Source organism: Dendropsophus ebraccatus, chromosome 2 (genome assembly GCF_027789765.1).
Source record: "Dendropsophus ebraccatus isolate aDenEbr1 chromosome 2, aDenEbr1.pat, whole genome shotgun sequence".
Taxonomy (NCBI): Eukaryota; Metazoa; Chordata; class Amphibia; order Anura; family Hylidae; genus Dendropsophus; species Dendropsophus ebraccatus.
The window spans coordinates 152,154,031-152,298,209 of NC_091455.1; the positions used below are offsets into that span (position 1 = coordinate 152,154,031).

At 43.6% G+C, this 144,179-nt stretch overlaps 2 protein-coding genes across 2 annotated transcripts; one reads left to right on the top strand and one right to left on the bottom strand.

The window, feature by feature from the left end:
* The first annotated feature begins 1,809 nt into the window (after window positions 1–1,809).
* Window positions 1,810–32,772, top strand: IGFBP3 (insulin like growth factor binding protein 3). The gene is made up of 5 exons (XM_069958546.1): window positions 1,810–2,136; window positions 2,224–2,638; window positions 17,627–17,844; window positions 20,148–20,267; window positions 32,092–32,772. Exons 2-5 carry the CDS (start codon window positions 2,293–2,295, stop codon window positions 32,215–32,217), a joined length of 810 nt encoding a protein of 269 aa, XP_069814647.1. The 5' UTR covers window positions 1,810–2,136; window positions 2,224–2,292; the 3' UTR covers window positions 32,218–32,772.
* Window positions 32,773–52,272: 19,500 nt separating this feature from the next.
* LOC138784186 (uncharacterized) lies at window positions 52,273–117,968 on the bottom strand. Its single transcript, XM_069959697.1, has 4 exons — window positions 117,847–117,968; window positions 95,905–96,039; window positions 95,204–95,621; window positions 52,273–53,539 (listed from the first exon to the last, which is right to left on the bottom strand). The coding sequence occupies exons 1-4, from the start codon at window positions 117,966–117,968 to the stop codon at window positions 53,453–53,455; spliced, it is 762 nt and encodes a 253-aa protein (XP_069815798.1). The 3' UTR covers window positions 52,273–53,452.
* Window positions 117,969–144,179: the final 26,211 nt, after the last annotated feature.

A 144,179-nucleotide genomic window follows, 5' to 3' on the forward strand; every position in this document is an offset into this window, starting at 1 on the left:
TCTCTGCAGAACTTTACTGTAATGAGCTAAACAAAATACACTCAGTCTGAAGAAGTTAATCAATACCTTCTTTGTAGATTGAGTGCAGCATTATCAAGATGAAATATAGAGGAAAGGCGACCCCTAATGGTAACAGTTTTGTTGCAAAGGACTGAGATCCACTTAAAGTCTATAATCTGCAAACAGTGGACACATTACTACTCTTACGTGTGCATATAACATTGTATCTTCTGTGGTTTGCAAACAGACTGATTTTATATTGACTTGGATGGCTTTAATTGAGAAAGTGGAGAATGTAAGATGTTTTATTTTTTTCCTTTTGACTTTTTATCTCCATTGTTTATACAGCATCAAAAGTCCCTGTTCTCAATGGACCCACTTAATCGAATTTTCCTTAGAGAAACATTAGGTCCTTATTCCTTAACCTACCAGAATGTTTTTTGGAATGTGGGAGGAAACTAGAGTACCCAGAGGAAAAACATGCAAATATGGGGAGATGTTGGAGGTCAATTATAGATAAAATTCTGAATACCATCTGTCACCTGATCACTTTCAGACAGTTGACATATGATCTATTCTTCATGTTACTCCTATTACATTTGGAAGAGGTTCATTTCAGAGGTCGCAATGATATGCCATTTAATCTTTAGGAAAATACTAATGAATAATAATGAATGGCAATAAGCTACTATTGTTTCTATGGTAAATATGAAATTGTGCACTAATCTCTATGGAGAATAGCTGGAGTTTTACATTGCAGTTGTATATTCTTGTCTTTCTGGAAGTTTGAGAACATACAGCCAGTGTAAAAACATATACCACAAACTATACAATAGCAAAAGAAACTCCTAGCAACCCTGTGACATAGAGGGCCATACAGTAATGGTGGCCAGAAACAATAGGTTAATTGGTTGTATCAATGACATTATATGATCAACCTCAGGACAACATTGTATGATCTGGTAGGTAAAGATTAGGGAACAGCATGGTGCCTCAGAAAAGTTCACTTGTGGCTCATACAGGATTTGCTTTAGTAATGAATTGGTTATTGAGGATAAATAAAATGTATACATTGTAATTGTATACGACTAATCGGATATTGTCTTTCATAGAGCAGGTCAGTGTGTTCAGAAAAGCAATGCCCTAAATGATGGAATTTCCCCTTCATATTACATCATGTTGTACTAGCTGGTGGGGGTTGAGCTGACACCCCCCTCCAGGGCTGTGTACAATGAATGGAGCTGCACAGTGCAGGGTTGGTGGCATGGGTGTCCCAGAGATGTGAGGAAGACCCCCTATGTGTGGCTTGGCCCCACTAACCTGCACTATGTATATCCAGTGCCCTGGTAGCCAGGGGCAGATATAGTGGCAGGTGGCTGCAGTGGCATAGTGAGTCCCCCACTCACTATGGTAGATGACTAATGATCCGCAGGTCCCTCCAGTTATACACGACATGTTGTATGTACTGTGCGCTGTTAGAGTGGCTGTGCCCGGCCCCTCATGCCACCATTCACCAAAGTTTCCTGACACTTTCCTCTAAGTGACGGGGATCCCGCAGCAGGGCGGCGTGTTGGTGGCTGGCAGGCCGGCTGCTGAGCGGTGGCCCCCTCCTGTAGCCACACTTGTGCCCGCAGCCTCTCCACATAGATATGTGCGGGAAACAAAAGAAGCCCGAGCCCCCCTCTTCTCCTCCGCCGCCGCCGCATTCATGGGTGTTCTCCGAGGTGCACTTGAACACAAATCAGATTCAGAGACTCCCCTTCTCCTCCTCCTCTTCAGGACACCGAAGCATGGATTGCGCCTCGCCGCCCGTACTCCCCGGCCGGACGTTATGCGCTATTCATGTGCCGGGGCGTGTCTGGAGCTCGCTCTCTATATAGCCACAACCTGAATGAGAGAACAGATGGGTAAGAGAACCTAGAGAAGGGGCAAGTAACAGGCCTAGCGGTGGCAGCGTCTCATACTTCTGGGGCACCGTTTACGTTGTGTGCGGTGAAGGGGCGGATTGAGCGGCTGGCTCCGGGCTCTCAGCGGGACTTCTCGGAGTGTACAGTAGAGGTGTACGGGCTCGTCACGTGACCGCCGAGACTTTGTATGTGGAGCAGCAACATGTGCATGTGAGGAGCGCTGAGCCAGGTGAGTACCTGCCGCCTACACAGCCTGTGACCTGCGGAGTGTCCGAGTACCGCCCTAACCCGCCCGTGTCCCTCTGTGTCCCCGCAGCCTCTGCCAGCCTAGGATCTCCCGCAACTGCCGCCTTCACCTCTGCCCTTGGCCCCCGCTTCAGGGACTATGCTCTCCAGCCTGTACGTGCTGTATGGAGCGGCGCTGGCGCTGTGGCTGAGCCCGGTGGCGGCAGTGGGGCCGGTAGTGCAGTGTGAGCCTTGTGACTCTAAAGCCCTGGAGCAGTGCAAGCCGCCCGGTCCGGACTGTGCCGAGCTCGTCCAGGAGTCCCTGTGCGGCTGCTGCTGGACCTGTGCCCTGACCGAGGGCAGCCGCTGCGGGGTGTACAGCCAGAAGTGCGGCGCCGGACTCCAGTGCAGACCGGGAGCTGACGAGCCCAAACCGCTGCACGCGCTGCTGATGGGCCGGGGGGCGTGCGTCAATGTCACCGGCGGCAGGAGCCACCCACCAGAAGGTAAGAAACCGCAACACTACCGCATGTGAATTAAGTCCTATGCTATACGGTGCACTCGTGAAATGCTAGGCAGTATCTGTAGGAATGTGCTCCTGTCCGGGCTTATAGACTTTACTTATTGTTCTCCTTTATGTTTTCCCATACTGTATATGTTTCTTCTAGCGTTTAGCGGACTCCCATACATTTCTTAGGCTAGGTCACCTCTCTCATTCTCCCTTTCATTACATTTGGTTATGTTGTATATAAAAGCATGTTCTGCAGCACTGTTGGAGATATATAGATAGATATATAATGTGTTACAATGTGTCTTCTTATTTTATAAGCAAGTCCATAAGCTACATTTAAAGTATATGTCACACACACACACACACACACACACACACAGCGCCAGTGTGAACATAGCCCTAACACAGCACATGAAAAATGTTAGCTCAGCATGTATGTTCATAGGCGATGGTAACCAAGAAATAAGGAGGAGGATGATGATGATGATGATGATGATATTTTATGGATATTGGTGTTTTAATATGTGTTAGTTTGGAGCTGGAGGCCATCCCTATAAAACATTACCCAAACCCTGATATACTGCTGGAAGGAGTTCCTATAGTTGCCAAGGGTTTATTCCCTCTTCGCTAAGTATTTTCCTTCATGTAAGAAATAGAATGCCAATAACATCTTGGGTTGTTTATTTATTGACAAATATACATCTTGACAGAATAACAACTATATATATATATATATATATATATATATATATAATGTGTGTATTTATAATTTTTTTTTACATGTACTGTAGTAAAGCCTATAGGGAAAACAGCAGACCTATTTAATAGTTCATTTTTTTTTACTTTGACAGACTTTTGTGAGAATGCAATTTTTGTTATGGTCTGTTAAGCCAGGCCCCATATGTTCTCAGTATTTGCAGATCTGCTAATACGGAGAACTTTGTAACCCATTATTTCCTATGGTGCAATTCACATGCCCTGTATTTTTGCAGAACCGCAATCCACAACATAAAAAAGGTAAGGTTTTAAAGTGTTAAAGAGGTCCTTTCTGCGGGATTGGTGATACCTGATTACAAGAATTGAGGTCAGTTGTCCCCTAAGTGAATGGAGTGACAGCACATATACTGTATACTATTCCAGAGTTCAGTGCTCTGTAATGTCTAGAGGTCCTATAGAGAATAAATGGAGTGGTGAATGAGCTTGTCTGCTGCTGCTGCTTCTTTCAGTTAGAGGAGAACAACTTCCCTCTGTTCTCATGATCTGTGGGGGTCCCAGTGGTCAGCCCCTCATTGACTGCCTTATTATTAATAATGGGATAACCCCTTAAGGGTGCATTCACACCTACAGGATCCGCAGCAGATTTGATGGTGCAGATTTGATGATGTGTTCAGTTATTTAAATGAAATCTGCTGCAGATCTGCAGCAGAAAATACGCTGCGGATCCGGTAAGTGTGAACGTACCCTTAGACTGGAGCCTGATGGTGATTACTGCACATGTGTACGTCCTGAAAGAGATTGCAGTTTAATGTATTTCCATTGGATCCTAATGGTGGTTTTACACAGAACGATTATCGTTTGAATTTGCACGATAACTATCGCATTTGAGCGATAATCGTTCCGTTTAAATACAGCGACCGATCAATCGATGAGCGAAAAACATGTTCTCAAATCGTTGTTGGTCGTTCTCAAAAAAATCGTAGATCGTTCCGTGTATCTTTCACCGATAACCTAGGCTTAAGCGATCGCAAAATGATTTTTCCGTATGATATATTGTTCCGTCTAAATGCTGATCGTTATGAAAAACACATCATTCCATCGAAATCGTTAATCGTGCGAATTATCGCTCTGTGTAAAAGTACCATAAGGCATAGCATTTGTCTATGCAATGTCATGTATCCTCCACTTTGTGCATATAACTACTAAAGACCCTGCGTACTGATATCACAGGTGCATATTGTGTCCTACTTTGCACTGCAAGCTCACATGAGATTACATCACATTACAATGCGTGCACAATATCACTGTGGAGGTTGAAAAACAAGCGACTGATATAGCAGCGATCTGCTACCGTCGCCCCATGGAATAGGAGCGACAGCAGCAAACCGCCGCTATCCTCTATGGGCTGCCCGGACGATCTAGCGATTACCTGTAGCCCCTCCCACACTCACCCACTCGCTGCTGCCGCGTGGAATAGAGGTGGCAGCGAGCGGGGGACAAGGAGTAAATGAGCGCTAATGGTGCTCGTTTGCTCCTCTCCGTCCGCCCGTGGAATAGGGCCTTAAGGCTGAGACAGAACCCACCAGATTCATTAGGTTCTGCTAAATGTGTGTTGTGTTAGGATGATGCCAGAAGTTTGGGAAGGCATGTTGGCTTTTGTCCCCTTTTCCCGAAGAAATAGACAGGTCGACACAATATTACTATTGGTTCATGACTAGACACAGGTAGTGGGCAGTTGAGGGAGAAATTTTAAAGAAGTAACAGAAAATCCAAGTAAAACTGAACCTTTATTAAGTTAAAAAGACTCAAAAAAATCTATTGTAAGCTACACAAAGACAAGGGGGGGGGGGATTTATCAAACTGGTGTAAAGTAGAATTGTCTTAGTTGCCCCTAGCAACCAAATTCCAGTTTACATTCCTCACAGATTTTTGGAAAATGAAAAGGGGAATGTGACTGGTTGCCAGGGGCGTACAGTTTTTTTTTTTTTTTTTTTCCTTATAGCGCCCCTGACAACAGTGCCTATGTTTGGTTTGGTGTGCATATCCATAGGGACTCACTTATGCCTGTTCATTGGCATTACTTTGGGAAGAGACTCTAATGGTGCATTTACAGAGATTTACACACTATAACCTTAATAAAATCCTTCTGGATCTTCTAAAATATTAGCAAACTATGTTTTTTTTGTTATTGAGAAGTATAATCCACTAATGCATTAAAGGGATCTAGAAGAAAAGCTTTAAGATGAAAATGTGGTCAGGGTGGTATGATGATTAAAAACATGTTTGCCTGCTGCTGATTCCCCCCCCCCCCCCCCCCCCCCCCCCCCCAGCCATTGTAGTCTTTAGTAGATCGCGCCTCCTGTATGTCCCAAATATGTAGGTAGTGCCCACAGGGTGGGGTGAGTCACTTCTGTAAAAAGCGATTGGTTTAGTGGGTCTTTCATCTGTGTAAGGGCGCCTTTACACAGAGATTAGCTTCAGAAATCTGTCAGATAAAAGCCAGGAACAGACTATATACAGAGAACAGGTCTTAAAGGAAAGCCTGAGATGTCTCCTCTCTTCAAATTCATTCCTGGCTTTGGCTTCAAAAATCTGTCAGATAAATCTCTCTGTGTAAAGGCAACCCTAGGCCAGATTCACACGTATCGGCAGTGGACTTTACAATGCAAATTCGCAGCAAAATCTGCTGTGGATCCCTTGCCTTTTAGTTTAGCAGGTACAGTATGCACTGGCCAGCGAGGGGTTGTCACTTACATTCTCGCTGCAAGTATGTATTTTCATAAGGGATCCGCAGCGGATTTTGCTATGAATTTGCAGTGTGAAATCTGCTACGGATCCGTTTCATTGTGAATCTGGCCTTAGGGTGAGAACAGGAAGTGCTAAGCAGCCGTCTCCAGTTTGGGATCGGTGACAGATTAACTTGCATATTTTTATTGTTCCTGCCACTTAGACATATAAAGGGGGAAGAAAATTATGGTCCTGCTGCAACTCTGGTTTTTGTTCCTCTTGTCCCTGCTCTGTGTGTGACAGCAGCCTAGTCCAATGACACATCCTCTTCATATTTATCTTGAATGTAATAGATGATTAGATGTCATATGTCCTGTTACCAACATATGGAAGCTCTCTTGGGACCGTAACGTGGCATTCATACTACAAACTCTGCACATCCTTATGTTGTGGTTAGTGATTGGAAACATTGATGACATTGACTAATGCTGCGTTTACACGGAACGATTATCGTGCGAATTTGCACGATAACGATCAAATTTGGAACGATAATCGTACGTGTAAACGCAACGAGTGAGAAATCGTTAATTTTGATCTTATAACATGTTCTAAAATCGTCGTTTGCAAAAAAAATTGTGGATCGTTCCGTGTAAACTGTCGTTAACCGATTTTTATTTATTTATTTATTTTTTCCCTATGTGTGAGATAGGCTTAAGAGATCGCAAAACGAATTTTCCGTACGATATATCTTTCCATCTAAACGCTGATCGTTATAAAAAAAAATAGTTCAAAATCGTGAATTATCGTTCCGTGTAAACGCAGCATAAGGGCCCTAATTACACTAACAGAGATCTGACACATTTTTACGGCCAAACCCAGGAACAGACTATAAACAGAGAACAGGTAATAAAGGAAAGATTTGAGATTTCTCCTTCAAATCCATTCCTGGTTTTGGCTGTAAAAATCTGTCACACCACACTGAGGAAAAATGCAAAGAACTTGCAGCGAATTGGACTTGGACCTGTGACCCTAATGGTCCTATTTACACGGGGAGATGTGCAGTCAATAAAGATAGATTATTTTTTTTTATTTTATTTTTTTAAGCAGTGCTTGACAGGTCTTTGGCTGATTTGCTGCCCCTTTTACACGGGATGATTAACAGCTGCAGAAGCGTCTCTTGAGCGACCCTTCTGGCCAATAATCGGCCTGTGCAAAAGGACCTTAAAAGCAACTAGTAGTACCAATTGTCCTTTTCATCGTACCTCTAGTGTTACATTGCAGCTCTGTGGCCTCCTGTAAAGTAATAAAACCAGTGAGAGGCATCATGTCAGAGTTGTAGAAAATCTAGATATTTTACTGCTTCTTAAAAGATTCTGTTCACAAAACCTAAACTGTAAACTTTTTGACCGTTCTGGGTAGCTAAGAATCATGAATGTGCAGCAGATATGCTAACCAGATGGGATGTTTTGCCGTACAGTCTGCACTTACTTATTCTATCTAATGCTCACGCAGTTACTGAAGGTTGACGTTTTAATTTATTTTTGTAGATAGAGGAAATGTGCTCTGCTGTTACACTGTGGGTCATATTTGACTTGTTTCTGTGAGCAATGTTTATACTTTCTGACTTTTATTAACTAGGTAACATGGACTACAGCCATACTGTACCCAGGTGTTAGTGTTTAGGTATTTCAAATCAACTGCTACAATAAAGTTATACAAATTAGTAAATTACCTTTATTAAAAAAAAAAATAAAAAATCTACTAAATTCTGTTAGTACTTAACAGCTACTCTCTACCCAGAGGTTTGTGTTTGTGGGGGTAGGGGTTGCTGTCAGTGGTTTACCATGAAGACACGGACCGTAAAGCAGTTGCGTGGTCTGCCTTCATAGTATTACTACTATTTATTATTTTTAAGCGCCCTTGTTTCCAGAGTGCTATACAAGTAAAAGGGTTGACAAATAGAACATTACAAGATCAAAACACAATTCATGAATAGGGTAAATGGCAGACTGGCACATGCGGCTTAAAAGAAAGGGTAGAGTTAAAGGTGACCCCCAAGGAAGCGGACTTGGGGAGGACAGAGTGCAGCCATTGATTGTGACTGAGAAATTTAAATAGAGGGGTGGGGAGATGGGGGAAAGATGATTAGTTCTGCTTTGTCCATGTTGAGTTTTAGAAAGCTGGAGGAGAAGGAAGATATAGCTGATGGAGTCCTGGATAGCAGAGAGTTGACAACCGGACCAGAGAGAGATCTGAGTGTCATCAGCATAGAAGTTGTACTTGAAGCTGTGGGATTCTAGTAGCCACACCACTGCCTCCCTGGCTCAAGCGCTGCGGCAGCTAGACCGCCTCTCCATTCCACTGTTTATGGTTGCTTGAGCTGTGACATTGCAGGCCCACACAGCCAATCAGCCTCTGCAGCGGGAAAGCACCTGGAAAGATTCGAACAGGTCAGAGCAGTGACACTGGAACCAGGGAGGTAAGTTTGCTTTATCATGTTCAAGTGGCCCATCCCACATTTGTATATTAAAGAGGATGTACCACCAGGTGCATCCTCTTTAATCTGACACAGGGATAGAACGGCGCATTCACGGGCAAGCCGGTTCCGCGGTCCATTTTTCGATCCGTGGCCCAGTTCCCGTGTACGGCACCTTTGTATCCACGGGTCCCGTGCTGATGCTCAAGCACTGGAGGCGGGCCGGCCCTCCCCCAGTGGGAGGGATTCTAACGGAGCCTCGTCATACAGGGGAGGGAATTCCCTCTCACAAAAAGTGGTTTCTTTTTTTTTTCTGTTTTTTTTTTTTTTTTTATTATTACATTTGATAAAAAAAAAGATCATTACGTCCCATTTACACAAATATGATACTAATAAAATTAAGCGATCATAGCGCAAAAGTATAAAGTCATTTTAATCATACCTATTTGCAAAAAATAGTTTTACTGTAAAAACAAATAAAAAATAAAACATTAGAAAAGGTATGTAAACATGCAAATCATTATATTCAGACTGACCTATAGAGTAAAGATAACATGTCAGTTTTACCGTACAGTGCATTATGTAAACACAGAACCCCTCCAAAATTTGCTAAATTGCTTCCCCCCCCCCCCCCCCAATTTCACCCCATAAGTTTTTTTGGGGGTTGCGTCATTCATTTTATGGTAGATTAATAGGCACCATTACAAAGTACATTTGTTCCTGAAAAAACAAGCCCTTATATGGCCCTATAGATGGACAAGTAAAAGAGTTATAGCTTTTAGAAGGCGAGGAAGAAAAAAACGAAAACTCAAAAGTTAATATTGTTGCGGTTATTTTAGGCTTTGCCCTTAAAGGGGTTATCCGGGTAACAAAAACAATATTCTAAACAATCCCCTTCCCAATACCACCCTATATCTATTATACATGAATAACCTATCTTGCACCCTTTTCCCTGTGTGTTTTTTTTTTTTTTTTTTTTTTTTCTCATTCTTATCCGCTCTGGACATGTAAAATAATATATTCTGGGTCCGCACTGACCACGCTCAGCTCCCTCTTCACCCCTCACTTTGTAGACTTGGTAACCCGACCCCCAGGAGACATTATCTGCATCATCTTTGTGCACCTGTGCTGCTTCCATAGACTTACATGTGTCCTTGAGCCTAGTTTTCTGTAATATGAAAAGTTCCTTCTCTGCTTGCTGTCAGTGAATGCAAGCATATGTATTTGTCTTTGTGTCACAGTTCTGTATGTTGTAAGTGTTATAGATGTTTTTTTTTTTTTTTTTTTTTTTGCTAAACAAACAACATTTCAGATACTATTTTAATGACGATGGAGACAACTGTATTGCTTCCCAGTGTAACAGAGCTACCCTTGTGCCTCCATGTAGTAGACAAACCCCCTCTGTGCCCCCATATTAGTAGATTTGCCAAATATGTGCCACTCAGTGTCTCCAGTTCAGGTGGTGTTTGTAATTAAGCTCCATTTACTTCAATGGAACTAAGTTTGAAACCCCACCCAATGTGGAGACGAGAGGGGGGAAAGTGGTCATGTTTTTGTAGCGCTGGTGGATAACCCCTTTAAAGGGGTAGTGCAGCAGTAAAAAATTATTCACAGACTAACACACATTACAAAGTTATACAACTTTGTAATGTATGTTATGTCTGTGAATGGCCCCCTTCCCCGTGTCCCACCACCCCCACCCGTGTACCCGGAAGTGTGGTGCGCTATACTCGCCTGTCACGTGCCGACACCAGTCTTCTATCTTCATTCAGCGACGTCTTCTTCGGGCGGACGGCGAACAGCTCCGACTGTTCCGAATGCCGGCCGCCCTCTGCAGCGTCATCCGATGCACAGCCGCGATTGGCTGAGCATAACTGTGCTCAGCCAATCGCGGCTGAGCACAGTTGTGATGCGGCGGAGGGGGGACGGGCGGCAGCGACTCGGCCGTCTGTCCGAAGATGACGTTTGGCATAAGATGGCGGACGGCCCTCGACACGGATCAGGTAATGTATAATGCACCACACTTCCGGGTACACGGGTGGGGGTGGGGGAGGGGGTGGGGGGACACGGGGAACGGGGCGATTCACAGACATAACATACATTACAAAGTTGTATAACTTTGTAATGTGTGTTATTCTGTGAATAATTTCTGAGCGCTGCACTACCCCTTTAAGGGGTTAAAGAGGTTTTTTCGGGAAAAGCTATTGACATTCTTTCCACTGGATATACTATCTATAGTTGATCGATGGAGTGCTGACACCTGCAACCCTGCTGATTAGCTGTTCGACACCTGTACTACACGGAGCTCAGGGTGGAAAGCAATTTGCTGAGGCTGAGGCTGCAATAATACATAGTTGCTATTACACTGAGCCAACTGCTTTTTGGAAAACCTCCTTACATGTCAGGAAAGCTGACGCTTTTTTACCAATACCAGTAAGCACTCTTATTCATAGATTAAAGAGAACCTGTTATTAGAAAATAAAACTTTTGACATGTCAAAATTTTTGATTGGTCAGGGTCTCAGTGCTGTGTGTCCATTTGACCTGGACGATCCATAGACAGATTATGCGTTCTCCTGATCAGTCATGACCAAACAAATCGTTTGGCATGTCTCTGTGACATGCCAAAATTTTTTGCTAATAACCAGATACTCTTTAAAGTGACTGTAACACCATGGCCCAGGCTGAAGCACTGGAGGCGGGCTGACCCACCCCCAGTGGGAAGAAACTCCAGCCCCTTCATGACGTGACTCCATTAGAATCAATGGAACCCTATCATAGAGGGGCTAGGGTTTCTTCCCACTAAGAGTGGGTCAGCCCGCCTCCAGTGCTTCAGCCTGGGCCATGGTGTTACAGTCCCTTTAAACCCCCTTCTCTCCATTTAAAACCTCACATTGGTAGCTTTAGATTATCAGTAAAAAAACATTATAGTTTGGACCACATATAGTATTATATTTCGAACTATGTGCATCAGTTACAGCAGCTATTTAAAGATGCTTGTTGAAAATAGGCATGACAGAATACTTGCCAGTGATGCATTCTGTAAAATACTTTGTTTACGGAGGTGGGTCCGTATGATTATCCAATTGGACGGAATTTTACAGATTGAGGCTGGGTTCACACTACGTATATTTCAGTCAGTATTGTGGTCCTCGTATTGCAACAATGTTGAAATTGAGTGGATGGCCACCATTTAATGGCAAATATTTGCTGTTATTTTAAAACAACGGCTGTTATATTGAAATAATGGCAGTTATTTACTGTTATGGCGGCCATCCACTCAATTTCAACATTGTGTGAACAGAGCCTTTCTGTGTTTTTAATCCCCTCCTGGTTTTGGTTGCAATATGAGGACCACAATACTGACTGAAATATACGTAGTGTGAACCCCGCCTGAATAGTATACCACAAATGGTGACATTTTGAATTAAGAAAGGGACCCCTTACATCATATAATTTTTCTTTTCTTCAGCATTTTGTAATTCTGATAGTCACTGCATGTATGTTAGTTGGTCATCACAATGACAGTATTGGCCACAAAGTGCCATAAAAATTGACTTAAAGAGTCACTGTCGTATTATTTTTTTTTTTTTGCAGAAATCAATAGTCCAGGCGATTTTAAGAAACTTTGTAATTGGGTTTATTAGCCAAATCTGCCATTATCTGCATGTAAAAAGCCTTTTCCCAGGTCCCCCCCTCCTTCCTCTTTTTCATCCACTCTGAAAAATCTGAAAATTGTGACTTGTTGCAGGAGACGTACCCTGTCTGCTCTAGGGAGAGGGGAGGGGGGACGAGGAAGGAGGGAGTTAGCCGGCAGCAGATAACAGAGGATTACAGGCACAGAGCTGGGTGACAGCTGTAATCCGAGCTCAGACAGGTCACTAGTGATGGTCAGAACAGATAACGGGTGAGGGATTTGTAGATTAACTCTTTGTTGTCCTGTTTTGGTCTTTTCTTTAGCTCTCTCCATAGGAGAACAATGAAGACAGGGGGGAGAGCTTCAAACTGCTTTTTCATGATAAAAATGCATTTTTCGGATAATAAACCCAATTACAAAGTTTCTTAAAATCGCCTGGACTATTGATTTCTGCAAAAAAAAATTTCACGACAGTGACACTTTAATTTGTTTCTTTGCTATAGTTGGAAGAACACAGTTGCAATATTTTCACCCATAGGTAAACATTGAAATAAGTCTGAGACAGACATGTCTTTTTTCGGACAGATAGCAACCATTTATGTTTTGACAGATTGATACATCTTTATTTAACCCCTTCTGGACCAGGCTAATTTTCGTTTTTGCGTTTTCGTTTTTTCCTCCTTGTGCTTAAAAGGCCATAGCACTTGCATTTTTACACCTACAGACCCACATGATCCCTTATTTTTTGCGTCACTAATTGGACTTTGCAATGACAGGCTGAAATTTTGCATAAAATATGCTGCGAAACCAGAAAAAAATTATATGCGCAGTGAAATTGAAAAAAAAAATCACAATTCTTTTTCTTTGGGGGGATTGTGTTCTTACGCCGTGTCTCCTATGGAAAAAACTGACTATATGTTCCTCAAGTCGTTACGATTAAGACGATATGTAACATGTATATCTTTTCTTTTATCTGATGGCCTGTAAAAAATTCAAACCATTGTGAACAAATATACATTCCTTAAAATCGCTCCATTCCCAGGCTTATAACGCTTTTATCCTTTGGTCTATGGGGCTGTGTGAGGTGTAATTTTTTGCGCCATGATGTGTTCTTTCTATCAGTACCTTGATTGCGCATATGCGACTTTTTGATTGCATTTTTTTCTGGATTTGATGCGACCAAAAATGCGCAATTTTGCACTTTGGGATATTTTTGCGCTTATGCCGTTTACCGTGCGAGATCAGGAATGTGATTAATAGTTCGGGCAATTACGCACGCGGCGATAGCAAACATGTTTGTTTATTTTATTTATAACCTTGGAAAAGGGGGCTGATTCAGACTTTTATTAGGGGAGGGGGCTTTTTATTGACAACACTTTTTTTTTTTTTTACACATATACTAGAAGCCCCCCTAGGGGACTTCTAGTATATACATTTTGATCTCTCATTGAGATCTTTGCTGTATAGTTATACAGCAAAGATCAATGAGATAGGCACTCGTTTGCTTTGGGCTGCTGCAGCCGAAATCAAGCGAGTGCCGAGTCGGGGACGGCGCCATTTTGGAGCGGTCCCCGGCCGGCTTCAGTAACGGAGATCGCTCCTCCGGGACAACGTCCCGGAGGAGCGATCTCCCCCACTAGACACCAGGGAACGGCTGAATCCGGTAATCGGAGGCAGCTGTCATCTTTGACAGCTGCCTCCGATTATCTAATTAGCGGGCACGGCGATCGGACCGTGCCCGCTAATAGACTTGATCCGGGGCTACATGAGGCACCCGGGATCGCGGTGGTTCAGAGCGGGGTCTTCGCGCGGCCCCGCTCTGAGCACCCGCACGAGGACGTACAGTTATGTCCTCGTGCGGGAAAGGTTTAAAGTGACTCTGTACCCACAATCTGGCAACACCCCCCCTCCCAAACAGCTTGTACCTTCGGATAGCTGCTTTTAATCCAATATCTGTCCTGGGATTCGTTTGGCAGGTGATGCAGTTATTGTCCTGAAAAACTATTTTTAAACTGGCAGCCCTGTGTCAAACGGCCGTGGCTTACAGTATCTGTGCCCTAACTTTGCACCACCCCTCCGTCCCTCCTTCCCACCCTCTTCATCATTAGGAATGACCCTAGAACATTTTCTCCTGTCTGAACATTGCACAGGTGCCTTAAAGGGGTTATCCAGCGCTACAAAAACATGGCCACTTTTTCCCCTACTGTTGTCTCCAGTTCAGGTGTGGTCTGCAATTAAGCTCCATTTACGTCAGTGGAACTGAGTTTCAAAACCCCACCCAAACTGGAGACAACAGTAGGGGGAAAGTGGCCATGTTTTTGTAGCGCTGGACAACCCCTTTAACGATCCAGCTCATGTGCCGTGCTGACACAGGTAATGAATAGTAGACAATCTGCCTGGAGCATTCCTAATAATGAGAAGGGCGGGGAGGAAGGACAGATAGGTTGTGCCAGCCTAATGCTTACACAATCTAGGCCATGGTCGTTTGGCACAGTGCTGCCAGTTTAAAAGTATTTTTTTAGGACAATAACTGCATCACCTGGCAAATGAACCCCAGGACAGATCTTGGATTAAAAGCAGCTAACCGAAGTCACAAGCAGGGGGGGAGAGTGCAGGAGGAGGCTCAGGGTGTACCGGGGGGGGGGAGCGCACTGCCTGGGTGATCGCTAGATCGACTGAGCAGCCCATAGAGGATAGTGGTCTGCTACTGCCGCTCCTATTCCACGGAGCAACGACAGCAGATCGCTGCTATCACAGTCGCTTGTTTTTCAATATGTTTGAAACACAAACGACTGCTACGATCAGCTGACATGAACATGTCTGCTGATCGTTGGCTTCCATTGCACGGGACGATTATCAGCCGTAACGGCCGATATCAGCTGTATACGGCCTATAATCGTGCCGTGGAATAGGGCCTTTACTCAGCCAGTCACTTAGGAGGTTAGACTGGATTTACACTGCAGTCCGCTTTACATGTGGTCAATCATGTTTTTGTGTACACTATAAAATGTTTTTGTTTTGTATTTTTAAATAATGGAAGTCAATAGAAAAAACAGATGCATGTAATCCCCCCCCCCCCCCCCCCAATGAAATAGATATGGTAAACGGATTGCAAAAAAGCAAAGTGAACCCAGGCTTATTCTAAATGTGGGGATAATTCTATGTTCTAGATTATTAAGTAATGTTTAATGTCACTATGCTCTTGCTAGCAGTTCCATGAACGTTTATATTTGTATGTTGCAGAAAGGCGGCTGAGGTCAGCAAATAGTGGCTAACCCAAATTCATAAAGCTTGCCAATTCTGTTTAACAAACCCAATAAATGAGCAGAAGGCAAAGTAAGTAAAGTATAAAGGATACATTGCTAGTCACTTCAGAATATGTATGTTTATGTCTGTCATTCTGGAAAATTTAGCTAGCATGAGTGGAGAAAAATGCTCAGTGTTCCCTCAAGTTTGAATAGTTGCATTTTACAATATTATGGAATGCTATTTTATGTGACAATGTGCTCTGCTGAGATTATGCTACTGATATTTACTTTGAGCCTCCCGTATAAGATGCTATTATTAAGCCTTCAGTATACTTGAGTCATGAGTTTTACTGAAGGTATTGTAAGGTAAAGTCATCACCAGTTTTTATAGGATATTAAGTTGAAACTCTTGTATATGTCATGGGTAATGGCAGACTCTGGGTAAAGCAGTTCTCTGCATAATCACCATAATGCCCAGGCATTAGTGAATAATTAAAGGGGTTTCACAGTTCATAACAAAATTCATTAAATGGTTAAATTATTATGACTTAACATGTATCTATTATGGTGCATTTACACAGAGATTTATCTGACAGATTTTTGAAGCCAAAGCCAGGAATGAATCTGAAAATATGCAAAATCTGCATTATGACCTGTTTTGTTTATAGTCTGTTCCTGGCTTTGGCTTCAAAGATCTGTCCGATAAATCTCTGTGCAAACGCACCATCAGCAATAAATTGGCTCTGAAAGGCTGCATGAGATGCTGCCACATGACCTATCTTTATCTACGATGTTCAGGCTGTCAAGGAATGATGGGAGTAGTAGTTTTGCTGCAGCTGGAGAACCACAGGATGGAGAACATTGACCTCTCTGAGGAAAGTTGGTAATTGTGGTAGAATTGCATGTAATAATAACATCTGAATAGGAGAAAATATACTTTGGCTATGTTCACACCCCTTTATAATGACAGACGTTTTTATTGGATGGCCGTTATTTGACATTAAATGACAGCTGTTGAATAAAAACTGCTTCCATTTTGACAGTGTGTGTGAATATATCCTATAGTAAATTGTAATATGCGGGTGTGTCTTAGTAGAGGAGGTTTGATGTTATTTATGCTGGCACAGTACAAAAGGTGGGAAAACTGCAGAGCGGGAAGCGCTAACATAATCCCAGACCACATAAAAATAAGGACGCTAGCTACATAGAATAAATCAAAAGTGGGAGGGGAGGTATTTCTGAACTGTGGAGGCATCTTGTAGTCATCATTGAAGTATATCAAGATACTTTTTATCTCTTAAGACCCCTTCAAATTTATCAAAGGATTATGAGCACAGGTGTCAATTTATTATAATTTTTTTTACACTAATAGCCATGTATGTTGCTGTTTCCCATTGTACTGTCTGCCATGTTTCTTGTTAGTTGCTAGGTACACTAATAACAGAAGGACATGGTTTGCCAACAAGGTCATCCCAGGATAGATTCTGATTCTATCGCATGACAGTCACAGCAACCCGTGACCGATCTGTCAGAAAAGAGATTCCTATTGTACAGTAAATGTGTTGCATTGAAATAAGTGTTGGTGCAGTATTCTGCAAGGGTTTTGGAATGTGATTGTTGAGATCTCTTTAGCTAGCACTCTGTGTTATGTTTCATCCCATTTTATCACTGGCATCACAAACAGAATCCTCGAGAGTAATTTGTTAGTACACTCAAGTGCTAAATACTACAACTGCATTGGGAGCAGGGTTCCCCTTTTTTGTGTGTCCAGTGCATGGGAAACACAACAGTCGCTGAGGAACAACTAAAATTTAGAGGGGACTATGAAGGGGAAAACTGGTGAAATTTACTTAATGCCCAGAAATAATGTTTTTCGCATGTACTTGCACATTACACAGATTATCCTGAAAAGTTGTGTAAAAGTTCAGGTACAATTTAAAGGATACAGCCTCCATGCGGAATATAATAATAATAATAATAATAATAATAATAATAATATATATATATTCTACTGGCACATACGTTGCTTGTGTAATCAGTTTTTATGCCATGGTTAAAAGCTTGGGTTCAAGGCACTGTAAGTAGTAAATTGCTTTGTATATTGATTTTTCATGTTCTGTTAAACATCTAAACAAATATAAATTGTAACATTATATGTGTATGCTTTTTATATTGATAGGAAATTTCAGCAAATCTGATGAGGACATTCTTCCTGACAGCAATGACACTCAAGCACCATCTAACACACAGAGAATGTTGTATAGTAATCCTCAGACCAAAATAGAAGTCATCAGGAAGGAGCAAGCCAAAAATACTCAGCGTTATAAAGTAGACTATGATCCACAAAGCACAGACACATTAAATTTTTTTACAGAAAACAAGCATGATATGGAATATGTAAGTATGATGTGTTTTGTGTGTTCTGAGTTTGCCACAGGAAAATAGATTACCTATAGAGCAAGGAGGAAATATTATTGTGTTGCGTGTTAAACTCATACAGGAAACTTAACACTTCCTGATGCAATGTACAGACATATGTATGCTATTCAGTTGCATACATTGCCACATTTCTTCTATTGTATTAAATAAATAAAACTTTTAAATGAAGAGACTTCCCGAAGCACAAGGAGAACATGGGAACGTTCTTATTCAGTTCAGTACATAAACTGTATGCAAGGAGTTCCCTCTGGTGGCAATTGCAGGCAGCCTGGATATTTTACACCTTTGCAAAGGATGTGGAGATCAAACTCCTAAAAAGACTTAAAGTTGGTTAACGCCAGATATATTGATTCTGTCATACAAAAAATGATACCTATACTGCCTGTACTTACCTGTCTGCGGTCTCCCACTGACTGTAGCTCCTTCAGAGTTTCTTTTGGAAGTGGAGTCAGTGCGGGACAACAGACACGTAAGTATAGGCTATGACAGTATAATTGTATTGTCTATATGATAGCAGCAATATAGTAAAAGTTGTGTAATGCCGGATAGCCCTTTCAATGATAGGCTATGATAAAGTGTATCTCCAGTGTTTTGCAGGAATCTGTGTGGGGAGATACAGCTCCCACTGGGTGGTACAGTTGCTGTGGCAATATTCTGACACCCAGCGAGCCCTTTTTTGATAAACAAGTCATACACAGGAATTGCTGGCCATTGGACAGTTGCCTCATTGAGAAATGGAGACCAACACTGGAGGAACACTTTAAAAGCACCTGTCTGATATTGTATTAGTTCCTCGTATGCCAGTCAAGATTGCTGACACATCAAAGCAACAAGACATCTGGTGATTTCCTGTGGGTACAACTTGTAATCTGACACCTAAGCTAGCTACAAGTCTATGAAGTTGGTAGAAAATAAACGGAAGAGGGAGTGCAGAGGGAAAGAGTCTAGAGCGGAAATCATGTACACACAGAGGACAGCCTATTCTGAAGTCACCCGAAATAACCGGTATGCTTTAACTCACACTATACAGCAGTGCTTCTCAACTCCAGTCCTCATGGCCCACCAACAGTAGTATTTCACAGGAGATAAAATTATACTCCGTGCATCAGGTATTATTACCGGTGTTCTTTGTATGGGATATCCTCAAAACATGACCTGTCATGAGGTTTGGAATTGAGAAGCTATAGAGTATCAGATAAGATACACCTGCAGTCATCTTGTTTCTCCCACACAAACTGCAAAAGCATTCAACAGAAATTATCAACACAAGACTTTGCTAACTGTAATTTATATTGGGCTATATTCACACACCACTTTTTCAGCTATAACTTCATTATATTTTTCTTTAGCAAGAGTATTGCCCTGAAAACAGCTGCTCACGGATAGGAGCCACTTTGAGCCATTTCTAGCTTAACCCGCTCTGAATGGCCGGTTTGGGGATTTGTAAATAGACAAACAGTAAACACAGCCTAATTAAAATCGCTGCAGATCCGCAATTGCCCAGATAAAACTTTAAAGTTAAACTCAGTTTTCGCAGCTTGTTTTGCACTTCAAACCTATAACAAAAGATTTATATTAGGCCCCCACCCCCACCCCTTTTCCCTGGCAGACACACGCCTCTTAGTGAATCAAGCCGGCCGTGTGCCCGAATCTGCGCCCAGCGTACGAAATCTACACCTGCTTCCAGCAGGTGTAGTTTTTGATAATGTTTTATGCCTGCGAACGGGCGTAAATCATGATAAATTAGGCGCGGCAGTATCTGCAGGTTTCTGTTGTAAAGACTGAGAAGCTATTCTGTGACGTTTTTTTTTTTTTTATATCAGCTTTTCTCTCCTCTACTAGCTGATTTAATACCACATCAAAGTTGACCTTTAGGCTATGTTCACACACAGGCTGTTTTTATTCGACAGCCATCAATTACCGTCAAATAACACAAATAACGTCTGTTTTAAAATAATTATTTGGTGCTAAATGATGGCCACCCAATAAAAACGGTCATCGTTTTGATGTGTGAACTGTTTTCTGAAACTAAGAAGCTTAGAAGTTGGCTGAAAAGAGGAAATAAATGATAATGACAACCGTTAAAGCTACCAAGTCAGTTGTTAAATTACTGGGTACTCTAGTAGCCAGTTTCCGTGTTTTGATTCTGTCTTTTTATTTTAGGACAAGCGATATGAAGTGTTCTAGAAGTAAATTGTCATGCTCTGTGCTGATATAGTAACAGTGATTTTAAGAAATATGATACATTGTTGTCTTCACAGGGTCCATGTCGCAGAGAAATGGAAAGTATACTAAATCATTTAAAGATCATGAATATCCTGAGTCCCAGAGGGTTTCATATTCCAAACTGTGATAAGAAAGGATTTTATAAGAAAAAACAAGTAAGTCCTCCATCCCAGTCAATCAAACAAAATAAGCATTGGCTGCAAAAAAAATCTACCAATGTAAGTTGGGACAGTGCTCTGGGACATTATAGTAGCAGTGTGTATAGCCTAGTGTAAGTGCAGGCACATTATAGCAGGAATGGTGAAGATTGGAAACACCAGGACTGACAGAGACTGCAGGGAGCATGAATCAGGAGCATGAATGAGCAGGGCAGATGTAGGCACATACATGCAGCACTCTCTGTCCGGGGAGAGATGGGTTACAGCTATGAAGAGATTACCTTCACAGTCCTGTCCCCTGATGCAAGCCCCAGCCTGAAGTGGCTATGATTTGGAAGGTTAGGGAGACTTCCTGGGTCAAAATACAGTGCTGTAGACCACGTGTGCAAACCATACCCCTCCACCACTCCCCCACCGAGGACAGGGAGCTTTTAAACCAAATCAATTTTGAAAAACTGTGAGCTCTTCTTGCAAAATGCTCTTAAACCAAGGTACCTCTGTATATAAATTTATCCCATAATAAAAGTTTAAATCACCCCCCCCCCCTATATTTGTTTTGTTTGTTTTTACAATAAAAAATAAACATATTTGGTATCATTGCATGCAAAATTGCCAAAACCAAAAAATTATCACATTCCTGAACTCGCACAGTAAACGGATAAGTGCAAAAACCCACCAGAGTTCTAAACGCTGCTTATTTTTGGACACAAAAAAATAAAATAAAAATAATAAAAAATAAAGAAAAATCTAATTTTTTTAAAAGTATTAAATTGGAATAAAAAAGCAATCTAAACTGGTTATCGTTGTAATTGTTCTGACTTGAGGAATATAGATAACATGTCAGTTTTACCTTGTGGGAAATACTAAAGACAAAACAGAACCCCCTAAAATTTTAAAAATAGCAATTCCGTTTTCAATTTCACAATGCATGTTTTTTGTAGTGTCACAGCATATATAATGGAAAAATGAATATTTGATTACAAAATACAGTTTGCTGATGCGGTTCCTTTTTAAAACGTACATGTCAAAAAAATTTTAATACAAAGACCGCATTTCCCTGCTGTCAATCATATACCTTCAGGCAGCCCTATAATTGAGCTGCCAAGATGGTAATTACTGTGAGCCAGAAAGTAAATCAAGCTGCGGGATACTTCTCCTAATCAGTGGGGTATTCAGTGAAACCTATGTTGATCAAAACTTTGGACAGTGGAAAGCAACAATACAATGGCCACAACAATCCTCACAATGCATAAAGCATGTGGAACTCATGAAAAAAAATTACATGATGGTATTTAAGCCCCTCCCATAATTATCCATCAACATGTTGGAAAAATTGGGGTTAAACCGCCTCACAATTACATATATGGTGGTCTTGCCCAAAATTATGTAATTTTTGGAAAAGTTTTTCATCTGATATTTCCAAAATCATATCCTAATTGGAGCTGGAATATTATTGGTACGGTCATAGAAATCACACTCCATGGACTCCTCACTCTCTCAGAAGTTGTGGCCAGAGTGAACTCACAATGTCTTTCAGGTCAAAGCAGGTTTAAAGCCTTGAAACAATGGACTTTCTCGAAATATTTAAACTAAATTTTATTTTACTTTATGGTCTCTTCCATATGTTTAGTATTCTGTCTGCAAAACCCTGGTGTTCTCCTTTACCCTGGTGTTCTCCTGTCAAAATATTTTGCTCCACGGAAACCTTTTTGTAAAAGTTTCTGAAAATTTGAGAATTCATATTACAAAAAGAAAAAAAAACTTTGAACAAGTCCCTGTGACATGTCAAGAGAAACTTTGAACCCAGATTTAAAGTCTGTTGCATGCATGCAATTAATTTATTTTCATAGCTTAGGCTCTATTCACACATCCATAATATACGATTTGTGCATAGACTTTATAGAACACACCAGACCTCGGAACTCCCTGAATAGGGCCTTCAACTTTTAGCTGTACACTGTTTAGTTGTAAAATGCAAATTCTAACTCTTGATTGTGTATGTTTATAACCCTACCATTATGCTGCATTATTATTTTACCTTACCGTCCATGACAGCACACCTGGAGTGAACCTCCCATCGCATGACCAGAAACCTGAGTAGGTAAAAGTCTGACACACCTCTTCATATGTCAGTTCAGGTTTCCTGTCCTGCAGATTGGAGGCCTGGGAAGGTCACTTCTGTAGCGCAGAAGATATTACCTCACTGTCTTGGCTGCAGGTCCTCCGTTGGCACAGCCTTGTGGGGCACCCTGGCTTCATAAGTCTCTCTGCAGGGAGCAGCCGGGCGTATGGGGGTTCCGCCAACATGGCATAGGCTTCCCTTCTATGCCCCTTTCCATCCTGTCTCCTATGGCGGCCTCCTCTTTTTGAAAGAGTCGTGTATGTGTGTGGCGGTCATGGGGGGGGGGAAGTGGAAGTGGGCTGCTTGTGTTACACCTGCTCTGCTTCTGGCTGGTGTCCGTGCGTCAAGCTTTGGTGACATCAGATGACTATTGCTGGTGTCTACAGGTCTTGTGACCGTTCTGGGACTGATCATGCTCCCACCTGCCAGATCATCCTCTTCCAGGTGGAATACCCTCTGCATACAGCATGTCTTGACTGCAGGGATCAATCAAGAATGGCATGAAAAAATTAGCTCCAGAGAGTCAAGTCCGGTACCTGGGGGAAGTGGGCACTGCTTCTGCTGAGCATATCCTAAAGTGTCACTGTCGTTTGTTTTATTTTCTTTTTTTGCAGAAATCAATAGTACAGGCGATTTTAAGAAACTTTGTAATTGGGTAATTATTTTTATTACGAAAAAGTAGTTTGAAGCTCCCCCCTGTCTTCATCATCGTGTATGGAGAGGGGAAGGGTGGAGGGAGATGAGGCACCAAAACAGGACAACAGAGTTAATTTACAGCTAAATCTCCTCTGACAGTCAGCACTGACCCATCTGACCTCTTAATAGCGCTTTCATGCAGCTCCTGGCTGTGTAATCCTTTATTCTCTGCTCTCTGCTGCCAACTCATCTCCCTCCTTCCTCCTCCCCCCTCCCCTCTTCATAGAACAAACAGGGTTGTGTCTGATGCAACAAGACACAATTTCCTGATATTTTGCAGTGAATGGAAAAGAGGAGAGAGGGGGGACCTGGGAAAAGTTTTTTTGAATGCAGATAATGGCATATTTGCCTAATAAACCCAATTACAAAGTTTCTTAATCGCCTGTACTATTGATTTCTAGCGCTCAGAAATTTAAAACGTCAAATATACTCCAAAGATGTGCAGATATACTCCAATACTACAAGGGTGGCCTACGTCAACGGTGCTGGGAAAAGAAGGCTTCAGTCCTGGGAAACTGGGAGAAGTTTCTTAGGACGGGATCCATCTTTTCCCAGCACCTTGGGAGGAGCGGCATGGAGCAGACCACACTTCAAAGCCCCGCAGACTGATGAGCTAAATGCTGGTAGGAACAAAGCTTTTTGCTTCGTTCCGACTGTAAATTTGCTTATTCATAATAATGGATGTAAATTGCAAACTTGCTTTTTATCACACATACGGTTTATTTAGACTTTGAACGTTATAACAACAGGTACACTTTAAACAGCTTCAGCTCTTATATGTATACTATCAAATTTTAAAGGAACTTGACAGGGAGGTTAGTCCAAACATCTTGGAGAACTAACCACAGATCTTTGGATGTAGAATTGCTGACATCCTTCTATCGCCATGCAATCCCAGGCATTCTTGATATTAAGATCAGGGCTCTGTGGGGGGCATATCATCACTTCCAGGACTCCTCTTTACTCTGAACATGGTTCATAATGACACAGGTCATGTGTTTGGGGTCTTTCCTTCTGCAGAATAAAACTTTAGAGCCAAACACACTCGCACAGTACTGAATTGTGCACTTTAATTCAACAACTACCCAAGACCTAACCAAATCATTATGAGCAAAGGTGTATTGATCAATTACAAAAATGAAGCTTATAACTGAGGCCCCAACCCTACTGGATCTGACATACATTTATTAAGGAGGTTATCTTTTAATATTTGGTGAAACCATTACACCTGACCCCACATTTATAATTGGGTTCATCATGGTGTCAGTTATAAGCGTGATAGAATTTGTGACATTGGCTGTATTCACTTTCATACATAATTTTTTTTTTTGGCATTAAACAGACATTCCATTATAAACCCTCAAAACATGCTGACCTTTTTGGCTGCATGCTTGGCAACTAACCTTGGTATATAGGTTTACTTAGTCAGCATGGACAATATGTACTATTTTCCTCTTGACAAAAAATCTTGGCAATAAATGTAATGAAATCATTGCTATTTAAAATATGTTTGTTACGCCTAGGAGTGCCAGAAGTATTTTGTTCATACATGCTGTACTATTTACAGTAGTTACAGTAGTAAACCTGTCCTGAAACATGGTTGCTTAACCTCTTAACCACCCATGCTGTAACGGCATGACAGCCTAGGCTTTGACGCATTACGGTATGCCTTTCCTATTGTACAATGAAGAGAACTTCGAAGTCACAACCCTGCTGGATCTGACATACAGAGGATACACCTGACCCCTGATTTGAGTTCATAGTGGGGTCAATAATAAGCCTGACAGTCAGCCTGTTATGTATACATCAATACATACATAAATGTTTTGCAAACACATTTATATTTATGTATTTATTTTGACATCGTTGCATGCGCAATTGTCCAATCTATTACGATATTATTCCCGCATCCCCAGCATACAAGAAAATAGGAAAAAAAGTCAGGATTGCTTTTTTTTTTTTTGTGTGTGTGTCACATATGTCGAAAAAAAAATGACAAATAAAAAAAAATATATATATATAACGACCAAAAGCTCACTTCTACAATAATATGATACCAATAAAAACTATAGTTTATGACACAAAACATGAGCCCCTAAACAGCCCCATAGGTGTAAAAATGAAAAGGTTATACTTCTATGTTAGAAAAACTTAACATTTTAACATGGTTAGTGTTATCTTTATTTTGTAGGTCAGTCCGCATACATGTCAGTTTAACCAAAAAGTACATTGTGTAAAACAATTTGCGAAATTACATTTTTTTTTATTATTTTACCTTATAAATTGGTGGTTTCATACATCTTATGACATTTGCTCCTGGGGAAAAAAAAAAGAAAAAGCCCTTACATGGCCCTGTAGATGGAAAAACTAGTGTGTTTGTTCACACAAAACTCAAAAATTAAAATTAGCATGGCAAAATTCTGACCGTCTGCAGGGGAGGAAATGTCAATTTAGGATTGCTTACCTCTCCCCGTGCGATGTGCCGCCTGACTCCGCGACGCCTGCCGAAAGGCATTTTGGACCACCGCCATAGAATGCCTGTCCCAGCTGATGGATTGCAGGTTTATGTAGTCAGTGACTGCAGCGGCATCCTGCCCCTGTCACTGACTTGCTGAGTGGCCAGTCCATCATCCAGATCATGACATCGGTGCTGCTAGATATCCCGGAGCAGCGATCCAGCACTGGAGAGGCTGGAGACTGAGGCTAGAAACTGATCTGCATATCTACATGATAGATTTGACAGAGTGGTGTAGCATGACCCCATTATAAGTCAGGGGAGTCTGGTGGTAGCCTCTGGTGTCTTTCATAGTAACACAGTAAATTTGATTGGGGAAAAAAAAAAAAAAAAAAGTACATCAATTTCAACCTACATATACCCTACTGTGTTGATCCAAAGGAAGGCAAAATCCCTTATGAGGCAAATGCCATTTGCCCCATCACAGGGAGAAAAATTCCTTTCAGACTTCAAGTAGTAATCAGAATAAATCCTAATGCTCATAACTTTTATTCAAGAAATGCCCGTAATTTTTTCAAGAAAAGCTTCCTCTCTTAAATTAATTTAATGAATCAGCCATGAAAGCAACATGTGGCAAAGAGTTCCATAGTATCACTGCTCTAACATTAAAAAAAAATCTGCGTCTGTGCTGATGGGGAAATCTTCTTTCCTCTAGACGTAGAGGATGCCCTCTTGTCATGGTTACAAGTGTAAAAAGATTGCTACAAAGATCTCTGTACTGTCCATTCATATATTTGTTCATTGTGATCAGATCACCCCTAAAACGTCTTTTTTCTAAACAAAATAGCCCAAAGTGTGATAACCAGTTCAGTCATGTCCTTCTTATATACTGGTGCCCAAAACTATACATAGTATTCCATATGTGGTCTGACCAGTGATTTATAAAGTGTCTATGCTTCTTTTGGTGTGTCCCATGATTTTATTAGCCTTGGCAGCGGCTGCTTGGCATTGATCACTAAAGTTGAGTTTACTGTTTGCAAATATCCCAAGGTCTTTTTGGGAAGCAGTTTTACCCAATATTTTATCTTTTTAGCACATAATTGTACGTATTTCGGCTGTCCAAATGCATAACTGTTAATTCACATTAAACGTTGTTTGCCATTTCTCTGCCCAAGCCTCCAGCTTCTCCAAGTCCCTCGGTAATATTATAGGATCCTCTTCTGTGGTGATTACTTTACCCAGTTTAGTGTCACTTGCAAAAATGGACATTCCACTCTGTAGCCCCTCCTACAAGGTCATTAATAATATATTAAAAAGAATTTGACCCAATACTGACCCCTGCAGTACGCCAATAGTAAAGGAGACCTAATCTGAGTATGTCCCATTAATGACTACCCTGTTTTTTTATCACTCAGCCAGTTACTTAAAGAGTCACTGTCGTATTTTTTTTTTTTTTTTTGCAGAAATCAATAGTCCAGGCGATTTTAAGAAACTTTGTAATTGGGTTTATTAGCCAAATCTGCCATTATCTGCATGTAAAAAGCCTTCTCCCAGGTCCCCCCCTCCTTCCTCTTTTTCATCCACTCTGAAAAATCTGAAAATTGTGACTTGTTGCAGGAGTCGTACCCTGTCTGCTCTAGGGAGAGGGGAGGGGGGAGGAGGAAGGAGGGAGTTAGCCGGCAGCAGAAAGCAGATAACAGAGGATTACAGGCACGGAGCTGGGTGACAGCTGTAATCTGAGCTCAGACAGGTCACTGGTGACTGTCACAGGAGATATCCCGTGAGGGATTTGTAGATTAACTCTTTGTTGTCCTGTTTTGGTCTTTTCTTTAGCTCTCTCCATAGGAGAACAATGAAGACAGGGGGGAGAGCTTCAAACTGCTTTTTCATGATAAAAATGCATTTTTCGGATAATAAACCCAATTACAAAGTTTCTTAAAATCGCCTGGACTATTGATTTCTGCAAAAAAAAAAAATTCACGACAGTGACACTTTAACCCTTTAAGGACATGGCCCATTTTCGTTTTTACGTTTTCGGTTTTTCCTCCTTGTGGTTAAAAGGTCATAGCACTTGCATTTTTCCACCTAGAAACCCACATGACCCCTTATTTTTTGCGTCACTAATTGTACTTTGCAATTACAGGCTGAATTTTTGCATAAAGTACACTGCGAAACCAGAAAAAAATTCGAAGTGTGGTGAAATTGAAAAAAAAAACACATTTCTTTTATTTGGGGGAAATGTGTTTTTACGCCATTCACCCTGGGGTAAAACTGACTTGTTATGCATGTTCCTCAAGTCGTTACGATTAAAACGATATATAACATGTATAACTTATATTGTATCTGATGGCCTGTAAAAAATTCAAACCGTTGTTAACCAATATACGTTCCTTAAAATCGCTCCATTCCCAGGCTTATAGCGCTTTTATCCTTTGGTCTATGGGGCTGTGCGAGGTGTCATTTTTTGCGCCATGATGTGATCTTTCTATCGGTACCTTGATTGCCCATATACGTCTTTTTGATCGCTTTTTATTACATTTTTTCTGGATTTGATGCGACCAAAAATGCGCAATTTTGCACTTTGGGATTTTTTTGCGCTGACGCCGTTTACCGTACGAGATCAGGAATGTGATTAATAGTTCGGGCGATTACACACGCGGCGATAGCAAACATGTTTGTTTATTTATTTATTTGTTTACTTTTATTTAAAACCTGGGAAAAGGGGGGTGATTCAGACTTTTATTAGGGGAGGGGGCTTTTTACTATTAACAACACTTTTTTTTTTTTTTTTACACATATACTAGAAGCCCCCATGGGGGACTTCTAGTATATACACTTGGAATATGCTGCAGAGATCCATGAGATCGGCACTCGTTTGCTTTCGGCTGCTGCAGCCGGAAGTAAACGAGTGCCGAGCCGAGGACGGCTTCATCTTGGACGCGTCCCCGGCCGGCATCAGTAACGGAGATCGCTCCTCCGGGACAAGGTCCCGGAGGAGCGATCTCCCCCACTAGACACCAGGGAAACGTTGCCTCCGGTAATCGGAGGCAGCTGCCAACTTTGACAGCTGCCTCCGATTAGCTAATTAGCGGGCACGGCGATCAGACCGTGCCCGCTAATAGCGGCGGTCCCGGGCTACACGCGGCACCCGGGATCGCGGCACTTCAAAGCGGGGCCGCCGCGCGGCCCCGCTTTGAAGTGCAAGTGAGGACATAGGACGTACCGGTACGTCCTATGTCCTTAAGAGGTTAACCATTTACATATATTTCCCCAGTACCAGCATCCTCATTTTATAGACCAACCTTTCATGCGGCACAGTATCAAATGCCTTTTGAAAAGTCCAGATACACAATGTCCAAAGCCTCACCTAAGTCCAGTTTATAACTGAATAACTGACCTCCTCATAGAAGCCAATCAGTCTGGCAGGACTGATCCCTCATAAAAACATGCCGGTGCTGTTATATGATTTTCAATAACCTAGTCCAGTATAGCATCTCTTACAAAACTCTCAAACATTTTACCCGCATAAGATGTTAGACTAATAGGCCTATAATTTCCAGGATTACTTTTTTTTGACCCCTTGAATATTGTTACGACATTAGCTATGCACCAGTCTTGAGGAACAATCCTTGTTGTTGTAGAATCTGTAAATATTAGGAATAAGGGTCTGTCTAACAGAGCTTTTAATTCCTGCAAAACTCTGGGATGAGTGCCTTCTGGGCCCGTGGATTTATGGATTTTAACCCTAACCCTAGGACCGGGCCTATTTTTTATTTTTGCCCTTTTGTTTTTTCCTCCTCGTACTTAAAAGGCCATAGCACTTGCATTTTTTTTCACCTACAGACCCACATGAGCCCTTATTTTTTTGTGCCACTAATTGCACTTTCCAATGACAGACTTAATTTTTGCATAAAATATGCTGCAAAACCAGAGAGAAATTATATGCGTGGTGAAATTGAAAAAAAATATATATATATTTTTTCAATTTTTATTTGGGGGGGGGGGGGGTTGTGTTTACGCTCAGTTATATATGTTCCTCCACATCCTTGGTACGATTACAGTGAAATGTAACTTGTATAACTTGTATTTTATTTGATGGCTTTTAAAAAAATTAATCTTAAAAAAAAAAAAAAATTCTATAAAATTACTCTATTACTATCCTTTTATAATGCTTTAATTATTGGTCTATGGGGCTGTGAGGTACATTTTGTTTTTTTTGCGCTATGATCTGTACTTTCTGTACTTTCTATCAGTTTTTCGTTTGCGCACATGCAACTTTTTGATCACCTTTTATCATAATTTTTCATGATCATGAATGTGATTTTTAAAGTGGCTCTGTACCCACAATCTGACCCCCATCCCCCCAAACCACTTGTACCTTCAGATAGCTGCTTTTAATCCAAGATTTGTCCTTGGGTCTGTTTGGCAGCTGATGCAGTTATTTTCCTAAAAAAACTACTTTTAAATTTGCAGCCCCATGCCCAACTGCTGGGGCTTAGAGTATCTGTGCCCTAACTTTGCACCACCCCTCCGTCCCTCCCTCCCCAACCTCTTCATCATTAGGAATGCCACTGGAACATTTTCTCCTGTCTGAACATTGCACAGGTGCCTTAATGATCCAGCCCATGTTCAGTATTCACACAGCTCACAGGTGATGAATAGGAAACAATCTGCCTGGATCAATCAGCATGAGGAGGAGGGACAGAGAGGTTGTGCCAGACTAATGCATAGACATTCTAAGCCCTGGCGGTCGGCCACGGGGCTGCAAGCTTAAAAGTTGTTTTTTAAGGACAATAACTGCATCACCTGCCGAACGGACCCCAGGACAGATCTTGAATTAAAAGCAACTATCTGAAGGTACAAGCGGGTTGGGGGGGGTCAGATTGTGGGTACAGAGTCGCTTTTAATAGTTTGCACAATTACATATTTGGTATTGCCGTATGTGTATGTTAATTTATTTACAAAATGGGAAAAGGAGGGGGGGTTGATTCAAACTTTTTAGGGGAAGGTACTTTATTATTTAAATCACATTATAATTTTTTTCACTTACATTAACCCCTAGACAACCTAGAACTTACATGACCCTTAGTCATGTCATCTTGTCAGCACAGCCTAAACCGAGGAGCGCCAGCGCACAGTCCTAACACATGTTACAGGATTCTCCTCTGTGAATACAGTGAAGAATTTTTTTTCCCCCACCACTGCTGCACCCTCCTCAATTGACATGAAGCCCGTCCCTACTGTAGAGCCCGTAGCTGACCTCTATCCTACACCAGCTTTTAAGCCACTTATTTACCTCCCTAATCTCCCGCTGTCTCTCTGGTGTGGTAATATTTCGGAAAATATCACCATGGGGTTCCTAGTCTTAAAGGGAACCAATCACTTAAACGCATGTAAAGCTATGGGAATGTGCTGTTATAAGATTATTTTCATTAAGATACTCCAGATATAGAATCTCTTACAAAACCCTCAAATACCCACTATAGATGTTAGACTTACAGGTCTCTAGTTTACAGGATCACTTTTTAACCCCTTCTTGAATATTGGTACCACATTAGCTATGTGCTAGTTTTGTGCAACAATTCTGTCATTATAGAATGTAAGTATTAGGAATAAGGGTCTGTCTAACGTAGTACTTAATTCCTGTAAAACTCTGGGATAGATGCCTTCTGGGCCAGAGGATTTATGGATTTTAATGTTTTTTTTAAGGTGCTGCCTCACTTATTGTTGTGTTAAGCAGGTGAGATTTATGGGAACATTTTATATCATCCCTATTCATGTCATCTTATATGTTATAGAATCCTCCTCTGTGAATACATTAGAAAGGAATGTATCTGGTAGATTGGCCTTTTCCTCGCCCCCCTCCACCATTACACCCAGATTATTTTTAAGGGGACCAATATTTTAAGTCTCTTATTTATATATGTTATATATATCTTTTATCATTTATTGCATCCCTAACAGCTGTAGTTAACCAAATTGGTTATTTTTACTCTGTTTATTCCCATATGGTATGTCATCCTCAAGATCTAGGATGCTCTTAATATCCCGTTTCTATTGTGCACTTTTACTTCTCAGGCCACTGTCCCAGTCACCAAGGTCCTCTCAGTTTTTGGAAATTGGTCCTCCTGAAGTTTAATGTTTTTCACTCCAAACACCCCCCCCCCCCTTAATCATGAATAAATATGTTGCCTTATGATCTATGAGATCCCAGCCAAAGCATATACACATAGTATAAGCTCTGGCTTGGATCTCTCGCGGTGCTGCAAAGAACTGACATGTCAATTTTCTGCGGCCGTAATTCGGTGAATATTTAGGTTTGTAGGTGGAAAATGTCCTAAGAAACACAAATAATATGTTGCCATTAAAAATGTCAACCTCTGGCTTTTTTCCTTATTCTGTCAATGTGAAAAGGAACCTTACTGATTATTAGCTACTGTGTATAATGCCTGCTTGTTTTTCTAAATTTTTAACATGAAAGAATCTTGAGTTTGAAGTGAATATGATTTGTCATTTCATATATTTTTTTTTTCTCTTTTGCATTGCAGTGTCGTCCATCGAAAGGCAGAAAGAGAGGAAACTGCTGGTGTGTGGATAAATATGGACAACCTCTTCCAGGATATGATGTGAATAATAAGGGTGATGCCAACTGCTATAACTTGGAAAGCAAATGAGTTAATTGATTGGACAATTGTTGTTGAAAAAGGGTTGATTTTAAAAAGCTATTAAAATGAATGGAAGAAATTTAGCAAAAAAGAATTACTTGACGTGAGGCTGCAAACTAAACTTTATATCAGGGTTCAATACTCTGTTGTGGACATCACAGCTGAAACCTGCCACTGAATCTTGCTGCTTTAGCTCTGAATTTCCATTTTATTCTGCACTATTGACCCTAAAAAGTGGGGTGAAAAAAGCACTTCACAATGGATTCAGGGAGTTCTTATTGACTATCAGACACTCAAGACCTGTGACCAATCCAGTATTGCAGCATTATTGGTTTTTGCAACAGATGCAGCAGTCTTTTTTTACATCTCCCGCATTAAGGGTTTTTTCGTCTCCTTGCAGCAGATCTTTTGGGAAATGTATCTGCACGGGTAACTTTTTTTTTTTTTTTTTAATTGAGGACTTCCTATTGTCTGTCTAAGTATAGTATGAATATTATTAGTCTGTATTTAATATATTTTTATATAAACGTTATTTAAACATAAATTATACATTTTTTGACCCTTTTGAAGCCTTTTTCTTTTGTAAAGTGGGATCTGACTGAACTATATAGTTCAAGTACCTGTCATTAAATAAAACTTTTGATTATGTCAGAGAAACACATGATTGGACTCAGTAGAACAAGTGAGGAGACTACTGTGCTGCTGCGCATTGCTCTTCCTGCTCTTTTTCTGTGACCTTCACATCTTGTTTTGTTTTATTCTAGTTTATGCAGAAGATTTTACACATCGTTATACAATGTCCATTGCATATTTTCTGTGGGGATACACCTCCAAAACTCTGCATGTCATGGAGTATATCCTGTTTCCTGTCTTACAGATAGTGTTTCAGTATCTTTAAATATATATTATATATACACACACACACACACTTTTGGGTACCATAGATTACAATTAGTATAGCAAGCTAATGGATCTGTATAAGGCAGAGCTTTAATACAGCTTTTCTGCATGAGCCTTTTTAGGCTGGTTAACCAACAGCCACAGTATTGTTAGGTTTAGACTTTCCATCGATCCACAGAAGCAAACTTGGGTCACCACAGGATACCTATTATACTTCAAATTCAGAAGAACCATGGGAGGTCTGAATACTGTGAGTATAATTTAGATGACAAAATTCTTCCATATTATGACTGTCTGGAACTTGTGTAAGAAAATAAAACAGCGCTCCATAGATCAGGTCAGATAGTAATGATAGGTAACTCTCAGAATCACATGTAGTAGGACAGCAGCCTCTCTCCAGGTAAATCCTTACAGGATCGTATACAAAATATTTTATTAAATACACTACCGTTCAAAAGTTTGGGGTCACCCAAACAATTTTGTGTTTTCCATGAAGTCACACTTTCACCACCATACGTAGTGAAATGAATAGAAAATAGAGTCAATACATTGACAAGGTTAGAAATAATGATTTGTATTTGAAATAACATTGTTTTTACATCAAACTTTGCTTTCGTCAAAGATTCCTCCTTTTGCAGCAATTACAGCATTGCACACCTTTGGCATTCTAGCTGTTAATCTGTTAGAATCTGGAGAAATTACACCCCATGCTTCTAGAAGCAGCTCCAACAAGTTGGATGGGCACTTCTGGCATACCATACGGTCAAGCTGCTCCCACAACAGCTCAATGGGGTTCAGATCTGGTGACTGCGCTGGCCACTCCATTACCGATAGAATACCAGCTGCCTGCTTCTGCTGTAAATAGTTCTTGCACAATTTGGAGGTGTGTTTAGGGTCATTGTCCTGTTGTAGGATGAATTGGCTCCAATCAAGCGCTGTCCACTGGGTATGGCATGGTGTTGCAAAATTGAGTGATAGCCTTCCTTATTCAGAATCCCTTTTACCCTGTACAAATCACATTGTACCATGAGAACACTGGAGTGATAGTTGCTGGAAATGGGCCTCTATACACCTATGTAGATATTGCGACAAAAAACAGACATTTGCAGCTAGAATAGTCATTTACCACATTAGCAATGTATAGAGTGTATTTCTTTAAAGTTAGGACTAGTTTAAAGTTATCTTCATTGAAAAGTACAGTGTTTCTTTCAAAAATAAGGACATTTCAATGTGACCCCAAACTTTTGAACGGTAGTGTATATATTAAAGAGACAGCGCGTTTCTAAACCGATCTGGTTTCGTGTCCACTTGAGAAAGAAACCAGACCAGTTTAGAAATGCGTTGTCGCTTTTTAATATATTTTTAATAAAATATTTTAATTGACCACTTTCGTTCCTTTCTTGGACCTGCGCCCCTGGACATCCCTTGGCGGAGAGGTGGTGTTTCTTGCATGGAACTTGTGTAAAACTAGGATTCCATTACATCAGTTTTTTGTCTTATAGTCTATTGCCTATTGTCAATGATATCTAATCATGGAAAATTAATTGGAAAAAACCTCTTGATCACTACATGACTGGTAAAGACTACCACCTTCTGCTGCACTTTAAAATTAGTTAGTTCCCCGTTAAATTAATGTATATATTCCTCTACATGGGAATCTATCAGCAGGTTAGACAAATCTAACCTGTTGATAGCTCCCTAGTGGACACGAGGCGCTGAGGATAATCTCAATGTGCTGCGCCACCATCCACCGCTCCCTAGAGCGGTATTTGCCAAGTTTGCTGTTCAACAGTGAAACCTTGGATTAGGAACATAATTTGTTCTAGGAATGTGCTTGTAACCCAAAACACTCACAAATTTTCCCATAAGAAGTAATTGAAATGCAGACTATTCATTCCACAACCCAAAAATGAGGCAGGTAAGGTGTTCTGTATCAATAAAGAACACTATCTGAAAAGAAGTAGTTAATCAGTCAACACTCCCTCCACACACAACTCCCCAGTAGGCTGCAAACCTGCTGGTGCTGGTATTAATGCCAGGTGCATGGAACAGCTAGCGTTGAAGGGAGTTAATTCAGGGATAAGAGAGAGAGCAGTGACGCAGATGGTACTGGAGGAGAGACAGAAGGCAATCAAACACCAGCATATTTGATTACAAGTAATCCAAGGTTTCACCGTACAAAGTTTTATAAACTTTAACACAACTTAGGTACTTTACTAATACTTGTGACAAGGAATTCATGTTATATTTTTACGGACACGTGTGGGGACTGGCTGATAAATTTTCTTGGAGTTATTACAATCACCAGGATAGTTGGATGTCACACAATGGTTCAACAAAGGGTATTTAGTGTGTGAATTTTTAATGGCTCTCGTGGTATACGGCTATAGAACGCCGGTCTATTCCCAGGCAGATGAGACCATAATAGAGCTTTTTGGTATAGCACATAATTCTACTGTTTACCAAAAATGGAATGAGGCCTACAAAGAAAAGAACAGTTAAATATGGTGGAGATGCAAACATTTTTTCAATACCAACTATGTTCATTTTATTTGCAAGAGATCATTTATAATGGGGGAATGGAAATTATGTATATTTTTATTTATTTATATTTTATTGTTTGTGTGTGGAATTATTTTTTTTTAACTTTTTTTTCCCATTAGGAGACAAGTCCATGTGATCACATATGTATAATACAGTACAGCCCATGATCTGTGATGTAATGCGTTATATATGAGCTGTCAAACTGACAGATGATATGATCAGGTTTCTGAGTGTAGGAACCTGATTCATTACTAAGCCAACAACCTAGAAGCATCAGCTGGCTTCTGTGTTGCCATTGCTACCTTAGAGCCAAGCGATCGCACAGTTCAGAGAAGTGACTGTGGGAGCCGATCTCCCTCCGTACATAGAAGGCTAAGAGGTTAAACACCTGTAGATAAATTTTAACATTGCTGTTGGGAGAAGGCACCCTTCATTATATGCTACTGCCCGTCAATGTCTTAAACGGCATCAATCGTAGCATCTGCAGTTATCCAATCTATTAAGATATAACAATCTTTTTCCCGTACAGTGAACAGCGTAAATGAAAAGAGGAAAAAACAGGTTAGCAGGATTTTTTTTGTCTCTATCAGAAAAATAAAAAGCAATCAAATCTCCCATCTACGCAAATATGATACTAATAAAACCTAAAGATTGTGGTGCAAAAAAAACAACTAAACTAAACAGCCCCATAGATGGAACAATAAAAGTGCTATAGCATTTGATATGTTTCACTTTATCCATTAATAATGTCTAGATGCTTTTACATATCCTAATGATTCTGAGATAGTTTTCTCGTGACATATTCTACTTTATATTACTGGTAAATTTGAGTGGATATTTATAGCGAATACTTATGAAAAATCATAACAATAATGTGAAAAAGTTTGAAAATTTGCCTGTAAGGAAAATAGTTATACCACATAAATTAGACAGTAAATAACATTGGAAATATGTCTACTTTATGTTGGCAGCATTTTTTAAACTTGCTTTGAATTTTTTTTAAACACTAGAAAGCTTAAAAGTTTAGCAACAATTTCCCAAATTTTTGCGAAAATTTCAAAATCAGATTTTGTTAGTGACCAGTTGAGGTTTCAAGTGAATTTAAGGGGATTGTATATAATAACCCCCCCCCCCCCCCCCCCAAAAAAAAAGCCCCATTTCAGAAACTGCACCCCGTAAACTGTTAAAAAAAACTTTTTGGGAATGATTTTGAACTCTAGTTGAGTCAAAGAAATAAAAGCTAAATGTGTAAGAAAATTGAAAATTTCAATTTTCTGTGCACAAATTATATTGTAATCCAATTTCTCTCATAATAGAAAACCTATTACCAGAGAAATGCACCACAAAATTTATTGCCCTGTTTCTGCAGTTTAGAGAAATACCCCACATGTGAACATAAAGTGCCAAGCGGGCGCTAGTAGAGCTTCCAAAGGGAAGGGGGGCTGTTTGGATTTTGGAAGCTGGATTTGGCCAGATTGGAGGACGGAGGCCCAGTGCTGCCAAAACAGTAGAAACTCCCCACAAGTGGCCCCATTATGGAAACTACACCCTTCAAGGAACGTAACAAGGGGTGTAGTGAGTATATGGACCCCACTGGTGGCAGGCACAATCTGCTAAGAAAATGAAAAATTATTTTATTTTTACCCAAAAGTTAGTCTAGCCTCGATTTTTCTTTATTTTCACAAGGAGTTAAAAAAGAAAAAAACCTGCTAGACATGTAGAGCAATTCCCCACGAGTACGGAAATACCCCACATGTGGACTTGAAATGCCAAGTGGGCGCTAGGAAAGCCTCCAAAGGGAAGGAGCGCCGTTTGGATTTTGGAAGCTGGATTTGGCCAGATTCCAGGACGGAGGCCATGTTGCCTTTACAAAGGCCCAGTGCTGCCAAAATAGTAGAAACCCCCCACAAGTGACCCCATTATGGAAACTACACCCCTCAAGCAACATAACAAGGGGTGTAGTGAGCATATGGACCCCACTGGTGGCAGGCACAATGTGGAACAATGGGTTGTAAAAATTAAAAAATGATTTTTTTCATTTTCACAGCACATTTTTCCACCTATGTGCCTTCCACCAGTGGGGTCCATATGCTTACTACACCCCTTGTTAGATTCCTTAAGGGATGTACTTTCTATAATGGGGTCACTTGTGGGTATTTTCCACAGTTTTGACAGCACAGGCGCTTTGTAAAGTCAACATGGTGTCCGTCCTCCATTCTCGCCAAATCCAGCTTCCAAAACGGTGCTCCTTCCCTTTGGAGGCTTTCCTTGCGCCCGCTTGGCACTTTAAGTCCACATGTGGGGTATTTTCATACTCGGCGGCAAATTCTCTACATGTTTAGTGGGTATTTTTTTTCTTCTAACCCCTTATTCTAGGCTAGACCACCATTTTAGTATTAAAAAAATTAAATTTTTTAGACTAAAAGGTTGGTCTAGCCTGGAATCTTTCATTATATCAAGGGGTTAAAAGTGGGGTGGAAGGGGAATGAGCAGAGCAATTTCCGCCAAAGGGGGAAATACCCCACAAGTGGACATACATTACTACGTGGACACAGGACAAGCCTCCAAAAGGACAGAGTGCCCTTTTGAGGCCGGAATGCCCTTTTGAGCCCTCATGCTACACGGACCTCACTGGTGACAAGTACATAGGTAGGGTTAAAAGAGAAAAATAAATTGCACGGAGTTGGCTGACAGTTGCAGACATTCTCAGGAAAATAAATAGAAAAATGCCCAAGCAAAAGGACACCATTACAGAAACTACACCACCCAAGGAGGTGTAGGGTGCATGAGCATTTCAAAAATTTACTTTCCTGGACTGAATGTGTTGCAGTGGTTGAAAGTTAGAAATGCCAATTTTCACACTGCTCAACTGTAAGGCCAGTATGACTCTTCACGACGGTATTTGATGCCGTCATGGAAAGTCTGCCCTCCACTAAAGGGCCAGTTCACTAAACACGGCATTATTCCGTGCCGTGGCGGACCTCTCCGCCGTGCTCAGTGTGCTGCTGTAAGTGAATCAGAGGGTGCTCGCTGGTCCGCTCCCTGTCCTCTCCACTCAAACTAGCGCACGCCCTCTCATTCACTTACAGCAGCACACTGAGCACAGTGGGATTTACGCCGTGTTTACTCATTGTGAACTGGCCCTAAGGGTGCGTTCACACCGAGCAAAATTGTTGGAATTCCACTGCGGAGGTCTCCACCATAGAATTCCACCTGCCCCAGTGTAAACCAGTGTGTCCATGGGAGGGCTTGCACGCCTCCACTCAAAGAACTGACATGCAAATTCTTTGAGCGGAGACGTGCGAGCCCTCCCATACACACACTGTTTGACACTGAGGCAAGTGGAGCTCCGCTTTGGAATTCCCCCGATTTTGCTCAGTGTGAACATGCCCTAATTATGCTGTGTATGTCCCTTCTAGAAATTTTTTTTTAAAATTTGGCTCTAAATGTAAGCCAGCAAATACAATGGGCCTTGGGAGCCAGAGTTAGCACCATGTTTTTTTGAGGTCTAAATTAGGAGATAGGCACGGCATTGGCTGACAGTTGAAACATAGAAGCTCAACTGTCAGGCCAGTATGACTTTCCACATCGGCATGTGATGCCGACATGGAAAGTCTGCCCTCCACTAATTATGCCGTGTATGGGTCTATTTACACAGAAATATTATCTGACAGATTATCTGCCAAAGATTTGAAGCCAAAGCCAGGAATGGATTTGAAAAGAGAAATCTCAGACTTTCCTTTATGACCTGATCTCTGTTTATAGTCTGTTTCCAAAGCTGGAAACAGACTATAAACAGAGATCAGGTCATAAAGGAAAGCCTGAGATTTCTCCTCTTTCAAATCCATTCCTGGCTTTGGCTTCAAATCTATGGCAGATAATCTTTCAGTGTAAATGGACCCTATGTCCCCTATATAAAAAAAATAAATAAAAATAAACCCTACATGTGGCCAGTAGAGATAAGCAAACTGTTCGGACTTCTGGTCCGATGGCATCGGCGCTCTCTCGTCATGCCTGTGATCCCGGCCGCATAGTTGCACTCCCAGGAAAATGCGGCCAGGATATTCCAGGGAATCCATGTTGAATTCCCTGGAATATCCTGCCCGCATATTCGCGGGAGCGCAACTATGCAGCCGGGATCACAGGCATGACAAGAGAGCGACCAAAATCAGACGGTCCGCTCATCTCTAGTGGCCAGTGACCCGAATTGGAAAGGACAAATTAGGGAATTTTGAAGATTGGGAATTAATACTCCATAGATGTATGGTACGTCTTGAAGCATTCCTTCATGCAGAGACCTGGTTTATCAGGACAGGTATCACACTGATAACACGTGTCCTTTCTAAACCCTCTTTTGTAGCACACACAACACTTTTTCTGCTTTTGCCCTTCTTGCCAGTGTGAGGGACTTCGCCAGGAAAGTGCTGCCCTGGCACGATACGGGGACCTCCAGTTGCAGCTGCAGAAGTACTAGGCCCTCCTCCTTCTCCTCCACAAAAAATCAGGGTCTTGACAACTGCCTCCTGAAACTGGAGGTATTTCCCAGGGCGGCCGGCACAACGGTAAAGTACAAAAGCAATGTACATTGCCGTTTGGACCATGTGCACGGCTAACTTTTTGTACCAGATGTTTGTTTTTCGCAGAGCACTATATGGCTTGAGGACTTCATCTGAAAGATCAACTCCTCCCATATACCGATTGTAGTCCAAAATACAATCGGGTTTCAGTGCTACTGCGGTGATACCGCGGACAGGGACAGGGGTCGTGCCAGGACTATGGATAGTAGTCAAAATAAGGACATCGTGTTTGTTCTTATATTTGACTAATAATTCGCTACAATGGGCCTTGAAGACACCCCGTCGCAGTACTTCTGCCACAGGGTGACTCGGGAGGCCTCTCCGGTTTTTCCTCACAGTGCCGCAAGCTACAGTAGCTCGGGCTCTGAGGGATTTGAAAAGAGGGAGACTGGTATAAAAGTTATCCACGTAGAGATGGTAACCTTTATCCAGTAGTGGGAACATCAGTTCCCACACAAGCTTCCCACTAACTCCCAGAGTGGGGGGACATTCTGGAGGTTGGATTTGGGTATTCCTCTCTTCATAAACTCTAAATCTGTGAGTGTACCCTGAGGTACTCTCACAGAGTTTGTAGAGTTTGTTGCCGTACCTTGCCCTCTTACTTGGCAGGTACTGGCGAAATTGGACTCTCCCCTTGAAGCTGACAAGGGATTTGTCAATGTAGATATATTTCCCTGGGATATATACCTCCGAAAATGTGGCCGTGAGAAGATCAATGATCGGCCTAATTTTGTATAGGTGGTCGTAAGAGGGATCATCCCGGGGGGGCACCTTGCATTATCGTTGTAATGCAGGAATTTAAGGATGGCCTCAAAGCAATGCCTTGTCATGGCCATCCGGTGTATTGGAGTGTTATATAAAATATCCACACTCCATTGCTGCCTAATTCAGAGTTTTTTTAACTAGCCCCATGTGCAGCAGAAGACCCCAAAACGTGGTCATTTCTGCTGCATCAACTGGGGTCCAGCTGTGGGATCCCTTAAAAAAAGAGGAGACGGGGTTCTGAGCCAGAAACTGCTGGGCGTACAAATTAGTTTGCACGACCATCAGACTTATCAGTTCTTCACTGAAAAAGAGTTTAAAAAAGTCTATTTCATTGAAGCCTGAGGGGTCAAATTGGATTCCCGATTGTCCCACAAAATCGGGAATCTGTGGCTCAAAATTGGGGGCTGGGGTCCAGATGGGCTCACTTGTATGGGGGGCTGGGGTGGAGATGGGGTCACTGGGGTAGAGATCGGGGGAGGCTGCCCGAGGCGTTCGCCTTGGTCGCCTTCGGGGCCTTGGGGTCTCATCATCGCTAAATGATGAACAGGAGGAGGAAGTCGAAACAAGGAAAGTAGGATCTTCCTCTTCTCTCTCACTGCCTGTTTCGGTGTCAGAGGCAATAAGAGCATATACCTCTTCAGCCAAAAAAAGACGATAGGCCATTTTTTTTTAAAGATTTAGATATGGGGGATTATGTAAATCGGTAAACTTTATTTATGTGTAGTGTGTGTTTTTTACACTTAACTTTTCAGATGAAAAAAAAAATGTGCCCACTTGTTGCTGATCAGTGATTAGTCAATGATCAGAACAAGAGAGACAGGGGGATGGCAGAGGGGTGGGCAGGTGTGGGGGTGGGTGGCAGAGGAACGGTCTGAGTGGGCAAAGACTCAGGGGGGAGAGGCTGGCACAGGGGTGGGAAAGTGAGGTGGGCAGGTGAGGGGGCGGTGCGGAGGAATGGTCTGAGGGGGGGCAAAGAGAGGCAGGGGGACCGCTAGCAGCACAGAGGATGCTGCTAGCAGGATCTCCCTGCACACACTATGCCACCGACAGACGCAACAGCACGGGCGGCATGGAGCGGCGCAGGGGGAATCACAAAAAAAGGGAATTTTTTTTTTATTGTTTACAAAAAAAAAACCTGTGCCCACTTGTTGCTGATCAGTGATGAGTCACTAATCAGAACAAGAGAGACAGGAGCAGCAGTAGAATTACTGTTGCTGCTGCACAGTCAGAAATTTCAGAGGATCAGCCAGGCAGCACACAGAGGTTACTGCTGGCTGATCACTCTGCACTATGCCACCAACGAGGCTGGCACAGATGGGGGGGAGCACAAAAACAATGGGAGGGCACAGGGAAGAAGAGGAAGATGACGGGGGGGGAGAAGAGGAGGATGACGGGGGGGGGGAAGAGGAGGGTGACAGGGGGGGGAAAGAGGAGGATGACAGGGGGGGGAAAGAGAAGGATGACGGGGGGGAAGAGAGGAGGATGACAGGGGGGAAGAGAGGAGGATGACAGGGGGGGGAAGAGAGGAGGATGACGGGGGGAAGGGGGGGAAAGGCTGATGGAGGATGAAGGGGGGAGGATGTCACAGGGGGAGAGATGGCACAGGGGGGGCAGATGGCACAAAGGTTGGGGCAGATGGCAAAGGGGTGGGGGCAGATGGCACAGGGGTGGGGGCAGATGGCACAAAGGTTGGGGCAGATGGCACAAGGGAGGAGGTGGGGGCGGATGGCACAAGGGAGGGGGCGGAGGTGGATCACAAGCAGGGGGAGTGGTAGCAGCACAGAGTGTGCTGCTAACACGATCTCCATGCTGAGGGCATCAGGCAGCAACGGGGCACACGAGACTCACGTATACCCTCTCTGCTCGCCGATCCTGATGAAAAGGAGGGTGAGCAGGGAGGGATCAATGTTTTAGATTGCCCACCTTGCCCGTGATTGGACAGTTACCGGCAAACGGCCAATCCGGGCGATCGGGGGGCGGGGGTCACGTGGGACACGGACCCAGGCACAACCGTGATTGGTGCTGTCTCCGACAGCACCAATCACGATTTATCAACGTCATATCGGCCCACAATGCACCAGAACCGCTGTGATTGGCTGCCCTTAATTTGCCAGCCAATCACAGCGATCGTGATGGCGTGGGGACGCGATTCTGTGGCTGTAGGTAAGCAAAAGATAGCTGCTGAAATAATCAGCAGCCATCTTTACTTTATTTGGTCGCATTAACCCCTGCAGCCGCGGAATGCTCTGGGCGTACAGTTACGCGCTAGGTCGTCTGGGGACAGACTTCCGTAGCGTAACTATACGCCCAGGGTCGTCTAAGGGTTAAAGAGGTTATCCAACTAAAATCTTTTTCTTTCAAATCACAAAGTTATATAGATTTGTAATTTACTTCTATTAAAAAGTCTCCAGTCTTCCCATACTTATTAGCTGCTGTATGTCCTGCAGGAAATGTTATTTTATTTTCAGTCTGACAGTGCTCTCTGCTGACATCTCTGGCCGAGACAGGAACTCTCCAGAGAAGGAGAGGCTTTCTATGGGAAACCATAGACAACCCCTTTAAGTGTAAGAAGCTTGTTGATGGTTATAGGAAGTTATTCATCTCAGTTATTTTTTTCAAAGGGTGTGCAACCAAGTAATAGTTTGAAGATGCCAACAATTTCGTATCATATTTTTTGAGATTTGTGCGAAATGATACTTTTTTTCTACTTTACTTGACACATAAAGGAAATAAACATGTGTATAAAAAGTGTAATTGCAATAATTCTCTGGGAGAAATACTTTATTTTTTGAAAAAAAAATTCAGGGGGGCCAATGCTTACGGCCATGACGGTATATGGTAAAATCCACCATCCTGTACACAAACAAGAAACTGCTATCTTGTAATGAAATCATAATTAAACCAGCTTAAGGGGTGCAATAATCATGATATCAGGCAGGCAGTACATAGACAACCTAAAGCCATGCCACTACTCAAAATTAGAGCTTTACCTTACAGAAGCATACTCCAAAGCATTTGTAAAGATTACTGGTCTGCTTGACAAGTCTAAAGAGCCAAATTTCAGGGGCACTAACAATTCCTAATTCATGCTCATTCATTATTTACATGGAGTAATCCAAATCTTGTGCAGTTTTTCAAAAGTTTTGCTGGTTTAACAATCCAAACTGTTTACATTTTCCACCACTGGGGAAAGTTAACAATTGCTGTTAACTTCTGGTTGTTAGGTTTAATCCATTTTTAGTACCAGAAACATTGAGACAGAACACAAGAAGTGGGCTGGGGGCATCATCCAAGGTCTCGGTTTCTACTGTCTCTGCTATCAGCCATATTATTGCTGCCTCTGTTATCATCCACAGGATTGCTGTTCTGCTCCATTAAACATGCCTCTACCTCCTCTCATAGATCTACAGGCTGTCTGTGTGAGTTTTCTGGAATGTTATACGTCATCTGCTAGATAACATTTGCCTTGGTGATCAGTTATTATCTGCCTATTTCGGTGTACTGATTTGATCTTGTAGGCTTCTCAGCATTTACAAGTATGAGGCTTGTTCATGTAGGCTTACTATGTATTTCTATTGGTATAGTCATAACATTATAGTAAGACAGATTATAAAGCTTGTGGTTTTTTAGTTTAGAAAAAAGATGATCTGATCACAATGTACAAATATATGAATGGACAGGACAAACATCTTTCTAGTGATCTTAAGATCTGTAACCATGACAAGGGGGCTTCCTCTACGTCCAGAGAAAAGATTTCACCATCAGCACAGACACAAATTCTTTACTATAAGAGCAGTGAGACTATGGAACTGTCTTTTTCATGATATTGTCATGTCTGACTTGATAAAAAAGTTCAAGGGAGGCCTGGATGCTTTTTCTGAAAATGGCACTAGTCTTCATGTGATAGGATGTTTATTCAGGGATTATTCTATATGCCATTTTGGAGTTGGGAAGGAATTTTTCTCACAGTAATGGGGCAATTGGCATCTGCCTCATGAGGGTTTTTGCCTTCTGTCAGAGGGCTGTGTGGTCTCATGACAGCATTGGGGAAGGGGGGGGGGTGTTCAGCATGGACCAATCAGGAGGTGAGTATCACAGAGCTGTATAGGAGGACAGTGACAGAAACTTCTCTATACAGCAGTGTGAATGGCTGAGTGTGAGTGCAGGCACATTATAGCAGGTATGGAGAGGATGGAAAACACAAGGGCTGACAGACTGCAGGCAGCATGAAGGAATCAACAGGACAGATGTAAGCACAGTATGGCAGCACTCTCTGTCCATGGAGAGAGGGGTTACAGCTATGAAGAGATTACCCCTGCAGTCCTGTCCCCTGATGCAAGCCCCAGCCTGAAGTGGATCTGCTATGATTTGGAAGGTGAGTGAGAGTTCCTGGCTACAGTGCAATAGACCACGCTAAACAGACCCTGCCCCTCCCCCGCTACCCTTCCTATGCAGTAGGGGAGCTCCTAAACCAAAACAATGCTCTTAAACCAAGTGTGTATATATATAGCTTTTATACAAAGCATAAAATACAAATAACCATGTATAGGGGGACAGGCATTCAGAAGGCGTCTGGCAGACTCTTGATTTGTAGTACTGTCAATATCCAGAATGGACACACACTCTTCTCTAAAAAGAAATGAAAAAAGCTGAGCAGCAGAAGAAGGGAAAAGTACAGGAAGTACAAATAATGCACTTGCAAAGAGTGGTCCAACCATTGTACATAATCCTAAAAAAAATGAAGCTCAGAGCTGTTTTTCAATTTAAAGTCTTCCGGGGTGGGGGAGGGGGGGTGGTCAGGCAAAAAATGTATTTCAGTCTGTGGGTGGGGGGACCACAATAAAAAAGGTATATTTACCTGTCCCGATGCCTGCGCAGTGCGTGTCCTGCTCCTGGACCAAGTTGACAGCCTAAACGCCTTCCCCTGCTGCTGTGATATTACCCTTTAAAACAAGACCAGCTGTGATCCTGCCAAAGATTGTACAGTAGCTGTTAATTAACTTGACTTCAAGGGTCTGTCTCAGGCCAGCCTAAAATTAGCACAATATCCTATATTGAAGCTAACCTTATACACATATATCACCCAGAAATTGAGACATACCTACATCCAAAAAATATAACATTCTATATTACGCTGATCACTAAATGCTGAAAACTTAAATGTAAAATAAATAACCCATTTTACAAAATTCAGGTAAATATTCTACAATAATCAGCCCAAAATATAGTAAAATCATAAAATCAACATATACACCTGTGACAAGTTAAAGGAGAACTCCAGATAAGAATTTTTTTTTTCTATTAAAAGTACATTAAAAGTTATATAGATGTGTCTATACAATGTATTACCATACCTGTACGGTTCTGCCACACTGGTAGCTGATAAAAATCAAGAAAGTGAAGAAAAATGGCCTCTCTGCCAATTCACATTGTCTCCTGCTCCTTCTGCTATCCCCCCTTAAGAGACAAATATTCCATGCCTCTGTCTCACATTGTGTGTTTTTGCTGAGGACAGGCTGATGATGCAGACAGGGGGCAGGGCATGATCTCACAGGAGGCTTGGCTGGATCCCCCAATCCCCTAAGTGATCTGACTGGCCAGAAGCAGGTGCAGCACTAATTTTACTGATTGTAATGGGTGGGGGACTGTGATGATCAGCTGAGGGAAAGCATTGCATTCTGGGAACTGCTCAACCAGGAAGGACAGAAACACAATACAAAACAAAAAAAAAAACTAATGGATTTTTGGTAGTTTCAAAACTGGGATAGACAGGTAAGTAATGCTTTATGCTTCTACAGAAGTTTAATTTTTTTTAACCTGTACCCGGAGTTCCCCTTTAAAAACAGGGTGGAGGGACCAAAATATATCAGATAATGCACTAACCAAAATTGTAATAGTTCATGGTATCACTAAAGTAGAATAACATGATCATCTAATCACTTTAATATTCCTAAAAAATAAATTGCACAACTCCAAAAAGGCCTATGTAAAGTACAAGTGATGCCACAAAATGCTTGAGAGCAACTGGTGGCTAAACAAGAAGAATCTGGATAGCTATGTCTTTGCAATGAGGCTCACCAGAAGAACTGTTTGTTAAAATAATGGTACAAGAAATACCTGAAAATATAAAATACGATATTTTTCCAAAGATACAAAGACAGCCAATTAAACGAAGCCAAGAGTTACATGAAACAAAAATCCACTATAATTTTTTCAAGAACAGTTGTTTAGGGATTTTGGAGACAGGGTCTTACCACAAAGAAGGTATATGATCGACGAACAGTTGAATCACCTGTTGTTCCCACATTGTATTTGCTGGCCAAGGTATGGAAAAATATTGTGGACCTTCTGGGCACATCTGTTGTTCAGGATATGGATGGTTATGTGAGGGTATGTAAAGGTTTTCTATATGAGGGATTTAGGTGAAGTCCTATGCCAGCTTAGAGCTGGCGTAGGTTTCACTATGATTCCCCCCCCCCCCCCGGAAAAATGATAAATGCGGCGCACGCTGAGGCCACACACCCCTGTAACGCCTGCTCTCCACCCCACTGGCGCAGTAGGTGCAGATCGGCTCAATGCAAATAAAATATTCGCAAATAGACCATCTCACCCCTAGGTGTCTCACTGTTCTTATGTACTCAGCATTACTCAAGGGTTAACAGGGTTATAAAGGGTTAACACTATACTTGTGCTTTGTTAAGTTTGACACATCTGGAATGACTATCTTTCGTTCAAGTCAGATCGTTCCATCAACTAAAGGTTCGTCTGCAGTGGAGCAAATGGCAGCTACAGGCAAAGTACTCAATTGATATTGTCTGTGGTCGCTCTGTCATCTCGGGAAATCTTCTGTGTAGCTAGCTATATCCGGTTGTCCAAATCCAGGGCCTGTGCTACCAGAACTGTCTCTCTCCATGATCTCTCTACGGGTATCTCTTCTATCAAGTATTCTTCAGTCAAGTCACCCTGACATTGTTCTGCTACTTCTTAAGCAAGATCCCCTTGGTAGCCCCCTAACCTTCTAACAAGCCCAATACAAGCCTAAACTAACAACCTACAACTCAAGCAGTATATACAAAGTCTAGATATCTATGTAGCTCAACATCCAGCTCAAGTGAGCTATGTTGTCCACTGTGTGAAAGAGTATTATTTCTTTGGACACTAAACCTTATTGCTAAGTGTGTGTAGATAGATAGATAGATAGATAGATAGATAGATAGATAGATAGATAGATGATAGATAATAGATAGATAGATAGATAGATAGATAGATAGATAGATAGATGATAGATAGATAGATAGATGATAGATAATAGATAGATAGATAGATAGATAGATAGATAGATAGATGATAGATAGATAGATAGATAGATAGATAGATAGATAGATAGATAGATAGATAGATAGATAGATAGATAGATAGATAGATTTGCACTGAATTTTCACCTGTCTGGGTACATTTACCTGCTCTGCCTCAAAGTCAAGTATCTGGAGGTGGGCATACCACTGCTGGCCACTGTGACAAGTGCCTGGTCGGTACACCAAAAAATTAGACCCTGGCAAACACCTAGGTTACTGGGTCACTGCAGTACTACATACACATATCAGTCACTAGCAAGGATCAACAGCCATTTTATTTTTTTGCTAGAGGGCAACAATTGGATATGCACTTCATTGACATTCATTGACAATTTGACTTTATCAGAATTCTTTTTTTGTTCAGGGACAGGTACTTTATTTAAATGAGGGTGGTGGCCATAGGGGCAACCTGTGTCCCATCTTCTAAATGTATTTTGGGGCTTCTGGTAGAAAAAGCATGTTGTAACATATGATGCATCTGAACATGGACAGGTATTCATCCGGTTTACTTTATTGATAACATTTTGGGGGAGATTTATCAAACTGGTGTAAATTAGAAGTGTCTTAGTTGCTCTTAGCAACCAATCAGATTCCACCTTTCATTCCTCACAGATTTTTTGAAAAATAAAGGGGGAATCTGGTTGGTTGATAGGGGCAACTAACACAATCCTACTTTATACCAGTTTGATAAATCTCCCCCTTTGTTTTTAAGGCAAGGCCATAGAGAAACCCTGGAAGAATATGTGTAACGTCAAACTATCTTGTTATAATAAAAAATATATACAGTGGTACCTTGGTTTAAGAGTAACTTGGTTTAAGATCATTTTGGTTTAAGAGCTCACAGTTTTTCAAAATTGTGACTTGGTTTAAGAGCATTCCTTTGGTTTAAGAGCTCCCTGTACTGAGTGGGAGCGCGAGTGGGGGAGGGGCATGATCTGCATAGCGGGATCTACAGCCCTGTACTCTAACCCAGGAAGTCTCCCTCACCTTCCAAATCATAGCAGATCTACTTCAGGCTGGAGCTTGCATCAGGGGACAGGACTGTGGAAATAATCTCTTCATAGCTGAATCCCTTCTCTCCCCGAATAGAGAGCGCTGCATGTATGTGCCCACATCTGCCCTGCTCATTCCTTCATACTCCCTGCAGTCTCTGTCAGCCCTTGTGTTTCCCATCCTCTCCATTACTGTACAGTAACGTATAATATGACACATCCAACTGTTTCTGATTGTTTTATCTGTTTTACATGTAAGGCTGCATTCCCGCATTCCTGACGGATCACGGACGTGGAATGCATGTACCGGAGTCCCCCTGTGCCCGGACAGCATCTGTAATTAGATGCTGGGAGCGGGGGAGACTGTATTCATAAGCGCCATGCTGTCCGGGCGCAGGGGGACTCCGGTACATGCATTCCACGTCCGTGATCCGTTAGGATCATGGAATGTGGGAATGCAGCCTTATTCAGAATAATAAATCATTATTTTTGGGGTGTGGAACTAATTATCTGCATTTCTATGATTTCTTATGGGAAAATGTGCTTTGGTTTTGGTTTGGATTTGGATTACAAGCGCCATCCCGGAACAAATTATGCTCGTAATCCAAGGCACCACTGTACTGACTTTCTTGACTTGCGTCTCTTTACAGATAAAGATGATTTGCTCTGTGGTGTGCTGACAGAGCTGTAAGGCTCAGTAAGCTTGTGGTACCTGATGCACCTAGACGGTGAGACCATTGCCTTTTTTCTGTGTTACCTGAAGCAGGGGCGTGACTAGAAATGGCTGGGCCCCATAGCAAACTTTTGATTGGGCCCCCTTGACTGACCACTAAACCGTTAAGTGTAGTCATAACTACATAACTGCAAGCTCTAGTCAGGAGTGCTTGCAGTTAAAGGGACATTTTCAAAACCCAGAAGGCCAGCTCAGCCACCGGATGCTGCAAATGATGATGGCTCAGGGGGCCCAGTGTATTGCAGGGGCAGGTCATGGGGCCCCCTGATGTGGCGGGCCCCATAGCCGCTGCTATGGCTGCTATAGTGGTAGTTACGCCCCTGACCTGAAGAAATTTTTCTTGAAGTCATTTTTTATGTTAACGGAAAAGCTATTTGCTGTTTTCATACATTTTTCTGTTCATTTAGGCCAGTGCTTCCCAACCTTTTCCACCTAGGGGCACACCTTGGAAAAAAAAAATTTCCTTGGGGCACCCCTACTAAATAATGTTCTACAAAATAAGAAAACCGTCATACAGTGACTCACAGATGACGTCTTCTTTGATCTGAGGAGTCACTTTCCCTTTTCCTCTCCATCCGCCATGATGATTTCTTCCAGCTACTTTTCATCTCTTCAGAACCTGCAAGACAAACAATTTAGGCTCCGCACATTTCTAGCAACTTCCTTTCCTTTCTCCCTCCTGTCGGCTCCCAAAGAAACTGCGCTGTTTGGTGTTATGTGCAGTAAAGCGAGTAGGAATGTGAGAGGCCCCCTGTATGTAGGATCCCCCGCTGTGCCCCCATGAGCTAATAATGCCCCCAGAGATGCCCCATGAGCTAATAATGCCCCCAGAGGTGCTCCCATGAACTAATAATGCCCCCAGAGTTGCCCCCAGATTTGCCCCCATGAACTAATAATGCCCCCAGAGGTGCCCCCATATACTAATAATGCCTCAGGGGTGGCCTCCATATACTAATAATGCCCCCAGAGGTGCCCCCATATACTAATAATGTCCCCAGAGGTGCCCCCATATACTAATAATGCCCCCAGAGGTGCCCCCAATGAACTAATAATGCCCCCTGCTCTGCCCCTTAAAAAAAAAAAACATCATACTCACCTAATCGGTGTTGTGTGGCTGCGAGCAGCAGCTCTCCTCCTCCTCTTCGGGCTCCATCTTGCGAGCCGCAGAGACGGGACCTCCGGCAGGCGTGATGACGTCACATCATCACGCCTGCCGGAGAGGTCACGTCCCGGCCTCCCATAGGCTGCTGGCATGAAGTGCCAGCGGCCTATGGGAGTGAATATAGGAGCAGGACGCTGACACTTCCTGCTCCTATATTCTGCTTACTTTGATGTTCCGCCCGCTCACAGTGCGGGCGGAACATCAAAGTGATCCGTGCATCCCGAGAAGCTGCGAGGCCGCAGCTTCTCGGGATACTTAAAGAGACAGCGCACATTTCCCACCGGGATCCCGCGGCACCCCTGGCGGGTTCTCCCGGCACACCAGTGTGCTGCGGCACCCCGGTTGGGAAACTCTGATTTAGGCTATGTTCACCCATGATTTAGCCCACATTTTTATGGGGGTCACCACCAGACTCTGCAGCTTTTGCTTGAGGCCCTCCTTTATGTGTTATGAAGGATGTTTAAGATTCCTTCTTTTCTTTCAATTATTGGCAGCCGTTGAACTTGGTGCATTGGCTTGATGAGTCTATGGGTCCATCTTTCAACATTTTAAAAAGATGGGTCTGACCATGTCACACACAGATTGACAGTTACCAGTGAGTGTAGTTTGAGTTCCACCATGTCTAAGACATATACTCCAAAGAAGAATCCGAAGCACTCGTTTTTCATATGCAAAAATTGTTCATAAGTTTATTTACAGCGTGCAAAAAGGTAAAGCCAGGAAAATAACAATACTTTCTTTAGAAAGACAATTTTTTTTTTTAGGGTATAAACCCACACACCGTATAAGCAGCGTATTTACTGCTGCGATACGCAGCAAATACGCAGCAAACACGCAGCAAATACGCAGCAAAAACGCAGCAGATTATATCTAAACAACTGAACACAGCATCAAATCTGTACCAACAAATCTGCTGCGTATTTGCTGCGTATTTGTTGCGTATCTGCTGTGTATACGGTGTGTGGGTTTGTACCCTTATAGCGACTGTGGACGTTTCAATCCTATCCAGGATCTTTCTCAACGTCGCTGGGGTATAGTCTGCAGGGGTGCGCTCCTGGCGCTATCCTATGGCGTGTCAAGCGCTGTGTCAATCACGTCCGTAATTAGCACCGATTATTCCTGTTGTGCACCCCTATCTCTTCTAAAATAAGACATATACTCAACTTGAGTAATGAGCATTCAAGCATTTTAGTACTTGCTCATCTCTATTTTTCACCCTTGGTGGATCTAAACACTAGCACTTTAGGATCTGCATCATCACTAGCACTTTAGGATCTGCATCATCACTAGTTTACCTTATCTTGGCAGCTAATAATGGTTCTGATGTAATATATATGAATATACCTGCATAAATGTTCTCTATTTACTTTCAGTGGCATTATTTTTGCACTTGCACTTTATATTGGCCTTTTTTTGAGTTGTGCAATTAGTGCAATAATAGTAGGATTAATATAGAGGTACGACTTTAGATTGATCAGGTTATTCTGCTTTAGTGATACCATGAATTGTTATTTTTTTATTGGTGCAACCTCACCAATCTTAATCCTCCTGTTTCTGTTTCACTATAATCCCAGGAGTGGAGAAACAGGGACTTCTGTCAATGTTACCCAGACCCTTCCCTCAAATCAATGAGACAGCATACTTGCCTTTGTACCCTTTTTTTGTTTTCTAGGGGAGCAGCAAAACAATAGCAGTAGCTCATTCAATCCCTCTTTTGCTCTCTCTGGGTTCTATTGACTGTGACATTTACCAGCATCTAGACTGCAGTGTCCAAAAAAGTTGCATCAAACACTCCTATCATACACTAACATCAATGTTGTTTATACATATTATCCTTTCCTTATCCTGTCTGTCTGAAAGCTATTCATTTTCAAGCCTACTATACAACAGTCTACACAAAAAACACAACAATCTAATTTAACATATATATTACATAGTGGGTATAAAGTAACAGTACATTATTATATAATTATACAATATTATACAGTGTATCATATAAAACAGATGGTAGTATACAAATGTTCAAAAAAAGTTAACATTTTTTAGGCAGTGCTACCACACCAGACACCTTTACTTCTAGAGACTTCTACACTAATGATTATGAAATGAAATAAAAAAGGAGACAAAGAAGAAATGACCGCTACATTGAATGATTTAGCTTATATACTTACAAATATGCCAATAGCTACCTAAATTCAAAGGAAATTATATATATTTCAGACATTTTCTATGACAAGATTGTGTTTGGCTGCTTCTTCAATGTTGTTAAGTTGCTGTATTACCCACTTGTCTACTTTTTCTTTCTAGAAAAAGGAAACAGTTAAAATGAGATCTCAAAAACAAATCAGAAAACTCAAAAAAAAAAAAAAAAGCCTTCTCTTTGAAGAGATGGAACAATGTCTCTTTTGAGACTACCAATAGTAAAACAAATTTTCAAGCAAAACTTTTTTTGTTTTATATATATATATATATATATATATATATATATATATATATATATATGGCAATACCAGACAAACAGACATCATTATGGATATGGATTTTACTTTAATATCATAAAGTAGCCTAATGACCAAAAAAGATCAGTATCCTGGTCTTCCAACCCATTGGTTTGTTTAACATGCTGTAATGCAGGATGCACGTACACATCAGACTACTTTCATATACAGCATATCTACAGGCAGTTGGTGCATCTACTCCACTAGCTGCACTTGACGTCAACTAAATGCACTATATTTAGAAACAAACCATTTCCCCTAAGGTAATGGGCATAAAAAATATTTGTTTAATGCCAAAATAACATGCAATGATCCACAGTAAATGAAATGTAGTATATGGTGTTACTGTACTCCTCAAAACAAGAAGTTGTTTTTAACCCTTATGCAAGTCCAACTTTTATCACAATGTGCTGATTAATATATATATATATATATATATATATATATATATATATATATATATATATATATATATATATGTCTTTAGGTACTCAGTGCTCCATATTTTTCTAAATAGTATACTGTACATATAAAGGTAATCAAATTGTGGCGGCTGGCAATGTACAGATCTATCCTACCAATAACTTTACTCTTGGTTCAACATTTCCCAAGATAAGTGGCTTGAGTTATAATTAAAACATGATTTCCCAATACTGTGATGGAAGTTGTTTATAAAAGTCTACATGTGGCTTCTAAGTGGTTTTGATGTATTTTTCGGAATCTTGAGGGTTTTTGTCCTGGGATATTAGAGCCATTCAATAAATTTGTGGGTGTAGGGGCGGACACATCTGTGCAACCTTTTGTTGTCCAAGGCCTACACTGTAACGTTGTACTACTCCCAAATGGGTATTGCCAAACAATACCTTTATGGCCTGTGGACAGTTCATGGCAGAAATGTCTAACAGGAAGGTGTTCCACTTTTTTTATGTTTCCTAGAGATGTGCAAATTGCTTAAAATTTTAGGTCAGACTTGAATCGTTTTACCAGTTTAGGCTATGTTTACACTGCGTATATTTTCGTAAAACTACGGCCATTGTTACCAATTGCAATTAATAAGAATATATATGTTACATTATCATCTATGAAATCCGGGCCGGAGTGTATACACATAGTATACACTACGGCCGGGATTCCTAGCGGCTGAGCGAGAAACTGACATGCCAGTTTTCTACGGTCGCTATTCATTGAATAGCGGCTGCAGAAAACCCTTTCAGTGCACACTATGGAGCAAGAGGCTCTGGCTGCACACTCCACAGTGTGCAGTGGGGAGTTCTGATGTGGGCGCGCACAGATGCGCCCGCATCAGAACTCTGCGGTGCTAAAGATCATCCGGCCGGGATATTCTTTTCTGAGACTGGCCGTTCCGTGACCCGGCCAGCTAACGGAATGGTCGGTCTCTTACAGTGTATGAACATGGCCTTAATTTAAAATGAAGAGGCAGATTCATATTAAGTAGTACCACAATTGCCCATAAAATACATTTGTAAAACCCTGAACTGTAGTCAACCCCTTTCAAGCTTCATGTTGTCATGACAGCATAAGTAATGTCAGATTTTTAAAAATGTTTTTTTTAAACTAAAAACACTGTTTGGAAAGTATGCCTTTTTGAGGAGTTAATGCCTGCCTGTGTTTATACACATACTGGGTCTTGGAATAAGAAATGTTTTTTTTTTAAGTGTCCCAAATATTTTCCATTTTGGAAAGGTAGCTAAAATCATAACAGCAGAAGTACAGTATAGAACACGATTAACAAGTCAGGAGATGTATGGCTGTATAGGGCCAATAGTGGCGGCAGACGTGGCACATTATTAGCACCAAAGATTTTTTTTTTTTAATTCTTTATTTAATTTTCGATTATAAAACAATAACAAGAAATAGCACTAACATGATTCCATACAAAAAAACAAGATGATAGGGGAGGGAGTCAAGATGCAATGACAATCATACATTCATTTTAGCATAATCAAACTCCCAATCCCCCCCCCCCCCCGTTTCTTAATATATATCTCCTTAACCCTTCATACACCGACCCATCCTACCCACCCTGAGAGAGGAGAGCACGAAAGGGAAAAAAAAAAAAATTAAATAGATCCTTATTACCACTTTCTCCATTTCTTAGCAAACTTTGCAATTCCTTCTTTTTTGGTTTGGAACCACACCTACTCATAAAGCTTAATAGTATGTACATAATTTAGCCATTCAATTTTAGAGGGGGCCTCAGGAGAAAACCAATGGTTTAAAATTTTCAGACGTGCATAAAACAGGAGCTTAATTATCAGATATCGGTTCTCCTTTATTGTTGTTGTGTCGCCCAAGATAGCTACAGAAGGGTTTCTAGGGGTTAGACAGTTAAGTTTTATGTCTATTTCGTCGAAAATTTCACACCAGTATTTATATATCGGGGTGCATAACCAAAACATATGAATTAAATCAGCTTCGTTAGAGCCGCATCTAGGACAGGTAGATTTGTCCCTAATCCCCATTTTGAACAACTGCATGGGAGAATAATAACCCAAATGAATAATGCAAAACTGGATTAATTTATGAGCTTCATTGAGGGAAACTTTATCCATGTTCCCCAAAATACATTCCCACTGCTGTGCTTCTAACTGGCCCATCATTTTACCCCATCTGGATAAGCTCACACCACTCTTCACCAGAGTTCGTATATTGATCAAAATTTTATACACAAACGACACCCTTTTCTTATTCATATCAAAATCTAACAGTGCTTGAAACAACGGTGAAGAAACAACCAAAAATAACTTATCATTAAGGGATTTCTCCCTAGCATGCAATAGTTGATTATAAAAAAATAAGTGCTTATCCATCAAATTATAAGTATTTTTAAGCTCCTGGAAGGGGAGTAAACTACCGTCAAAAAACAGCTGCTCGACTCTAGAAACACCTCTATTTTTCCAGAAAGCCCTGTTACAAATTTTACCAAATTCAAGGAAGTGATAATTGTGCCAAATCGGAGTGAAATTTAAACTACCCTCTATCTCACACCAATGTTTAGTCGCGTTCCAAACCTTGTGAATTAACAAACACAGTGACGAGTTCTTAAAGTCACCTTGACCGAGCGTTCCCGATTCCAAAAACTCGTACCAATTCCCAAACATACTTCTATCTAACAGTAACTCATACACAGTAATCTTCACCCCCTTTGTGATATTTGCAAAATGAGAAGCAAGAAAGTACAAACGCAAATTAGGAAGAGCAAACCCTCCTTTATTTTTAGGTGCAGCAAAGACTGAATACTTTATTCGAACCCTCTTTCGTCCCCATATCAGATCCCCTAACATACATTCTATTTTTTTAACCATGTGGAGCTGATCCAGATGGGGGAAGCCATGAAGAAGAACAGAAGCTGGGGAAAGACAACCATTTTTACCACCAATGTTCTATCAGCCATGGAAATCGGGAGGCTTTTCCAGGTCTTGATTCTTTGCGCCAACTTACTAGCAAAAGGAATCAAGTTGCTACTCATAAAATCAGAGGCCTCTTTTGTAACCTTAATGCCAAGATACTCCATATGGTCTGAAGGCTTGAGAATTTTTAACTGCCCAATGGGGAAAGCTATCTCCTCATCCAAGGGGAGGAGACAGGATTTCTCCCAATTGATACTAAGACCCGATAAGTGACCTATTTGTTCTAGATTCTCAATAATCCCTGGAATCACCTTCTCCGGCTGTCTAATAAACATCAGGATATAATCTGCGTATAATAATATTTTGGAGAAAGCATCTTCCTTGCCGAAGCCCTCGTAACCCTGATACTGTCTAGCCCAGGCTGCTAACGGCTCCATGTATAAGTCAAACAGCAATGGGGATAGAGGACACCCCTGCCTTGTCCCCCTAGTAAGAGGAAAGGCAGAAGAAGACGATCCATTCAAAATAATTCTAGCTACAGGAGAATTATATAAGGTCTTTATCCATCCCAGAAACCGCCCCCCTAGGCCCATTCTATCAAGAGCAAACCACGCTAATTCCCACTCCACCCTGTCAAACGCCTGGATATTGGCATAGACCTTCCTTATATTGTCATGCACTGTCAAACCAGGCATAAAGCCACACTGTTCCCTCCCCACGACCGACGCCACAACCCTCCCCAAACGCCCAGCCAAGACCTTAGCAAAAATCTTGACATCGGTGTTGAGGAGGGAAATAGGTCTGTAGGAACCAATATCCAACGGGTCCTTACCCTTTTTCAAAATTAAGACAATATGTGCCTCCTTCATAGATTGCGGAAAGGTGCCCCTTTTACAGGATTCATTTAAGACTTAAGTAATATAGGCAAGAGAGCACCCGCCACCTTCTTGTAGAAGAGAAAAGGGCACCCGGTGCAGAATTCCCTGAAAAGGACTTTAAGACTATCTCCAAGTCCTCTATAGTAATGTCTTCGTTTAACGTATTTATCTGATCAGCAGAGAGTACCGGAAGGGAAATCCCTGAAAAAAATTCCTGCAATCTCCGCTGGTCAGACAAGTGTTCAGACTCATACAGGGCAGAGAAGTGATTCACAAATAGGTTTTCTACCTCCTGTTTCTCCTGCACCAGACGACCCCCCTGTGCTCTGATTGCGGTAATATCCTGATACTGGTGTTGGTTTTTCAAAAGGTTGATCAAGAATCCATTCTATGTTGGCCCATAAAAAATGATTTATGCTGAGCTTTCTGTCTTAACCAGTCCCCCATTTCATCCTGGGCATCTTTCAACATCTTCAAAGCCTCCTCTGAACCATTCTCCTGAAATTCCTCCAGCCTAGCCCTTTGCTGTACTGCCAGTTCATTCTCTCTAACCCTAAACTGTTTCTTTTTGATAGCAATATTCTTTATAAAGATCCCCCTGATAAAGGCCTTCAGAGCGTCCCACACTACCAGAACATCAGCTGAATCTTTATTGATCTCCCAAAACCGCCTGATTTCCAAACTAATCTCCTCCTCAGTATTCAGGATATTCAGCCAGTGCGGGTTCAGTCTAAAGACCCTACTTTTCTGCTGCAAATTTAAACCTCTCAATTCCAGGAGCAAAGGGGTATGATCAGATATCGTCTTAAACTCCAGCTTTACGCTTTTGATATGTCGTAGCGCAACGTTGTTACAAAAAACATATCTATTCTGGAGCAGGACAGGTGCAAGGCGCTTAAGCAAGAAAAAGCAGTTTTATCAGGATGCAACTGTCGCCAGACATCCACCCATCCCACCTCATCACATAAAGATCGGAGGGGGGATGAGTGGTGTCTCCCATTAGCTCGGAGACTCCAACGGTCTTTTTCTGGATCCATTACACAGTTGAAGTCTCCAAGCACGTATAGCGCCGCCGCATCTCTGCCCCTTTGAAAGTCTAACAGGGCAATCAGTACCTCTAATCTAAATGGAGGAGGAATGTAAATAAAAGCAATTATTACTTCAATGCCGTCCAGCTTTCCAAATAGGAAGATGTATCTCCCCCTTTGGTCCACCGACGATGAAAAAAGCAAAAAGTTAACCTGAGAATGAACATATACGGAAATGCCTGAGGAGTACGAAGAGAACGTTGAATGTAATTCGTATTTAGCCCATAATCGTTTATATTTACCCATACTATCCTTATCCAGATGTGTCTCGACAACTCCTACAATAGCAGGAAGATGTTTCTGAATTACATCAAAGATAGCAACTCTCTTGACCCTCTCGGCCATACCCCTGACATTCCAAAGGAGGATTCTAGTACCTGCCCTTGCCATCTAAGAAAGGAGAAGGAAAAAAAAAAAAGGGCCCCTCCGTGCTCCCCTTGTCCCTCCTTGCTCCCACCCACTCCCTCTGCCACCCACCCCCCTCTTCTCCCCCCACCCCCACTCCCCTTCCCACCCATATAAATACACATAACTCATACCTTGGCCCTAACCCCTCCTGCAGGATCCCCGCCGTCTAGACATATTAAGAGACAAAACCATTCTTTAAGTAAGAAAGACCCACCCCTATCAACAGCAGCCTCAAATAAATAAACATTATAAACCCTCAGACTCCAACCACTTCACAACTTCTTGAGCGTTTGGGAAAAACAGAACAGTATTTTTGTACACTATATGTAATTTGGCGGGGAACAATAAAGAAAAAGGGACCCCTGCCTTCCTAAATCTGCTCTTTACCTCTCTGTATGAACTACGTTTAATCTGCGTAGTGCGGGAGAAATCTGGATATAACGCAATTTTAGTACCATTCTTCAGGGCTGAATCCCTATCCACTGAACAGAGAATCTTAACTAATATTGTGCGTGGTGGACTACCGGGAGGAGGTTTTTTGAAGGGAACACGATGAGCTCTCTCCAAGCCAAATAGCTGGGAGAATGCATCTTTCCCGAATGTATCAATAAACCATCTATGACAAAATTCTACCACATTCTCCCCCTCCACCCCTTCAGGGAAACCTATGAGTCGTATGTTACACCGGCGAGCCCGGTCCTCTAAGTCTGTAATTTTTTCTCGGATCTTCCCATTTTCTTTACCCAAGGTAGCCATTTCAGATTCGACCACTCCTAATCTGCCCTCTACCTTGGGGAGCTGGTTTTCCATAGCTACCAGCCTTTCCTTAATAGACTTAAAGTCTTGGCGAATAAACGTGATCTCGGAGGAAACTAGGCCCACCTGAGAGGTAAGTTCCTTAATAGAATTGTTACATTTGGATATTTCAGACAAGATAGATTCTAACGCCGAAGGGGGGAACTCAGCAGAATCCTCCGAGGGTTCATCCCCAAGTGCGACATACTGAGACCCCGAAGGGCAGGGGGCTTTCGCACCCCGCCCCTTGGGGGGCATTGGAGATTTCTGAAATTTGTCAATTTTAGGTATGGGGAGTTGATCCTTCCCACCAACAGATTTACGACTTTGAGCCTTGGGTGGCATAGTTAATACTAAGACAAATGGAGGAGGAGGGGGGAGCCATGAAGAAGAAAAAACAAGAGGTGATCATATCATATTATATCAATAATCCTAGCCACCACAGTCCCCACACCCCCTCACATTCAGACTCAGAGAAAAATACAGAAGATAGTTACAACTGAGAAACCACACAAAACAGAAGAGATAGTTATAGTGAGCAGGGGTAATGATTCCTCAGACCGTGACCGTTTACCATTAACCAATGATGGTTGCAACATATGACCTTGGCGGGGAAAAACAGGGGCAATATGAAAACAACTCTGCCATAATTACTCCTGCAGAGTTAGGTCAAAGATAGTCCCCGGCAGGCTCGATACAAATGACCCTTGGTCCGAGTTCGTATAGATGTTCGTACAGTGCTTGGCCGCCACAGTTCAATCCGTGAGCCCCAACAAAGGAGGTTAAAGGAGACCAAAAAGCAACATCTTTAGAATGGTCAAGCATTCATCCAGAGTTCATAAGAGGTCCAACACTGTAAAATCAATGTAATGTTCATTCAGACCAGGAAAGGACACAGTCAACCTTTGTTGTTGTATGTAGTTCATAATGCAAGGCAAATCAGGCCTACCTGGATACCTCAGGCAGAGAGGGATAGGACCCCCACCACCGGGTGGCCTCCTCTTTTAGCAGGGATGAGCAAACTGTCCAGGCTTCACCTGTGTAACATATATGACAGGGAGAAAGAGGAAAATGATTTTGCCACCAATCCTAATATAGAAAAGGGGGGGGGGGGGGGAGGTCAGCAAGGCCATTAAGTCCGATGACTGCCTGTCTTACCAGCCTCCCTGCCGACTAAGGAATACCAAGCGTTCAGGTCCGGCAGTGCTGCACGATCCACAATGGCGGTTATATTTTGTTTTACTGGGTCTCTGTCTAGGTAGAGATGTTGGATTTTTGTTATTGTACATACAGTCCAGAGTCAGAGTGCTAGATTAGCCCTGGCTTGAACACCAGCAGGACTTATGGTAACATTTTAGTGCTTTTAATGTAGAGCAGTATTTGGGGTGTTGTCTCCCTCATTTTACTACTCCTGTACATTCATATATTTATGTGGTATTTTTGTATCTATGTCAGTGTTATAATAAAGATTTTTGTGATGTGCTACCATTTTTTGTGCATATGTTTTTTTTCTTTTGAGAGGATGATGTACTACTTATATGCATTGGTTTAGCACTCCATGATTATTAGTGGTGCCCACTAGCTTTATATACTGTATATAACGGTACTTTAGAAAATAATCATTATCATAATCATTCATCATAAAAAATATTCTAGGTACACAGTTAAAATGACATTATTTATTGTGAACACCACACTAGTGCTGCAAGTAGTGATGAATGAATCACTCATCTAAACGAAGCAAAACGCTCCTCTCATCAAGCCACCTGTCTTTTAGCGCTGCTCTGCTCCCTGCTGCTCCACCCCCTGCAGCTCCAAGCCAGGTGCTGGGGAAAAGCTGGATCCAATCTTGGGAAACTGGAAGAAGTTTCCCAGGATTGGATACTTCAGGTCTCTCTCCGCAGGTCCTCCCCCAAGTACCAGATAGTAGTGGTGGTGCATGACCTGATGTGAGGAGGTTATGAGGTCACACCCGTTCAGTTGCCACTGCCGTACAGTCTGTCGGCAGTCTGCTTCTCTTCTTCCTGGACCTCCTGGCCCATCCACCTGCTTAGATTGTCTGACCTCCCTGGCCTGCATAAACCCTACTTGGCATATAAGCTGTCCTTATCCTCATAACATAATGTAAAAAACCAAAACAATTAGCACATATGCATGGGTGTAGCAATAGCTGTGTCACTCATAGCTGCTGCTATGGGGACCAGAGGTTAAAGGGTTACTCCAGAGAAGGTTGTTGTTGTTGTTTTGTTTTTTAGCGAACACATTGGGGGAGATTTATCGAAGGGTGTAAAATTTAGACTGGTGCAAACTGCCCACAGCAACCAATCACAGCTCAGCTTCCAGCTCTGGTAAAAGGAAAGAGGAGCTGTGATTGGTTGCTGTGGGCAGTTTGCCCCAGTCAAAATTTTACACCCTTTGATAAATCTCCCCCATTGCGTTTATGAAATTATATTACTTTATAATATAACTTCATAAAATATATATATATATATATATATATATATATATATATATATATATATATATATATAAATATATCAGCAGTAAAGGGCAACAAAGGGCCCCCTGTGCTTAGTATGCACACAAGGAGGGGGGGCAAATTGAATCTTTGCCCCAGGTTCAAGAGAGCCTATCTACACCTCTGGAGGAAGCACACCACTCTCCAAGTATAAATGGAATTGCTGTGAAGTGTTTCATTCAGACTGGAAGAACGGTACCACTCCCGCAAAATTTCTTTTTGTTTTCTTTATAATTAATCAGAAGAAGAGATACATTTTACTTTGACAGAAGCTGAATAATTGTTCACTTAATACAACTGACAAACTGGATGCCAAACAGCGAATGCAACAAGATTAAATTTGTCAGTGTGTTTGCTGATATGCATCAGGTTGGCTGTGTGGATTTACAAACCTGTTTCATCATGGAATTCTCAGTAAACTATATTGGCTGCTGGTTACAACTGAGGTTGTAAAGCAAGGTTGTGAGCAAATAAGTCAGACATGAAGCCAGCATGTCTTGGCCAGCATCTTTATGATCTACAGTATCATTATCATAATGTTTGCCATGTTCCTGGGAAAACTTTATGACCAAGCGGACACACCATTATTGGTTCAGTCAGATGTGAGTACAGCGTGGCCCTCAACTCTGGAAATTAAGTCAGAGTACAATTTTATTACCTCCTTTCTCCTAGCAGAAGGAGGTAGAGCCTGACCCTATCCCGGTGCCAGCATGTGGAGAGCTGCCCTTAGTGTGTACCAGATGTGGGTACACAGATGACAGACCTCCGGATTAGCCGGCACTGCCACAGTGGCTGTTTCGGGATGAGCTCCAAGTACGTAAGTGGCTGGAGGAGCTGCCACCACTTCCCACTGCCAAAGACACTGTGTTGGAAGCCTTGTCTTCCTGTCAACGGTAGAGAACACAGATTCTCAGGATGTGCGGATCACTTTGATGTTCCGCCCGAACAGTGAGCGGGCGGAACATTAAAGTGAGCAGAATGTAGGAGCAGGACCTGTCAGCGTCCTGCTCCTACATTCACTCCCATAGGCTGCCGGCACTTTATACCTGCAGCCTATGGGATGCTGGGACATGACCTTTCCGGCAGGCGTGATGATTTGACGTCATCACGCCTGCCGGAGGTCCCGTCCCTGCGGCTCGCAAGATGGAGCCAGAAGAGGAGGAGGGCTGCTGCCTGCAGCAACACAGCCCGGATTAGGTGAGTAGGATGTTGGTTTTTTTCGGGGCACCTCTGGGGGCATTATTAGTTCATGGGGGCACTTCTGGGGGCATTATTAGTTCATGGTGGCACCTCTGGGGGCATTATTACTTCACAGGGGGGCACCTCTGGGGGCATTATTAGTTCATGGTGGCACCTCTGGGGGCATTATTAGTATATGGGGGCACCTCTGGGGGCATTATTAGTATATGGGGGCACCTCTGGGGGCATTATTAGTGTATAGGGGCACCTCTGGGGGCATTATTAGTTCATGGTGGCACCTCTGGGGGCATTATTAGTTCATGGAGGCATTATTATTTCATGGGGGCACCTCGGGGGCATTATTATTGTATGGGGGCACCTCTGGGGGCATTATTAGTTCATGTGGGCACCTCTGGGAACATTATTAGTTCATGGGGGCACCTCTGGGAACATTATTAGTTCATGGGGGCACCTCTGGGGGCATTATTAGTTCATGAGGGCACCTCTGGGGGCATTAATAGTTCATGGGGGCACCTCTAGGGGCATTATTAGTTCATGGGGGCACCTCTAGGGGCATTATTAGTTCATGGGGGCACCTCTGGGGGCATTATTAGTTCATGAGGGCACCTCTGGGGGCATTATTAGTTCATGGGGGGCACTTCTGTGGGCATAATTAGTTCACGGGGGCACTCCTGGGGGCATTATTAGTTAATGGGGGCACCTCTAGGGGCATTATTAGTTCATGGGGGCACAGCAGGGAATCCTACATACAGGGGGCATCCCACATTCCTACTCGCAAAGGAAGTTGCTAAAAATGTGCGGAGCCTAAGATGTTTGTCTTGCAGGTTCTAAAGAGATGAATTGTAGCTGGAAGAAATCATCATGGAGGACTGGACTGCATGGAGAGGAAAAGGGAAAGTGACGCCTCAGATCAAAGAAGAGGTCACCTGTGAGTCACTGTATGACGGTTTTCTTATTTTGTAGAACATTATTTAGTAGGGGTGCCCCGAGGTAATTTTTTTTTTCCAAGGGGTGCCCCGAGGTGGAAAAGGTTGGGAAGCACTGGTTTAAAGCATCTATATGATACAGGGGTAGTGTATTCGGTTGAATTTAGGGATCTACATGTCAGAAACATCATTATCTTTTCAATATCATCAATGTCATTTTTTTTTTTTTTAGACTTCAATATTCACCATTACAGGGTCTATGCAGGAAATTCTCCATTAGAGGGTCTATGGAGGAAAAAGGTCACAAATGCAGTGAAGGAGCAGCATTAGTCATTGGAGGCCAGTGGAGGTCCAGCAATAGTCATTTAAGGCCAGTACAGGAGCAGCAGTAGCCAACATGGAGGCCAGGCAGGAGCAACAGTAGCCAACAATGAGGCCAGGCAGGAGCAACAGTAGCCAACATGGAGGCCAGGCAGGAGCAGCAGTAGCCAACATGGAGGCCAGGCAGGACAGCGGTAGCCAACATGGAGGCCAGGCAGGAGCAGCAGTAGCCAACATGGAGGCCAGGCAGGAGCAGCAGTAGCCAACATGGAAGCCAGGCAGGAGCAACAGTAGCCAACATGGAGGCCAGGCAGGAGCAACAGTAGTCAACATGGAGGCCAGGCAGGAGCAGCAGTAGCCAACATGGAGGCCAGGCAGGAGCAGCAGTAGCCAACATGGAGGCCAGGCAGGAGCAACAGTAGCCAACATGGAGGCCAGGCAGGAGCAACAGTAGCCAACATGGAGGCCAGGCAGGAGAAGCAGTAGCCAACGTGGAGACCAGGAAGGAACAGCAGTAGCCAACATGGAGGACAGGCAGGAGCAACAGTAGTCAACATGGAGGGCAGGCAGGACCAGCAGAAGCCAACATGGAGGCCAGGCAGGAGCAGCAGTAGCCAACATGGAGGCCAAGCAGGATCATCTGTAGCCAAAATGGAGGCCAGGCAGGAGAAGCAGTAGCCAAAATGGAGGCCAGGCAGGAGCAACAGTAGTCAACATGGAGGGCAGGCAAGATCAGCAGTAGCCAACATGGAGGCCAGGCAGGAGCAACAGTAGCCAACTTGGAGGCCAAGCAGGAGCAGCAGTAGCCAACATGAAGGCCAATTAAGGCCCAGCAGTAGCCAACAAGGAGGCAAGGACAGGCACACCAGTAGTCAACCTAGATGCCAGTTAGGTCCCAGCAGTAGACAACATGGAGGCAAGGACAGGCACACCAGTAGTCAACCTAGATGCCAGTTAAGGCCCAGCAGTAGCCAACAAAGAGGCAAGGGCAGGCACACCAGTAGTCAACCTAGATGTCAGTTAAGGCCCAGTAGTAGCCAACAAGGAGGCAAGGCCAGGCACACCAGTAGTCAACCTAGATTCCAGTTAAGGCCCAGCAGTAGCCAACAAGGAGGCAATGCCAGGCACACCAGTAGTCAACCTAGAGGCCAGTTAAGTCCCAGCAGTAGCCAACATGGAGGCAAGGGCAGGTACACCAGTAGTCAATGGGGTGACATGAGCAGCAGAAGCAGAATAATGAGGTCCATGGACAGGCGAGAGGTAGCAGCAGCAGCAGGAAGGGTGGAATGACCAGTAAGGTCTAGTTCACATATAGGCCATAATAGATGCAGAAAAGGTCCTACATCTTGGTGACAAAAGGACCAAATCCTACTCTGTGGTATCAGGAACAGGTGTCACAAAGTTTTTATCTATCCATGTGGCATTCATTTTGACGAAAGTCAGACGCTCCACACTATCACAGGACAATCTGGTTCTCCTGGAACTGACAATATGACCTGCTGCGCTAAAAACTCGCTCGGATGACACACTGCTGGCCGGACAGGAGATTATTTCCAAAGCAAATTCAGCGAGTTGTGGCCAGACATCTCATTTTCCCACCCAGTAGTCCAGGGGTTCCGGCACGTTAGGTTGCAGCGTAGAGTCCAAAAACACCTGGACTTGCTGTTTGAGGTGTACCGCCATGTCCTGCTGTTGTGCGGGTGCTCCTGTTACCCCAGCCAGACTGGTGCCGCTGCTCATGCCACCCAAGCTGCTAGAGGAGGATGCGGAGGAGGCAGCGCTGCTGGTGTGGCCCTGGTGGGAATGGCGTGAATGAGAGCGCCGTAGTCCAAAGGCTTCCACTAACTGTGCACCCAGCTCCTCTCTATAATAATTCATTTTTTCCTCCGGTTGGGAAGGGTGAATGAATTCACACAGCTTGTTGGTGGGTCCAGTAGTGTGGCCAGCCAGAACTCATCCCGTTGACGAATCCTTTGCAAGCGTGGGTCAGCCCGAAAGCATATCAACATGCGCTTGGCCATTTCCACCAGGGAGTGGGAAGGAGTCCCTGCCTCCGTCTCCACAGCATACTGCCAATGGGTACTGCCTCCATCCTCTTCATCCTCCTCATAGACCTGCATATCCTCCTCTGGCCCCCCTCTGGTCTGTCAGGAAGGCTCATCTCCTTCTCCTCCACCCGTCTTCCCTAAGAGTTCCTGTGCGTTCAGGTCCTCCTCCTCCTCCTCAACTTCCTCTCCCTCCTCTTCCACCAAGCCTTCCTCCAGCGACCCAGGCTGCGACAGTGGCAAGACCTCTTCACCCTCGCCACTGAGTCGCATCAGCTCCAGTACATGAAGCATGGGTATGATGGCGCTCAGTCCTGTGTCTTGCCCACTGAGCAGAAAGGTGGCCTCTTCAAACGGTCCTAGCAAGCGGCAGGTGTCACGCATGAGCTGCCACTGGCCGAGCTCCAGGTTACACAGGGGATTCGCCATGTCCGCCTGCATCAAGGGAAATCGGTTGAGGAGGATTTTACCTACTGGAGGAGGTGGAGGAGGACCGCGACACAGGAACCCTGCTGTGAAAATGGGGTGGCGTCATCGCCCTTCCCTGGCCGACTTGCTGGGGGTCCGCCGGCCATATTACATTTACCCACTGAGCAGTATTGAACATATACTGCCCTTGCCCGTTAATTACAGCTCCAGATGTCTGTGGTTAAATTTACATGTCTGCTCACTGAATGGCTCAGCGAGTCAGCAACCTTTTCGCAAACATAGCTATACATGGCCGGGATAGCTGTGTTGGAGTGTCGACTCGGCACCATCCACCATGGCTCCGCACACGACATCAGTTCACGGAAAGGTGCTGAGTCGACAACTTTAAACGGCAGAGCCTGGAGCACCAGCAACTTGGCCAGGTGGGCGTTCAGCTTGACTGCTGCGGGATTGCTGGGTGCATATGTCTGCCTCCGGTATAGGGACTCTATGATGCCAGGCTGTCTACTGCTAGCAACACAGGGGCCACCAGCTGAAGAAAGGAGTGAAGCCACACTCCCTTCCACAGAGGAGGTCTTACTCTGTGAAAGGCCCCCCTGACTACTGCTGATTCCTGCTGCTGTTGACCGCGGGTCTGCCTGGGCCTGCTGTGACCCACTATCACCCCGTTTCTCCCAGGCGGAAAGGTGGTGGAGCTTCATATAGGCAGCCATGGCGCTGGTGCCAGGATGGCAACTCTTGCCTCTTTTAAGGCGACAGATGACCACATAGATGTCCTCCGGGCACTGTTTAAAAACTGCCACACAGGCGAGGTGTAGAGTCTAATACCCACAGGCTGCGAGGATGGGAGGGCGCTGCCAATACTAGGACCTGCAGTGGAGGAGGTTTCCCCAGTGGTCATCTGCTTGTCCCGGCTACGCTTCCGACTTGTTAGTTGACTACTGCTGCCTGTCTGCTTTTTAGTTGTGGCAGGCCTGCTGGCGGATGGATTCCCAGTTGACGAATCCGTTGAATAAGCCAAATCCTGCCGTGGATCCCATGTAACATCCGATGTAGCATCATCCTGTTCCAGAATGATGCTATAATCCTCATCAGGCTCCTGCCCAGCCCTCTCTCATCTACAGCCTACTGCTCTCCTGCCAGGCCTGACATGGGCCTGCTCTGATATCGCCTCCGACACAACAGTTCCCTTGCAGGCGGCAAGTCAAAAGTTTGCGGGATGTTGCTGAGGATGTCAGATGGAGGATATGGGGGAATTGCTGCGTGCCCGTGCCAAGTCAGGGTCGTGTCCGAGGTACCCACAGATACCTGGCTGGCTGACTCACTACTCATCCTTGTGGATGTCAAAGTGTGAGCCAGCCACTCCAGGACTGTGGAATTAGACGTGTGAACACGACCCTGGTGTGACAAAGGAAGCTCAGGCCTGCCACTGGACTCTCTTCCTGCGCTACTTCCTCTTATGCCCCTTGAGCCAGACTCTCTGCCCTGCCCTGCTTTGTGAGGTTTCCTGCTGCGGCTGTGGCATGACTTTATATTCAAATTATAATTTCTACACTTGGTAGATGAGAACAGATCACTTTTTTTAAAGATACAATGCTAAGATACAAAGATACACCTGAACCAGGTATTTTTGTCTCTCAGGATAAGACGGATGTGATATACACACTTTCAATAAGAAGGGTCCAAGTATAGAAATTGGGTATATAGCACTTTTTTTTAAGATACAATGCTATACACCTGAACCAGGTATTTTAGTCTCTCAGGATAAGACGAATGTGATATACACACTTTCAATCAGAAGAGCCCATGTATGGATATTGGGTATATATATATATATATATATATATATATATATATATATATATATATATATAGAGAGAGAGAGAGAGAGAGAGAGAGAGAGAGAGAGAGAGCACTTTCTTTTTAAGATACAATGCTATACACCTATACTAGGTATTTTTGTCTAGATGTTTCTCCTCTCCGCTTTTTGTCTAGATGTTTCTCCTCTCCGCTTTCCTAATCTTTCCTTTCCTTTCCCACAATATCTTCTAACAGCAGCTGGCTTCCTCTCTCTCTCTCCCTCTACACACTGCGTGGTGCGGTCATGTGACCGCTCCTTTTAAAGCAATACCGACGTCACACAGGGGGTGGACTAGTACAAGATCCCTGCTGATTGGATGTGTTCCGGGCATCATGGGAAAGCGCTTTTCCTGCCCGGAACACTTCCTGCTTTCTAGAATGGTGGCTGCCATTTTAGACAAGAAAAAAAAAAAAAAAATTTCCAAAAATCCAAATCGGGAAAATCCGAACCGGATCCCATACCGGGGGAACCGGTTCGCTCATCTCTAGTCGAAACGTGTTGCAGTTTTTTTACTGATGAATTTACATTTTATCTGTGGAATGAAATAAAGATCAACAATTTTTTACAGGATTAAAGCTTGCTGTGGAAATTTCTTCTTTATACTGTTTAATACATGGGAATAGTATCTTTTGGGGGGGTTGCAGTTGCATGCCTACAACTGGGGGGACTACCAGGAAGAATTACACAGCTCTCACAGCCATCATTTATTAAAGGGTTGTCCTCTCAGAAACTACAACTCCCTGCATATCCTGAGAGCTTTATAAGTGTAGGGTAATCTGAAAGTTGTAGTTCGACTGAAAACATAATTTACAAGGGAGTTGCAACAGGACCAGGTCAGCATGTTGTGTCTGGTTTTTCATTGGTGGGCCCCAGGTACCCTAGAATGACACTGACTTAATTCATTGCAGTAATTAATGGTGCGTTTAAACAGAGATTTATTTTTTGAAGCCAAAGTCAGGAACAGACTATAAACAGGGAACGGGTGACAAAGGAAAGATTGAAATTTCTCCTCCTTTAAAATCCATTTCTGGCTTTGGCTTTAAAAAATCTGTCAGATAAATCTCTCTGTGTTAACACACCATTAATCATTTAATTTCTGTCCAGCCGTCCTTCATTGCATTAACTCAATGAAACAGCAACGTGTGTGAATATACGCTAACTCCATACTACTAACTGAAAGTTTTGCATAACATTCCATCCTGAGGCTGGGTTCAAACTATGTATGCAAACGGCCGTTCTGTGACACGGATATGTAACAGAACAGTTACCGTCAGTGAAGGTCATCCCGGCCGGTACCACAGATTAATTTCATTTCTTTTAAATTGGAATGTGGGTGCATACGGGTGTGCCTGTGTTCTAATTTACCATAGCCGACAATGAAAAGTGAGGATGGAGCTTCACTTTACATTGTCTGTACTGTCAGTTTTAAACTGCTGCTATTCAATGAGTGGCACGAAAAACAAGGGCTCATGTGGGTCTGTAGGTGAAAAAATACAAGCACTATGGCCTTTTATCCCCTTAACAACCACGGGCGTAAATATACGCCCTAAGGTAGTTAAAGGAGTTTAGAGGGGGGCCGCGCAGCGACCCCACTCTGAACCGCCACGATCCCGGATCCAATATGCAGCCTGGTACCGTGGCTATTAGCGGGCATGGCGATAGGACATGCAAAGTTGACAGCTGCATTTAAAACGCTGTTCCTCTGGTACCTGGTGGTCTAGTGGAGGGGGGTAGCCCCCCCCCTCGCGATGTAGTCGCAGAAGAGCGATCCCTGCATCTAAGCCAGGCTCGGCGCTCTATTGTTATTGGCTGCAGCAACTGAAAGCAATAGATCACTGATCTCATTGATCTATGCAGTACAACTATACTGCATAGATCTCAATGAGATCAGTGTAGTTATACTAGAAGTCCCCCAGGGGGGCTTCTAGAATGTTTGTAAAAAAAAAAAATGTTTTATTGTTAATAAATAATTCCCTCCCCTAATAAAAGTTAGAATCCCCCCCCCCCTTTTTATCATTTAATAAATAAAAATAAATAAATAAATGTGTTTGGTATCGCCCAAACTATTAATTTCTTAAATTTCTGATCTTACACGGTTAACGGCATAAGCGCAAAAAAATTCCAAAGTGCAAAATTGTGCATTTTTGGTCGCATGAAATCCAGAAAAATTGTAATAAAAAGTGATCAAAAAAGTTGCATATCCACAATCATGGTACCGATAGACAGTACAGATCATGGCACAAAAAAAGACACCTCACATAGCCCCATAGACCAAAGCATAAAAGCGCATAAGCATGGTAATAGAGCGATTTTAAAGGAACATTCATATTTTTAAAGAAAGGTTAAATTTTTTAAAAGCCATCTAATAAAATAAAAGTTATACAACTTACATATCATTGTAATCATAACAACTTGAGGAACATGCATAACAAATCAGTTTTACTCTAGGGCAAACGGCGTAAATACAAATATTCCCCAAATTAAAAAAGGTGTTGTTTTTTTTCAATTTCATCACACATTTAATTTTTTTTTTATTCGCAGTGTACTTTATGCAAAAATTAAGCCAGTCATTGCAAATTACAATTAGTGGCACAAAAAAATAAGGGCTCATTTGGGTTTCTAGGTGGAAAAATGCAAGTGCTATGGCCTTTTTAAAAGGATGTTCCAACAGGTACATCCTCTTTAACCTGAACGGCGCCGTGCACGGGAATCGGGCCTCGGTCCGAAAAACGGACCGCGGAACCGGCTTCCTCGTGCCGGCGCCGTTCGATCAGTGGGTTCAGGTTAAAGAGGATGTACCTGGTGGTACATCCTCTTTAAGCACAAGGAGGAAAAAAAAGAAAGTGCAAAAATCTAATTTGGTCCGGTCTTCAAGGGGTTAAACACAAGGAGGAAAAAATGAAAGTGCAAAAATGAAAATTGGCTGCGTCCTTATTAAGTTAAATTAAAAAATATGTTGTGTGAACTTAGCCTGAGACTTCTGTTTACTGGAGTACGTACTGTACAAATCTAAACTAACCACAAGATGGCAGTCAACAATAGCAGATTTCAGGGAACATTATAAATCTATTTTTGGTACTTTACAAGTTCAAAAAAGGATTTGTAGTTATAGACGTTTTTGCAGTTTGATTTTTATATGTGGAATCTGGAATCTGTTAGTATTCTAGGGGGAAATATGTTACTTAAAGGAGAAGTCCTTGGTATTGTATTGCCCCCCCCCCTCCCCAAGTTATACAAATCACCAATATACACTTATTACGGGAAATGCTTATAAAGTGCTTTTTTCCCTGCACTTACTACTGCATCACGGCTTCACTTCCTGGATAACATGGTGATGTCACAACCCGACCCAGAGCTGTGCGGGCTGTGGCTGCTGGAGATGATGATGGCAGGGGGACACTGAGGGACACCGGGCACTGGAGGGACACTGGGCACTGGAGGGACACTGAGCATCCCCCTGCCATCATCCTCTGCAGCAGCCACAGCCCGTACAGCTCTGGGAGTTCGGGTCGTGACATCACCATGTTATCCAGGAAGTGAAGCCTTGATGCTGCAGTAAGTGCAGGGCAAAAAAAGCACTTTATAAGCATTTCCCGTAATAAGTGTATATTGGTAATTTGTATAAGTTTTTGGGGGTGATACAATACTTTAAAGGACAACTCCGGCTAAAACTATTTTTTAATATGTTATTACTTATGGAAAGTTAGACAAATTTCTAATGTACATTAATTATGGGAAATGCACATATAGGGCTATTTCCCTTAATTTAGTAGATCAGGGAGACTTCAGATTCTCTAAAAAAAAAGTGACGTCACGAACCGGGGGTGTAATTCCAATGGATTGTCCAGCAGGGGCGCACTATATATAGAAGTCAATGAGTACCATTGACTTCTATATATAGTGCCCCCCTGCTGGACACTCCATTGGAATTACAATGGATGTGTATGTAAATGTAATATACAGTGTTTTTGATTGAATACATTTATGGAATACTTTGGGGAGCAAGTGTCCTTGCTCCCCAAAATATTCCATAAATGTAATCAATCAGTACACCACAGTAAGCCTGCCAAACCACTGCCTCCCGCCTGCCGAACCGCCGCCGCTCTGGACTACACTCAACTACTACTCTCATCATCTGCTCATAGCATGAGTAGGTGATGGGAGAGTAGTAGCTGGGTTATATTGCGATGAGATCGCCGCCGCCACCGCCGCTGATGCTGATGCCGCACAGGCGGAGCCGCTCATCACAATGCAGCTATCTTCCCCCTCTGCTCCCCCCTCCTGCTTCTTCTTCCTGGATCTGGCCAAACTTTACACTATGTGATGGCTGACTCCCCGTCCAGCCGCCGCTCTCCGATCATACGTGCCGGCTCCCGGTGCTTGGACTGCCTATATCAGAGCTCTGTTGCCGGTGGTATAGCAATGGATACTTCCTTTAACTATGGATCAGCTGCTGCAAAACCTATTGAAGAAGGCGTCCACAGAAGGTGGCGAACCATGGCTGCGGGGGTGCTTGTCTGAGGCCCCGGAGCCAGAGGCTCGCCAGGAAGGATCATTGGAACTAGAGGCTCGGTTTACTAGTCCTTCAGTCCCTGGGGTTAGTGAGAAGTGCTTCAAAGAAGCAATGTGAATTATGCCCCTTAGGCTTTCATTTAACCCCAGCAATAATGGAAAAGATTTGGAGGAAGGAGTATATTGATTTGTTGTCATTACTCCCTTCAACCAAAGAAGTGAGTAGGTCTGACAGAAGATTAGATGAGAAAGATGATGAGAGAAATGCTTTTGTATTTATGCCTCTGTTTTGGGTGAGAAATATCCAAATCTGTGTATCCAAATGTTTCATCGTGTGGAGACTATATTGGAGGCGTATCGTACGTTTGGAGGTTTTTCTTGGTTTGTGTATGATTAGGAATTCAACAAAAAAATGGCGGTGCATACCAATATGAAATGGGGGATGAAGGATGTAAGCCTGTGGCTTACGCTCATGTTACCTCAGCGTTTTGAATATTCTTCTAAGTAGCCTGCATTATCTATCAATAGTCCATCAACTCAATTGCGCAAAGGTGTATGTTTTGCCTTTAATGAGGCACAGTGTAAATGGGCAGCAAACTCTCGCTATAAACAATATAAGTGCTTTTTTTGTGCATGACTGGACCTGATGTTTCGCTGTTTTGAAAGGTCCTCTCAAGTTAACGCATCCCCAAGTAGAGAATTGGTTCAAAAAGGTGTTGACCCCAGTAAACTGGCAAAACATGCAGGCGTGGCTAGAGGATATCCAGACTGCAAGATGGCAGAGATTATCCCTAATGATTTTAGGGATGGATTTTATGTCACATTGTTTAATGGGTTGCCTGTTTGTAGATAACTTATCATCTGTTGGTAAACATCTGTCAATTGTTAGGGAAAAAATCTTAGTGAGGGCAAAATTGCAGGTCCTTTTTCAGCACCACCTTTCCAAAACTTTAGGATTTCCCCATTAGGGGTTATTGTTAAAAAAGGACCCTAATCAATATAATTTATCATTTATCAAATCTGGAGAAAGGGTTATTAAATGACCAAGTTGGCAAAGCTGATATACAGTATATACTACAAATTTTTGGATACTGCCTTATCCTCCACTAAATATGTTATTATCCTCCACTATGTATATAATACTGTGTAGCTGTGGAGTATGCATCCTTTGATGATGCCTTAGAATTGTTCATACATTTTGAGTCAGGTTGCTTATTGTTACTGTGTAGACAATTAGAATTCTTAGATATCTGGATTGACACAGAGTTACATGAATACAGATTACTGGAAGACAAAATTAATCGTCTAACTCCTTCCCACATGAGGGCGTAACTGTACGTCCTCATGCGGGTGGGGGCGTTCAGAGAGGGGTTGCGCGGCGCGCTAATTAGCATTTTAAATGCTGCTTAGCCACTTCCCTGGTGTCTAGTGGGGGGGAATCGCCGCATCTGGTCCCGGACGGGGTCTGTGCCGTAATGGCGCTGATCCCGGCTCGGCACTCTATTGCTTTTGGCTGCAGCAGCCGAAAGCCATTTAGAGTGCCTCTCTCATGGATCTATGGAGTGTATCTATACTGCATAGATCTCTATGAGAGATCAGAGCAGTGATACTAGAGGTCCCCCAGGGAGACTTCTAGTATGTGTGTAAAAAAGTAAATATTTTTTTTTTTAATTAATAAATAATCCCCTCCACTAATAAAAGTTTGAATAACTCCCCTTTCCCCATTTTATAAATAAAAATAAATAAACAACAAACATATTTGGTATTGCCACGCGCGTAATCGACTGAATTATCACATTCCCGATCTCGCACGGTAAATGACGTAAGTGCAAAAAAATTCCAAAGTGCAAAATTGTGCATTTTGGTCACATCAAATCCAGAAAAATTGTAATAAAACGCGATCAAAAAGTCGTATATGCGCAATCAAGGTACCGATAGAAAGTAAAGATCATGGCGCAAAAAATGACACCTCAACCAGCCCCATAAACCAAAGGATAAAAGCGCATAAGCATGGTAATAGAGCGATTTTAAAGGAACATTAATTTTTTTTAAAAGGTTTAATTTAAGTTACATATAGTTGTAATCATAACAACTTGAGGAACATGCATAACAAATCAATTTTACCCTAGGGCAAATGGCGTAAATACAAATACTCCCCATATTTAAAAAATGCGTGTTTTTTTTTTTAAATTTCATCACACATTTAATTTTTTTCTGGTTTTGCAGCGTACTTTATGCAAAAATTAAGCCTGTTATTGCAAAGTACAATTAGTGGCGCAAAAAAATAAGGGCTCATGTGGGTCTGTAGCTAAAAAATTTAAGCGCTATGGCCTTTTAAACACGAGAAGGAAAAAACAAAAACTCAGAAAAAAAATGATGTTAAAAAAATTGCAATCCCTACTAGGCTTGCTTGCATGTGCATCAAGAGCAATCCCTATTGGGAGAGTGTTTTCACAGCAATTATATATGGCCACTCATGGTTATAAAGTTCTTACTGCTCATATAAGGATGCTTAAAGCAACTCTGTACCCACAATTTGACCCCCCAAACCCCTTGTACCTTCGGATAACTGCTTTTAATCCAAGATCTGTCCTGGGGTCCGTTCGGCAGGTGATGCAGTTATTGTGCTAAAAACCACTTTTAATCCTACAGCGCTGTGTCTAACGGCCGGGGCTTACATTAGTTTATGCATTAGGCTGGCATCCCTCTCCTTCCCTCCTCAGCATTAGGAATGATCTAGGAACATTTACTGCTGTTTGAGCTTTGCACAGGTTTCCTAACCATCCAGCCCATGTTCATTATGCACAAAGCTGGGGAATACGAAACAATCTGCCTGGAGCATTCCTAATCATGAGGAGGGTAAGGAGGAGGGAAGGAGAGGTTGTGCCAGCCTAATGCATATACTAATGTAAGCCCCAGCCGTTAGACAAAGCGCTGCAAGTTTAAAAGTCGTTTTTAAAACAGTAACTGCATCACCTGCCGAACGGACCCCAGGACAAATCTTGAATTAAAAGCAGCTATCCGAAGGTACAAGTGGTTTGGGGGGGGGGACAGATTGTGGGTACAGAGTCACTTTAAGGAAGATTTGAATGTCTGGTTGGCATTTTTAGTACACTTCAATGGGAGGGCTATTTGGCAAGAGGGGTTTGTAGAGAGTTCAGCTCTTGGCTTATTTACCAATGCTTCAGGTGCTCTTGGCTATGATGCTTATTTTAATGCTAAATGAACTGCGCATTTGTGGCATCATAAATGTCGACCTGAAGGTATGTTAAAAAACATGGTACTCTTGGAATTATTCCCTGTCATAGTGTCTTTGGTGATTTGGGTTGAAACCTTTGAAAACAACCATATACTACTGCATACACACAATAAAGTAGTACTATATGCAATTAACTGTCTTTCTTCTAGCAGTCCCCCGGTTGTTAAACTGTTGCGCTATTTATTTTTGTGTTGCCTGAAATGTGTGGCTGAAAGCAAAATATATTAGAAGTAAGGATAACTTGACAACGCTTTTATCTATTTTCCATGTCCACAGTTCCTGTGGGACTTGATTTGGGATTCATTTCTGCTTGTGTGGTTAACTCTGTGGCTTTAGGCACCTGGAAGGATTACTGCAGGTCATGGCAAAGATGGGCTCAGTTTTGCGCTACTAAAAAAGGTAGAGTTGTTTGTGTCTAATTCTTTTTCTTTCTTGCATTTGTGTGTTTATTAGTAAAGGAAGGAATGTTTCTGGTATTACGAAGGTTTTAGCAGATGTTTCTTTTTTCAATAGATTAGTGGGCCATCCTCTGTTGTCTGGTAATTATTTGGTTGAGCTATGTTTAAAGTGACACTGTCACCCCCTATTTGGATTTTGACTGCTCTCCACAGGTGTAAAGGGTAAATGTTACAGCTTTCATTACCAATTTTATATTACACTTCATGCTGCTTGTTCTGGTAAAAAGTTGTTTTTATCACCTGTGGATTGGTATATGTGGGCGGGGCCTCACAGCCTTTGTGCCACATTGCTCCGCCCCTAGCGCCACTTAGCCCCTCCCGCATATGTGATGTTATCGACCCATAGGCCCCGCCCCCTCAGCGGCCATTGGTGTGGGACAATCTAGAGGGGTGGGGCCTAGAGCTTTAGGCTGGCCCTTTCAATGGCTGCTGAGGGGGCAGGGCCTATGCGGTGATGACGTCACAGATGGGGGCGGGGCTAAGTGGTGATAGGGGCGGAGCGATGTGGCACAAAGGCCACGAGGCCCCACCCACATCCTAGATAAACGCAAATCATAATCCCACAATGCGCCTGCTTCCCGCAACACAAAAATCATAAGTCCAATGACAAAGTATAAGCGCACACGCCCAAGGCACACCACTCAGTGATCATACTAAGTTTTTGCGCATGCGTTAAAGGCTCGTCAGCCGAATGTCATGGAGTTCAATGGCACCTTGAGCCTCATGACATGCTCAATATAACATATGTGGAGGGAGGACAATGTAGTGTGTAATATAGTGGCGGATAGGTTAGAGAGGGGACAGAACATTAAGGTGGGAGGAGAAGGGTCCTGTGGGGGGAGGATAAGAGCAGTGGATAGGAAGATCCATATGTTGCGGATGAACAGTGAGGATGATGTAGCCACAGCACAGTAATAAATCCTATTTCTTATAATGAAGCGGGTAAACTCGATGGTAATATAAAGTGTATGGTTACTAATGCCAGAAGTCTTGGTTCTGGAGGCCTTGGTTCTGGAGGAGTCCATTGATGTGGTTGGTGTGACTAAGACATGGCTGGACTCCTCACATGACTGGGCTGTCAATATTCAGGGATTCGCGTTGTTCAGAAGGGACCGGGTGGGCAAAAGGGGAGGAGGAGTATGTCTGTATGTCAGAAATGATATTAAAGTGACTGTAAAAGATGCAATAATGGGGGATGACTGTGATGATGTGGAAGCATTATGGGTAGAACTACAGAAGGAGGTAAACGTTGAAAAAATTATTCTTGTAATACAGACCCCCCAACATTACTGAGGTGATAGATGGTCATTTGAATAGACAAATAGAGCGGGCTGCCCAGGAGGGGACAGTAGTGGTAATGGGTGACTTCAACTACCCAGATATAGATTGGGGTCACGGTTCAGCTAAAACCACAAAGGGGAGGGAATTTCTTAACCTCCTGCAGGATAATTTTCTGGGACAGTTTGTGGAGGAGCCAACTAGAAGTGATGCCTTGTTGGATCTGGTTATTTCTAACAACGCTGAGCTGGTTGGGGATGTCACTGTCCATGAACACCTGGGTAATAGTGACCACAATATAGTGACTTTTAGCTTAAAGTGTAGAAAAGAAAAACATGTTGGGAGGGCAAAAACTCTTAATTTTAAAAGGGCCAATTTTCCTAGGTTAAGGGCTGAACTTCGGGCATAGACTGGGAGCAGCTGCAGTCACATACTGATACAGCTAATAAATGGGAAATCTTCAAATCTACATTAAATAACTGTACGGCCAAATATATTCCTATGGGTAACAAATATATACAGTTAAAATCAAATCCCACATGGCTTACAACCGAGGTTAGAGGGGCTATAAATGGGACATTCAATAAATATAAATCAGAGGGGTCAACTGTAGCCTTTAAACATTACAAAGAAGTCAACAAAACCTGTAAAAATGTAATAAAAGCAGCAAACATTCACAATGAAAGGCAGGTAGCCATAGATAGCAAAAGAAATCCCCAAAAATTCTTCAAATATATTAATGCAAGGGGGGCGGGACCGGAAGTGGATGGAGACGGCAGCTTAGAGCCAGAGCTCCGCTCCTAGCTGCAACCTAGGACGGTCTACACCCGCTATTTTCGAGCCATCTATCCTCAAAATGGGCAAGAAGGGACCCCCTAAGTCACAGCACAAGACGGCGACCACCAGAGCCTCGTCAGTGTCGACCCTGGACTCATACCTCAGTGGAGCGCAGCACACAGCAGGCCACAAGATGGAGGCGACGCCAGTAAGACGGGCGCGAAGAGCCTCTGATCCCGGTTCTCCGGCGCCGACAGACTCACGAGACCCCCCGCATGCAGTGGACGAGCCGCGAGTGCCTGCGCGCACACCTCGCTGGGCAGCACACATACCGGAAATCTTCAGGGGGAGCCCCCTCAGCCCAGCCGCTACTCCATTCCGGCCTGTCACTGATGATGAAGCGGCGCCGAAACCCGGCCCTGCACATTCTGGAGGCCTTACACCCGCTCCGGCACAGGTCAGTCACGTGCCCCAGATTGCCCAACAGGTGCAGGCTCAAGGGCCCCTAGCCCAGCAGCTCCCACCTAAGCCGCAGAGGCAGCCTGCACAGTCCGGCGGGGCTGCAACCCCACCATCCCAGCCTCATGGAGCTAATGTCCCGCCCAGCCCAGGGACCCCCAGAGGGCCAGATACGCGGGCGCTACAACAGGCCAGCAGACCCGAATGGTGGTCCTCCCAATCCACGGTCTTTGACAGGGACGACCACCCACCAATGGCGGATGCTCACTGGTCTACCTTCCTGCAGAATATGCCCACAAAGGAGGACTTTAGAGGATTAATTGCAGAGGTGAAGGAGGCCTTCAAAGCAGAGGTTACTGTGATAAGGCAAGACCTACAACATATTACACACCATATGGAAACGTTAGAAAGTGATCATGATGATACCCGCAATTATATCAAAGACCTGCATGATACAGTCCATGCTCAGCATACTGCTATATGTGACTACCAACGTCACTTAGAGGACATTGATAATAGAGGACGTAGACATAATATAAGAGTAAGGGTCCTCTCTGAGCAAATTCGTGCTGGAAACCATATTTAATCGCATCCTGGGTGCTCCTCGTGATCACCGTGTACAAATGGACAGAGCCCACAGAGCCCTCCGCCCGAAAGATGCATCCCCGCTACCCAGAGACGTAATATGTTGCATCACGGACTATATGCTAAAGGAATCCATTATGATTAAAGCACATGATCTGTGGGACATAGAGTTTGATGGGTCACTCTACAAAAGAGGAGAAGACTATGCCCCCTCCTGCAAATTCTGCAAGACTTGAGAGTGCCTTATCGTTGGGGCTTCCCTTTCAGCCTCACTGCCAGGAAAGATGGGAGATCTGCCACATTGAGAGTAGCGGAAGACCTACACGCCTTCTGCGAGGCACTGGACATCCAGCCCCCACGTCTTCAGAACTGGGAACTGTTACCACCGCCTCCACCCCCGCCACCGGTGTGGACTCCGGTTCGCCCCCCCAGGAAGCGAGCCGCTCCGCGATCCCCACAGGCGGGTCCCTCGCAGTCTCGTGCCTCACAACGACCCTGAGTACTGTGCTCACCTGGCGATCTATGTGTTGTTATACTACTGTTTAGCCTGTGGAGACCCCTGATTGGAGGTCCCTTTCTCTCTCTGCCTCTACTTTGTTTTTCCATCTCTTACGGCTCATTTCTATATTAAGGACCGCATTTGTTTCTCTTTTACCATGCTTTAAAAGTTGCTCTGGAGCGGTAATGGTAGCATGAAAATGGGTACTGAAGTTTGGTTACTTATTTTTGTCTTTCTCATGGGCTCCTATCCCCCCTCTCTCTGGTTTTCCATCCCCTCCTTACTGCTGAGTGTTTCTCCGTTCACCCACTTTGGTAGTCTTAGTGGGTGGGAATGCTACTATGGTCATTCTACGGACTATACTCCCTGCACTCAGTGGACACTGGATTGGAGTCAGGCACCCATCCAGTGCATAAGTTTGCTATTTTCCGTTGGTTCTTTTTATGTAGTCTTGTGTCTTGTCCCCCTTCCTTATGTGTTTTCCTGTTTTTTGCAGACTAGTCTTTTCAAGTCAGGTACTTGCTGCGGATGGAGAGGCGACCTAGTTGGATGCCACCACCTCATTGCGGGACTGTTTAGGTCTTCCCCTCCATGGACCGGGACTGGCTGGGATCCCGTCCTATTGTTCTTCACGCCCCATGCATTGGGGCCCAGGTATATTTGCACCACACCGGTTCTACCTCTGGCTCAATTATGGTGCGTGTTCTGACATTTAACGTCAAAGGGCTTAACTCCAATTTAAAGCGCCGTCTTCTCATGAAGGAGCTGAAAGTGGACATAGCCTTTCTTCAGGAAACGCACCATGACAGATCCTGCACGTTTAAATTTGCACATTATAAATACCCACAGGTCTATTCTGCCACTAATGACAAAAAAACAGCAGGTGTAGCTATTATGTTTAATGCCCTGACCCAGTTTCAAATGGAGTCCTCGGACATCGACCCACGTGGTAGGTACATCGTCCTATGTGGAAAATTGGCAGGGGTACAGGTCACACTATGCAATGTTTATGCCCCTAATGAAGGCCAGGCTAGCTTCCTAGGGAGGATATATGCAAAACTGTCCCGGCTCCCCCTATCACTGTTGCTTGTGGGAGGAGACTTTAATACGCCCCCTTCGGACGTATGGGACCGTGGGGCTTTGTCGCGCTCAGCCCCGCCTATACGCACTGCTCAGCTGCCCTCAGCTTTTAGAAGACTGATGAGAGCTCACCACCTCTTTGACCTGTGGAGAATAGGCCACCCGACCGAAAAGACCTTCACTTTCTTTTCCCATCCCCACGCCACCCATACACGCATCAACTTGTTCCTGGGAAATATCCTCAGCCTTAGAGCTATGACAAACTCAGACATACACCACATCACCTGGTCGGACCATGCCTCGGTCACTCTGGATCTTAGTCTGTCGTCGCGACCCCGTAGGGTATGCCATTGGCGACTTAACGAAATGCTGCTGAAGCACGCTATCCATAAGGATAAGCTGGCACAGACTTTACGAGAATATTTCCAGATTAACGGGGGCACGGTGTTGGACTCTTCGGTATTGTGGGAGGCACATAAGGCAGTGTTCCGGGGTGCTAGTATATCCCTATCCTCGCATATTAAGAAATCTGCCACTAAGCAGGCGGAGTTGTGCAAGCAGCAACTTACTGAGAAGGAGGCCCTCCTTGCTGAGAGGCCCTCGGCTTCGGAACAAGCTAAAGGACTTGGCAATAACGCGGATGGAGAAACTCCTGACCTTCACAAAACACAAATACTATGACAAAGCGAACAAAACACACACTCTCCTGGCTGCGCAGCTTAGGGACCAAAAGGCGACGTCCTCACCGGCGGCACTGAAGGACAGTATAGGAGGGCTGCATTACGATCCAGAACGTATTGCCTCTTTGTTCGCGGAAAATTACTCTTCCCTCTACTCTCTCCCCGACCAACTCCCTAGAGACAGCGACACCCGTGACCGTCTATTCGCGTCATACCTTGACAAATGCCAACTACCCACACTTCCGGCAGCTGATCTGGCCGCCTTAAATGGGTCAATCACCACTGAGGAACTGACAGAAGTCATAAAAGACCTTCCCAACGGCAAGTCCCCAGGCCTGGACGGCCTTCCATATCTGTATTACAAAGTGTTTGCCCCCCTTCTGCTTCCCCATATGTTATCGGTCTTCAACTCCTTCCTGTCGGGAAAGCCCATTCCTTCCACCATGTTAAACTCCTATATTACAGTAATTCCTAAAGAGGGAAAGGACCCGGTGGACCCTGCTAGTTATAGGCCAATATTCCTATTAAATGCGGACCTCAAGATTTTTACTAAAATCCTAGCCTTACACTTGGGGGGGCTTCTGCCGGGCCTCATTCACAAAGACCAGGTTGGTTTTGTCATGAACCGTCAGGCTGGAGATAATACCAGACGCACTATTAATCTCATAGATGTTATGAACAAGACTGGCTCACAGGGGCTACTACTAAGTCTAGACGCAGAAAAGGCCTTCGATAGGCTTAATTGGGCCTTTCTTTTTGCCACCTTGAAAGCCTATGGCCTCTCGGGTCCTTTCCTTCAGGCAGTTTCCGCATTGTATGTGTCACCTACCGCCCGGGTGAAGCTACCGAATGCCACTTCTGGGCCAGTCTTGATTCGTAATGGGACCAGACAGGGGTGCCCCCTCTCCCCATTGTTGTTCATACTTAGTATTGAGCCTCTGGCGGCTACCATTCGCCTATCCCCAGATATACAGGGAGTCCAGGTGAGAGGCAGGGAATTTAAACTCTCTTTATTTGCTGATGACATTTTACTGACATTGCGGAACCCGATGGTTTCCCTCCCTAACCTGCACTCTCTTCTAGATGACTACAGTACGCTCTCGGGATATAAAATCAATTCCCATAAAACTGAAGCTCTGGCCATTAACCTGCCAGACGTCTTACTCATTACTCTCAAATCCTCCTTCCCGTAACGTTGGGGAGAGGGGTCTATCCGCTACCTAGGGACAAATATCACCCCCCACTACCGTACTCTATACAGTGCTAACTTCCCGCCCCTATTCCGCCAGATCGAGTTAGACCTTACCAAATGGTCCACCCTACCACTCTCCCTGATTGGCAGAATTAATGCTGTCAAGATGAACGCACTCCCCCGATTTCTTTACCTACTAGAAACGCTACCTGTCCCAATATCGCGCGTGACATTGCGTAAATTTCAAAGTAAATTGATGCGATTTGTGTGGAATCGGGGCAGACACAGAGTCTCACAATCAGTGATGTGTGCTGGGAAAGCGTCGGGGGGACTTGGTGTTCTTGATGTTTACAGTTACTATATGTCCGTCCACCTGCGATGTGTGCCCTCGTGGACTGCAAGGCCCGCATACACCAGATGGATGGAAATCGAGAAAATTTGGTTGGCCCCCATTCACCCCTGTGAATTGTTGTGGGCCCCTGTAGACAGTAGCGCATACTCCCCACTATTGGGCCCGATGAAACATTTGCTAGACGTGTGGCGCCAAGCAGTGTCCTCTTTCCCCCTGCGTTCCACCCAGTCTCCCCTGGCACCCATCATCTATACCAGCCTGATTGCCGACAGCTGTAGGTTTAAGGCCCTGGCCCCGTGGCAGGCAGCTAACTTATTCCATTTTGCCAACGTTGTGGACCCCTTTGCTAGGACAGTCCTGCCCTTCTCCACTCTGAGGGAGAGACGGGATCTCCCATTGCAGTCGGCTTCCTACCATGAGGCCATGTCCCATGCGGCAGCGTTGATGACAGACTATGCGCTCTTCCCCAAACCCACATCTTTTGAAAGATTATGCAAAAGCAATCCTCCCTCTAGGGGACTGATCTCTATAATATATACTCTCCTCGGTCCTCCGCAAGAGGGTTCTAATGTGGGTCATCCATACATGGGGAAGTGGGAAGCATATCTGGGTAGAACTATCCCTATTCATCTCTGGCAGATTATTTGGTCCCAGGCGGCCAAGTCCTCCTCCTGCATAACATTCCGAGAGAACCAGTATAAACTATTGTTTCACTGGTACCATACACTGGATTTACTCCACCGTCTCTATCCGAGCGCATCCCCGGTGTGTTGGCGCTGTTCTAAAATGACTGGCACTCTACCACACATATTCTGGGACTGTGAGAAACTTAGGCCTTACTGGGGGGGCATACAGGGCTTAGTGGCGACAGTGTTGGGGAAATTGATCCCCCTGGACCCATTGACGTATCTCCTGAACCTGCCACCCAAAACATTACCGAAATATTCAGCCAGACTGTTCCTCCGCATACTGACTGCTGCCAAGACCTTGTTAGCAAAATACTGGAGGCAGACTCTGATTCCCTCAGCGATGGAGCTGATCAATAGAGTTCAGGAGGTTCGAAGGATGGAGTCCTTGACGGCCTCGCAAGAGAACAGAATGGAACACTTTCGGAAAATTTGGGATCGGTGGGACCACTATTATGAGGTGACTGTGGCTAGTTCGACCTCTCCTCCGTAACTCTTCCCTTCTGCTTAACTCCCTCGTGTCCCTTTTGTTTCCAGTGTCTAGTCCTAGTCTTTGTCTTGTCTCCCTGGTTTCTTTTTGTCGTTTCAATGGCTGAGACCATATTTCTGTTTTTGCTCATTACTGGTTTGATGTGTATGTACAAGATATGGAACTGTTTTCTTATGCTTCGGGTGTAATGATACCATGCTTTGTTTTTAGGCGCCACTTCTGGCGTGGATATAATCTCTTTGTTACCTGATTCATACATCCATGATTCTATGTTCATGTTTATTTGGAAAAACAAAAAACTGATAAACAATTGAATAAAAAAAATATATTAATGCAAAAAAACCAAGGTCAGAGCATGCAGGACCCCTAAATAATGGTGACTGGGAATTAATAACTGGGGATCAGGAGAAAGCTGAGTTACTTAATGGCTTCTTCAGTTCTGTATATACAAAAGAAGAGGATGGAGCTGTTGTGGATGGGGCCAGTACTGAGGTGGGTGGGGCCAGTGCTGATAACACATGTAATGTACTGAACTGGTTTACTATAGATATGGTCCAAGATAAATTAAACAAACTCAATGTAACCAAAGCTCCAGGGCCTGATGGATTACACCCCAGAGTTCTTAGGGAACTCAGTTCTGTAATTTCTCTACCCTTGTATGAAATATTCCATGATTCTTTGCTTACTGGTATTGTGCCGAGGGACTGGCGTAAGGCAAATGTAGTGCCGATCTTCAAAAAGGGCTTTCAAACTTCCCCAGGTAACTATAGACCTGTAAGCTTAACGTCCATTGTGGAGAAACTATTTGAGGGGCTTATAAGGGACTACATCCAGGAATATTTAGTGGCAAATAGTTTTATAAGTGATAACCAGCATGGTTTTACTAAGGACAGAAGCTGTCAAACCAACCTAATATGTTTCTATGAACAGGTAAGTAGAAGCCTGGATGGCGGCGCGGCTGTGGATATCGTGTACCTGGATTTTGCAAAAGCGTTTGACACAGTTCCTCATGGACGTCTCATGGGTAAGTTAAAGTCTATCGGTTTGGAAAATTTAATGTGTAACTGGATTGAAAACTGGCTTAATAATCGTACCCAGAGAGTGGTGGTCAATGATTCCTACTTTGAATGGTCCCCGGTAATAAGTGGTGTACCCCAAGGGTCAGTACTGGGCCCTCTTCTGTTTAACTTGTTTATTAATGATATTGAGAATGGAATTAACAGCAATGTTTCTATCTTTGCAGATGACACCAAGCTTTGTAGTACAGTACAGTCTATGGAGGATGTGCAGATGTTACAGGATGACTTAGACACCTTGAGTGTTTGGGCGTCCACTTGGCAAATGAGGTTCAATGTAGATAAATGTAAAGTTATGCACCTGGGTACTAATAATCCGCATGCATCATATGTCCTGGGGGGAATTACTCTGGGAGAGTCGCTGATGGAGAAGGATCTGGGTGTACTTGTAGATAATAGACTACAGAACAGTACACAATGTCAGTCAGCTGCTTCTAAGGCCAGCAGGATATTGTCATGCATTAAAACAGGCATGGACTCTCGGGACAGGGATATAATATTACCGCTTTATAAAGCTTTGGTGCGGCCTCATCTGGAGTATGCTGTCCAGTTTTGGAACCCGATTCATAAAAAGGATGTTCTAGAGCTGGAGAGGGTACAAAGACGGGGAAACTAAACTAATAAGGGGAATAGAGCATCTTAGTTATTAAAGAGAGATTAAAAGAATTACATTTGTTTAGTCTGGAGAAGAGACGTTTAAGGGGAGATATGATTAATTTATTTAAATATATAAATGGCCCCTACAAGAAATATGGGGAAAAGATGTTCCAGGTAAAACCCCCTCAAAGGACAAGAGGGCACTGCCTCCACCTGGAGAAAAAAAGGTTCAATCTCCGGAGGCGACAAGCCTTCTTTACAATGAGAACTGTGAATCTGTGGAACAGTCTACCACAGGATCTGGTCACAGCAAAAACAGCAGAGGGCTTCAAAACTGGCCTAGACAAGTTCTTAGAGCAAAATAATATAAATGCATATGTATAGAACCTATCACCCCTCCCCCTTCCCTGTATCCATCCCCTCATTGGTTGAACTTGATGGACATGTGTCTTTTTTCAACCGTATTAACTATGTAACTATGTAACTATGTAACTAAGTCACTGTCAAATTATCAGTCCCCACAATATGTGATACGCTTGCGCTAAAGTTATAAATCATAACAGTGTGCGTAGAGTAATGAAATATACCCCACACAACACCGCAGTGTGCACAAGTCCGAACAGATGCTGAGCAAGAATTATCAATAATCATTAAACATTAAATCATAATAATAATGATGATAATAATAATAATAATAATAATAATAATATGATTTAATGTTTAATGATTATTGATAATTCTTGCTCAGCGTCTGTTCGGACTTGTGCATGTTTTGTGTGCAGCATGGGATCGAGGGGCTACCGTGCTGCCACGATGTTGTGCGGGGTATATATTTTATTACTCTACACACACACTGTGTTGATTTATAACTTTAGCGCAAGCGTATCACATATTGTGGGGACTGATAATTTGATAGTGACTTATGTTATATTGAGCATGTCATGGGGCTCAAGGTACCATTGAACTCCATAATATTCGGCAGAAGAGCCTTTGACGCATGCGCAAAAACTTAGTATGATCACTGAGTGGTGTGCCTTGGGCGCATGCGCTTATACTTTATCATTGGTGATATGATTTTTGTGTTGTGGGAAGCAGGTGCATTGTGGGATTATGATTTGCATCTAGGATGCAGGCACAACATGATAAGTTTTCTATCTGCAGGGTTATCTATGGCGCATCTATACTGCCTCTTATTATATGGAATATTAATGTCATGTGGTTTTTGCCGATCACATGACATGTGATCACATAGTATGTGGGGTGGATCAGTTTTAAATTTTCATGAGGGATAATCCCCTATTGGTGAGAAGAGAACTGAGGTAATATGACATCCCATTGCTGGGAACTTTTTAGAGGTGATAGGTTGAGTCACGGTGGGAACACGGTGGGAACAATGAAAATCAACCTTTTTTGAATTGCAGCCTGGTTTCCGTGCACTGGCCCGGCGTAAAGCACTGAAGGTAACATAGTAACATAGTAACATAGTAAATAAGGTTGAAAGAAGACAAGAGTCCATCAGGTTCAACCTAGGAGAATCCTACTGTGTTGATCCAGGAAGGCGAAAAACCCCTATGGGGCAGAAGACAACCGCCCCACCACAGGGAGAAACTCCCCCCCCCCCCCCCCCCCCCCGACTGCAATGGCAACCAGAACAATCCCCGGATCAACGTATCACCAGAAATCTAATGCCCATAACTTGTAATATTATATTGTTCAAGAAAAGCATCCAGGCCTCCCTTGAACTTATTTAATGAATCGGCCATGACAACCTCATGTGGCAGAGAGTTCCACAGTCTTACCGCTCGTACAGTAAAGAACCCGCGTCGATGCTGATTATGAAATCTTCTTTCCTCTAGACGTAGAGGATGCCCCCTTGTCATTGTTACAGACCTAGGAGTAAAAAGACCACTACAAAGATCTCTGTACTGTCCATTCATATATTTGTACATTGTGATCAGATCGCCCCTAAGCCGTCTTTTTTCTAGCGTAAATAACCCCAAGCTTGATAACCTGTCTTGGTACTGTAACCCACCCATTCCCTTAATGACCTTTGTTGCCCTCCTCTGCACCCGCTCCAGTTCACCTATGTCCTTCTTATATACCGGTGCCCAAAACTGTACACAGTATTCCATATGTGGTCTGACTAGTGATTTATAAAGAGGCAAAACTATGTTCTCATCTTTAGCATCTATACCTCTTTTGATGCACCCCATTATTTTATTAGCCTTGGCAGCTGCTGCCTGGCACTGATCACTAAATTTGAGTTTACTGTCCACCAATTCCCCCAGGTCCTTTTCGGAAGTAGTTTTACCCAGTGTTTTATTATTTAGCACATAACTGTACTTATTATTTCTATGGCCCAAATGCATAACCTTACATTTATCCACATTAAACTTCATTTGCCATTTCTCCGCCCAAGCCTCTAGCTTCTCCAAATCCCTCTGTAATATGATATTATCCTCCTCTGTACTGATTACTTTACCCAGTATAGTATCATCTGCAAAAATGGAGATTCTACTCTGTAGCCCCTCTACAAGATCATTAATAAAAATATTAAAAAGAAGTGGACCCAACACTGACCCCTGTGGTACCCCACTAGTAACTAAAACCCAATCTGAATATTTTCCATCAATGACCACCCTCTGTTTTCTATCACACAACCAGTTACTTATCCATTTGCATATGTTTTCCCCAAGTCCCAGCATCCTCATTTTGTAGACCAACCTTTCATGCGGCACAGTATCAAATGCCTTTGAAAAGCCCAGATACACAACATCCACAGCCTCCCCCAGGTCCAGTCTATAACTTACCTCTTCACAGAAGTTGATCAGATTAGTCTGACAGGACCGATCCCTCATAAATCCATGCTGGTGCTGCGTCATAAGATTATTTTCATTAAGATACTCCAGTATAGCATCTCTTACAATCCCCTCAAATACTTTACCTACTGTAGATGTTAGACTTACGGGCCTGTAGTTTCCAGGATCACTCCTTGACCCCTTCTTGAATATTGGTACCACATTAGCTATGCGCCAGTCCTGTGGAACAATCCCTGTTGTAATAGAATCTTTAAATAATAGGAAAAACGGTCTGTCCAACACAGTATTTATTTCTTGCAAAACTCTAGGATGGATACCTTCTGGGCCCGGTGACTTATGGATTTTAATGTTTTTAAGGCGTTTCCCCACTTCTTGTTGTGTTAGGCAGGTGAGATTTATGGGAGGATTTATATTATCCCTAGTCATGTATATTATCCCTAGTCAGGTGGGAAAGCCCTTCCCCAGTGGGAGGGCCCTTCCCTCTGTGACGTGGCTTCATTAGAATCAATGGAGTCACGTCACAGAGGGGAAGGCAGAACATCCCACTGAGGGCAGGTGGGTCCGTCTCCAGTGCTTCAAGCCGGGTTGGTGACTGAGAATCGACTGGCCCGTGTGTGGGAACTGGCCGTCGTTCAAAAAAACACATTGCCGGTCTATTGCTGTTAAAATTTTAATGCAATGTTCCTGATGGTACATTCGCTTTAACCCCTATAGGCTTTAAAGGAAACCAGTCAGCCCAATTGGGCTGATTTGGTACCCACAGTATGAAGCTCCTGTGCAGCCCATGGCACGTACCGGACGCTGCTTCAGCAGAAGCTGTATACCGGTGAAAATTAAATTTTAATCTGCCGGCGCACGGCAGGCAGAGACGGGCAGGTAGTAATCTGGGTGGCTCCCCACCATTGTAGATTCACCGCTCTCAGAGGAAATGGTTGACAGGCAAAGAGGCCCATTCCTGGCGTCTCTCCTGGCGTCTATTTTCCAGCTTTGTCCGCAGTAGGCAGGACATCAGACTTAGGTAACGTCCATACCATTAAGCATGTTCAAGCTTCCCCCATTTTTGTGCATTATATGTCATATCACGTCCATTTCTGGAGCTGACAGGCAAGCTAGACTATACATTGAACCGAATGTCACAAGAACATAGAAAATCACTGCAGAGGAGGGTCACATGACCAGAAGCTCAATCGAAAAACTAAGAGTATAGTGTTTGGGGATCTTAAGTAGGGGGTAGTGTGAAATGAAGCAGTCCTTATGCCAATTTATGAAAAACTGCAACTAGGCTTTATTGTGGCATATAAAGGTTCAGGCAAACACCAAACATGGTCACGTTGTGCAAAACAGGATACAAAACAAACACCTGTCCGGCTGGGCTTTAACTATATACAGGTCTCACCTTACTGAACAAAACAGGAATAGATAACAGCAGTGTCTAAACAGGTCAGTGGCTTCCAGGCTGTCAGCAACCTTCAGCCTTCTGAGCTGCCTTTTGTGTGCTGGAGTGATTAGCTTACACCTGCCATTCCAATATAATTCTGACCCAAAAATAATAAACAACAGTTTAGCAGCATAGCTTTCCCAGAGTTAACCATCTCATCCCACCTAGCAGCCTGGGTGAGATGTACACCCCCTCCAATACCTTACCAGTCACCTGTGGTAATATGAACTCCTACTACACCAGTGTTTTTTAACTATTAACACAGTTAGTTAATAATTTAGCCTGGAGAACCCCTTTAAAGGACCCGGATTTTCTTTTTCTATCTGCTTAGCAAATAAAATTAAAAAGAAGTAGTCCAGGAAAAAGTAGGTCACAGGGTGGTCCGACCTCTGTACCCCCTTGCCAATCTCCGTATCGGCCATGCTGGGTCTGTTATGATTAGAGCCGTGGGTCCAGCACACTATTTATTCCTTTGGAGCCAAGAGCCGAGTACATCGCTCTTCTGGCGCACTCACTGCCACTCTATAGGAATGAATAGAGCCGCGGGTTATGTGCCGGACCCGCAACTCTATTTATAACAGAGCTGGCCGGGCCCGATACAAAGATTGGCGGGGGTACAGAGAGGTTGGACCCCAGTGACCTCCTACTTTTCCCCTATCCTGTGGACTAACCACAGGAATTCCGGCCAGTACAGAGAGTCACAGCTCAATATGTCCATCAATCACATGACTACCTTCTCTCTGTGAGTGCTCAGATGGCCTGGGATACACAGGACTTCCTGTTTTCTGGCTGTTTCCTGTTTTTGGGAAAAAAACTGAAAACATGAAATGCTGTGTTTTCCATTAATTAATTAATTAATAATTAATGAATGTGCAGTGTCCCAGAACAGGCTGTCTGTTTCTCATTATAAGTTTACTTTTATTACTATAGCCATGTCTGTCCTGGAAACTATATGCACTGCAACTGTTTACTGTGTAGTCCCTATTACTCTCAGGTTTATGTGTATCTTGTGTGCATAACTATGTGCAGTGGTATGCAAAGGCTGGTGATCACGTGACCGTGCCCCGTAACCATGGTTCCTCCAATGGCCGTCTAGCTTTGGCCAGGGGGTACCATGTGACTTCCCCTTGCTGTGCAGTTCCGGCCCCTGCTCCCAAGCAAGGAGGTCGTGTGTGTGTGTCCCTCTTCACCTTCAGAAGAATGGACTCGGTGCTCTGCTGTAGCAGTTCCTGGCTGTCCGCCTGCTCAAGTGCCTGGAGTATCGTCTCATCTGGGTGTCGTTCCTGTTCTCTATCTCCTCATCAACTCAAAATATTCACCGCAAGTACTCTGATCCACCCAGCCTCTCTATTCCTCTATCACTACTACTCCCATCATCCGGCACGCTTCACCTCAGCCTATGCAGCACCACCTTTGCTCTGTCTGTTCAAACCTGCTATATACCCGGTTGCATCCAGAAGAGACTGTTGCTACCAGTTACCTCAGTTACAATAAACTTGTAACCACCACTGCTACTGAACCCTGGCATTGGTGTCCCTTATCTGGTGCCCCGACTAGGTACAGCGAAGAATCGCATGCCCAGTATCCCGCATAGTACCGCAGACCGGCCTACAGCTGTGCCACCCTCGTGCCAATACCGTGACAACTCTATACCCTGCAGCTGCCCCGTTTCCTGCCTGCTAGTAACACCTGCACTGCGGAGTGGCCCCCCACGGGTCAGGGCATCGCAAATGTAAATTGCAAAGTTGAATTATATCACATCTACTGGTGATTTAGATCTTGAAAGTTATAATGACAGTGACAATTTAAGTATTATACAACTAAAGATCTGAACACTTTATACTTATGTCGGCCAACACTTCCCCAACAGATAACATGACAACATGAAATTTTACTGCCAGACACCTTTGTTCTGAAAGAGATAAGCCTCTGCCTGAGTATTCTGGTTGTGGCTTACCCCTGCCCTTAGCATACAGAATACAGTAACATTTGGTCATGCTGAATGCTCTTTTTAGAGATGAGCGAACTTTTCAAAAGTTCAGCAGGTTTGCTGGTTCAAACTTTAAACAAACCTCACTAAAAAAACTAAACGATTGCAACTAGCAATTGTGGGACAATAAGTGCTTTTTTTGTCACAACAACCACGTAAAGAACAAGCAATTTTTTTCACTGCAAAAACATGCTTTTTATTTGCTTTGCTTGCACTTTTTTGGCATGACTGCATTGAGAAATGCATCAGAACTAGTGGCAGACAAGCATGGCGAACACCAAAAGAAAGGTGGCCATTTTGAGTGGGACCGACAGCTGATGTCCTTGGCAGAGTTTGAAAAGGAGACTGAGCTGTCCTGAGCTGCATCCCAGTGGCCACCATCCAGCTACCGGACAGCTATTGAATCTAGCTGGTAAGAGGAGACTGTCTTGTATGAACCAACACTGTCCTACTAGAAGATGACCTGGGGCACATACATTATGCTGATAAAAGTCACACCCTGAACAGCCAGAGTGGGACATATGTGAGTATATCAGTCCCATTGAGATCATCTGACCCACCGTCAGTTAGTTATTGTGATATTTATGCCTGTTGCACTATATTTGTGAATATATTCACCTATGCTGCTAATATATTGCATATGAAGTACATGTGTTGTATTTGAGAGAGAAATTACCACTTTTAGGCTGAGGCTATATTCAGGCTATGTTTTTGGCCATTTGACGGCCCTTTTTTTAGGATAACTGTCATTTTGAGTTGAAACAGAAGTCGTTATTTAAACTCAGAATGATGACTGATTTTAAATGTCGGCCAAATGGCCAAAAAAAGATGGTGTGTAAACATAGCCTAAGGCTATGTTCACACAGCGTGAGAGGCCGGCCGTTCCGTGACCGGGTCATGGAACCGTCGGTCTCTGCAAGGATCATCCTGGCCGGTACTGCAGTACCGGCCGGATGATCTTTCTGGCCACAGTGTTCTGATGCATGCGCCCGCATCAGAACCTCCCACAGCACACAATGAAGCAAGCGGCCGGAGCCGCTCGCTTCATTGTGTGAACTGACAGGGTTTCCTACACCCGCAATTCACTGAATTGCAGCTGCAGAAAACTGACATGTTAGTTATTTGCGGGTCCGCATGGGATCCCAGCCGGAGCGAATACGATGTGTATATGCTCCGGCCGGGATCCCATAGCAGATAAGGCTATGTTCACAGGCGCATAAAGTACGGCCATTGTTACCGATGGCAACAACGTCCTTATTTTTGCGTAGTGTGAGCAAAGCCTAAATGTGTAAATAATATTTCATCTAGAATATCAGGTGGTACGCTTTAAGTTAGAAACAAAACAGATAAAACACTGCTTAAGTCAACACTGCTTGAGTTAAATAGTATATTGCTTACTTACTATTAATAGCTTGCTAATTTTTTTCCTTTTAAAATTTTTCTTGGGAGTTCTTGAAGTAGAATTAAAGAAAGAGATTTCCGTGTTTGCATCTTCTTTTTGCTTTGCATTCAAGATGGTTTCTCCTGGTAAATCTTCTACACTAAAGCTTTCTTCTTCTGCAGGATTTTCCCACAACGTGAGTGGAGATATTACACGTTTTACTTGTGGATCCATTATTTTATCCAGTGGTTGACTGTGGTTTGCAAGGTAGGAATCTTCTTCCCATTCGTTTACTGTTGGTAAACTACTCAGGTAAAATGGTGTTAAGGGAGTGCTCTGTTTCTTCATCAAATTAATCTTTCTTGAAGACCTTTTAATCTTTATAAAAGAGTATTCTTCGTCTGACATATTTGAATGAGTCACAATTAAATATCGGGTCCTAAAAAAGATAAAAATGGTATTAAGGGTATAGAGGCAAATACTTTCAATCAAAGTATTTTAGGAGTGATACCTTTTATTGTCCAACAAAAAATTGTTATAATTGTGAGCTTTCAGGATTCAAAAGATCCCTTCGTCAGACAAGTTTACAAATGAATGACTTACTGAAACAGTACAACAAGCAAGAAAAGGGGGGGGTAGGTTGTGTCAGGGGGTTGAAGGTAGAACCTCTCGCAGTAGGAGTCAAACACAGCAGAAATGAACTTTCTGTCTAAAGGACTAACCTTCTGCCCTGCAAAAAAACTTGACAGATCCCAATTCTGCAGTGATATGGAAGAATTTTTTTTGCAGATTGTGATTCAAAGAGTTTTTCTATGACAGAATGGATTTGAACTCTCAAACTGGCATGGAACAAAAACCTACAAAAAAGAAAAAGAGGACAACCTGAACATAAACCCTGGATTACTACATAGACCATTTTAGAAAGAAAGTTAAATCTGGTATTTTGGAAAAACAAAACAAACACATAACCTCAGTGCGGAGAAAAGAGATTTAAAAATCTCTAAAACTTAAAGAGATCACCATTAAACCGGCAGATAAAGGAGGGGGCTGTAGTGATTATGAATACCTCAGATTATTTCAAGGAAGCATGTATGTTGGCATATAACTAAAAAGACCAGGAAGTAACTCAAATGAGATGGTTAAAGTACAAAGTATAAAGAAAAGAGCTGAACCCTATACTGGACACTCCCAAAATGGGGACTTTCTACATCTTACTAAAAATACATAAAGAAGGTAATCCAGGGAGACCAATCATCTCTGGTATTAGGACACTAACAGAAAACATTTCTGGCTGGGTTGAAAATATTTTAAAACCGTTTGTGAGGCAAACATCCAGTTATGTCCAGGTCACCACCGACATTCTCTTCAAACTGTCAGCCCACAGGACACAATATTAGCCACCATGGATGTAGAATCTCTGTTTTCAAACGTCCCCCCACACTCCCTACAGAAACACAACAAAGCCATGGAACCAACAACACAAATCAGGTTTGTGCTTAAACATAATTATTTATGTTTTGTGGAAGACATACATCTGCAATGTATAGCAAGTGCTATGGGAACCAAAATGTCTCCCCAATATGCTAATCTCTTCATGGCCCAATTGGAGGAGGAGTTCCTAATGACTTGTATGGTCAAACCTCTAGCATATTTCCGGTACATAGATGATTTACTCATAATTTTGACAGCATCTGAAGAGGAACTACTTACCTTCCACAGAAACTTTAATAACTTCCATCCCACCTTTAAACTCACAATCAGCTACTCAAAATGGAAAATACATTTCCAGGACACAACTATATCTATAAAAAACAACACCATACAAACCTCGATCTACAAGAAATCTACAGGCCACCCAGCATACCTAAAATGAAACAGCTTTCATCCAAACCACACAAAGAGGAGAGAGGAAAGTGTGGGAATTCAAATTGATAAGAACATTCCAGTCATTAACACATGGACCAAACCTGGATTTATGACCCACTACATGGACACACTTCACAGATAAAACCAAATTGACCAAGAATCTTGGACTTCTAAACAACCTGTCATTTACAAAAAGTCCTTTAATTTTCTTATCTATGTGATGTATATATCCCCCCCCCCCCTTATTCACAGATGTCTCTCTTTTCTTGCTTGAAACATCCCTAAAATGTTGGGCTGTTTATGCAAGTCATTAATTTGTAAACCTGTCTGACGAAGGGATCTTTTGAATCCTGAATGATCACAATTATAATTTTTTTTTGCCAATAAAAGTATCACTCCTAAAATACTTTGATTTACCAACATATGGATTTTTCTGGCTAACACTGTACCATACTTTTTTTTTCTAATACAAAGGGTGAAATTTATAATGTGTCTTATAGTAAGATTTTATTCGTCCCTATACCAAAACAATCTGAGCTTCCCAGGGCTGCCAGGAAGACATGGATATAGATTTACTAAAACTGTATTTTTTAGACAACATAAACCTGGGTTGAAAAATTTGGCACATCTTTAAACTGTCTAAAACTCCAGACCTACTATTAGGTAATATTAATTTATTTATATGGCGCCAATATATTCTTGAATATAGAGGGCCTTTTACAAAAACTTTAAAACAACTCCGTACCCACAATCTGACCCCCCAAACCGCTTGTACCTTCGGATAGCTGCTTTTAATCCAAGATCTGTCCTGGGGTCCGTTCAGCAGGGGATGCAGTTATTGTTACAAAAATAACTTTTAATCCTGCAGCGCTGTGTCTAACGGCCGGGGCTTACATTTGTATATGTATTAGGCTGGCACACCCTCTCTGTCCTTCCTCCCCACCCTCCTCAGTATTCGGAATGCTCCAGGCAGATTGCTCCCTATTCCCCACCTGTTTGTATAATGAACATGGGCTGGATCGTTAATACACCTGTGCAAAGCTCAAACAGCAGTAAATGTTGAGGAGGGTGGAAAGGAAGGACAGAGAGGGTGTGCCAGCCTAATGCATATACAAATGTAAGCCCCGGCAGTTAGACACAGCGCTGCTGGATTAAAAGTTATTTTTATGACAATAACTGCATCCCCTGCCGAACGGACCCCAGGACAGATATAGTTACATAGTTACATAGTTACATAGTTAATACGGTTAAAAAAAGACACATGTCCATCAAGTTCAACCAAGGAGGGGATGGATACAGGGAAGGGGGAGGGGTGATATGTTCTATACATATGCATCTATATTATTTTGGTCTAAGAACTTGTCTAGCCCTGTTTTGAAGCCCTCTACTGTTTTTGCTGTGACCAGATCCTGTGGTAGACTGTTCCACAGATTCACAGTTCTCATGGTAAAGAAGGCTTGTCGCCTCCGGAGATTGAACCTTTTTTTCTCCAGGCGGAGGCAGTGCCCTCTTGTCCTTTGAGGGGGTTTTACCTGGAACATCTTTTCCCCATATCTCTTGTAGGGGCCATTTATATATTTAAATAAGTTAATCATATCTCCCCTTAAACGTCTCTTCTCCAGACTAAACAAATGTAATTCTTTTAATCTCTCCTCATAACTAAGATGCTCCATTCCCCTTATTAGTTTAGTTTCCCGTCTTTGTACCCTCTCCAGCTCTAGAACATCCTTTTTATGAATCGGGTTCCAAAACTGGACGGCATACTCCAGATGGGGCCGCACCAAAGCTTTATAAAGCGGTAATATTATATCCCTGTCCCGAGAGTCCATGCCTGTTTTAATGCATGACAATATCCTACTGGCCTTAGAAGCAGCTGACTGACATTGTGTACTGTTCTGTAGTCTATTATCTACAAGTACACCCAGATCCTTCTCCATCAGTGACTCTCCCAGAGTAACTCCCCCCAGGACATATGATGCATGCGGGTTATTAGTACCCAGGTGCATAACTTTACATTTATCCACATTGAACCTCATTTGCCAAGTGGACGCCCAAACACTCAGAGTGTCTAAGTCATCCTGTAACATCTGCACATCCTCCATAGACTGTACTGTACTACAAAGCTTGGTGTCATCTGCAAAGATAGAAACATTGCTGTTAATTCCATTCTCAATATCATTAATAAACAAGTTAAACAGAAGAGGGCCCAGTACTGACCCTTGGGGTACACCACTTATTACCGGGGACCATTCGGAGTAGGAATCATTGACCACCACTCTCTGGGTACGATTATTAAGCCAGTTTTCAATCCAGTTACACATTAAATTTTCCAAACCAATAGACTTACACTTACCCATCAGACGTCCATGAGGAACTGTGTCAAACGCTTTTGCAAAATCCAGGTACACTATATCCACAGCCGCGCCGCCATCCAGGCTTCTACTTACCTCTTCATAGAAACATATTAGGTTGGTTTGACAGCTTCTGTCCTTAGTAAAACCATGCTGGTTATCACTTATAATACTATTAGCCACTACATACTCCTGGATGTAGTCCCTTATAAGCCCTTCAAATAGTTTCCCCACAATGGACGTTAAGCTTACGGGTCTATAGTTACCTGGGGAAGTTCGAGAGCCCTTTTTGAAGATCGGCATTACATTTGCCTTACGCCAGTCCCTCGGCACAATACCAGTAAGCAAAGAATCACGGAATATTTCATACAAGGGTAGTGAAATTACAGAACTGAGTTCCCTAAGAACTCTGGGGTGCAATCCATCAGGCCCTGGAGCTTTGGTTACATTGAGTTTGTTTAATTTATCTTGGACCATATCTATAGTAAACCAGTTCAGTACATTACATGTGTTAGCAGCACTGGCCCCACCCACCTCAGTACTGGCCCCACCCACCACAGCTCCATCCTCTTTTGTATATACAGAACTGAAGAACCCATTAAGTAACTCAGCTTTCTCCTGATCCCCAGTTATTAATTCCCCGTCGCCATTATTTAGGGGTCCTACATGCTCTGACCTTGGTTTTTTTGCATTAATATATTTGAAGAATTTTTTGGGGTTTCTTTTGCTTTCTATAGCTACCTGCCTTTCATTGTGAATTTTTGCTGCTTTTATTACATTTTTACAGGTTTTGTTGACTTCTTTGTAATGTTTAAATGCTACAGCTGACCCCTCTGATTTATATTTTTTGAATGCCCCTTTTTTCTCATTTATAGCCCTTCTAACCTCGGTTGTAAGCCATGTGGGATTGGATTTTAACCGTTTATATTTGTTACCCATAGGAATATATTTGGCAGTACAGTTATTTAATGTGGATTTAAAGATTTCCCATTTATTAGCTGTATCCGTATGTGACAGCAGCCGCTCCCAGTCTATGCCCTGAAGTTCTGCCCTTAACCCAGGAAAATTGGCCCTTTTAAAATTAAGAGTTTTTGCCCTCCCAACATGTTTTTCTTTTCTACACTTTAAGCTAAAAGTCACTATATTGTGGTCACTATTACCCAGGTGTTCATGGACAGTGACATCCCCAACCAGCTCAGCGTTGTTAGAAATAACCAGATCCAACAAGGCATCACTTCTAGTTGGCTCCTCCACAAACTGGCCCAGAAAATTATCCTGCAGGAGGTTAAGAAATTCCCTCCCCTTTGTGGTTTTAGCTGAACCGTGACCCCAATCTATATCTGGGTAGTTGAGGTCCCCCATTATCACTACTGTTCCCTCCCGGGCAGCCCGCTCTATTTGTCTATTCAACTGGCCATCTACCTCCTCAGTAATGTTGGGGGGTCTATAGATTACACCAAGAATAATTTTTTCACTCTTTACCTCCTTCTGTAGTTCTACCCATAATGCTTCCACATCATCACAGTCATCGCCCACTATTGCATCTTTTACACTCACTTTAATATCATTTCTGACATACAGACATACTCCTCCTCCCCTTCTGCCCACCCGGTCCCTTCTGAACAACGTAAATCCCTGAATATTGACAGCCCAGTCATGTGAGGAGTCCAGCCATGTCTCAGTCACACCAACCACATCAATGGACTCCTCCAGAACCAAAGCCTCCAGCTCCCCCATCTTGCTGGCTAGACTTCTGGCATTAGTTACCATACACTTTATATTACCATTGAGTTTAACCGCTTCATTATAAGAAATGGGAATTATTACTGTGCTGTGGCCACAATCATCCTCACTGTTCATCCGCAACATATGGATCTCCCTATGCACTGTTTTTATCCTCCCCCCACAGGACCCTTCTCCTCCCTCCTCATTGTTCTGTCCCCTCTCTAACCTATCCACCACTATATTACACACTACATTGTCCTCCCTCCACATCCCTAGTTTAAAAACCCCTCCACCCCTTCTAGGATTCTCTCCCCCAGCACAGCGGACCCCCTTCAATTAAGGTGCAAATTATCTGCGGAAAACAGTTTGTACCCCAATGAAAAGTCAGCCCAGTGCTCTAAAAACCCAAACCCTTCTTCTCTACACCACGACTTGAGCCATGCATTTAACTCCCTAAGCTCCCGCTGTCTTTCCTGCGATGCGCATGGCACAGGCAGTATTCCAGAGAATACCACCTTGGAGGTCCTCCCCTTCAACTTAGCACCTAGTTCTCTAAAATTATTTTTAATAGACCTCCACCTACCTTGTATCCTGTCATTGGTTCCCACATGGACCACGACAGCTGGGTCATCCCCAGCCCCCCCAAGTAATTTATCCACCCCTTCCACCACATGCCGAACCCTGGCACCAGGGAGACAGCAAACCATTCGGTTGAGGCGGTCTTGGCGACAAATTATTCTATCCGTCTTCCTGATTATAGAATCCCCTACAACCACTAGCTGTCTAGGCCTACCTACATTACCATCCCGCCCACTACTAGTTGGACTGTTCCCCCGGCTGTTAGAGAGAACAGGTTCCACTAGAGCTGCCATTTCTGACACGGATGCCCTTGCATCATCACCTAACTTGGCAATTTTGCTTGGGCATATAGTAGGAGAAGTGGCCTTCCTTTTCTTGGATCCCTTACTGGTCCCTCTAACTACATTAACCTAGCTACTTACTTGGGCCTCTTGATCTATATCACCTCCCTCCATCTCTAACCCACTAACTTCCTGCTCAGTGAGCCGAAGTTCCCTCTCAAGGTGGCCAAGTTCCCTCAGTGTTGCAATATGCTTCTCCAGATCTCTAACTCGAGCTTCTAGATGGGCAACATGCTCACATCTGTCACAGCGGTACTCACCCTGGAACACCTGCTCCAGTTGTGCGTACATGCGGCAGACTGCGCACTGAATGAATCCTTCCATCTCGCTAGCCATCATCCTCAGTGCAACAAAAACAGCGAAAAAGAAAGAGATTTAGCACTTACCAGAACTTGTAACTCCTTTTTTAAACTCCACTTATTTTCAACCACTTGTCAGCAAGCACACACAGTGAGTGCTGAGCCTTGATTTAAGCACCTGAGATCAATTAACCCCACCCCCAGGTGCAGAGCAGACCAGAGAAAAAAAAACTGTTTGGACCTGTTTAACTAAGCAACTATGGCACTAGCTATCTATGCACTGCAGCAATGCACACCACACAATTGCACAAAAACAACAATATATCAGTCACTCCAAACCCACAGAATCACCAACAACTCCTTTTTTAAACTCCACTTATTTTCAACCACTTGTCAGCAAGCACAGTGAGCAAGCTCTTGGATCCAAGATCTTGGATTAAAAGCAGCTATCCGAAGGTACAAGTGGTTTGGGGGGGGGGCAGATTGTGGGTACAGAGTCACTTTAACATGGGAATGGCAGCAGCTAGAAAGATGGTAGATGGCTCAAAATACTCAGGGGGACTTGGTGAGTAAGACAAATTAGGGTTAGGAACATTTAATTTTTTAGCTTTTAAGGAATACCCATTTAATTGCAATAGTTAAGACAGAAATGATTTAGGGTGAGAATACGATTCAATAGTGGGGAAAGAATAGAATTCTAGAGATGTTTTTAGATTTAGGTGACATGACAGGTATTGAATTTGTGAAGGGACAGACAGATCGGAGGCTTAGGGTGCATGTTGAGATTTATCTGGCATATCTTTGAAGCCAAAGACAGGAACAGACTATGAACAGAGAACAGGTCATGAAGTAAAGACTAAGATTTCTCTTCTTTTTTTTTTTCAAATCTATTCCTGGCTTCGGCTTCACAAATCTGTCAGATAAATCTAAATACAAAAAGGTAAGTTTAAGTATAATTAAGTGTTAGACAATGAAGACAAGAAATATTAGAGGTAGCAGGGAGACAGTCACTGATATTTTGAAGGAGTGTGGGGTTGATGACATGGGGCTACAGATCTCTAATTAGGGATGTGTATAGTGAGAAAAGAGAGGACCCACGACTGATCCCTGAGGAACCTCAATGGTAAAGAGAAAAGAAGACAATGTGGAGTTGGCAAATTATATGCTAAAGCAGTGGTCTTTTTTCATATGGTCTTTTTATCATATGTCTCTCTTTGCATCTTCTCACTCTGGAAACTAAGTAAGAACTTACTTACTTCCTCCACCAGGTTAACTCCTCCTACAGGGACAAATCTAAACCCTACTGTGAGCCCCACCACTCAGAGTAGGGTTTAGATTTACCCCTGTAGGAGGAGTTAACCTGGTGGAAGAAGTGAGTTAGTTCTCACTTAGTTTCTAGAGTGAGAGGACACAAAGAGACCTAGTTCCTGCAGAAATAAAGCCAGGGTCTGGCTTTGGCCAGGACCCCTGACAGGGACCAGAGATCACAAACCACAGATTTTCTTTGATGCAAGCAACCAAGTTCACTATGCAGTGCTAAGTTCACCGTAGGGGAGAGAAGCCACCGAGGATTACCCTTGCCCACGCCAGGAACTCTTCTAAATCGTGCAGGGCAGTCTTCTAGAGGATACTAGAGGAACTGACCCCAGTAGGACAAAGCTACCAAGAATAGGTCTACATATCCTACTGTACAGTGCAGGATGACTGGGAAGCCTCAGGAACCTGCTACACCCAGATAACCGATGACTGGGGCTCATGCTACCCATCTAGGATGGGTTCTATGCAACTAGGGGGCAGAAGGCGGTCAGACTATAGTCTAAACATTAGTATACGACATTGCTACAAATGTGTGAATGGGGTCTAATGGTGTGTTTACACAGAGAGATAGAACCATAGAAGCAGTGATGCCTGCACCTCCCTTGGCCCTCAGTGATGTTGGACAATCCCCGCCACCACCCAGGACATGAGCAGGGATGGCCATGGCCACTCCTGGACATAAGCAGTGCTGGCCGTTGCTCCCCAGGACTTGACCAATGATGGCTGCTGTACCTTACCCCTTCCGGGGAGTGTGATCCTCTGGCTACTGCAGGGACGGATTAACTTTACCATAGGCCCTGGGCTGTTCACCACGCCATTTCCTGATGGTAAAAACGGATTACTGTCAGGAAATCCTGATGTCCTTCTCCAGAAGCCTTTTGAGGCCTCCTAATCAGGATTTCCTGATAGTAAAAACTGACGCGGACGTGTGAATGGGGCCTTAGAGTATGTTCATAGCTTTGGCTTCAAAAATTTGTCTGATAAACCTCTCTTGTGTAAATGCACCCTAAGGCTGCGTTCACACTACGTATATTTCAGTCAGTATATTTCAGTCAGTATTGCAACCAAAACTAGGAGTGGATTAAAAGCACAGAAAGGATCTGTTCACACAATGTTGAAATTGAGTGGATGGCCGCCATATAACAGTAAATAACTGACATTATTTCAATATAACAGCCGTTGTTCTAAAATAACAGCAAATATTTGCCATTAAATGGCAGCCATCCACTCAATTTCAACATTGTGTGAACAGATCCTTTCTGTGTTTTTAATCCACTCCTGGTTTTGGTTGCAATACTGACTGAAATATACATATACTGACTGAAATATACGTAGTGTGAACGCAACCTAAGGCTGCATTCACACGCTCTGTGTTCCACATGGAACACAGAGGTGGAAGGCCTGTACCGGAGTCTGTCTTCCACTCCTGCACATCTCTGATATTCTGCTGGGAGCAGGGGAACTGTACAGATATGTGCTATGCTGTAATGGCTTGATCGGGGGGAAAAAAAAGTAATTTCAAATTGGTCTGGTATGCTAATATACATTACATATACATCACATACCAACATGGCTCCCTTCTCCCCCTCTCGTACCGTGCCACCGTCTCCCTCTCGCATGCGTGTAATCCTCTAATCTGTTCCTGAACTACAACTCCTATTTTGACATTTAGTCCACACACACACATAAATAAAATAGGCAAATAGGATGAAGAAATAAATAAAAAAAAAATAAATAAATATATACACACACACACCCTTTATAAATGATCCCCTATGAATAAGATACACATATTTGGTATTGCCACGTCTATAATTACCCTGTCTATTAACCTGTTATGTTAATTATCCCGCCCTATTAGCGCCGTAAAAAACATAAATAAAAAACTAACCAAACTGACATTTTTTTTGTTTATCCTGCCCCCTAAAAATATAGATAAAAGCTATCAAAATTTCACATGTACCCAAAAGGTGTACCACTAAAAACGTAAGCTAATGCCGCAAAAAAAGCCCTCACGTAACTCCATTGACGGAAAAATAAAAATATTACTGCTCTTACAATATGCAAGACATAAACAGTATTTATAGTATAAATGCCAAAAACGGACGTTGTTAAAATTGAAAACAAAGGCCTTTCTTGTCATAAAAAGTACGTTGTGTGAATGAAGCGTAAGAGGTAACAGGAGTTTTCTCCCTTTGGAAACTATTTAAATGTCAGAGCATTTCTTAATTGGTACAGTATTTTACAGGAACTACCTCCTACTCATAATGTATATAGATGTCATATATTTGGAAGGGGTTAAAAAGGTAAAACTATAAAAATTCCTGAAATGTTACAGTTAATATGTATGATGAGGTATGTCATACATGCCCCAATAAAATACATGTGTTTGATGTTTATAGGCCACTAATTTGATGCAAGAATTTCTGTGAACATTTTATAGATCTGGGGATTGTATCAATCTATGCACATGCTGCAAGAACAACCCCACTGAGATGCAGAAATAAATGTTCACAGGGGCAGATTAAAGAGGTTATCCAGCGCTACAAAAATATGGCCACTTTTCCCCCTACTGTTGTCTCCAGTACAGGTGCGGTTTGCAATTAAGCTCCATTTACTTCAATGGAACTGAGTTTCTAAACCCCACTCAAACTGGAGACAACAGAGTGGGAAAGTGGCCATGTTTTTGTAGCGCTAGATAACCCCTTTAAGGCTGCATTCACAAGTTCCCGGGAAGTTGTCCGTGCTCACGGACAATTTTACAGTCCATTGCTTTCTATTGGGCTATTCAGAAGTTCAGTGATTTCACGAATCCGTGATCCGTTCCATTAAAAAATAGGACATGTCATTACTCGGAACGAATGCACGGAAAGGATTCCCCATAGAAATCAATAAGATCCGTGTTTCTCACGGATGTGACATCCGTGTTCATCCGTGAGAAACACGGATGTGATGTAATCAATGTAATTTAAAATGCTTTAACACAGATCTGTGAAAAAAACGGATACGGATGCAAAACGGATGAAAAACGGACTGTTTTGCACGGATCACGGAGGTAGCTGCTGGACCACAATCACGGACTGGGAAAAACACTGAACGTGTGAATGCAGCCTAACTTTACCACAGGCCCTGGGCTGTTCACCAAGCCTAGCCGCCCCCCCCCCCCCCCCCAACACACACTGGCACTAGTTCATAATGCAGGATAGATAATGTTATGATGCCCTGAATTGTGCAAAATTCTGTAAAAAAGCTGTGATTTTTTGCAAATCATGGCAGAACCAGGAGACAGTACACCACTAAAAGTATAAGCCTTTTTGGGCGGCCGTGGGCCCCCCCAGGAGCTCAGGGCCCCGGGCTACCGCCCAAAACGGACCTGTTATAATCCGCTACTGAATTTTACGGCATTTCTAACCATTTTCTGTGCAATACATCTCTCTTACCTGTGAATAAAGAGTTGCACAACAGAACTCTGCAGGCCTCTGAAAGTGAAGGCAGACCTGTTGCAATCATGTGGCTTGAGTTTAGCTTAATGCATGTGTTTGATGTTTACAGGCCAATTATTTGTTTCAAAAATTTCTGTGACTGTTTTATAGATCTGGGGATTGTATCAATCTGTGCACATACTGCAAGAACAACCCCACTTAGATGTAGAAAATAGAGTTTAAGGGTAGCTTCACACGTACCGACTCGCAGCGTTAATAACGTCGGCTAGGTCCTGGCAGATCACTTCCACTACATACACACAGCAGTCTGAACGACCGCTGCGCTTATGTAATTCTGCCGGCCACTTAACCCCTTCTGTTGCCGCCCGGCTCCCGCTCTGTATACATTACCTGTCCTCGCTGCACGGGGTCCCAGCGTACTATTCTCCCGCCCGGCCAATCAGTGTGTTGCCCTGCCGCATGTGTGAAGCTACCCTAAGGGTATATTCACACGGGCGGGCTCGCAGCGAGATTCTCGCTGCGAGCCCGGCAGGTCCTGTCAGTTCCCATAAACTACATACTTGCTGCGGTCTAAACGACCGCAGCGAGTATGTAATTATACTGCGCTTAACCCCTTCTACTCCCGCCGGCTCCCCCGCTGTAAGCAGCATACATTACCTGTCCTTGCTGCACGGGTCCGGCGTCCTGCTCTCCCGCCCGGCCAATCAGTGGCTGCGGCTGGGCAATACACTAATTGGCCGGACGGGAGAGCAGGACGCCGGACCCGTGCAGCAAGGACAGGTAATGTATGCTGCTTACAGCCGGCGGGAGTAGAAGGGGTTAAGCGCGGTATAATTACATACTCGCTGCGGTCGTTTAGACCGCAGCAAGTATGTAGTTTATGGGAACTGACAGGACCTGCCGGGCTCGCAGCGAGAATCTCGCTGCGAGCCCGCCCGTGTGAATATACCCTAAGGCTTTGAGCGGAGAGGGGAAGCAGCGGACGCTCGCGTGCCCTCTCCTTCACTCACAGGGAGAGACTGAGCAAGGCGGGATTCCGTGGCGGAGCGCTCCGCTGCGGAATTCCAACGTTCTTGCTCAGTGTGAACGGGGCCTAAGGGTCCATTTACACAGAAAGATTATCTGACAGATTATCTGCCAAAGATTTGAAGCCAAAGCCAGGAACAGACTATAAACAGAGATCAGAGATTTTTCCTCTTTTTAAATCCATTCCTGGCTTTGGCTTCAAATCTTAGGCAGATAATCTGTCAGATAATCTTTCTGTATGAATAGACCCTAATGGTTCGTTTACACAGACAGATTTATCTGACAGATTTCGGAAGCCAAAGCCAGTAACAGACTATAAACAGGGAATAGGTTGTAAAGGAAAGATAGAGATTTCTCCTTTTTTCAAATCCATTCCTGGCTTTGGCTTCAAAAATCTGTCAGATAAATCTCTGTGTGTAAACGCACCATTAGAAATTTCCATATTCAGTCCAATTCAGCTCTGTGAGGGCGGGTTCACACTATGGAATTCTCGCGGACAATGTCCGCGGAATTCCGTCAGCTGTCCGCCCACACATCTGGGCGCCTTTCCGCCAGCCCCATAGACACCATTCTATGGGCCGGCGTATTCCACTATACGCTGAAAGAAGTGTCATGTCACTTCTTTCAGCGGATCGCGGAATACGCCGGCCCATAGAATGGTGTCTATGGAGCCGGCGGAAAAGCGCGTGCCCGTGCGGGCGGACAGCTGACAGAATTCCGCGGACATTGTCCGCGAGAATTCCGTAGTGTGAACCCCCCTTAGGCTGGGTGCACACTACATTTTTGCAATCAGAATGGATCTGTTTTTTTTAACGGACACAAAAAGGAAGTCAACAATGTTTTTTTATAATGGAAGTCAATGGAAAAACGGATCAAAACGGATGCACACAGTTGTATCTGTTTTTTTTATCAGTTTTTCATTCGGTTTTTTTTGCAAAAAAAATAGATGAAAAAAACGGATTGCAAAAATGTAGTGTGAACCCAGCCTTACCTGGGAATATAGAGTTGCAGGACAGAACTCTGCAGGCCTTAGGTGTTGCAACTTCACTGTGCAAAATTCTGCAGTGAAATTAGGGCTATGTTTCAACATACTGGAGTTTCATTGCAGTACTGCAGCGTCTTCACAAAAATTATACAGTAACACAATTAAATTATGCTAAATGGTACTGAGAATCAGAATCGGTGTAACAGGCCAGAATATACCCCCAGCCCAGACTATACCCAGGGTTAAAATGGCCTAGGCTAGTTTATACCCCGGGTATATTTTGGCCTAGGCTAGATTATACCCCAGTGTATATTTTGACCTAGGCCAATTCATACCCCCTAAGGCCATATAATACCCCCCATGAAATCAGTAGCATTTAGTGATAGACACAAGAATTACTTAATTTTTCAATATTTTATTGGGGATTCAGAGATAAGTGAGAAGCTGACTGATGTAAATCCTAAAAATCTAAATACATCAGGAAAATTTATTATTTTGTTTGCACAATTTTTTTTTTTTTTTTTTTTGCTAATAGGAAGATTTTGTGCACATTATAAAAATCTGTGCAAGATATTTTAAGGGTTTTGCGCTATTTTCCATCAGTTTCCACTGCCTGCTCTTTTTTTCAATGTCTGCACTGAGAGGGGGCTGGGGTTTTCTAATCCTACCCTAGCATAGTTTTTTAGCCAAGCTGTTTTTTAAGCTGGGTTCACACTATGTATATTTGAGGCTGTATTTGTGAGGCTGTATAGCAACCAAAACCAGGAGTGGATTGAAAACACAGAAAGGCTATGTTCACATAATGTTGTAATTGAGTGGATGGCCGTCATTTAATGGCAAATTTTTGCTGTTATTTTAAAACAACGGCTGTTATATTGAAATAATGGCAGTTATTTACCGTTATATGACGGCCATCCACTCAATTTCAACATTGTGTGAACAGATCCTTTCTGTGTTTTCAATCCACTCCTGGTTTTGGTTGCTATGAGGACCTGACTTGAGGACCAAATACTGCCTGAAGTATACAGTGTGTGAACCCAGCTAGGCTGGAAAAAAACGGATGCTTTTGTGTGCCTCTATTTTGATCCATTTTTCCATTGACTTCAATGATAAAAAAAAATAAATGGATCAAGAAACAGATCAGAACGCATCCTTTTTTTCAGTGCATACAAAAACGTGGTCGACCATGTTTTTGTGTAAGCTATAAAAAAAAGATACATTGTGATCCATTTCTTAAACTTTTTTTTTTTTGTTTGCAAAAAAAGAATGAAAAAGCCGGAAAAAGCCAGGCCTGTATTTGGAGTTCATGCTGCCTTAGGCACTTTGAGTGCTGACACTCCCGGGAGGCTGCATTCCCACATACCAATGTGCATTCTCCCAAAGTAGTAAGCCTATCAGCACTTTATGGGTGCTCTTCCCCGCTGCACAAGCCACCAGGGCCAGTGCATGCAAACTGCAGACAGGACTTAGGCTATGTTTACACTATGTAAGTTCTGCAGAAATCGCCGGTACTTACGTAGTGCTGCAGGCTGAGGAAATCCCAGCCGGAGTGTATACACATAGTATTCACTTTGGCCGGGATCCCTAGATCCTTAGACATGTCAGTTTTCTGCGGCCACAATTCAGTGAATAGTGGCCGCAGAAAACCCTATCAGTTCACACAATGGAGCGAGCAGCTCCGGCCGCATGCTCCATTGTGTGCTGTAGGGAATTCTGATGCGGGTGCTTACGGATGCGCCCGCATCAGAACTCAGCGGCGCTAAAGATCTTTTCTTAAACCGGCCGTTCGACACACGGGTCACAGAACGGCTGGTCTTATACCAAATGTGAACATAGCCTGAAGCTCTGCATGGAGAGCTTGCGAGCCTTCCATAGAGTTCAGCCAGTTTTTACGGAGCCTTAGAAGTGGAAGCTGTTTGATAAACTACATCCAGTAGTACTAAGCCGGGCCTTATGCTGCGTTTACACGGAGCGATAATTCTCCCGATAGTACGATTAAAGATATCGAAAGAACGATTTTTTTTATAACGATTAGGCGTTTAGACAGAACGATGTATCGTACGGAAAAATCGTTTCTCGATCGCTTAAAGTGACACTTAAAGTGTCACCCCTTTTGCATTTTGACTGCTCTCCACAGGTGTAAAGGGTAAATGTTACAGCTTTCATTACTTATTTTATATTATACCTCATGGTGCTTGTTCAGGTAAAAAGTCGTATTTATCACCTGTGGATTGGTATATGTGGGCGGAGCCTCGCGACCTATGTGCCACATCGCTCCACCCCTAGCGCAACTTAGCCCCGCCCCCATCTGTGACATCATTGCCGCATAGGCCCTGCCCCCTCAGCAGCCATTGGAAGGGCCAGTCTAAAGCTCTAGGTCTCACCCCCTAGATTGTCCCACACCAATGGCCGCTGAGGGGGCGGGGCCTATGCAGCAATGATGTCACCGATGGGGGCGGGCTACGTAGCGCTAGGGGCGGAGTAATGTGGCACAAAGGCCGCAAGGCCCCACCCACATATACCAATCCACAGGTGATAAAAACGACTTTTTACCAGAAAAAGCACCATGAGGAGTGATATAAAATAAGTAATGAAAGCTGTAACATTTACCCTTTACACCTGTGGAGGGCAGTCAAAATGCAAATAGGGGGTGACAGTGTCACTTTAAGCCTATCTTGCACATAGGTAAAATCGGTGAACGACTGTTTACATGGAACGATTTGCAAATTTTTTGCAAACGATGATTTTAGAACATGTTGTAAGATCAAATTGAACGATTTCTCGCTCGTAGCTTGATTGTTCGCTGCGTTTACACGTACGATTATCGTTCTAATTCGATCGTTATTGTGCAAATTCGCACGATAATTGTTCCGTGTAAACGCAGCATTAGAGTTAGCTCATAAAATTGCTAACACTGATCCCTCCATTATTACCCCAGTCCCCACCCCCACAGTACCAGGTTGGTGGGTACTCAGGTATAAATGAGGAAGTTAGTGTTGGCAATTAAAAAAAACAACAAATGTGAACCCAGCCTCACACATATTACACATATACCAAAATACAGTACACGCATACATTACACATATACACTCATTCAGTATATACATACATTACACATATAAACATTACAAGTATAGCTACATAAGGTATATGCATACATCTTCAAATATATAACTTTTTACACAGGGGCGTAATTTAAGTTCCAAATCCTTGGGCCAAAGTGACCTTTAGGCTCACACAACGTAAATTTTCAATAAATAACGGCCGTTGCAACACCGGACGCTGTTTATTGAAAATTAGAATAACATTGTGTCCTATGAAATCCGGGCCGCACTTTACATTGTCTGCCATAATGATTTGGAATGCAGGCACACCCGAATGCACCCGCATTCCAAATCAAAAGAAGTGAAGTTTATCCAACCAGTACTCCGGTAGTGCGTGAACTTCACTGAAAGTGGCCATGTAACAGAAAGGCCACTGCCTTACACTGTGTGAACCCGGTCCTAAGATGTAAGCACACATAAAGGGAACAGAACGCCGGAATAGAGACCTGGGCGCTTACCGTGCAGGCAGCCTCTGTATGTCAGAGTTGCAGGGAGTGGGTGAAAGGTGATCAGAGATGAGCGAACCGGGTTCGGGTTCGAGTCCATCCGAACCCGAACTTTCGGCTTTTGATTAGCTGGGGCTGCTGAACTTGGATAAAGCTCTAAAGTTGTCTGGAAAACATGGATACAGCCAATGACTATATCCATGTTTTCCACATAGCCTTAGGGCTTTATCCAAGTTCAGCAGCCACCGCTAATCAAATGCCGAAAGTTCGGGTTCGGATGGACTCGAGCATGCTCCAGGTTCGCTCATCTCTAGTGAGCAGTGTTTTTTTTTCTTTCTAACTTTTACTATGGGGGGTACTACACAGAGGAGAGGGGGGAATCTTGCACAGCACAGAGGGGCCTACAACCAAGTCGGGGCTGTACGGTTGTAGTTACCACCAGTCGTTTCTGCCATGATTAGCCTTGTTCCGAAAAGACAGTCCCAGCAAATTAATGTTGCAGCAAGCACCGCAACTGTGAAGACTAGCCCCAGACCCAGTGCCAACTGTGTGTGGGATATTAGCGCTATTTCTGCCAGTTACAGGTCACCCAGCATCTTGTATTGTACTCAGTATAATGGGGTCACGCAACTTTCTAGTATATTGTACTCAGTATGATAGAGGTCACCCAGCTTTCCCAGCATATTGTACCCAGTATGATGGAGGTCACTCAGCTTTCCAGCATCTTGTACTCAGCATGATGGTGGTTACCCAGCTTTCCCAGCAAATTGTACCTAGTATGATGGGGATCACCCAGCTTTCCCAGCATCTTGTACTGCGTATGATGAAGGTCACCCAGATTTCCAGCATCTTTTTCTCATTATGATGGAAGTCACCCAGCTTTCCAGCATCTTGTACTCTGTATGATGGAGGTCACACAGATTTCCCAGCATCTTATACTCAGTATGATTGGGTTCACCCAGCTTCCCCACCATCTTGTACTCAGTATGATGGGAGGGCTGTACTGCCAAAGGAGAGAGGACTGTACTGCATAGAGGTGGGTATACTCCAGAGGGACATATACTTTAAAGAGGGGGCAATAGTACAGAGGGGCCTATACTCCAAAGAGGAGAGCTATACTACAAGACAGCCCTGTGCTACATAGAGGCTGCATTGAGGGGGCCACACTACATGCTTTTTTATTTGTATAGCGAGGGGCCTAAATTGTATCTCTAGGAGATCCTGTGTAGATGAGTCATGGTCGGAGAAGTCTTTATGATGGCCAGGCCAGATGGAGAACAAAGGAAAGAGCAAAAATTTTTAAATATCAAAAATATCACTTTTAATTTAATTTATTTATATACTGGATATACCCGTATTTTCCAGCGCATAATATGACTAGGGGTATAAGACGACCCCCAACTTTTCCAGTTCAAATAGAGAGTTTGGCATATACTCGCCGTATAAGACTGCCCCTCACACATCAAATTAATAAAAAAAACATCAGAAAGCAGTGAGATCTGAGAGGCAGAGAAGGAGGTACAGTAATACTGGTAGGATACAAGGACGGGCTAGACGGGGAAAAAGGTGTGTTTTTCTGGGCACTTGCCGGTACCTTTTTTTTCCCCATACCCGGGTGCCTTCAGCTTGCTCTACCCTTCATACAGTCGCAGCATACAGCGGGGATGCAGCCATTTTCAAGCTCTCCCCACATATGCGGGGACCGTAGAGTCTCCAGTCCGGTTTCAAAGTTTTTCAGCACCCACTCTATAAAACAACGACCCCTTACTTTTGAGAAGATTTTCCTGGGTTAAAAAGTAGTCTTATACGCAGGAAAATACTGTAATTAATTGAACGTATAGAGCACAGTAAAATGCGGCCCTCCAGCTGTTAGAAAACTACAATTAACTTGGAAGCTTTGGCTTTAGCTGTCCAGGTATGATGGGAATTGTGGTTTTGCAACAGCTGGAGGGCTGTTTGAGTTTGACACCCCTTTTATAGTGGTATTAGTCATTATGTCGTGGTAATAGTAGTAGTCATGGCGTTGAGGTATTATTAATTGTATACTTGTAATTTTGGTAGTACAGTTCTTGGTATACTTGGTTTGGTCAGTAGCAGTATGACGGTACCATGAAGGGTAAAAATATTTGCTTCTTGTATACTGGTGTTATTTAGTAGGTCTGATGCTATTTTGAGAATTGGAATAAGAAAATTCTTAGGTTATTATCTTTTATATATACTAGAATTTCCTGTAGCCTGTAGCTAGTATATGTGCCCGATGCTAGGCCATCAGCTATGGCTCAATCCTTGTGCTGCCTGATCAGTATTAGACCGATAAAAATGTGACAAAGAGATAGATAGATAGATAGATAGATGGAACACACATCAAACAATTTATACATTCATCATGTGATACAATTGGTGAAACATAATTGTCAAAAGGTAGATACAGCTGTGAGGTTAGGTTACAAGGGGTTTCTAAGTAACCCCCAGTGATTAACATCTGAATAGAGTGATTTACCATGTCTATAGATAATAGTCCATTGGATGAAGAAAATTACCACTATCCAGGTCACACGGGAAACAATGTGACAGCCACGTTACTTGCGCCTGTGTAATGGAAAGGTCAATACATGTCATGTGACTCACTGCTCCAGCTACGGGTTGCCAGAGCAACCAGCCCCAACATAGTTGTTTTACTTCCTTGGAATCACGTAAATGGTAAGTATATTAACTTCACACAGGGGCCATTGCAACACTTTATCCTGCAAGAGGACAACAGCATTGTAGCACTACACAGCCATCCGGAGGAGGAATCCAACGTGCAGCGCGACTTCAGCCCCGTCTATGCATATGTAAATCACTGGGGGTCAGTGGCAGATTAAATGTACCCTGGGCCCCAGGCTGTCCACCCAACCTGGGCCCCCCCCAGTCAATCCGCCCAAACCGCCCACATTATAATCCGCTACTGCCCCCCCCCCCCACGCTGTCCCCAATAAACACAGCCTGCCTCCCCTCCCTGCTGGCCCCAATAAACATAATGTTTGGTCCCTTTCTGCTACCCCCAGTAAGCATTGTCCACCCACCTCCACTGTCCCCAATAAAAATATTGCCACCTGGTTTCCTGCTGTTGCCCCCCCCACCCCAAGATGCCAGCTGCACAGAGGTTGTCAGGAAAGGAGGGTGCTGATCTTATAGGGGAGGTCACAGGGTCACAGCAGCACAGAGGATGTCAGGAGAGGAGGGTGCTGATCTATAGGGGAGGTCACAGCAGCACAGAGGATGTCAGTAGAGGAGGCGCTGATCTTATAGGGGAAGTCACAGGGTCCCAGCAGCACAGAGGATCTCAGGAGAGGAGGGTGCTGATCTATAAGGGAGGTCACAGCAGCACAGAGAATGTCAGCTGGCCCCCTCTTCCCCCCTTATAGATGTTCCCCCTCTTCCCTATTCCCCCCTTATAGATGGTCCCCCTCTTCCCTATTCCCCCCTTATAGATGGTCCCCCTCTACCCCCCTTATAGATGGTCCCCCTCTGCCCCCCTTATAGATGGTCCCCCTCTGCCCCCCCCTTATAGATGGCCCCCCTCTGCCCCCCTTATAGATGATCCCCCTCTGCCCCCCTTATAGATGGTCCCCCTCTGCCCCCCCTTATAGATGGCCCCCCTCTGCCCCCCTTATAGATGATCCCCCTCTGCCCCCCTTATAGATGGTCCCCCTCTGCCCCCCCTTATAGATGGCCCCCCTCTGCCCCCCCTTATAGATGGCCCCCCTCTGCCCCCCTTATAGATGGTCCCCCTCTTCCCTATTTCCCCCTTATAGATGGTCCTGGTTTCCTGGGGTATGTATAGCCAGTGCTGGTTCCCCACTTTCTCTTCCCTGATTTACCTGAGGCAGATTGGAGTCTGTCTGCATAGACTGCTGTGAGTATGGCTGAGGAGGAGCTGATGTCTTCCCTTAGGGAATGCTGCAGAGTGATCCTGGGTTCCTGAGATAGATTCTGGCCTGTCTGGGCACTACTACGCTTTCCTCCAATAGTTTAGTTAGATTCGGCAGACGGCCAGTGGCCCACACAGCAAACCCGTCCATCAACCCGATAAAGCCCCAGTCCCCTGGTTGCTAGGAGGCCCTGCTGGGATAGAGGGATGGCTCGTGAGTCCCCGGCCTTGCCATACAAAAACATTGACATTAAGTTGGCTTTCCAACTTCTCCCCATCTATCCAGAATTCTACCACTTGGTTTTCAGGTTGATGGTGATATGCGATATACTACAATATGTGTGTCCCCATGGGTTGTGCCATATCGTGCCACTACTTCAAGTTGTTTAGTTCTTTTCTCGAATAGGTGGTACAGTATGAGACGGCTTCCAATGCCATAATACACTACCTGGATGACTTCCTGTTCATAGCACCAGGTGGTACAGACATCTGTCAATTTTTGAAATCCACTTTTAGTTTCTTTATGAATCCAAAGGGCATAGTGTTAGGGTACTATTATACGGAACGATAATCGGCCGAATCGGGCCGTTTATCGCTCCGTGTAATAAATACAACGATCAGCCGATGACAAAGATCATCGGCTGTCTGTTGATATAGATTTAAACCTATAATTGTCGGACGCCGACCGCGCATCGCTACGTGTAAAAGCCGTGTGCGGCCAGCGACTGGCAATATACATTACCTATCCAGGTTGCAGGGCTCCTCTTGCGGTTTTCTCCCTGGGTTCCGCGCGCTCCAGCTTCAGAGCGGCCTGTCTTGGCTGACAGGTTGCTCAGCCAATCACTGTCCGGGACCACCGTGGCCAGTGATTGGCTGAGCGGCCTGTCAGCTGAGACAGGCCGCTCTGAAGCTGGAGCACGCGGGACCCGGGGAAAAGACTGCAAGAGGAGCCCTGCAGCCTGGACAGGTAATGTATGAAGTAAAAGCAAAGGCTGCAAGGACATCAGTAACGATGTCCATGCAGCCCTTGTTAAACAATAATCGAGCTGTGTATTAGGCCCAGTAAACGAGAGCCGATCAAGCAGATCAGAGCTCGTTTACAATTATCAGGCCTTCATCGACCTGTGTAATAGTACCCTTAGACCCTGAGGCCAGGGTTTGCCGCCTCCCCAAAGACGAGCTTGACAAGCTAACTGCCCTAATTAATGACTTTTGCTTTATCAAGAGAGTTACGCTTAAACAGCTTCAGGGGGCGCTACGTCGCCTCACCATTTTATTTGTTTTACACATCCGTTGAAAGCTGATCTGTTGAAGACCTTTTTGGCCTCGTATAATGTTGTGACTTGCTGGCCTTCCCGCAGGGTCACTAATTCAGACATTTCTTTGTTCATGGACGCTTCTGGTTGCTTAGATTTTAAGGGCTATCCTGGATACTGAATGATGTGCTAAAACCTTGGCCTCCAGAATGGTAGGACCTGGGGTTGTGTAGGAACCTTACCCTGTTAGAGTTATTTGCCATCATTGTTTCTACTTAGCTGTGGTGTGAGGTTTTGGCCAATAGGCGGGTGTGCTTCTGGTGCTACAATTTAGAAATGGTTCATTGTATAAATAAGCAGCCATCTTCCTCTCTTCCAGTGCTTTTCCTCCTCCAGCACTTTGTGCTCCAGTGCTTGGAATATAACAATGGCTTCAGAGCTCAGCATATCCCCAGGGTGAGTAACACAGTGGCTGATGCTCTCTCGCGTTCTCATTGGCAGGAGTTCAGGAAGCTGTGTCCAGAGGCGTCAGAGTAGGGTCGGGAGTGTACCCCTCACCTTTGGCAGTTGGTGACCCAAAGTTGAAGAGTTTGGTCCAAGCAACTGTTACTCCGGGTACCTGAACTGGTCACGGTAAGGCCTGGTCGGATTGGGTGGCTCTGGTGGGGTCTAGACAAGTTGCAGATAGTGATCATGACAGGTTAGCAGTTACTATTACTTACATGTTTGCTCTCTGCCAGCAGGGCTGCTCCAGTGTAGTTGCACAGCGCTGGCTATCTGGGCTAAGTTTTTATTTCAAGTTGAGGGGTTGGCTGGATGTTAAATCCAACTTTATGATCAGGCAAGTGCTTAAGGGGTGGAAACAGGAGCATGTTAAGGAAGGATTGCAGGTGCTCTTATGTGTTGCTGCAAAAGTTAATTGCTAACTTGGGCTTTGTCTGCTCCTCTAGCTTTGAAGGTCTCACTATTCTCGATGGCCTTTTGCTTAGCCTTTTGGGGCATTGCGGGTTGGTCCATGAAGATGTTATTTTTGCCAACAACTCGTTGAAGCTTAGAATTTGTAAATCCAAAATTGGCATTTCCCTTACGTCCCATTGGCATCACAACATATGGGGTAAATTCGCCCCTGCGAGCCCCTGGGACGAAGGAATATTTAATGAAAAAATAACAATTAAATTTTAATCCCCTCCTCCATGAGGTATAAATAGGCTCCACCTCCCCCTAGACCTCAGTCTTTTTTTACTTCGTTGCTGTTAGCCCTAGGGGACTTTGTCCCTCCTCCGTTTTTATGCTTTGTTAACCTGTTGCATTCAGGTTTTCTCTCCAGGTAATGATTGCTGGGATGCCGCTGGAGCCGGTGTCCAGGTAGTATCCTGATATTTGCTTCTGCAGGTCTTAGCTTTTAAGTTTTTCTTACCTAGTGCGTCTTGGAACGCACTCTGCGTGTCACCGGAGCCGCTGGCTTTTCTTCCAGTCGCGTTCGACTGTGGAACGCATCGGCGCTGCGTGCGTCTCAGCACTGTGGCATCAGCGTCATGTCACTTCCGGGGGCCGGCAGCGGCGCGTCTCTCTGCATGCCGGATTAGCTGTGTGTTCAAGGCAGAAGGTAAGCTGTTGCTACCTCTAGGTCTGGCTGTCTTCCTCTGGAAGGATTTTCTGTGGCTCATTTGAATCTAATAGAAAACATCTGAGTGCAAAGTGCTGCGATCTCTCTTCTATATGCTTAAAAGTAAGTGTTGCTGCCACCTAGTGTCTCTTTCCGATATCACTCTAGCCAGGCTAGTGGTTTATATGTATTGTAATACATTGATTATTTGCAGATGTTTGAAATGGAGACCAGTCCTGCTGCTGGCAAAAGACCTTCTAAGGAAGCACTTCATGTGCCGAGTGTGAGACTCCTCTACCTGACGGCTATGGATACCGTAGGAGGATCATTTTTTCCAGATAAGATTCATCCTTTCTTTCATAAAAATATTTATGAATGCCTAAAAATATTTATAATGCCTAAAAATATTTATAATGCCTAAGTACGCTGTCCTTCATGCAGACCTAAACCTATGAGGAGCCTGATGTTCAGGAGGTAGTTGTATGGGTCAAGGACTATGTGCAAAAGACTTTAGCGGCTAATGAGATTCGCCGCCCGTGTCCTAAGTTAAAGACCAAATGGAGTATTTCTCTCTCTACTCCCAGCCTCTGAGTATATTACTTTATGGCTGTAGGATTATGGTCATTTTCAGTTTTACTGTGATTGATGAAGTTAAGTCATCATCTTCTTCTGAAACCTCTTCTACTTCTGAAGATGAGAAAGAATTATTCAGGGGGTATTTCACAGCTGATAGAATTCACAAGCTCTGCTAAGCTGTGCAGGCTGAAATACACCCTGAGGAAATAGAAGAGGATAGGATTGGTCGTCCTCAAAAAAGCCTAGGGCTTTTTCTGTGGGTAAGACTTCAGTGTCTATGTTACAGGCGGAATGGAAGGAACCGGAAAAGGCTCCGGGTTTGAGCAAGAGGTTTAAGACCTTATATGTTCTCAAGGAAGAACAATGTAAGGACTGGATTGAGCCTCCAAAGGTGGACCCGGCCATAGCCAAACTGTCAAAATGTACTGTGCTGCCTGCGGAGGACGGATCCAATCTTAAGGATCCGATGGATAGAAGGGTGGAGGTAGCCCTCAAGAGATCATATACGGCAGCGGCAGCCCAAGGGGCAGTCTCCATTTCTTCTTTGAGGTTTCTAGAAGCCTAAGAAGAGGGCTGACCAAGGTCCAGGAAAATTTGGAAGGTAGAGCTAGCAGGGACAAGGTCCTTCGCTCCTTAAAAAGGTCATTATGGCCATTGACTTCCTCTGCGATGATGCATCTCAGGGAACCAGGTTAGCGTAAAAAAACTAGTACGCTCTCAACCGCTGCCGAAGGGCGCTATGGTTAAAACCCTGGGTTGGAGATGCTAACTCCAAAATTCAGCTCTGTAATATGGAGTTCCAGCCAGGTAGGCTGTTTGGCTCTGAGCTGGATAAATTAATGGAGGAATTGTCTGACAAGGAGGGGAAGTCCCTACCATTGTCCTATAAGAGCGGTGATTCCTTTCGCAGAGCAAAATCTCCTCAGCGAGGCAAAGGGAGATACCAGTACAGAGGTTGAGGAAGAAACTATTCCAGAAGAGGTTCTGGGAAGCAGCAGAATAAGGACACCAACAAGAAACCAGATTTCTGACGCAGAAGCTGTCCAGTGGGAACACGTCTGAGTTTGTTTCTCCCTGCCTGGGAAGAATTAAGAAAAGATCACTGGATGTTAAATATTATTCAAAATGGTTATGTCCTTCATTTATCATCTCTTCCTCCTCCAAGATTTCTTCTGTCAAGAAATCTTAAGCCAGAAAGACACTTAGTCCTAGAGACAGAAATTCTTTACCTCCTTTCCATTGAGGCTCTAGAGGATGTTCCTCTATCTGAGATCGGTCAGGGAGTTTACTCCCCAGTGTTACTAGTGCTGAAGCCATCCGGAAATTGGAGGCTTATTATAGATTTGCGATATCTCAACAGGTGCATCGTAAAGAAGACGTTCCACATGGAGAACATAAGATCGGTAAAATCTATCCTCCAGGAGGGAGATTTTATGGTCACCATAGATCTACCGGATGCATATCTTCATGTACCGATTCTGAAGGCTCACAGGAGAGCCTTCGCCATCCAAATCCAGGGGAAGGTAAGACACTTACAATTCAAAGTCCTTCCATCCGGAATACCTCCGCACCCTTTGTTTTCACAAAGGTAGTGTCACCATGATGGTTCGCTTCCGTTTACAGGGGTTAAAGTTATCCCTTACCTGGACGATTGGTTGATTATGACTCAGACTCAGGATCTTCTGAGAGTTCAGTTGAACTATGTCCAGGACATACTTCAACAATTAGGTTGGCTTATCAACATAGAGAAATCAGACTTAATTCCTAATTCCTCCTCGTCAGGTATCCATAAGAACATAAATGCGCTTTCTAGGGCTCCTTGCCTCAGCTGCAGACGCGGTGCCATGGGCGTTATGGCACATGAGATTTCTTCAGAGAGAAGCACTAACAGTATGGAACCGAGGACTGAAGGACTTGGATGCGATGCATGTTCTATCAACTCAAACAAGACCTTCTCTAATGTGGTGGAGACAAGTCAAACATGGAGTTTTATTTTTAGAACCACACTGGATAACCATCACGACAGATGCTTCAGGAACAGGTTGGGGAGCTCATCTGACAGTCATCACGACTGCAGGATCTTGGAGTCAACAGGAATCCGCTCTGCCCTCCAACGTGAGGGAGCTCAGAGTGATTTACCTAGCTCTTCTTAATTTTTCTCCTCCTATTTTACAGAGAGCAGTCAGAATCCGGATGAACGACAGGACCTGTGTGGCGTACCTAAACAGGGAGGTACCAGATCCCCTTCTCTCCTCAGGGAAGTAGAGAAGATTTTTCTGTTGGGCAGAAACCAGAAAAACCAGACTCTCTGAGATTCATATCAGGGGTGTCGACAATATATTGGCGGATTGAGTCGAGGCCTGACATTACCGGGGGAATGGTCTCTCTCAAGGAGAGTGTTCATTCAGTTAACCCAGAGGTGGGGGCTTCCTCAGAGAGACCTCATGGCATCAGCAAGCAATGCCAAACTGAGGAATTTCTGTTCCCTTTACAGGGCAGACAATCCCACGGTAGTGGACTCAATGACAATACCATGGACATACCAGCTGGCGTATATCTTTCCTTCCATAGCCATGATTCCCAAAGTTTGACGAAGATCAGTCTAGATCAGTCGTCAGTAATAATAATAACTCCCTTCTGGCCGAAGGGGTCATGGTTCACCCTGCCCATGAATATGAGCAGAGGGGAATTTTGGAGGTTACCTCTGCATCCGGATCTAATATTCCAGGGTCAACATCTGTGCAGGAATCTTCCAGCCTCAGCTTGACAGCTTGGAGACTGAGAGGACCATATTAGACTCTAGTTCTTCTGAGAAGGTATAGTATACTCTTTCTCACGCTCGTAGTAGCACTACAAATAAATCTTATGCACGTATTTGGAAGATTTTCAAGATTGGTGTGCAAGCAGGAGTATTGATGGACTTAAACCTTCTACTCCACAGTCATTGGAGTTTTTACAGGAAGGCTTCTATAAAGGATTAAAACCTAGTTCCATCAAGGTGCAGAGAGCAGCCCTCTCTGCACACCTAAACTCACGTTTCTTTCAGATCTTGGAGGTAAAGAATTTTGTTAAGGCTAGACTAGGCCTAACCTGGTAAAGCAGGTAGACCCATGGGACTTATCCTTTGTGTTGAGACGCCTGTGTCTTCCTTCCTTTAAGCCTTGGGAGGAAGTAGACTTCAAGTTAACATTGAAAGTTTCTCTTTTACTAGCCATTACCTCTGCTAAAAGAGTTGGAGAACTTCAAGCCCTTGGCTCCGCACCTCCATACGTGATTTTTTCCCAAGACAAAGTTATCCTTAGGTTCCTTCCAGGATTCCTGCCTATGGTGGCTTCATTTGCCAACATCAACCAGCCAATAGTATTGCCTGTATTTTCTCCTACTGGATCATCTAAAGAAGACTTGGATCTTTCTTTATTGGACGTATCCAGAGCTATCAAGATCTATCTACATAGAGTAGGTGATTTTCGTAAAGATGAGAATTACTTTATCCCTTTCGCAGGAAAGAACAAGGGGAGGAAGGCTTCAAAACCTTCAATATCCAGATGGATCTGTGATTCTATTGCCTTATGTTACTCCTCTGCTGATCTGGATCCACCAGAATTTACCAGGGCTCACTCTACTAGAGCTGTGGCCTCCACTTGGGCAGAGCGTGCCGCTGTGCCACTTGAGGACATATGACAGGCAGCTACCTGGTCGTCTTTGACTACCTTTGTGAGATATTTCAGGCTGGATACTTCTTTCTTGTCAAGAACAACCTTTGCAAGATCTGTTCTTAATGCGGACGTAATAAATAACCCGCCCATTGGGGATAATGCTTGCTAATTCCCCATATGTTGTGATGCCAATGGGACGTAAGGGAAGCTAAAATTATTATGTTAATTTGTTTTCCCTAAGACCCATTGGCATCACAAGACTCCCTCCCTGTGTTTTATGTTTCTTTATAATTAGACTGAGGTCTAGGGGGAGGTGGAGCCTATTTATACCTCATGGAGGAGGGGATTAAAATTTAATTGTTATTTTTTCATTAAATATTCCTTCGTCCCAGGGGCTCGCAGGGGCGAATTTACCCCATATGTTGTGATGCCAATGGGTCTTAGGGAAAACAAATTAACATAATAATTTTAGCTTATGGTCGGGAAGAATGGGTGTCCATTTTGCCAGTGGCGGGTGTAGTTTGCCCAGTCGCTATCTCTCAATATCATGGGTTGCATCCTGGCTCTCAATTCTTATTGCATGAAAATTCTTCCTGTCTCACTCATTATCCCCTTCAATCGGTCTTGAGAAAAGTGCTTGTGGTTGTTGGGGTTTCCCCATTTGATTATGGTACCCATTCATTCCACATTGGTGCCGCGACTAGGCGGCTAGGGCAAGTATGTCGGAAGCTGTTCAAAGGATTCAGAGCTGGAGATCTTTATGTTGTGCTACCTACATCACACCTAAGCTGCCTGATTAACCTGTTTTGTTCTCTAGGTCCTCAAAGTCCCCCGTATGGCTGGTCGGGCACTCTTACATATTCTGGGCAGCCCAGAGGGCAGAATGTAGACCAGGGAGAAGAAGTCCCATCTTCAGTAATGCGGATGAGCATTGGAGGAGCGTGAAAGGCCTGGGCTGAGGCACTGACGGATCAACATCAGCCATAAAGCGTCTCCCCCAGTGGTACTCGTTCTACATGCTGGAGGGAACAATCTTTGTTTCCTTCGGCTTGCAGAGCTGATTACCATGATCAAGACTGACATGGATTTTTTTTCAAGGTTTTTCGAGGAAATGGTCCTCATATGGTCGGAAGTTATGCCTCAGGTCACTTGGCAAGGGGCAGAGGATACAGATGCTGTTGAGAAGGCAAGACGTACAGTCAATGCACGTACTTCGCGTTTTGCCTGTTTGGGGGGGGGGGGTGTTAGTTGTTCATCACCGGAAGCTTGAAGGTGACAACCATTGGCTCATGCGTCCAGCAGACAGGGTTAATTTAAACTGAATTGGTTCTGACATTTTCCTGTCCGGTTTGCAGGATGGTTTAGAGCAGGCTCTTTTCTTGTTGGGTGAAGGTAGGAACACCGTGTAGGCTTACACAGGCTCCTTGTGGCGGTTGATGTGATATCTGGAAAATGGAGAAATGAAGTTGGCATTGGCCATCGGAGTCGACGGCCAGCACATCCCCTGGTTAGTACACCTCCTGGGGGGTTATGTTATGTTCTCCTTATAATAAGGAAGTTATTTATTCAAATAATAAAGCTGTAGCCTACCTCTTGATCAGTCTTGATCAGGATCAGGACTTTGATCTGCTGCCACCCTGTGGCAGGGTGGTCGGGGAAAAATTGGGGGTCACTATTTGGCAGTTTGTTTGTGAGCTGGAAGAGTCCATTTTGTAGGGGGAGATCTGTGCTGTTCTCTTCTTGGATGCTGGAGAATTGTACATGAGCAGCAGTGTAATATGACGATATCCTGTAATATAGAGAATGAGGAGAAGAAGCCCTAAGTAGTGTAGCACTAACAGCTGTCCTTAATGTGGTGTTTTCTCCCTGGGAGAAAATTCTGTGTTTTTCTTCAGTGTGCTATGGCTACAGCAGGCTGTTTGTGTAGCTGTGTGTGTGTGTGTGTCATCCCTGCAGCAGGCTCTGTGTGTGTACTATGGCTGCAGTAGGCTGTGTATGTACTATGGCTGCAGCAGGCTGTGTGTGCTATGGCTGCAGCAGGGTGTGTGTGTGTGTGTGTGTGTGTGTGTGTGTCATCCCTGCAGCAGGCTCTGTGTGTGTACTATGGCTGCAGTAGGCTGTGTGTGTGCTATGGCTGCAGCAGGCTGTGTGTGCTATGGCTGCAGCAGGGTGTGTGTGTGTGTGTGTGTGTGAGAGATATGGCTGCAGCAGGCTGTGTGTGTGTTTGAGAGTCAGAAATTAAAGGGGTATTCTGGGCAACAGTGAAAAATCCAGGGGGGACAGGGGGTGGTGGGATCATAATAAAGAAGTGCTATTTACCCATCTCCATGCTTCCACAGTGCAAGGTCACAGCTCATGGTTCTCTGCCAGGCTCACAATCCTGTAATGCCATGCCTCACTCATGGAAATGCCCACTCAGCCAATCAGTGAGTAAGGCAGGACACAGCTGCAGTCAATGACTGGCTGAGCGGGTAGTTCCTGTGGGGCCGCAATGATTTAGAAATGCAGCACTGAAAGAGAGCTGATATACAGTATCTGGTCCTAAGTCTGATCTCTATATCACTATGGCTGACCTCTATATCAGTATGTTTGACCCCATATTACTATGGCTGACATGTATATTAGTATGGCTGACCTCTATATCACAGGTGAATATTTAGTTAGAAACATAGAAGATTGTCAACAGAAGACCACCCAGTCCATCTAGTCTAGTTTTGAGTTTTTTAGGACATGGTGGCTGGAGACTAGCTGCATCCACTACACACACATGTGGTGTCCCACCACTAGTATTTTTCTTTTCTTTTGTGCATCTGTACAAAAGTTCTCAGGTTAAGTGGTGGATGAGGTCAAGGCCATATTTGCAACTAGGCACCCGTGGTCCGGTGCCCAGGGCGGCACTTTTTTTCACCTTTTTTTTTACCCCCTCCGCCGCCATAGGCACCGGCCCACGGGTGCCTAGTCCGCGCCGGGAGGGGGGGGGTATTGATCGCCGGGCTCCGGGGATGGGGAGATCTTCTGGAACAGACAGCCTGACAGAGGCTGGAAGCACGCAACTGCAGCCCCGCAATGCTCGAACTTCTCTCCTGCTCGGTGATGACGTCACATGTAAGCGCCGCCAAGCAGGGAAGAAGTCCGGGACCGCGGGGATGCAGCTGTGAGCTTCCGACCTCTATCAGGCTGTCTGTGCCGGAAGCTCACCCCGGCCCCGTACCCCGGCGCTGCATTGAGGGCGGGGAAACAGCCTGCCTCTGCTCCCCCTGCCTTCCGGCTGCCCCCGGACGCTCCGTCTTCCCCCCAGCCTCTCCCCCCTGCAACCTCAGCTGCTCCCCTGCCCCCAGCCTCTCTCCCCTGCAACCTCAGATGCTCCCCTGGCCCCCTACTGCTCCCCCTGCCCCCAGCCTCTCCCACTGCCCCCCAGCTTCTCTCCTCCCCCCCCTACTGCTCCCCCTGACCCCCAGCCTCTCCCCCTTAACCCCAGATTCTCCCCTGCCCCCCTAAACTAGAACCCAACTACAACAGCTGCAGGCACTACAACTCCCAGCATATCCTGAGGGCTGCAGACTGTTAGTACATGCTGGGAGTTGTAGTGCCTGCAGCTGTTGTAGTTGGTTTCTATACACTGGATGCTTTGTGGCATATAAAAATACATATACTATGCAGTGCTAAGCACAAGTAAGGGAGAGTAGCCACCAAGGAACACTCAGGAATACGTCTACAAAGTGCAGAACAAACTCCTGAAGCAATAGGAGCTGATCCCAGTAGGACAAAGCTACTGTAAAGGTCTACGTATCCTACACCTCGCTACACCCAGATAACCATGTTTGGGGATCATGCTACCCACCTAGGATGGATTCTATGGCTCTTGGGGGCAGAAGGCGGTCAGACATAGTCTAAATGTGAGTACCACTTCACTTCTAAAGATATCTACCAAGGTTCCAGCAGAGTACAAGGCTACACTGGGCTTAGGGCTCCTTGGGCAAACTCCTCCCCTCTTCTCTTTACCTTCTACAAAGCACTACTGCTTCTTCTGCTCTTCTCAAGCATCTACCTCAAGCACTAAGTTAAGCACTCAAGCCTGTATCCAGATTATTGTCTGTAAAACGTGTACTGTTAACCAGCAAAAGCTCTACAGTAAAGTTGTTCTATTTAATATCAAACACAGGGGCTTTATCTGTCTATCTCTGCTCGCACCTGCACCTATACACACACCACTGCATACCTTGGGTCACTTTTCCCCCTTCTGTGGGTGGCAGTACCGACCATCCAGGTGGGTCAGTTGCCACTCCAGGCTGCCGTAACAAGAGCTCAAGGGACGCATAACAACCCAGAAGTTTGGGAAATAAAGGCAGGCCATACAAAAAAAAGCAGGTACCAACATCATACCTGTGTGCTGGACTAGCACTGGTGTCACATTATGGATCACATAGGACATTAAGAAGAAGCTGCTGAGCCAGATCTACTGTACACCAGTGTGATAAATTACTCCCCTGGTGTCTGATTGGTCATTTATGAAGGAGCTGGGGTTGGAGTCTAAGTCGGTCCCTGATAAAATTTAGGAGTTGGAGACACAGCTGCGGTTTACCAACTGCACAGCCCTGGTTTAGAGCGCAAGTAGGGTTAAGTGTAGGAAGGTCGGGTCACCAAGGGGCAAGGTTACTCATCAAAGGTTGCAAGCCCATATTAACCCCTTCACGTCCCATGGTATGTCACGCGGCACGAGGGGATGTCAGAGAGGGGTCCCTCCGGGACCCCGCTCTGAACGGCGCCGCTCCCAGCTGCTGTTTGCAGCTGGGGAGCGCCTCCGTTAGCCAACGCGGGTTCCGTTGCCGCACCGGCTAATTTAGCATCTAAATGCAGCTGTCACACCTGATGACAGCTGCATTTGGATCTCTGCTCCGCCTGTCCCTGGTGTCTAGTGGGACGGATCCCCCCCCCCGCCGTTATGCGATCGAGCGGAGGGGGAGATCCGCTCTTCTGGCCGGGCCGGGCCTCAGCGTTGCACTGCATTACATTGCTCTGATCTGCAGCAGGCCAGAGCAATGTGTTACTGATCTGACTGATCATTGCTGTGTACATACACAGCATTGATCTTTATGAGAGATCAATGCTGTGTCCCAGGGGGACTTCTAGTTAAAGTAAAAATGTTTTTTTATAAAAAAAAAAAAAAAAATCCCCTCCCCTATTAAAGGCCAAATCACCCCTCTTTTCCCATTTTATGAATAAATAAATAAACAAATAAACAAATCCAGGGAATGTATCTTGAATTCCCTGGAAGATCCTGGCCGCAGATTCCTATGAGCGCAACTGTGCACCCGGGAGCTTAGGCATCACACTGGAGTGAGCGACTTTCGGACCGAAAGTCCGAAAGTTCCGCTCATCTTTAGCTATTAGGCAGCAGCGTGTTACCAATCCCTGTCTACCTCCTCCTCTCCCCTTACCTCCTTCCAGGAGCAGTGTGGCTGCATGGGTAAAAGGATTCTGGGTCCTCCTTCCAGAAAGAATGTCTTATTGGGGCCTTTAAATGGGCTGAATGAGTGCAGTGGAGCAGGAGCAGGTGCAATAGGGAGCTGAGTTGTGGGCTGCTCTTCCCATGCAGAAATCTACTCTTTTGGCTCCTCCTAGTGGTCACACAAGATTGGTGCACACAATGACTGAAGTTTTGGGGCAGCAGTAAAGGGAAGTTCGGATAACTCAGAAATAATTTATAATCTCCTTATACCTTGTAAAAAAAAAAAACACTGCTTGTTTTTGTGCACAATGAACTGTAGTTTATATTGGTAACACTTTGAGGTACATGTGACTTTATAATCAGATTTTAATCAGTTTGTGGAGGTAAGATGAAAAAAATTAATTCTGTCATTGTCTTTGGGTTTTTTTTATGCCAGTCACCATGATGTGTGTATATAAAATATAGTTTTGTAATGTTTTACTACTACCTTACAAGAGGTTAGGTATGAAAGCCTGTGAAACCTACCCACATGCAGAGGCAGGCTGCCTTTCAGTTCGTACCTATCAGGTATAGTACTTTGCAGTACAGATGTGTTGCCGGATACTATACAAACAATCAATCAGATGACCACATCCTAAAGTCCCCAAAGAAATTTAGATTTTTTTTTTTAAAAGTTGAAATGCCACTGTCACTCTTAAATATAAAATAGAGGTGACTAATGATCAATGGGGATATGACTGTTTGGAATCCCACCAATCATGAGAATGTTGGTCCTAAGTGGCCACTTTTGAGGAAGTGACTGTCCAGTATATAGAAGTAAAAAACAGATTCCTTCAGCTCTCTTTAAAATTCATATATTTATTGTTGTAATTCTTTTAAAAACAACTGATATGTTTCGAGCCTAACCAGCTCTTATTCATGGTATCTAGGTCTGAAGTAATCAAGAAAGAACAGTGAATAGACTCTTAGGGGCCATACTTGCAGGAGAGAAAGTGTGTAAATGACGCCGCTGTGCCTGACAGATGCCAACAGCCACAGCTGCGTCATTTACACACTTTCTCTGCTACAAGTATGGCCCCTAAGAGTCTATTCACTCTTTGGTGACTTCCAAGATGTATGTTCCTTCTTGATCATGCCAAACCCAAATACCATAAGTGCCAGTTAGACACGCGTTGGTTGTTTTTAAAAGAATTGCAACAATAAATATATGAATTTTAAAGATAGCTGAAGGAATCTAATTTTTTCTTCTGTACGAATACCCCGCAATCCAGGGGCTTTGCCTTTGTGCTCAAGGATATATAAATGCGAAAGTAAAGCATGAACTTATAGACTGGGCGCTGACCACGCATGTTCTTTTTATACTTACCGTCCAGTATATATACTGCTGCGCGATTTACACACTATAGGACTGCTCAACACTTTAGAACTGTTTGCATAGGGCACCAAAGAAACTATTGTGTTAATAACTAGTGATGTGTATTCACCACTGGTATAACAGTACGAGGGCTGCAGTGCACTGGCACCCCACAATCTTGAGATTCTGTATCTGTGTCTATCTGTGAAGGCCTAACTACACAGAGTGATTTTGGCTGGAAAATTTGCTAAAACGACCGTAAATTTGCAATTACCTGTTGGGTGTAATAACACTCAATGATCAAACAATGAACAAAAAGTTGTTAATACTACTTCAACATTCAACAAAAATTTTGTTGGTAGTTCACCGATTGCTTGCATATCTGTTTGTCTTAGAAGTTGTTTGACAAATTGTGTAAAGTGCTGCGGAATCAGTTGGCGCTATACAAACAAAAAGTATTATAATTATTACTATTATTATAAAACATGCTGTGTGGGTTGTCCTGAGGAATGATTAGCGACCATATAATGACGCAAAAATGATTGTCCATAACAGCAATCTGTGAATGTGATACTAAATCACAAATTTTTAGTAGTGATCAATCGTTTTAGCAAATCATTACAGGATAATCGCTTCATGTAATAGGGCTTTTAGACATGTGCTATCTACTGTATCTGTAAGACATCATAGTACAGACTATTATCAGGACTAGTGCATCTGATGCAGCAGACAGTCGATGTGCTGATGGTTTTGTTTCAGCATGATGTTGAAAGATCAGGATCAGCCAACATCATGCATGTCGTCTTATCGTGACCTTTTAACAAGCCCAGGGGCAAAACTAGAAATGGTCGGGCCCCATAGCAAACTCTTAATCCCCCCCCCCCCCCAACTAACCACAAACCCATCAAGTGTGGTCATAACCTTAAACATTTAACTGCAAGTGCCAGTCGGAAGCGCTTGCAGTTATCTCACATAGTATTTTATTTATCAGTGGCTCTGATCAAAGCTGTACACCAAGGATCTCTGTCTTAATTTTCTACCAACAACCTTTAAGAGAGAGAGTAGGAATCATTTATCACCACTGGATACAGTCCCTGAACTAGTTTTCATTTAAGTTTTAAAAAAAAAACCCATAGACCTTAATTTACCCTTCAGGCATCTGTGAGCTTTTGCAGAGCTCAGAATCACTATATCCACAGCCTTCCCCTTATGTAGGCCTTTACTCACCTCCTCATAAAAACATATTAGCTTGGTTTGATAACCTTTGTCCTTAGTGTTATAACTGATAGCCAACATGGTACTACTATTACTCCTCACATAATTCTGTACTTATTCCCCTATAAGCCCTTAAATAAACGTTAAAGAGGATGTACCATCAGGTACATCCTCTTTAATATGACCCACGGATAGAACGGCGCCGTCATGGGGAAGCCGATGCCGCCGGGCTGCCCCCAGTGAGAGGGAATTCCCTCCCCTCTATGACGCGTCTCCATTAGAATAAATGAAGCCACGTCATAGACGGGCGGGGGGTTCCTCCCACTAGGGGTGGGCCAGCCCGCCTCCAGTGCTTCAGCCACAGCCCGATACCCGTGCATAGAACGGCGCCGTACACAGGAACATCCTCTTTTAAGCTTATTGGTCTATAATTATCTTGGAAAGACCAAGCGCCCCTTTTAAATATTTGCAGTTCATTTGCCTTACGCCAGTACCTCGGCACAATACTAGTCACCAAAGAATCTCTAAATAATACATACAAAGTTGCAGAACTCTTGAGTGTAATCCATCAGGTCCTGGAGTCTTGCTTACATTCACTCAATTTAATTTATCCTAGACAATATCTACATTCACTCATTTAGTTCTTTGTAATTTTTAGAAGTTACAGATGACCCCTTTAACTTATATTTTTAAATCCTTTTGCCCCCATTTATTGCACCTTTTTAACTTCAGTTGTAAGCCATGTGCATGGAAATTGGCCTCTTCAAAAGTAAATATTTTTGCCCTCTCAAAATCATTGTTGTCATTGTTTTCTACACTTTAAAGGGGTTATCCAGCGCTACAAAAACATGGCCACTTTCTTCCAGAGACAGCCCCACTCTTGCCTCCAACTTGGGTGGGGTTTTTCTGCTCAGTTCCATTGAAGTGAATGGATCTTAATTGCAAACCACACCTGAACTGGAGACAAGAGTCATGGCCATGTTTTTGTAGCACTGGCTAACCCCTTTAAGCCAAAAGTAACTAAATTGTGGTTTGTCTTAACAATGTTTTCATGGAGAGTTACATTCCCAACCAGCTCTACAGTGTTAGGCTATGTTCACACAACGTAAATTCTGTGGGAATCACGGCTGTTGTTACAACCGCTGTGATTCCCACAGAACTTACTTAGCGCTGCTTTCTAAGGGGATTCCCGGCCGGACTGCATACACATAAGGGGAGATTTATTAAAGGGTGTAAAATGTAGACTTGTGCAAACTGCCCACAACAACCAATCAGCTCAGCTTTCAGCTCTGGTAAAATGAAAGAGAAGCTGAAATTGGTTGCTGTGGGCAGTTTGCACCAGTCTAAATTTTAAACCCTTTGATAAATCTAGCATACACTCCAGCCAGGATCCCTAGCTGCGCCATAGAAAACTGACATGTCAGTTTTCTGCGGCCGCTAATAGCTCCGGCCGCTTGCTCCATTGTGTGCAGTGGGGAGTTCTGATGCGCCTGCATCAGAACTTAGTGGCACTAAAGATTGTCCGTCAGGGAACAGCCGGTCTCTTTTTTTTTTTATACTGTTTATTTTTCAGTTTTATATTTTTTACACAATGACAAAATTAACACAAGAGAATCTAAGCCTATAAGTAGAGGCGAGTTCAAACATTGCTCACAACAACATGACATATGTAATACCTGGGGGGCAACCGCAGGACTAAAAGATACAGGGAATTAACCCAGGTACACATACGGAAGGCAATATAGAAAACCAAATTACCTCAGTGTCTATTCTTTCAGACCCATAATGTTTAACCTCAATAGCTTATGAATTGCTAAAACTAACACTCTAGACTCTTGTCCATAAAGATACATAAACCATACAAAATCCTAACACAAACTAGAGCTATTAAAGGAAAGGGAGAACCTGGAAAACATAAATGTACATGAAAGACTACACAACACAGACAGGAAAAACACAAGAGGGGAGTGGGGGGGGGAGGAAAGAGGGTAATAGGTATGGTCATCTCGCTATTGTAGGAACACCGTGGACTAATTCCCAAGGATCCCAGATCTTCCTGAATTTTTCTATCCTAGAGTCATTAAGGGCAGAGAGGTATTCCATACGCCTTATATCCTCTATTTTCCCTATCAGCTGCTCTCGAGAAGGGGGGGCCGCAGACTTCCAATTAGCTGCTATCAAGCATTTGGCAGCAGTCAGTATGTGTAGTAGCAACTTGGCTGAATGTTTTCTCACAGATTTAGGAGGCAAGTTAAGCAGATAGTGGCTAGCTTCAAGGGGTAAAACTATAGAGAGGGCTGATTGAATAAGATCCTTGACCGTTCTCCAATACCCTTGTAGCTTTGTATAGTCCCAGAATATATGAGTCAAAGTCCCCCGATCCTGAGAGCAGCGCCAACAGAGGTCAGAGACTTGAGGAAATATACGGTGTAGCAAGTCAGGCTTATGGTACCAAAAAAGCAATATTTTGTACTGATTCTCCTTGTAGGACACGCAAGCTGAGGATTTGGCTGCCTTGGACCATATTATTTGCCAGACTTCCATGGGTAACGATCTGCCCAAGTAAGATTCCCATTTAGACATGTAGCCATGCCTGGCAGTAGGGGAGTCTTATGGGGGATCCAGAATACCATAGATGTCAGTAATCAAACCTCTGGTGGACGTTGCGCATTTACAGAGCCATTCAAAAGATGTGGGTTTGGACACCGGCTCAATGCCATAAAAATCTTCCAGCCAGTGAGCCAGTACATCATAATATGACCGGGCTTGAGATGATAAAGAGTACCGTTCCTGAGTTTCCTGTTAAATATATCTACTACGTCCGCCAGATGGAAGATTTTTGCCGCTTGCCAGGGTCTGATCATATGTCCCATCATACTTTCTGGGATGGAGGGATTATAAAGAAGTGGTATCAGCGAGGTCCGAAATGACTGTAGTGGATAGAGTTTAGTGGCTGTTTGCCAGACATCAACAGTAAGTTTCATAGAACCTAGAAGAGTGGGCCAGGTATTTGCATCTGGTGGGGACCATATCAGGACTCCCGGATGAATCGGCGCCATCCACAATTTTTCTGTCTTAAACCATCTAGAGAAGGCCTGAAGATCTGTCCAAGAGGGTACTCTACGGAGATGGACTGCCAGGTAATAATGGAATAAATCCGGGACCCCCAGCCCTCCCCTAGAGGTCCTGGACATCATGACCGAAGCCGGTATTCTGTGTCTCCCTTTGTTCCAAATAAATCGAAAAAATTCCGATTACAATTTTTTAAATGCTAATTTAGGGAAAGGCACTGGGAGGGTTTACAATAAGTATAAAAATTTTGGCAAGATGGACATCTTTAGTGCCGTAATCCGGCCTATAAGGGAAAGAGGTAGCGTAGCCCATTTAGAAAGCAAGGAAGATAGCTCCTTGAACAGTGGGATAAAGTTATGTTTATAAAGGGTTGTGTATGAGGCAGTAATATTTGTACCCAGATATCTAATGGAGGTAGATCTCCACATGTAAGGGTATGTGTCTTTGAGCTGTCCTACTACTGATGCTGGGAGGTTAAGTGGGAGGGCTTCAGTTTTTGTCTGGTTGATCCTGTACCCAGAAAGCTGTCCATATTCATCCAACAGTTTATGTAGGTTAGGCAAAGAAGTATGTGGATTCCTTAGAGTCAGCAGTATATCGTCTGCGAATAGAGAAAGTTTAAATTCTCTATCCTGAACCATAATACCCTGAACATCTGGGCAGAGACGGATCCGAGCCGCTAGAAGCTCTATACACAGTGCAAAAAGTAAAGGTGACAGGGGACACCCCTGCCGAGTCCCATTACGGATCTCCAATCTTGAGGAGACAGCATGTGGGAGACGCACCATCGCCCTCGGGTTGGAATACAGTGCCCAGATAGCTGTCAGAAACGGCCCATGGACACCAAAAGCTTCTAGGGTAGCTTAAAGGAATAGCCAGCCAAGTCTGTCAAAGGCTTTCTCTGCATCCAACCCGAGAAGCAGCCCTGAAGTCTTGGTTCTATTTACAACGTCTATTAGGTCTATGGTGCGCCTCGTGTTATCTCCTGCCTGACGCAGTGACACAAACCCTACTTGGTCTTTATGTATGAGACTCGGCAGGGGGGCCCCCAGCCTATTTGCCAACAGCTTGGTGAAGATTTTTAGATCAGCATTTAAGAGCGAGATAGGCCGATAGCTTCCACACTCGGGGGGGTCCCTACCCGGCTTTGGGACAATTGTGATAAATGATTCCAGCATAGTCTGCGGGACAGGAGAACCAGACAGAAAGGAATTGTACAGGGACAGAAGATGGGGAGAAAGTTCAGGAAGAAAGGATTTATAATAAAGATATGTAAGCCCATCAGGGCCTGGGGCTTTACCGTTAGGCAACTCCTTTAACACTTCCGACATTTCCTCTATAGAAATAGGGGCATTAAGCCCTTCTCGGTCAGTCTCCGAGAGAGTCGGCAACATACAAGATTGTAGGTATCGCTGGAGGTGGGAAAATCTGACCCTCGGATCAGAAGACAGTTCCGAAGGCAGAGAATATAGTTTGGCATAGTAGTCAGCAAACAAAGAGGCTATCCGATCTGGTGCATATTGTAGACAACCCGCATGGTCTTTTATAGCTTGTGGTGAGGCCTGTACCTTAGCATCTCGTAATTAGGACGCCAGTAAATTGTGGGCCTTATTGGCACGTTCATAGTATTTATGTCTTGTGTACACTAATAATTTGTCTACCTGGAGTACCATAAGGTCCTTCAGTTGCGAACGAACTGCTACCAGCTGTTTTAATATAGAAATAGAGGGAGATGTTAGAGACGTTCGAGAGAACGCATATGGGTGGTTAGATGTTGCTTCTGAAGACCTGCGTCTTTCTTCAATTTAGAAGATAGAGAGATACAATGTCCTCGGAGGACCGTCTTGTGGGCCTTCCAGAGAACGGACAGCGATGAAACACTACCAGCGTTTTCGAGAAAATAATTGCGAATACACTGTGCCATGTATTCCCTATGCTCCGGGACCTTAAGGAGGAATTCGTTCAGTCTCCAATGGCATCTCCTCCGGGGAGTATTTAGTGACTTAAGGTCCAGGAGCACCGGGGAGTGGTCTGACCAGGTGATACCAGTAAGTTCAGAGGTGTCTAGTAGCCTCAAGCATACAATGTTACTAAAAAAATAATCTATGCGCGTGTGTGTGGAATGGGGGTGAGAATAGAAAAAGAAGGCTTTCTCTGTGGGGTGAGAGATCCTCCAAAGATCAAAAAGGTGATACCTGCGAACTAGTTGCCGAAATCTCTGGGAGAGTTGAACAAGGGAGGGTTGTGGGGGCCCCAGTTTCACCGACAATCTATCAGACTGCAAGGAGAAGGGCAAATTGAAATCCCCTCCTATCAGTAGTATTGGCGAGGAGAGGGATTGCTGGGAGTCGGAAATAAGAGAAAAAAGTCGGGAGAGAAAACGTAATTGTCCCATATTCGGGCAATACAAGTTGCACAGGAGTATAGGCGTGTCTTGAAGGCACCCTGCGAGGATCACGTAGCGACCTCCGGGATCTACCACCGAGTGGGTTACAGTAAGGGGACAGTTCTTTGCAATCAAAATAGCTACGCCACCTCGTTTATTATCTTGGAATGCAGAGTAGGAAGTGGAGAAGTAATGCTTGGCAAAATTGAAGTTACCTGAGCTGTCATAGTGTGTTTCCTGTACGAAGGCTATATCAGCGTGAGAAGATTTTAACTCTCTTAATAACAGCCTTCGCTTACGATTGGAGTTTAAGCATTTAACATTTATCGTCAGGAACCGCACCATGACCCCAGGAAAAAAGGAAAAATACCTTGCAAACCCTCTTCAGAACCCAGTACCTCCAGCGTAGCACCACTCCAGATACCCAGCAGATCCAAATCGGCTCCATACATGCTCACCCATAGGAGATCATGGCTTCTGTTAACATAGCAACGTCCACGTGAGGCTAGAAATAAAACAGGACCATTAAAAAGGATAGAGGGGGGGGGGGAGGTAAAAAGAGAGGGAAGAAGGGACCAGACAGACAAGACAAAGACACAAACACAGCAATGCAACATCATCCAGCTGTATGAGAGATTCCACAACCTTTTGATAGTAGACCTCAGACACAGCTCCTGCTAAGGGTTAGCGAAAAGCCTACTCAACACCGTAGAGAGAGAGTATAGATAACGTGTATCCAAACCTCTTCAGGGTCGAAGAGAATTGACCAACCCTAGCAGCTAAAGGGGGAATAGTACCAATATCAGGGAGAACAGTCAAAATCAGTTAAACAACTCAATGGCGGCGTCGGGGGAAACTAGAAAGAAACTAGAAAGATAAATGGGGGGTGATACCGTAACATTAGATTAACAAATATGAGGAGCCTGCGAACATGACTGCATTATATAGAGTCATCTAAATGTGCTATCCAGGGGCCTAAGTTCCCTCAGGGCTACCCAAACAACCGTTCGTCCAAGATCAGGCTCTCCGGTTTCTGGACGATCGCTGACTCTTCTGGGGAGAATCCGCTGGCGGGGTACGCTTTCTTCTGCTGCTCGCCCTTGACCAGACCGGTGGAGGTGGTGGAGGAGGTGGAACCAATTCCCACGGAGGCAAAGTAGGTTGAGTCAGGCCTAATTCTTCACAAAAATCCGGGAGATCTCTAGCCGTACGCATGGTCACTGAGTGGCCATTTTTCCTAGCTGTGAGGCTGAAGGGGTAACCCCATCGATACGGGATGTTAGAGTCTCTTAGGAGCTGAAGCAGGGGTCGTAGTAACCGTCTCTTTTGGAGGGTCACCCAGGACAGATCAGGCATCAGCTGTATTTGTGCAGCATTGAATTCTATCTTTTTAAGCTCCCTGGCCTTGGACATGATGGTCTCCTTCAACATATAGTCTGTGACACAGCACACTACATCTCTTGGCTGTGAGGATCTGTCTTTAGGGCGCAGCGCCCTATGGGCTCGGTCCAGTTGAATATCATGGTCAGAGGGTGCAGAAAGAACCATATTGAACAAGGATTTGAGGGTCATCCTTAAATCCTCCTCTCCCTCCACCTCAGGGAGGCCCCAAATCCCGTATGTTATGTCGTCTGCCTCGATTATCGAGGTCTTCAAGATGGCGCTGGTAGTCACAAATCGCCTCATGCTGAGCTTCTACAGTAGATTGGAGGTCAGCAACATATGCTCTAGTAGCATCATGCTCCTCTTCAACATTGTCCACCCTTTGAGCTATATGCTGCAAATCCTGTCTAACTGTTGCAATTTCGGCACGACAGGCTTCACGTACTTCATGTATGAGAGCTTTAAAGTCCTCTTTGGTAGGCATATTCTGGAGGCATTGGTGCCATAGCGGGTCAGTAGGTGGATTAGAGATGACAGGATCGTCTTGATCAGATGCAGAGGACCTATTAGACCACCAGGAATCTGTATGTCTTTCCACTTGTCGCGGTTGTTTAGACATGTGGGGGCCATCTCCAGGGTCATTGAGGAACCAGTGTGGCAACGGGGATAATGGCTTAGCAGGGTGAATAATGGGTGTGCTTTTATAGTTCCTTTGCTGTCTTTGTGGCATTGGGGTACTTTTAGTCCCTGCGGCGGGTCCGGGAGCATGCGGGGGCGAGTCTCTGAGGTGTGCCTGGGGCCGCAGTGACCGCCTCACCCGCCATGTTGGAACGGACTGCTGCCGAGTATGTCCGGCACTCCGGGGTCGGTGGAGGCTCAGCCGCCGCAGCGACAGTCTCTGTGTCCCTCTGCCCCTCTGACCTGTGTAGTGGAGAGCCGCTGCCAGAGTGTGCAGACGAAGAGGAAGACGAACCGTCGGACTGAGGGAGCGTGGGCTGCATGGCGCCCGTCTCCTTTCAGAAAGGCATCCAGCGGGCCCGAATGTAGCGGCCCCACGGAGCTGGACCGGATCCTGGTCCTCTGGGTACCTTTCCCAGCCATCACTGGGTAAGTTCTGCAGGCTTAACAGAAAGGTATGCCCGGTATTAGGCTGTTCCCCCGACGGAGCTCCGGAGCACACGTCTGCTCACTCCGACATCCGGCTCCGCCCCTCCAGCCGGTCTCTTACGTAGTGTGAACATAGCCTTAAAATGACCAGATCCAACAGAGCATTACCGACAAGCCGACCAATAAAATTATTCTGAAATAAATTACCAGGCCTGCAGCACGTAAAATGAAAAAAAAAAACTGTTTTATTCATCCAAAATGCAGTGATTAAAGCTACAGTAGGTTTCAACTTTCACAAAATCATTTTCGAACAATGAGTGTCACTAGAGGTACATATTTGGGAATCAAGATAATTTGCATTTATAATTGTCAATGAATGTGAACAAATAAAAAGTGTGGATATGTTACAATTTATATATAACAAAAGTGTATTGTGTATTTACAATATTATATAATACATACAAAGGCTGACTCAATTAATTAACCCTTTAAGGACTGAGCCAATTTTCATTTTCGTGTTTTAATCTTTTCTTCCTTGTGTTTAAAAGGCCATAGCGTTTGCATTTTTTCACCTACAGACCGACATGAGCCCTCACTTTTTGTGCCACTAATTGTACTTTGCAATGACAGACAAATATGCAGAAAAAAATACATGCTCGTAATCCAAGGGGCTACTGTATTTGCGCTGTGAAATAGCTGTTCACTGTATAGTAAAACTGACATGTTATTTTTAACAATTGAAACCTTTAAAAAAAAAAAAAACTAAATGTTCCTTGAAATTGCTCTATTACCATCTTTATAATGCTTTTATCCTTTGGTCTATGGGGCTGTGTGAGGTGTCATTTTTTGGCTGTAATTTCTAATGGTACCCTGCTTGTAAACAAGAGGTAAAGTAGTGGCACTTACCATTGAATTTTGTAGTACCCTGCTTGTACCTACGCAACTTTTTATCACTTTTTATTACAATTTATTTGGATTTGATGTGCCAAAAAATCTGCAGTTTTTCACTTTGGAATTTTTTGCACTTATGCAATTTTCCGCACATGATCAGAAATGTGATAATTTAATAGTTTGGGTGATTACGCATGCGGCAATTCCAAGAAATGCCAAAAATTATTTTTATTTATAAAATTGAAAAAGGGGGGGGGGCGTTATTAAGATATTGTAAAACATTCAATTCATGTGCATTAAATTACGGTAGCTTTAAATTACATGAGAAGTTTGCAATACAATAACTTGGGTACTAAAGACATGATGATCGGGTGATATTGAGACATTTCTGGTAAAGGACGGTCATCACAAAAACAATTTTGTGACTTTAATGTCTTCATCAACAAGTTGTTAAATCATTGACAAGATGTTGTTTTCATGTCATGGAACATGTATGTAAATTAACTTTGACATACTGACCCTGATCTTTTGATATTGACTTATCCTCTTGCTTTTGATGACCATGTGATTGTTTTCCAGCGCATTACTACATTTTCTTCCTGTTTTGAAATAGCCATATTTTACAGAATCTCTTTTTTTTTTTTTTTTTTTACAATAGAATTATATTTTTTAAAAATTGCTTCCTAAATAGTATTTAGTCGTGTCATATAAAATCCCCCTCCGTCCTTTGGGCCTTCATGTTTTTTCATTGTGACATTTTCATAGCCATAACTTTTCAACATTTCTGTCAACTTAGCCATATAACAGTTTATGTTTTGCTGGACAAGTTGTATGTGTAGGTGTGGAGTTAGTGATGAAAATAGAAACCCCACGGAAATGGACAGGAAACAGCAGGGGTAGCATGCATGGATGCCTTTGAGGCTGCCTAATAGCACCATTACGCCAAATTCTGGGCAACAGCCTGGTGGTCAACTGGCTGCAGATGACAAAAGATACTGGTGAGACTAGTTTTTGAGGTTGTCGTATAGAGTCTGTGTGTAAGTGGTGCTATATGGTGTATGCCACCTTTTACAAAGGACAATGAGCAGTAAGGTTGGATATGGCTGCACTAAAAAAGAAAGCAACCCTGTAGACTGGCTGCAGATGACAACAGATACTGGTCAGACTGGTTTTTGGAGGTTGTCATATAGCGTCTGTGTGTAAGTGGTGCTATATGGTGTATGTTACCTCTTACACAGGACAATGAGCAGTAAGGTTCTATGCAGCTATACTGCAAATCACATCAATACAATGTACAGCAGCAGGAGCACCAGGCACAAAAAAATAATAGTACTGAGGACTTCTTTGGGGTCTGTATCGCAAGATGCTCGTCCAAGCATTGAGCACCTTCGAGTACCTTAATACACGAACGAGTACCAAGCTCGGACGAGCATGCTTGATCATCACTAGTGGAGATATATTTGATATTTGATCTTCTTTATTTAAGAAAGAAAACAACAATTCTGCTATTGACTTGTGTTCTGCTTTCAGGGCATTCACTGTGTGATAAAAGTAATATAGCTTTATTTTTGGGTACAGGTATGTATGCCCATCCACTAAATTTTAACAGTGTGGGAACATAGGCTTTCTGTGTTTTTAATCCACTCCTGGTTTTGGTTTTAGCAAAAATACGGTGTGGGAACATAGGGTATGGGTAGCTTCACAAGTATCATATCCGTAGCAGATTTGACTACATGAATGAACACAGCATTAAATCTGCACTGTCAAATTTGCTGCGGATCCTCAGATTTGATGCTGTGCTCATTCAATTAGTCAAATCGCTGCGATACGGTACAGATGTAGCTTCCCTAAATCTGTATTTTGTTAAAAAAAAAATAATAATAGCGTTGTGACAGTTTTCAAATATTTATAAAAAGTTTTCAGCTGTCACATAACATTTGTTGTAGCAATATACAGTCATACATATGCATGTCATTACTATACTGTTTTTACTAAACATACTATATATATTTTACTATTTAACATATATAGACATACATTTATGAAGGTGGTCATGTAGGATATCAAAGAACACCAGAATTGTCAAAGAAATCAGTTGTCACAATCAGATTTGTAATAATTCTTGTGCTTCAAAAGTTATCAACTTCTTATTGATTTGATGCAACTTTCTGTGAAGAAACAGACTGTGGAACTGATCCTAGCACTTATAGGGCATGTGACAAAAAATAAATTATTTAAATATATTGTAGGGATCTTCCCGGGGGATGGTGTGTTAGGACACAGTTCAGGCAGCAAACTTGGACTTAAAAACAGCTTTGGTGTTTATTTGTAGCATAAACGGTCCAGCAACATAAATACAGCAACACCGTGCATTGATAATAAAACAAAACAAAAAGGTCTTGCCCGTCTGGGCACTTACTAACACAGGTCACCTATCTGTCACTTCCATAGGCGGTATCGTGGAGTGTGAATAGGCCCCAGCAGTGATAGAACTCCTTGCTCCCAGGAAACACAGCATGCAGGCTGAGAGCCATCTCCTCTAGCTCTGTGGAGCTTTTACCCTGCTGCAAGCTTAACAAGGCACACCTGCCTGCAACACCCGAACTGGACCGGGGGAGGGGAATGGCAGGTCCCACTACCAACCTACCCACCATTCCAGTAAATCCAGGCCCGGAACATGGAAAAACCCTCAGCAGCATAACACTGCTGAGTGACAGATCTCACCTGGATTCACCATCTCACCATATGCCTTAGCCTGGGTGAGATGTACCTCCCCTCAAATACTTCTCCAGTGACATGTCTACAATATATATCACCATACACATCATAATACCGTAAGGCTATGTTTACACAACGTTTTTTACGCTCCATTTAAAATTACGTCCGTTATTTTGAGTCTAAAATAACAGACGTCATTTAGCAGCCTTGCCTCCACTTGACTGTTGTTTGTACATTATTCTAGTTTAGGTTACTAATTGGACATTGGGTGTGGCTTAATTGAAAAGTCCATTGAATTTAACAGTACAGAGAAAGAGCTTTAAAAAAAAAAAAAAAAAAACTGTGTGTGAACAACTAATAAAAAACGCCCGCTGTTTGCAAAAGACGTCCGAAAATAATGATCATGTTCATTATTTTGACGTCCGTGGTAAAAACATCCGTTATTCAATGCATTTTGTGCATTGGACGTCCGTCTTCCCATTGACTTCAATGCATTGCTATTGCAGTCAGTTAAATCACAGTTAAATTGCAGTCAGTTAAATATGAAAATTGGCCTTTTCAATATTTTTGACATTGCGTGAACATAGCCTCACACTGTTCCTTACTAAATTCAGTAAAGCAAGACCAATATTACCAGTATAAGAAACAAATATTACCACCATACTTTGACCACCACCATTACCACATAGTGACTAATACCACCATACTATTACTAAAATCAGGTATACCAAGACCAATTATACCAGCATATAAGAAGCAAATACTATAACTACACATTTACCACTACCATTACCAACTCATAGTGACTAATACCCACACTATACCATTACTTAATACCATACAGTAATCTATACAAAGACCAATTTCCCCCTATACACCCCAATAGAAGTAGAGACCAATGGAACACAGGCGCTGTATACCATGTAAGTGATT

Bases quoted from the DNA above. Each gene is read 5' to 3' on its own strand.
- IGFBP3 (XM_069958546.1), top strand. From the start codon at position 2,293: ATGCTCTCCAGCCTGTACGTGCTGTATGGAGCGGCGCTGGCGCTGTGG. The intron at 2,639-17,626 runs GTAAGAAACCGC...TTATATTGATAG, and splicing joins CAGGAGCCACCCACCAGAAG to GAAATTTCAGCAAATCTGAT. The intron at 20,268-32,091 runs GTAAGTCCTCCA...TTTGCATTGCAG, and splicing joins GATTTTATAAGAAAAAACAA to TGTCGTCCATCGAAAGGCAG.
- LOC138784186 (XM_069959697.1), bottom strand. From the start codon at position 117,968: ATGAACAAAGAAATGTCTGAATTAGTGACCCTGCGGGAAGGCCAGCAA. The intron at 96,040-117,846 runs GTGAGGCGACGT...TCTTTTTTGTAG, and splicing joins TGTGTAAAACAAATAAAATG to GTTTTTGTTCCATGCCAGTT. The intron at 95,622-95,904 runs GTTAGTCCTTTA...TATCTTTTTTAG, and splicing joins GTTTTTTTGCAGGGCAGAAG to GACCCGATATTTAATTGTGA.